Below are 126,332 nucleotides of genomic sequence, written 5' to 3'. Positions count from 1 at the left end.
AATTAGCCGTTTGAAATCAAGATATTTCTAACTCATCACAAAAAATAAGACAACGTGTTTTCAGCGAGATGGAGCCCCTCTGCTCAGAAAAAAACGGCAAAATTCACACCTCTGCCATCGCTCACCTGTCTTCTGCTCAGTCACCAACCACAGGAAAGTTTTAGCAGTCTTGTATAACAACGCATTAACAAAGACGGTCACCGATTGTGTGACAAGGGCTTCTGCTGTCACTCTAAACTGATACTGCCGTGCGATGAAAAAGTTCCCTTTTTTCACTTTCCCCTTCCAGCAGCAGGGTTGTAGATGCGCACAGGGCTTAACTCTCAATTCGACCTGCTCACAGCACTTTGCAAATAGGCTATAGGTCACACATACACTGGTTTGACACACATTGTCAAACCAGTGCCATGTCCTCTGGGTTCAACCGACGTTAATTTGACACTCAGCAGAGGATAGCTGTGCAGCCTTCGGTCTACATGAAGCAACTTTCTAATAGTAAACTCGTTCGATCCCACGGAGCTCAAATTATATGCCCCTTAAACCATCACCGTTGCCTGTAATTGGTTTTTTTTTTCCAAATCTACATCTGGACAATTTAAATCCAGCTGCATAAACCACATCACCAGTGTACATGTAATATGTCCTGTAAATGTCATCCACATCAAGTCAACTGATTTATGGGGGGGGGTAATTGAAAACATGAGCGAAAACGTGCCGACGTGCGCAATGATCGCTCTCTGTGCGTAAATTGTGATGTGCGCACAGAACTGTTGCCAAAACGTGAAAATTATTTGATGTGTTGAGCTCCGATGTTGTCAAAGGAGACTTAAACAAGCTAAAGTCGATGTTTTTCTTGCTCCAAAAATAATTCAGCACCACAAGGGTTAAAATGAAGCCTCTGAGCAGAGCGGCAGCGGCCAGCCTATTAAATACAGGCACGATATATCTCTGCCCTGCCATATAAGGTAATGGACAAAAAGCGGCGAAATGTGGCATTTTGGACTCTTTTATTCTCGGGTCTGAGTCCTGAATCGGGTGCAGGTGGGGGGTGAGATCATGTTCGTTACAAACATGTTCGATTGAAGCCTCGCATTCACGTGCTATTCTTGTTTTTTCCTGTGCCCTTCATCTGCGGCCAAGGAGCGTATACGCCCTGCTTCCCTAGCAACAGCGTGAAAAGGGAGAGAGGCAAAGAGAAACACACACACACGCACACAGAGACAATTTAAGTTTGTGACAACAGAGCAGTTCTTCACAAAACGACCCCAAACGGAGCTGCGACATCCTCTAACATTATTTTGTAGATCAAACGATTCTTCCCCAATCGAAATGCCTCTTCAAATGATTAAAGCAGCATTATGGCGCACCGTTTTGGAGCTGTGGTTATTCACTCTCAGCTCTATTTACTCACTAGGTACCCAAAATACAAATTATGTTTAATTCAGTGTTTACTGACGTCAAGGACGCCTGAGATCTTTGTCAAGACAGAGATAATCTTAAAGAAAATCCTCTGACTCAGCTTGTCGGCGTGATCTGATCACAGCGCTGCGTAATATAACCTTAATATAAGTACGTGGACTTTGGCTCAACGGGATATCTGGCAAAACTCTAAAGTGACAGCTTCGCCAACACGCAGAATCTCTAAATTCTAACAAAAATCTCAGCGCTCGAGCTTCACGAGGCTTGAAGGATTAGAAGCCATTCTTTTCTATTTACAAATACTTTCCGTGCCCATTTTCAAGGTTTTCTGAGAAGCTGCGTGAATTTGTTACCCCCACTGTCTAAGAGATCCATATTGCCCGGATAAGTTTGATCATTACTGATCACCTCGTGAAGTCATCATGTCCCAAATAAGACATTTGCAGCACTCACATATGCTGCCGCCGTCACTTTTATCTGCGTGTTTCTCAGTGAGAATCTTCGCAGCTGATCGGTGAGCTCTCTCAGGAATGCGCTCAGGTGAGCTCAAGTCCTGTTGCTGTTAATCCACCTGTGACTTTTACATTCAAGATAAAAGTCGTCGGATAAAAGTCGTCGAGTGGGAATCGAGCAGGTTTTGCTGAGAGATTCGATTACTGACGACTACAAGTGAGCTTTGGTGGCGACAGGAGTCAATTAGAAGGCATCAAAGCTAACTGATCAAAATGATTTGGTTGAGAATTAGAAAAAAAAAAGGGGCTTATCCTGAGAATTCGATAGAGTTGTATATCTTCTTTCTATTTTATCCCACAAGTTCCAACGTGAAAAAGCCCCACGATGAACACCAAACACAGATCTCCTTTAATATTACTCAACTGAAACTCATTTATTGTCTGAAACTCGTGAAAACTGTGAAACTGTGAAATTCGAATGCATGGACTTGTTTTCTAAAGCCGCATGGCTGCGTTTGGAGAAGCCTTTCCAGTTTATTTTGTCTTGCTTTGGCCCGTCAAGGTGAAATGAGCTGTTATCTAAAACATGAGGATAAACTCAGGGTCAACCAGCCCGTTTTTTTATCTCCTGTTTGAAGGGGCTATTTTCAAACAACCTATGGCCTTATTTCATTTCAGCAGCAAGGCTGTTTTTGTCCCTGGTTTATATATGAAACACAAGAGCAAGGAGAAAACTTTATAGTGTAGTTTTGCAAGAGTCTGAAATATGAAATCTACTGTGACAACTTTCATATCAAAACATGTCACATTTCTTTGGGTTTAATAGGGTTTTTCTTATAAACCCAAACATGGGTGGGAAGTCTGGAGACAAACAAAATAATCAATTTGTGCAAATTAGATGGTTGTGAGAGAATTTTTAAAGAAAAAGTTTGTAGGGGATATTCATATGTGTCTGTGTAGGAGGGCCAGGGTCAGGTTAAGTCATGATCTGTGGTCCAGTCTCAGCAGGAAGCACAGAGAGCTCGGCCTTGTGACCTTTTTTCTATTGCAACACCAATTTCTTTCATCATTCAGTTCTCCCTCTTTCTGTCTGTCACACATGCTCTGCATGCACACAGTTGTCTAGCTCAAGCAGCGCTCCACAAAATGGTGGCTGTGGGGGAGCCAGGAAGCCTCCCCTCCCTGGCACCGACGGACTGTCAGGAGTGCCAGCTGAGGGAATGGAGAGATGAAGGAAAGTGTGACCGATGCAGACTTCTGTGAAAACGAAAAAAGAAAAGGTATGGAGGAATGACGTCCCTCTATATGTTTCATAGCTGAGTGTCTGAGTCATTGCTCCTCATCAACAAGGAAGAAAACTGTTCATATGTATCAGGTACAGAGTAGAGGAAACAGTATGGTGAGAATGTGAAGGAAGGGAGAATGACAAAAATGTTGAGAGGGCCTGCAGACATTCTCTCTGCGCTCTGCCAGCCCTGTTCTACCAAGGACATGGAGATGAAACGGGTAAAAAAAAACCTCAAATAATCAAGTTACTGAAAACAGATAATGGAAACTCTGATTTATTGATTCAGAGTCTTTAATTAGCTACTGTAAATATGGTTCATGACTTTATGCACAAGTCTATTTGGATTAATTATGCTGTAACAAAACATCCCCATTCCTAAATCTCTCACTGCCTCAGGTGCTAACAGAGAAATCTTCTCTTTTCTTTTGTCTGCCCCTGACATATGTTTAATTAGGATAATTGTAACAAATGAAAGCTATTAGGAAGTCATTCATCTTGGCTGTGCAGATTTTAATGTGGTATGACGATGGGCTGGGAGGTGTGTGTGTGTGTGTGTGTGTGTGTGGGGTGGTGGTGGGAGCACGGGAAATTCCTGCTCTAGTGTCATTATCACGGCCATTGTTGCATGGAGGCGACAGGTCTGCAGAGAAGGGTGCTCCTCTGCCAGGGCGATCCTCGCCCTCCCATGCTCCCTCCCTCCCTTCTCTTCCTCTCTGCGCCCCACTGCCTGTTTGCCTGCAAGGCTGCCGTCGTGTGGGGTTCACCCCCACCTCCACCATCACCACCATACGCTTTCTCCATTGATCCCCCCCACCTCCAGCCCAGGAGCCTGAGCAGGGGGTGGGGGTGCATGGAGACTGGGAGAAAGTGAAGCAGAGGAGGAGGAGGAGGAGGAGGGGGAAAGAGCACCGGGCTTCCAAGGGGTTGGTAGGGGTGAGGGCCAAGGCCAGAGGAGGAGGAGGAGGAGGACGGAGGTGTAGCGGAATTCTGGCAGTTTGTGGCTGAATGCACAACTTGTCGATAGAGTATTGAGCTGCGCTGCGATATGCGAGGAGAGTAGCATGAATGTTTGGCTGCTGACATGGCTGCACCTTCCTGCTCTTGCATTCAGCACAACACCATCACTCTGAGTCCACAGTGTTGCTGCATGTTGGAAATGTTTGCTCACTGCCATCAATGATAGATACTCCCCAGCTTTGTGCTGAAACACACAATAGTAGCTTGTTCATGAAGCACAATAGTAAGTAGACAATAGCACGCTTCAGAGAACAATAGCTGAATAATCCACTGAATAATTGTGTGCATTTTTGTCTGATCTGAGGAAAAAATGATTTCCTCTGGACAGGATGTTTTTTCCGTCAGTGTGGAGACCCTCACAGTGGCAAGCACAGCTCTTCTAAATGTGCCTGTGACCCAGTGTTCAGATTTACTCCCTTCAGTCTAATGCCATGCTAATGATGAGTGACACAGGCCCTTATCCTGAGAGCTCTTGCCTCGCTTTACTTCTCCCTCCCCTTCCTCTCCCAATCTCCCGGGAACAGCTTATTTGCCTGTTTTTAATTGCGTTTTAATTTACATATAAGGCTGGAAGCAGCAGATTTATACATGAGGAGCGTCTTCCTGTTTTTCACTGAGGGATCACAAATGGTAGTTTTTACAAGAGGAAGAAGAGGTTGGATGGAGCAATAAGAACCTGCAGTCTTTCTGTGGCAGAAAAAACCCCAAAACGAGATTCCTCTTTATGAGGTCAACACAGGTTCAGGAACAATCAAGTGTCTGGGGCAGATAAAAAAACATAACAAGGAGACCGAAGGAGATGGGAGGGGTATTTGGTGGAAGTTGATGATGTGGATGAAGCTGCCATCTCTCCATCAAAATGTAATAAGACTGAGAGTGGACAGAGAGCTTGCAGATAGACAAGTTTAATGTGCTTGACTATCTATATGGAAATTTAGCCACATGGGCATTCACCCAGCTGCTTCTTCTCCTTTTTTATTTTTTTGTCATAATTCATTTTGGGTTTTAACTGCCTGCACAGAGACCAAAGAAAAAAGGAGGAGCAGAAAGATAAAGCAAGCTTTCTTTACTTGAGTGAAGAGCACAAGTGGGATTTAAGATTTGTATTCAATTTAAAGGGATAATCAGCCCACCATGGAGCGTCTGTGGATTCCTGCGAAAAAGGTGACGTCGCTCATAAACTGCCTTCCACAGCAGTTTTAAATCTCACAATAAACAAAGACTTTACTGCTCAATATTATCTTTTCTCTTCAAGCTTTGTTCTCCTTCTTTCTTTGTGCCTTTTTTATTCTTGTGCTCCACATAAAAAAAACCCACACACAATTGTACTGCCTCTCCAACTCTGGCTGTTTACCCATCTTCCCTCTGGTGATATTAACATAAGACTGCTTCACATTATAGAAAACTTCTCAGACAATAAGTGAGAATACCCACATGGCTGTATAATCACCTCTAGCTCCAACCCTGATCGCCTAAGGCAAGCCTGTCAGGACTCATGAAAACACGCCTGTCAGTCAGCACCCAGCCACTCTTGAGCGCGTGTACCAGACATCATACACTCAACACAGGAACTCGGTGTGTGTCACAGGTACTGCAGCTCACCACATCAGAGCGAGGAAGGCCTCTTCCTGAGCTCGACAGCACAGACAGCTCTTTGTCTGCTGCATGTCCTGTAGTGTCCCCCTCTGTTGTCCGTGAGGTCCGTCTGCCATTTCGAAGCGATGCTCATACACTAATGAAAATAAGACATCAATTTAACATAGCTGGAAATAAGCACCATGTGATGGCACAGAATCTCACATTCGCACTGACTTATTCAAACTTTGAATGTACAGCCTGAAATATGCTGTTTCTGTCATTTAAAAAGCTTTAAAAGACCCTAATTTGGGGACTTTAGCTGAATGCTTCACAAACCTTTGTGGGGAGTAAGACGAAAGAAGTGATGAAAGGATCATTTTATCGATATGGCACCCTTTGAAACCTTGATGGCAAAGTTCATTACAACACAATAAAAACCTAAAAGCAAGTGAAAAATGTCATTACAGCAGGAGACAATGCACAATTTTAAAAACAAAGAAGTTTGATACCCTAATAATCACAACAGTAAAAACCTAAGCACAGGATTATTTACGCACTAATATAAGAATCTGGCTTCATGGCACCGAGGACAGCATACGCACTGCCCTTCAGTCCCAGCCTTGAGGCACAGCTCATGGGCCTCACTTAGAAAATCTGAGAGGCCCACGATGGGCATAAAAGGTGTTATAGGTTGCTGATATGCCCCAGCGCAAGATTATACAAGGGCTAGTAATCATGAATGAACTACTAGTCTTGGGGTTTGTACAAATAGAACTGTCTTGGGTTCGTTTTAGACAAGTGGACATACACGTGAATGCATGATCACCTGACTAAAACCAAGATCAATACCTGTGTGAATGGCAAAACTCCCACACTGTGTCCCTTACATCTAAATTATTTATGAATTTACAACATTTTAGTTTGTGCAAGCTTAATTAGCCCACTGAGGCGAGTATGTGCATAAATTTTCTTCTTTTAATTCAAGGTGCACACATATTCAGAGATCCAGAGATTTCCTTTTTCACTCAGTTGGTAAAAACTGAGTTGAATCTGGTAGAAAATGGAAACTTTTTAAATGTCTCGTTTCAAGATTTTTTTAAGATTATGAGCATTTCGGTAAGAGATGGGTTTTATTAAGTCTTTGCTCTGTTTTGAAGCTTCCACCTGAAAAACCTCCTCTGATACAATCAAGAACAGGTCCATAACTGTAAGACCAAACTGAAAAAAGTGTGTCTCTTTATCCTCCTCATCAGTACAGAGTAATCTGAGAAAGTCTGTGAACTGTAAATAGCAGTTTCCCATCTACAGGGCCACCAAAATGACTGCAACAGAAATGAAGCAGAACAAATGCGTCATACATTTTAGTCATTGCAGTGGTAACTTCGTTACTAAATGTGTAATGCTTGGATACCTTTGATAGATATAGCATTTGATGCAATTTTATGACAAGTACAGCCAGTTCCTGTACAAATTGTTCTAGGATGCAAGAGGTTAGACGAACTATAATCTAAGCACTGTCCATGCTGGCTGTCCAAATGAAATTCCTGTGTAAATGGCAGGCACAAAACCTCTTCTAGATTAGCCAAGGTTGATACAGTGCATCAAAAGCATAGGTCTTTTTGTGCAGATATTTTTTTAAGACAACCATGTTGTTTGGCTAAGTCAGATTGAAGCCTTACATTAGGCTTGGCTGAACTTCAAACAGTTTTGTGTGTAGATCGAGGACTGTAAATGTCCCTCATCTGTTATGTTAAAATTGCATTAGGAACGGATTTCGTCTCAGAGAGGTGGACCAGTTCACAGCGACCAATATTCCGATGCAAACATGGGCGTGTAAAGTATTTTTATGAGACAGACTTGGGGAAAAAAAGGTGTTTATATTTAATTGTGAAATACTGAATGACCACACAATAAAATAATAAAGTGATTTAAACATTAACTGCTCTCCTTAAAAACAAACAAAAAAACCAAAACAACGTAAAATGCTTGAGTTGAGATTCTTTCACTACTTTCAAGGGTAAAGGGAACTTTCCAACTTAAATTTTTTTCCCATTTTCATACACTTATATCACCATCACCATGCTTAGTGGTGAAGTTTCTTTTTAAAGAAAGATCCCTCTCAAGAATACACCCGCTCTGCGCTTCTAGGAAAGCTTGACTCAGCAAAGCTTATAAGATTCACCAGCTTCTTCTTTGTCTGGTGTGAGATGCACAGAGAAGATTGCCTTGCTTACAGTGCTGTCCCCTGGTGTGCTCCCATTCGATATGGTTCCTCCATGATATATCTCTCTTGTCTTCGTGTGATGGTTATTTAAAGGGAGGCCCATGGATTTTTCTCCCCCACACAACATAATGGCAAATCAATAACACAGGCCATACGGGGAGAGTGGGCATTTCATAGAGCAGCCTAAAGGATGGGGGGCTAAATTGAAGTGGAGTTCTGGCAAAGAGGAATAGATGGGTTTTAAAACGTTATAGACGTAAATGTTTAATCATTCTTGCCATTTGTGGAGTTAAATGCGAAATTTAATCATTATTATTATTCCATATTTGTTTGTATGATTCCAGTTTTTCCAATTAAGAATTATGTTAGCTAACTTTGTTTCGGGCATGTTCCGGTAATCTTTAACTTTAGATGTTTATCCAGCGTGCTTACACACATGAGAGGCATGTGCATGAGTGCACTGATTTGCCTGAGAGGTCTCTGTAGTGTGTGCACACACACTTATGCATGTTTTTCCCATGGCAAGGCGTGTCAGCCCAAAGACATCAAGTCAACAAGTAGGAGGTTTTCCACTGCCAGAGCTAAAGTGAGTGCATATGTGTGTGTGTGTGTGTGTGTGTGTGTGTGTGTGTGTGTGTGTGTGTGTGTGTGAGAGTAGAAGGGGGGGGAGGAAGGCGGTTGTTATCATGACTTATGGATTGGACAGCAGTTTCCTACTGGGCAGAGAAGACAGGAATGGTTACACAGAGGAATGCTGCTGTTTTGTTTAGAGGGGGGGGGAGAGATTTGCAGAGGATGACAAGAAGGGTGAAGTCAAAGAAAACTGGTAAATTAATTGCCACAAAGCGCCAGCAATGACGAAAACACGGGGAGAAAAGAGGCAGCTGTCAAAAGACAAGATGCCTGGAGGTCCTCTGTGTTTATACTTTCCCCTCTGCCTCGTCCATTGTCTTTATCTCTGACACAGCTCGCAATCCCTCAATGACTCACTGCACTCTGAAGTGCTGCGAACCTGGCTTCAGGAGAAGAAGGAGGGGAGGGATCAGCAGCAAAATCCTGCTTAATCATTCCTGCCAGCAGTGCCGCTGATAGCCTTTGGGTATGAATGAAGGATGTGGATACTGTGGGTGGGAAATAAGGGAGTAACACTACATATCCAGATATGATGACAGCTGAAGTAACAGTTCGTGACTGCTCAGCTTTGCCCACACTCCCACACTGACAAAGAGAAGGCTGTCTTCCTTGTGTACAGAGTTGGAGAGCCCTTGTCACGGCAAAGCTCTCACCAAACTCATTGGGTCATGGCTGGGGCTTGTTTTAAAGAGCTTCTTTTGTCTTCATGCAGCCTGAGAAGCCCGACTGACTAACAAGCTGTCAGCGTGATCCCTTTCTTCTCAGTGTGGACATGATCAGAACAAACCTAATGAACCTTTCATTCGTGTTGTAGTTGACCTGTGTGAAAGAAAATGCCTGTCACCAAGCATTTCTGAATTTGGACAATGAGTTAAAAAATAAACCACCCCCAAGCTTGTCCGCAAACAAACACAGCGAGCACATACAGCAGCACACCAGTGTCTGATTAGAAGAAAAAATGTGCTTTATTTTCGTCGGTCTATTGTATCAAATACTATAATAATTTAGGGTGTGCTTCACACCTCTGCACATAAACTCCACACATAAACAGTGTGTGTCTGTGTGAGTGTGCGCAGTACAGCTGATACTATGCACACACTGAAACTGACTGCTGCTGTGGCTAAAAGTGAATTATGGAACAGATCACAGGTTTTTTTTTTTTCTCTCTAGCACAGACACATACAGATGCTTCATTGCTTTGGTTGACTTCCTCAGAGTGCTGGAAGACAGAAAGCTTGGAGGAGTGCTGAGGTGTGTGATGTTAATCTAACACTTTTGAGCTTGAACGCGGGCACAGTAGCTGAACTCACACTTTTCCATCTTCCTGCTGAATCCAGCCTGTCGCATTTAGAGACTGATACAGATAGCAGCAGGCAGACATGTGTCAACAAGGACAATGTGAACACAGTAGCCATTCTTAGCCTTTTTGTCACTCTGGACGGGATTACTCACATAGACGTGAAGCTATAGAAAGCTAAAAAATCTCCTTTGTTATCTCATAGTGGTACAATATTTGATACTCGCACGGTAAAGGCTACACAGCTCAATGAGTGGATAAATTGGCATCCTGTGAAAGTAAAAGAGACAAGGCTTTGTGGTCTGGGGCAGAATCACACCACAATGTTCACACATCCTGCTAGAGGATGGATGCAGCTATAGAAACGCAACCAAACAGCCAATGAAAAAAACCCAAAAAACCCTAAAATACACGCGATCTGTTGCTTTTAAGCACAAGGGTGCAAATACACATGCACGCTATCCACTTTATAATACTTGTCATCATTCGCTCCTTCATTTTTCTGCAATTATATCATATTGTTTACACCGGCTCAACTCAGCACACATACACACATATATGAGCACAGTGAAAAGAGCAAGGCCAGTCAGTAACATATCAGTCTGCTCATTATCTACAGTCTACTATGGAGATAAAAGATAAAGGCCTAAAAAAGTTAATGATTGTTCACATGTAATTATCTCCATGTGTCTTCAAACTACTATTTCAGGGCAGGACTAGCTCTCAAAGCTTTTTCCGTAGAGAAGATGTTTAAAAACCGGACTGTTAAGAGCACAATTTAAGGTAGGCCTCCAGGAAAGGGATTAGGGAAAGTAATAAAAAAAAGTGCGAGCTGCCACAAAAAATGTGCTAGATTTGTGAAAAAGACTTTGAGAATAACTTTTGTGAAGCTCATTTCACCGTCTGCTTCCTTAAAGTGTATCAAAAGTAGCTTTTAATTTTGGTTTCTACACACAAAAACTTATGGTGGGCCCATTTGGGTCCAGATAGTTACATTAACTAATGATGACGCCTCAGTGACATGACCCTGAGTTTGACTGCAGTTCTCATAAAAGTATTGATCAAAATAGCCACATGAATGATTGCATTGCTTGGGTTATTGATGGGCATGTGGAGAACTAGCGTAATTAAATAGTCCCCCGTGTGTGCTCGGGTCGCCCCGATGGCTATCAGCAATAAACAGGAGGTGGACAGAGAGGGGAAAGGGATCAATATAAGAGTGTCGGATTTCAAAACTGGAAATCATGTTAAACTGATCTGTGAAGATTAAACTTCAATTCTGGCATTTTTTAACATGTTAAGCAGAACAGAATTGATGAATAATTAGATGTTGTGGTTTTTTTTTTAAAAGAGCAAACGCTGAATAATATCATCAGACATTGGCAAGTCTTCCTCATATGAACAAATTTTCTGTCATGTTTCCATGTCACACATATGTTCAAACCTTTTTCCCTCTGGGCCTGCATGGTGACCTCCTCAATCATCCGCAGCAGAGAAGGACTTTGATTCCTATTTCAGCACCTCATCTCATCCATCTTTTGCATCCCTCCATTGTCTGAGGCTGCATTTAAATGACAGTGATACATACGACGCATTACAAAGACAAAAGGTCGACAAGGCCCGATTTTTGCTTGCATAAAAACCGTGACAAGACCACGTTGCGGCTCGCCCCCATAGTGCTGCATGAAAAATTCACGGGAGCAGGGAATTTGGAAGCAACGTCTTTAACGACAGCATCTAGAGACTTAGCCGGCTGAGGTGTGTGCAGGGATCCCATTAAAATGCACTACAGAAAATGAGATTTGGGGGAGCCCTGTGAAAAACCATGCGTGTAATCATCTCGCTTCCCCTCTCAGTTTATCTGCAAAGGATTTGGAGGAGGCTTTGGTGCCTCACCCTCCCTGCCCCTCAACCTCCCCCACAATACACATTAATATTCATAGAGAAGATTCTCTCTTCGCTGTCTATTGCTGCCTGTAGCCCACAGACTTGGCTTATTTGAACCCTAATATGGCCAGCAGGCTCTCTAGTGGGAAAGACTATTGTGATTTTCATAGACTGCCTGTGTGAACTATTCATGTCAAGGCAATACCTATTCCATTATCAATCCACAGTGCTATCTGAGTAGATGCTGTAAGCATCATTATTTGTGTATCATTATTTTCAGTAAAAAAAAAACAAAGAAAAACATCAGGCTTTTTTGGCGGTTATGAATTTGTTGTTTTGTGCTATATGTTCAAGGCTCAGTGCTGTAGTGTCAGTTCACAGGTTGATGGACTGATCTTGCGGCTTGTTTTGGTCAAAGCCACTATGGTAGAGTGAGTCAGACTGAAACAGAGCACCTCACTTTGCCTTTCCTGCTTTGGTTCATGATGAACATTAAAGACAAACACACACAGAAGGAGGTGACTCATGTCTTCCATGAACAGCGTCACTGATTATATGCTTAAAGTCATTAAGTCCACCTTGCAGATCCCTGAACAACGAGCTCCTGCAACGGCAACACATTACAGCATTTCCTCCTCTCTCTGTGCCTCTGTAATATTTGTTTTTCCAAACTAAAAGCATATTCACTTCACCTGAATCGTTGTTCAGTTCCAAGACTGGTCTCTTTATCTTCCCTCTGTGTTTCTCTTCTTATTTCTTCTTCTATCTTAGAGGATTAGGTGTGACAGATGCCAGATGTTGGTCCACATGCAATATGCAAAACTTCCAGCTGTCTCTTACACACACATAATGTGCCCAGGTTCACATGTACTCTCCAATGCAATCTAATACAACTCTCCTTTAAATTCTGCCTCTTGAATTGTTGCTTTGCTGTTTAGTATCCATTCCATTTGCATAAATGAGGGGGCAGAAACACCTCTCAGTCAAGAAAATTGCTCCAGGACATTGTGATTAAGGGTGTCAAACACTGTCAGATTGACAAAGCAGGTGCTTTCTCTTTGCCATAAACTCAGCTGTTTCTCTATTGTCAACTTTTGTAGCCACTTTATCCTTTGAAGTTTTAACGGATGCCAGAGCCCCTTTCCAGGTGAAAGCGAGTGACACATGGGGTTACACCTTATATGGGTCGATGCCTGGCTGGCACATGTAGACAGAAAGCCATGCACGCTCAAATCTCACTCCTACTCTCAGCTGAATTGAATCATCAACTGACCTGACAGACACGTCTTTGAACTTTAGGAAGAAACTGGAGCACCTGGACTAAACCCTGGCAGGCATAGAGGGGACATGCAAACTCCACACAGAGATGTGACAATGTGAATCACGGCTCCTCTGTAAAACCAAAGGATAATGGGCTTTCAGGAGCACATCGTGACGGCATCAATGTGTGTGTCACGCTCCACATGTTGAAAAGAGAAGTCTCTCTGTTGTTGCATCCTAAGTTACAATTATTCCACCCAGAACTAATGGAAATAGCTGGTCTGTTACATAACACAAAAATCATATTCGTTTCCCTTGGACACCGCAGATTGTGTGAGTGGTGAGTCCTTTTTGACAACAAAGCTTTTTTGTTCTTGTTCTTACACGCTTTAGATACAAACCTTGATTAGTTTTTGGTGCCAATATTATTAATGAGTGTTAGGAACAGATGATCGTTTGGTCTAAAATACATACTTTTCCAACATTAAGCCTGCCAGTCAAAAAAACAATACTAAAAAGTAGACTAATTTTTGAATGTCTTAAAAGTAGACTTCAGGGCAGAACAATTGTACTGAATTAATTTGACTCTGCAGGTGTAGCTAATAAAGAGTAATCTTTGTATGAGTATAAGTATGTTGATATCAGAAAAATTTAAGATAACAACCAGGGCATTTAATTCATTAGATAGATTAGAGATTTATGTCATCTCATAATCAGCCTAAGTTAGTTTAAACACTTCTTCTAAGAAGCACTTTGCTCCTATTTAATGCAACAGACAGACAGGAAACATGGCAAGAAAGCGACTTAGTTCACATGCTGCAAATTACAAACCACAAGCCACACAGGCGCTCGCTCATAATGGCTCGAAGTTCGTACAAGGTGTCGAACTGCATTAAAACTATTGTGAAAAGTTACAGTGACTGCATAAACTGACCAGATAGTGCAATATAAGAGACACAAAACACACACAGATAAACCTAAATGGCTGAAATGTTGGCCGAAGCTTCTGTAAACATTCGCCTCAGGGCTACGTGACCCTCTTCTCCAGAATACACTCAAGTGAGTAGAGTGCAGTAGTTTGTACTCCCTCACCGCTCTCCTCTTTCACATGTAAATGAGTCTTTAATCTCCGCTGCTCTAATAGACAACCATGGCAACGGAGGCAGGCCTAATGAGGCAGAGGCGCAGGTTAAAATCTGCCTGCATGCTGGCGCCACTCACACAATCAACAGTTTAAATAAACACCTACATACTCCCACACACACCTTTCCAATCATTAAACACAACACTCACATCCACATGTACGCCATTTGCTACTGCTTATCAGTGCATTATCATGTCAACCACACACATACTGAACAGGAATCCAAATAATATTACTTAACTTTTAATATCACAAGCTGGGAAATGAAAGATGGGGAGGCTATGCAAATAAACCACAATCCACATTTACAAGCTATTTCTGTTTAATCAGTTGTCTGAATAATTAAACAATCCATTCAAATGTAAAATTGAATTGATTATAAACCAAAAGAAACCCATGCCGTCTGCCCAACTGCATAAAAACCAGCATGATCACAAGTGGAGGTCATTGAAAAAATAAGAGGAAGAAAAGAATAACCAAACACCCAGCTGACCTCCAACAGCGAGTGTGGTCGGCTGAAATATGCACGGAAATGAAGATGCTGCACACGCAGCTGATGAAGCTGTGAATACGTCGCTAAAAGGCACTCAAGTAGCGCTCATTTCCATACGAGTGGCACTGATGCTACAGCACTCTGTTGACTGTAATTTACAGCCATATTAAATCCATTAGAACAACATGTGTTTTCAGAACAGTTCAACCCGCAGACAAGCCTTTCAGCATGCTGCAGCCCCAAACCTCAAACGCACACACGTCTCACAAAGGCAGAAGATTGTGGGGGGGGATGTGGGGGGATGTGGGGGGATGTGTGCGTGTGTGCGTGTGTGCGTGCGTGCTGCATGAGAGCTACAATACAAAAGAAGTGCGCTACAATTCTTTCACGAGTTGATCCTGGTCATTCTTAATCTATAAATCCTGTTTTATTGGTTATTTGTGGAACGTTGTGTTTGTACCTTCACAAACTCTCATTCATCACAAATTCCCTACCTTTTGTGAGCCATGTGTTATAAACATAACACATTTGTCAAAACATTACAGTTTAAGTTTGAACCGATTCCAAACCTGAACCCTAAAACCAAGTAAGACCCACAAACAGTGTGTGTGTGTGTGTGTTTAAAGGTGTGTCAGGAAGAAGGTGCTCTTTCCCACAGTCTAGAACACCAGTTCTCACAGAGATGGCCAGACATGTGTACATGTAAATACACATGTGTATATCAAGGTAGAACTGTTTTTGGAATGACAAACATGCATGCATTGTAAAAGACGGTGAAGAAAGTGAGAAAAATAACATATCGTTGTCAAATTTTGTTATCACTGGTTTCCATTTGATCTAAAAAAAATACTGAGAGTGCGCATGTGCTCATAACTGCCTTCGAGGTTTTTTTTTCACAATGCCTCCAGTTCTTTCAACAACTGCTTGCTCAAAGCAAATTATTTAGATTTTTCTTGATAAAGCGCCTTCAGCAAGTGAATTGAATAGTTCAGGGATTGCTAAACAAAAACAAAAACATGCATTCAAATTTGCACCAGAAATGTTTAAGGACCTGAAAATATCTCAAAAGTGTAAATTAGTTGATGCATTATACATTAAGTCTTACAGGTAAAAACTACCGATGGTTGTTACATGATGCATGAGTTTGGTTAAAACAATGCAACATTAGCTTTGTTTTAGTTCTTCACATCTGCTGACACAAATATGCTACACCGCCGTGTGCAGCCTGCCACATTTGTGTGTGCCTTTTTTGTTTCATATTCACAAGGAGCAGATGTTGACAGGTCCCTACAACACTTTTCATTGTAATTATTCTGTGTACAGCGACACAGTGCCGTCACCTTACACAGAGGTCTGTTGCTACACCGGCCTAATTAGCAATTAACAGTCATATAGCCCTGAAAATACTGTCTGCTGGGACTCATTGGGGGATAAAGGATTTGAATAAGAAAAGGGAAGAAATTCTGCACAAAAGATGAATATCAGTGCCTTTTTTCAAAATGCATAAGTTGTATAGCGAGCCATTGTTTGCATGTTGATAAAGGAGCTTCAGTTCATTGTTAGATTCTATCATGAATGTGTGGTTTTGATTCAAGGGTAAGCAGATCATTGCTGAAAAAGAGAACACACTCGGTCTTTCTGTCTTTGGTGCAATGTTATTTTTGCCCTGAGGCCCAACACAATTAACACCCATCGCCAACTGCTAGGTTGTTTTGAGTGTGTGCATGCATCTGAGAGAGCCGGTATTAGTGTGTCTGCTCTAGATACATAAAGAGATTTAACTTGTTTATTTGCTGCGGAAAAAAATGTTTTCTTGACAAAATATGGGTTTTGTCATGATTAAGAATGCACATACATATCTGCAGATGCATCGTGAGCATAATTTCCCTTTAATTGATTCAGATTTTCATAGTTTCCATTTCCTAATTAATTTCTCTTCAGAGGTTAATTTAGCAGTAAATGTAAGACAGATACATCAGCGAAGCTGTGTTTAATTTTGGCTCACAGAGAAGAAGAATTAGGGCAACTCAAAGCTGTACAGATCTGTTAAAAAACATGCAGTTCTCAAATGAATCACTCAAGAGCAAATCAGTGGCATTTGGACACTTTGGAATGTATCATAAATTAACTTAACTCCCTGCAACAAGAAACAATAAAACCTTCTTCAGAGGTGATAAAAGAGTAAACCACATACTATCAATTTATTGTTTCTCACTCTGTGTGAATGTGTGTGTGTGGGTGTCTGTGTCCATGTACATGAAATATGAGTGGATAATCACAGGCCAGGAATTCTTCCGGCGGTCCGACAGGCAGGTTGGTATGCTGTGTGGAGGAATGCAGAACCTGGAAAGCCAAAACAACGTTCGGCGATGGAATGAGGGAAAAAATGACGAAGGACGCAAGAAAGGTCCTGGAGGACAGGAGAGCAAAGGAGAGGGGAAAAGGAGTGGCCAAGAACTGGAGGAGTAGGATGGAAAGGAAAAGTGAAGTGGGGAGGATTTTTTATCACACTGGAATGAAAATATTCCCAACCTTTCGTGGCACCCAAATCTGTCAAAGTAATGAGCGAACAAGACTCCAGATATGAGGCAAAGCCGGCATTTACAGCCAAAGGGAAAATAAACAAATAAATCCTCCTTATTTTTAGGGAAACATACTGTTCAGGGTATGAAATGTGTAAACACTCTATTTAGGTGTTCTGTTCATTATGAGGCTCAAAAATCCCTCCATAAAGGCAGTTTATAACAACGATCACTCCAATTCTCCACCCTCTCCCTGCCTCAAGCCTCATCCATGTTATAGCCTACCCCATAGAGAATCTCTCTAAATCTGTTTAAATAAGGAAATGCTCCTATTTGGATGCAGACTGCAGAAGAAAAGATGCATGAAAAGATGTGTGATCCCCATAACACAATACAATTCAGAGGTGTGGAAATCTCTGCTCCTTAATTCAGAAATCAGTGCTGTGGAAAGAGGGATTTGGGGCTGTCACCGCTAAGCTCCTTGTCCCTGGTGTGTTATTGAAGCATCGAGGAGAAACACTGGGAGGAGAATGCCACCGCTCACTGCATTATAAACAGGTTTCAGTGTTTGGAAAATAAGGATCTTGCTATATCTGAATTTTAAGGAGCAATGTGGGAAGAATGATGGCATCGGTGGCAGCGGGTGCTTATCGATGTGCTGCATCTGGGTGCATATGCAGCCTTGACTGCTGAGCAGCAATCTGTAGATGAATGTACAATATAAGCTGATGGCTGGTTCTTGGATTGAGGGAGAAGAGAAGAGATGGGTGAATCTATTTATTGGCAGCAAAGATCATTCACCTGAGAAAAAGCATATTCAGACAGATTTCCACTATGCTGCTAATTAACTGAGAGACGTGTTCACAGGTATTTGAGCACTGTGAAATATCAACTAAATGTGCAACATCAGGGCAATCTTAAATACATTATAATGTATGGTACAGAATATTTTTGGAAAACAGCCATCATAACAGAGCCGCAAAGATAGTATTTAAGTGATTCGAGCATGCAGGACCAATACATAAGACAAGTGTTATCTTAGGGAGGTGAGTGGGGTGCAGCTCCAACCCTATTCTATTCATAGAGTCTGCCGATAACAGGTCGACTTCTCTGGGAAAGCAGCAGGCAGGGAGAGGGGGAGGGGGAAGGTGACAGCACAGAGACAAAGGGAGGCTGCAGGAAAAATTCACCTGTAGAAAATGAACAGAGCAGAGCTTGGAAGAAGAGGAGAGGAGGTTTTTGGGATAAAGCAAAAGAGCAAGACAGAGTATTATGAGGCATGTGGCAAAAGAGGAAGCTTCCTTTTGCCCACATGCACCTGCGCTGTGGGCACATGCCAATTCTAAATGTGGTTATTAATGACAGTAATAGAGAAAAGAGGGATTCTTATTGAAATGTATAAATAAAATGAAGTGAGAGGCAAAGGAAAGAATCATAAGTAGAAACAGGAGGGTTTCCAAAGATACAAACATCTGCATGTTAGATACACTCCGATGAAGGACTGGAGAACAATATGAATAGGCATCTTCCACTGTTTCAACCCTGTAAAACAAATCAGATAATCCAAACACATGGAGTGATACAGACTAAGGACAAACACAAAATGCAGCTGCTGTGATGGGCAATAACAGAGAGCAGACTCATTCAGCAAGGGCAGAGGTCACCATGTCATATGTTAAATGTCCTCCTCCCTTTAGGTCGGTCATTTTTCAATCTGCAAGCGAAAGCTCATAACCTTGAGGAGATTACTTTGAGGATAAGTGCTACAGCTCTATTCATGTACTTGACACAAGTGCCTCCGCAGGTGCACGAAGGAACAAATGGATGCATATTTTTTGACACCACGATAAAGAATGATCAAGGCAAACGAAGAGAAAAAATGCATATTAGACGGAGTTCTAACAGGAGAGGCACAGTAGATCAAGTGTTTTGTGAAGACAGGGAGGAATTCTGCTGACCCAGTTGAGTCCAGTCCACCACAGGGAGACCACACAGGAGAAGAGTTTGGATTGGGAGTTCCTGCTTTTCAGTGACAGCAGGAATCCAAGCAGGCCTCAAGACCAAAAGCAGACTTCTGTTGAAACAATTCAAAGTGCTGCCCTAGCTGGTGCATTCTACATCAGGCACTGCTGAGTTTCAGGAAGTCCACTTTTACAAATAGATCTATGGATTAAAAAAAACCTAACACAAGAAAGTAATGATGACAAGGCAAACCCAGGAAATGCTATTTTCAGGGTACACAACAAATCAAAAGAAATGTGTCCCGAGCTAGGCAAGCATTGTGGCTAATGTTAAGACAGCCTACAGCCTTTGTTATGTTTTATCAACAGAAGTTGAACTGAACCTGCGACAGCTGGGTCCTTGCAGATTATCCTCCTCACTAGAAATCTGCTGATTTTGCAGAGACGTTTGTTGCCACTCGACTAAATCGCTCAGTTTTCTTTGGCGGTGATTGGAGTTGCTTTACTCCATATCACATGGCCTCTCCACAGAGGAGCTCTGCCAACCTTGCCAAGGTCCGTGCCAACGGAAATGGCCGCCTCTAATTTAGCCGGACCAACTACATTCCTTACCTAAAACAAAGCCGTTGCTGTTCACCATATTAAGGCGATCTTGCAACAGATACCAGCTCCATGTTGAAACGGACTCTAATCCCTCTTTTCATGCTGGCCTCTTGGTCCTCCTCCAGTTGTACGAGAATTGACAGCTGAACTCCCTGGGGCACAAGTACTCCAATTTTTTCTGGCTTTAATGATAATAGCGATAATGCATTTTATGAACAACACATGTTTCATTACATGCAAATCTCATAAAGGAAATAGGAAGATCAAGCTACGAGGTAATTAAAAGCAGGTTAAACAATTGCGGGGAAAAAAACAGAAGATATGAGATGAGAATTATCAGTTTGTTTGTAAGTTTGGAAAGCTGTTATAATTTGCAGATTTTTTTTTTTAGGATTATTTCAACTGTGTCCAGGTCCAATGTACCTTCATGTGGTTAGGAAACATGTTACTGTTGTACAAATCAGCTCCACAAAAATCCCTGAGGTTTCTTTTCAGCCAGAGCTCTGGAGGATTAAAATGGATGCCCACCCGGAAAGAGCTTCAGTGCATCATCGTGGCTACATCTCTCTCATCCGTACCACTCATTTCTTCCTTGCCCCTTTACTTCAGCCTCTATTACTCTCTGCCTGAGCCTGCCCTGACCCAGACGTCTGTTCCTTGTCTGAGCTCCTGCCAGATTCCTGCAAGGGCAGGAATGCAGGATAGGGCCTCAATGAGGTTCAATTAACATTTCGTCAGTGCCATGCCCACACCTATGCAGGGTGCTTAATGATGGCATATTCATGAAAAGCAAATATTTGCACAGAAAAGCTGTCTCCCAGCGACCGCCAAGAGGACTGGGAGGATAATTGAAAGGGAGCTTGCGGCTCTTCTTAAAAAAAGGAGAGCTGAGATAAATGGAGGGCTGGGCTTTAAAGAGACTGGTTGTAGTGAGAGGATACCATGCGAGGAGTGTGTGGTGATGGGAGAAAATCCACTCTGTGGGGGACAGTGGCACATGCTGAGAGGACACCAGCAAGAGCAAAAAAATCTTGGCACATCACTCTGGAGAAGGAAAGAGCAGAGTGAGGGGGTGACAGGTAGACTGAAATCATTTTTCAGGCACATTGAGGATTCAGACAAAGCAAAACAGAGGCAGGTTTAAAATAGAGAAGAAATTTAAAGCTAAGAAAGGACAGAGAGGAGAAAAGGTGATGATAAACGGATGGTTTTCCAAGAGGAGCAGACTGCATACCGACCTCCATTTCCCCAAAGAACATCCCTCCCTACTGCTGCCCCCAGCTGGGAGTGAACACACACCCATAGACACACACAGACACACGCGCACACACACATCAACCCTGGCTGTCTAGTAGGGGGAAGGGAACAGTGCGATGCAGGGAGATGGAGAGGGGTAGAGATGGAAGGGGAAGAGCAGATGAGAATGACAGAGAGGGATGCAACAAGAGGGGGAAGACAGGAAATATATGGAGGGGAGGAAAGATAGAGATGGAGGCTCGTAGAAAAAAAAAGAATGAACAAAGAAAATAGAAGGTAGTATCTTCTTATGAAAAACAAAAGAGGAGGAAATTTATATTTCACGTGTCTGTCTCCACCTGTGCACCTGACTCAGCATACAGCGCCGGTCAAACACACACTCACTCACACACCCGGACACACACATTTCAACAAAATCCCCCTCAGAGAAGTAACTCAGCAGTCAATAATGTGCTACACATGCACTCACCCACACACAAACATGCACCATCCCCCCTCGAAGCACACACTTTCACACATACATTTATACTATATGTACACACACGCACACACAGGCAGTGCTAAACGAGACAGCTGGAGCTATCAAACCGAAGCCAGAGAGAGCCAGCTTTCTTCAGATGGATTTGAGATGTGGGCTTTACCGTATCATCTGCCAGAGCGCTGCTGGGAATGAGACGTCACATTCATAACAGCCTATTGCCTTATAAGGCAATTATCTCTCTTTCTCCCCCACCTCCCCTCTCTCTTTCTCCTCTTCAGAGGGGGAGGGATGAGTGGTTTCAATTATGTGCAACAAAGACCAAATTAGGCACCTGGCAATTTCAATATGGCCTCTTTATCTGCATTAAGTTGATGGGATGTGGTTTTGATGGGAAGGTAATGTGGCTGCAAGCGTCTCAGGCTCCTTGATGAACTCCTGAATTTGATTCAGCAGTGGCCAACACCACTTTTGAATTTGTTAATAGTTAGAACCTGCTATTCTTGCAGAAAACGATCAACAAACCAGACATTCTGAAAAAGATAGTGTCTTTTTCTTATCAGGAAAAGCAAACACTGCACACTGCCATGCAAATTCCCTTATGTTGGTCACACAAAGACTCAGCAGTAGGCCCTGATCGATCCATCAGCAGCAGCTTTGAGGGCACATTGAGACTTTACTCTCATTGACTGCTCAACAATCAATAGTAGCTGATTACTGGCTGGAGAAACTAGCTGTGGTATCTTCTCTTCTGCTGTGATCATGCACTCAGTTCTGACACTCAAAAGCCCCAATGAATACCGCACAAATGGAACTGGTGGCTGCCTGATGCTCCATTTGTTCCCACACCTTATAAGTGAGTGTTGGGACGCCGCAACAGTGTGGAAGTCGTTGGTCTTACGCCATGGCTCGTACACAGACCCATTAGAAATGTTTTTTATTGTGAGGATAATTGCAAAATTGCCTTTTATTTTATTTGTTTGAGCACACAGAGCCAAGAATGGAAAAATCAACTCCTCATCTCATACGAGTGTGCACTCAACCGTCCCCCTTTTTCCATGTATGGTGCTGCTGGGACCGGCGAGGCTCACTGTTGCTCTTGGTGTCTGCACCTCTCAGGCAGCTCAGCGTCTGCATGAGTCTAATCCACTGAGCTGCTGAGGAAAGAGTGCTGACGGTGCCCTTTTCCACCAGCTATCCCCTAATCCAGCTGGCTGCGGGTCTGGGAGAATAATCCAGGATTAGGAACTCCTCCCTGCCGAGCGGGCCATGGGGTCCCTTGTGGGGGCCCCGTCACAGTCAGCTGTGCCTGAGGCACCATGCCTCTAACATCATGAGAGGACAAAACAGCCAATCTGAAAACAGGCTAACAGTGTCTGATTAGGATTGAATTGCTTCAAACCTCGCCTTGTCACCCTGAGGGGAGCTGCAGTGCTTATTGGAGATGAATAATGCTTAAGAAGGATGATGGTGGATGGGCCTTGTGATGTTACAAGTGCTTTTCATTTGAGGTGACAAAGATTTGGATTCAAGGCTGGGAAGGATTGAGCTCCCAACAAAGCACTTTTTTCCCACAAGATACACTCTAATTGATGCATTGTTGTAAAATGCCAGCCATTGTCTTAAATAGACCCCTGACACGTGTGCATGTGTATGTTCCTACCTTTGCATTTGTACTCTCAACAGATTGTAAGTGTCATCACTGCAACACAGGTGCAGCTAACATGAAATTAATGTAAAAAGCTAATGGACCCAAAAGAATGCATTGAACAGACATGGTTATTATGTTTCAGCCCTGAGTCTACTTAGCCACCATGTTTGTGATTTCAAAAATGATATATGATAACATGAATGATAATAATACATAAAAATACATCAGTAAGTTACAGTTAAGTGTGACCACAATCTGTCTGTTGAGAAGCCACATAAAGAAGTGACAAATTATTCATGTTACACTGAAACTGATCCATCATATGGGAGTTATGACAATCCTCTGGCTAAACTGAGATGTGTCAGAGCTACAAACTTGCTAGGAATGAGGAAAGCTATGTGAAGTCACTAAAAGCCATCCACAGAGACTCTGTCATGCACAGCACAAGCAGGGAGGAGAGATGCAGTTACATATTAAACAAAAGGAGACGTTCAATTTCTTTTCAATGATTGGTTATTAAGGGTACAATGCATTTTTCATCATCCAAGCAAACATATGGATGTGAATGAATAGAAATAAATTCCTCCAGTTGCAGGAGAATTTTTCCAATATGTCAATACAAGCTTTGCATTTCAGTCACCTTATTAAAGATTGATGCAAAGCTCTTCCTGAGGCTGCGAGTCGGGACACAGAGTATTACTGCAGTGGCTGCCCAATCAGTAATCAACAGGCTCTTTCATCTGTGTGTGTGACGTCCTCCCTCAGCACACAATCACCAGTTTATTTACCTGCATGGCTGCCCAAGAGAGACTGGAGCTTGCGTCAGTGCACATATCCCACGGCCCCAGTGAAGCACAACAGGGACAGCAGGGAGGCTTAATGCACTGCCTGTGGACACATCATGGCAACATCGCTAATGGTTGTCAAGATGAGTCATGGCTTCAAACTTTGAATTTGCAGGGTTCAGTCATTCATTCTGTTTGGAGAACAGCAGTTCTGCTCTTTTTTGCTTACAACATATGAGAGATAATTTTGTTTTAACTGGTTCAAGTTACCTTTTATTGCAGCTAGTGTTAAAGGACAAGGCTGGTATTTGTTAATACTTAACAAAACCCACAAGAACAAAAAAACATTGGTTTAGAGTCTCTAAACTCTTAATCCTTCCTCCAGCAACCCAAGAATTTATGATAGCTCATAAATATAAAGTTAGGTGTTTTAAAAAAGCCCCAACATATGTACCTGACAAATATCAGTTCCCAGAACGTTACTTTCTGGTTGAAAAGAAATTCATGAATGTGCTTGAGTGTGTGCTTTCTTTATTTGGTTGTTGGTTAACCAGGAACATGTTTATATAATGTTAATTTTTAGTCACATGTTTTCGTCCCCTAGGGTTCCCACAACATTTCGCAAATGTTCTCCTTCTGCATTCATTTATGGTTCTTGTCAATCTAACCTCGGGAGAACCACAGTCTAACGTTCACTGCTTAACGAGAACGTTGGGGGACTATTTGTAGCTGTGGATTGATACACATTCGGTTTTACTATGTCATGTCATTTTGAGTCCATACGAGATAAAAATGATGTCACAGAGGGCCACTGAAGTCTTGGAGTCACTGTGTCTTTGGACATAAGAGAAGATTCTTCGTTAGTTGAGCTTAAGATGCAAAAATGATGTCTCCAATCTGTCTTCACTCACTGATTTTATTTATTTATTTTTAAAAAAAATGAAACGATAACTCCAAAGCTGTGTCTCGTGCGCTTATTTCCTCCAGTGTTCTGCTCCAACTAAAATATGCAAAAGAGACCACCAGGAAAACCGACTGTGCGAGGGAGGGGGTCCGAAACATGCACCCAATAATACAGATGTGTGTTTGTTTTCACAGGCCCCCTCCACCCTCTCTACACTCTGTGTGTGTCGCGCAGAGTAAGCCGGTCGCCAAGTTAACACTGCACACACGACGCTCAACAAATCCATCATAACACCTGTGACATATCTGAGAGGCATTCAGCGCGGCAACGACTACCGACAAGTAGCGAGCTCTGAAAAATACAGCGAAAGTCATCGCATCTTCACCCCTGTCACCCTCAATCCTCCGGCGACCGGCTTCCCCCGCAGCTATTTTGAGAGATGCCTCATTTTCATTTCAATCTTCTGTATGATCTCGCGCACGGCTGCCACACGACTCCTTCACCTAAACGACAGTAACAGTTGAATGGAGCGCAGACAAGACAGGCGTCTATTGTGATGATAAGAAGCTAAGTCAATCTATTTGCATTCAGGGGAGAAAAAAAAACAATTTTTTTTGTGCGTCAGCGTGCTTGAATTGAGAAACGAGAGCGGAGGATACACAATGCGTGTCTTCTGTCATGCCTGATAAGTATTTCTTGAGGAAAAATATCAGTAGCTAAAAGCAAATGACACGCTTCATGAAGAGTAGATTTAAAAAAAAAAAAATTTACATGCGGAGACTATTGTAGTCTGCTTTTAATACAGCACCTATTGGACGCTTGCTTTAAAGGTTTCCTATTTGTAGACCTATCTTGATCTGCCCATTGAGAGCTCCCAGTATTATTCCCCTAGTTTACAGTTGGAAATACTGAAACTAGTAAGTATTATGCCTACACAATGTTGTTGAGCTGGCAAGTGTGAAAAATATACAGAGAATGATTTGCAAATCATTTAAAGCTTACATTAAGTTGCTCAAATGTCAAATTTGTTTTGGGCAGTGCAAATGCAGGCACCCTAAACAACTTCAATGGAAGAATTGCACACAAACTAAGACAAAGGAGATCCTTAAACTGCTGAGCTGAAGTCCTGTATCAGGCAAGAATGGGAAAACCAGAACTGTTTTAAAAAAAAATGTGTTTCTGACATCAAATTCAAAATGAACAACATTTCCTTCCAATACACTGCATTTCTATAGTGTTTTCACAAGCTTTTTTAGTGCTCAATCAGCTTTACAATGCAAGCCCCATTGATCTTTTCACACACATCTACACAGCGCTTTTTGACAGATGAGCAACAGAGATCTTATGTCAAGCTTTTCATCTTAATCAGTATCCCCGAGTCTTTTGGAAACAGAAATGAAGTCTACACAAACAGCCTTTTTTCTTTTAGGAGATGCCTTTGGCAATGTTTTTGTTTCTTTTGCATTTCCGCCTTAGAATACCTAATCACCTAATCAGTTCACAGCTGTTCACCCTGTCACCTCTAATATCTTCAGGACACCATATTGGGTGTCCACACAGTGCTATACATATGTTTCTTTTTTATCAATGTGAGCTGATCAGGACAGACCACTAACAGCCATGCTGAAACATGACCACTGCATTAAACATTGGATTTCAAATGTTTAATTCTCCAATGAGGGTTAGGTTGCTCATAACAGTTAATCCTACAATTCCCTCCATGCAACTCAAAAGTATAATTTGTTGAATTCTTCTTTCATGGTTAACACACATGCCATTTAAACTCAATGTGTCCAGTTTGTAAAAGCATGCATTTTGCTTTAGAAATGTGATTCACAAGCGATGTCAGTATCTGATCATCTGACGATGATAACTGATACAAGTTAAATTGGTGTTTTTTCTTTAATATGCAATGGGAGCCAGCATATCATGTGCATGTTGTCATGTTCTCAGCATTTTTTAATAACTGAACCAAATGTGTTCTCCAAGGAAATTCATGTCAGGACTTGCAGAAGACATATGCAGGAAACTGCATAGTGACAGCTAATGTAGTCCATCTATCCCCACAGTAACACCAAAAACCCCAGCAGCATTTCAGTATGAATCAACCCGCTCAGTTATCAGAGCCCCGGTGGATCAGTCTGCTGACTGTACCCCTGAAAGGCCCATTAACACCTCCAGAGGCTAGAGCCCAGCCCCCTCTATAAACAGCCCAGCCGGAGGTCCATCCTAATGGGCTAAACTCATTCCCAGCCTGGCCTGCTCCAGGTGTGGAAGCCGAGCCCTGTAATTGATAATTAGGGGGTAATAACCCAACGTTCAATGCCGGCCTCGTGACAGGAAAGTAGCCCCCACACTGTCACTCAGTCAGAGGCAGGGGAAACTGGAGAATTGAGGAGGAGGGGAGGACAGGGCTATAATTCAACAAAGGGTGCATTTGAAAGGTAGAAGAACGAGTGGAAGAAAGAAGTGGTTTACGTGGATGCAATGACACTTGAAAACGCGGGCAGGTTTTAGTGTGATGTGTATGCAAAGAGTGATATCGCAGAAACAAATTACGTGAGTACTTCTGCGGCACAAAGAGTGTTTCCACAGAGCTCATGTGCTTTGTGTATGGTGTGTGTGTGTGTGTGTGTGTGTGTGTGTGTGGTGCTTGTGATAGTTAACGATGAGAAGCTCTAATACACTGTGGGGAGAACAGGCTGGGCATAGTATTTCACACACGGACATGTCTTACCGTTGAACCACAGATGTTATCAACCAAAATGTTGCAATAAATGTTCTCTAATCTAAAACTGCATAGAAATAAGCAAAATGACTCCAACGAGCAAAGCAGACAGACTCTTTAACATAGTGATATGTTTTATGGGGTTCGTTGTAGGCTATTCTACGTCATGCACAGAAATCGTGTTGCTTTTTTTGTGGACAAAAAATCTAGCGAAACGACACAAAATTACAATATTATGAGCAATAAGAAATGGCTTTTTATTCATTTATGTATTTATTGTCATTTTCCCTTTATCTGCTTTTCTGTCATGGAAGTGCATTAAGGCTCGTGTATACTCTCGCAGCAGTGTGTCGCAGTGAGCTTGTCGCAGACACGACGCAGTTATTTTTGATTTATGCCTTGAAGCGCTGTCTGCGCTATGTTAATCCCACGCCACAACGCAAGAGGGACAATCACGAACAAGCTAGGATTGTGGGTGTTACGGTTACGGAGGTCATTCAACAACAATGGCGACTGGACTAATGCGCACTTTGATTGAGATGCAGCTGATCGATCTAGAAATAGAAGAAATATTGCTACTACTGGAGCTGGCAGAGAGGGAAAGAATTAGCACGGTTAGCGTCACCATTAGCCGGTTAGCAAACCGGAAATACGCATAGTGTAGAGCGGATGTAGAGTTGACCAATCAGAGGCCTCCTTTCTCTCCTCCCTGCGGCACTGTCTGCGCTGAGTGCGTTGCATTCTGGGATATGGTCGCCATATTGGAGGCACAATCTCGTAAACAAACCCTGAGGCAAGACGGAGATCAAGGACCAAACAGTGAGAGAAAAGTGAGAGAAAAGCATGTTAAAATCGAAGAAAGGATGTGGGATATACCGGGATACATTACAGAAGGAAGCCAGAGATCGGTACATACAGAAGATTGGCGTTATAAACGGACTGGACCCTTATGAAATACCGAGCAAGGAATGGATTGTCGACGAAGATTTACTGCCTAAGTTCACCCTTTCGGACATAATTGCGTACAGTGGCGTTTCTACATTAAGGGCACATGGGGCACTGCCCCACCCACATCTAGACGGTGCTGAGGTGCAGGGACGAATAAATGTGAATCACAACCATTCTGTTTTGGAGTGACGTGTGTGTTCGTTTCTGTGTGTTTGCTCCGTGAGACGCTGCTCTCCGATAGTCCCTCCCCTTCTGGTGAGTTTAAGACTGTTGCCATGGAAACAACATGTGAATGTGATGATACATCCCATAATTAACATTGGAAGATGGGGCACTTCTATTTGCGCCCCTTGAATTCTGCCCAGCAACACCAGAACCGCGAAACCTACCTGTACCCTAATCACGTGACCAAGAACAAAAAAACACACAGCTCATAATCAGATAGAGAGATAGACTGTGACATTACTGCTAGCCATTACTCGTTTGGAAGTGTTTTAAAATGAATAATGTAGACTACTTGTTGAGGGTGCAATTTAGTACATTGTCCATGGGGGAGAAATTAGAAATTAAACGTTTGGGGGCACACAGACCAGACAACTTGGTCCTGCTTCAGCCTGGTGATAAAACAACTCGAACTTTCAAGACGGAGTGGTTCAACAGAAAGACGTGGCTAACTGCTAGCGCCTCAAAACATGCACTATTCTGCCCCACCAGAAATTTCAAGCTAGAAACGCCACTGATTGCGTATATAGTATGTGGTGTCAGTGCTTATACTTTGCAACAGTTTCAATTATAATGACACTTTACACTTTTGTCATGTTACTCTACTTGTAAATAAATAATGAAACACACACACTTGGCTGTATCTCAAAGCATGTTTATTTCAGACGACTTCAACTTTGCACAACACTCCTGCTCATGGTGGTCAGAGTACAACATACAGACACAATCTTGTCAAAGAATGTTTTGTCTTCACCTTCGCATGGCAAAACTATGTTGATAGGTACTTTTGCTGACAAAAAGGTGTATTGTTTCTGACAGTTCCAATCGCCCTTTCCATGTGAATTTGGAGATGGGCAATTTTCCACGTTAAATTAAGATTAAGATTAAGATCAGATTTATTGTCATGTATACATGCATACACACGAAATTTGTCCTCCGCTTTTAACCCATTGAGACATCCCTTGCTTCCAACTGACAGTGTCCTCTTGTGAAGGCGGGGATCTTTACCTCAGCACACAAAAGTCTGTAACTTACCAGAATGAAAATGCAGAGAACACACTCTCATGGACACCGGGATTGAGTGGAAAGTTATGCTTGGTCGTCTTACAGCAGCGATCCATGCTAGTCGACGACGCTTTGTTATCTCGGACTCCGTGGGTGCGCCTCCAAGCAGGAAACCGGTAAAAAGATAAACCATTTACGATTTCCCCCCCATTCCTGTCACGGCTTACGCTATTGCACCCCACGACACAGCAACGTGCGACCATAGTGGCAAAGACTATAAGTAAAATAGATAAACCAACGAAGAAAGTTCCGAGACCAGGCGGGAGTACGTCTGCGCGCAGTGGAAAACAATGTAAACAAAACAGTTCTGAGCCTCCAGTATGGCCGCCGCTCACGTAGTGACGTCACGTGCCCGAGCCCTATTTTGAGGAGGTGCACCAGAGTGTCTGCGTAGTGTCTGCGTAGGGGGGGCATGTCTGCGTTAACTGCGACACACACGCAGACGACCTGGTTTCCGAGTATAAATCAGGCTTTAGCCCTGAGAGGAGCTATCAATCAGGGGCTAATGGCTTGTAATTGCAGGCAGGCAGGCCCCCACATCAAAAGCAGCAGGGCCTCTCAATAGCAGAATAATCACACCTACACTACAGACTCGCCCACAATGATTAGACCCTTTGGTGATATCAGGGTATAAGTCAAAGAAATTGCTGACTCATTTTCTTTTTGAAACTCAACTCATTTATGTCTTGCATCAAAAGAGAAGCAGGGCGACTCCAGATTGGATGAAAAACTCCCTGACTGCCGAGTCATCGATTGCCTTGAAAGTGTGGGTCAAACACTCATAACATGCCTGAGTCTCCTAGAAAAAAAACACGTCTCAAATGTTGTTTTCCTGATACCAGAAAGTGACGAAACCAGAATACCTGCTCTGGCAGAGTCATTTCCCAAAGACAAATATCAGCCCGACCACTTCCTTCTATTTTCATGAAACCCGCCACCTGACAGTGAAGTCTGATAACATCTCCACAGCTGTCCATGCCAGGCAGTTAATCGCCATCGAGCGCCTCAGCCTTCTCACACACTCTGTCAAACAGCCACAACAAACAGCACGCGCCGATAAGACTTAGCTAGATCGTTTGGGGTTAAACTCTGAGAAACAGTCGGTCTGCCTCTGCTGATTTTCTCCGGGGACATCGTACAGTGCTCGTCATAAAAGTGGTATGCAAATTCCCTGTGAGGCTGAGTTCCTTCGGCATCTTTTTAATCTTTATACAGTGAAAGGAAGTTATGCAAAAAAAGAATTTTTGTGTGAAATTGGCAGCTGAGGGAAAAGCATGAGCAATAATGCCCAAACTGGTCAGGTGTCATAGAAACAATTTTACTGCACCATAATAAAATATTAAAGCGAGTTCATTTTTCATCCGTTGACTCTGTGTGGGAACAATTTTCTCACATACTGCCTAGTATTAAATGAAGGTATCTTTATGATAACATAAAACGTTTTTGTCCTTTCACGCATCAGCTGACATCACATTGAGTAACAGCTGTTGGAAACATTTCAGGAAGTCCTCTCCTCTTACTGTAAGGTAAGACCGGTTCATAGTCCAGAAACTATGAAACATGATGCAGGAAGTAATGTGGGTAAACATTTCCTAAACTCTGTTGTTGTCTCTACCATTGAAGTGATTAGAGTGAAAGAAGAAACACGTTTTCCTTCACATGTGTTAAAAGTCGAGTTCAAAAGGTGGAGGAATTGCTTTTAGATGTGGGCTTGTTGCTACAATACACCTGGTATGATTGGAATTGAATGGGCTTAGATGCTTTAATATAGTTGGCATTAATGAATGTATTTCCTTATGACTTTTGTCCGCTTGAATTACAGTTACATTACATTATGTTTAAAATAATTAAAACACACCACCCTGATCCCCGGACTTCAAAGTCCAGCTGTCCAGTCATGGCCTCTGATGTGTTTCTGGACTTATGCAAATGCTGCTGCCCCAATTATGGTGATCAGATACAAACTACATGCATTGCTATTTATCTCTTATGTATTCATTTTTTTGTCTTAAAAAGGCTCTGAAGGATAAAAAGATAATTAAAACAGAATTATTCGATTTGAAATGTCCTAATTATCATTTTTGGCTCCAATAATAATAATGATAATAATGATACAGCTATGGTCCAGAGTTTGACTGTGAATGATGAAGAGGAGCTTCAAATAGAGCTTTTACGTTAAAGAGTAAAGACATTAAATGTGCCCCTAAAACTGCAGAACCATTGGCAACTCTGACAGCCTGGAAATGTTTCTTGTAGTAATATAGAGGCTTCTTGCATTACTTTGCTCTGCTCGCTATTTCGCTCTCACTGCGGTGCATTCAAGGTCTTCCGAGTCTGCAGAAATCCTCTTTGCAATGACAGATCCCAGCGCTCTTCAAAAGGGTTTTATTGGAATTAAGTGAGCACTCATGACTAGTTAGTTTAAATTACCCATCTTTTCCACAATTCTTTTGTGCTGTTGGTCGTGTGCTTTTCACTGAAAGACTCAAGACCTTCACTTCAAACCAAGTGTTCCGACACCCAATGACACAAATCACTTTAATAATAGGCTACCTGGTAAGCTTCTGATGTCATACATTTAGCACCTCCAAAATAGGCAGCAGCCCAGGGCATGTCATGACCTCCAACATATTTTACTGGAGTTAGGCCGACGGGCTTAATTTCCTCACCTATTAAACTGATGCCTTGCATTCCGAAGGAGTTTTTATACTGAACATTTTGCTTTTTGTGCCTCTTTGAGTTGCGGAACACAACTGTCCTCTTTCAGGCAAAAAAAAGGTAATTTATAAATGAGTTCAGGCCTCATCAACACTTGAGCCCACGTGAGTCTTATTTTGTTTGAGGAAACCATTCAAACGTGCCACACAATTAATATTCTCCATTCTACGAAAGGCTTTTTGTTGTTTAATCAATAACTTTGGGCGTGAAAGAAAAATCCAATGTAAACATGTTCTTTTTGTTTTTTCTGCTCTGGTTTGTGAAGACATTTTAAATTTCTGTTAACTAGTTCATACATGAGGAAGTAATTTGTTGTTAATAATAAACTGTTTGCATTTTGTTTTGCAAGTCATAATTTACCTAAACTAATACCAAAAGTTAAAGTTAGTACTATCTGACACTAACAAACAACTAACTAACAACCCAGTTTTCTTGTTAAGACATCAAAAATGATTCATTCTCAAAATGAAAATTAGAAACTGGTCTATTTGCCGGGTACGTACTTGCGTTTTGTGTGATTCATGAAAGTATGACAGTAGCTTATTACTGCTGTTTTTTTAGTTTTTTTTTTAATACCAATGATAAGAATAGTCTCTTTTTGCCGTGATGTGTATAGTAATACAACAACATGTCATACAGCTGAACAGCAACATTGTACATTCGTGACCACAATTCACAACAACCCCTTTAAAAAGGCGTGACTTGTTTGTGTAAACAATGTGATTTTAATGTTAATAAATCCATGAGATCTAACTCATTCACACACACACGCACGCACGCACGCACACACGTACACACACACCGAGTATTTTTTCCCATGTGTGTTTCTAGTGTTTCCAACTTAGCTCATTTAAACTCTGTGTCATCAGAAGCTCTTTTGAATAATTTACAGAGAAAAGCAGTTATGGATGTCACTCGCAGAGATGGTGGAAGGCTCGTTGAAGGAATCAATGTTCCATTTTAACAGCTTTTTTTTTTTTTTTTGCAGATGCTACAATCCTGAGAGTGTCACTCAAAAGCTCTCAGGGGAAAGAATCTGAGTGGAGACCATCTTAACACCTGAGGCAACATCACTATGCGGTACATCACGGCAGGAAGCCGAAATACATAAACGACGGGCCCGTCTCTCCCCGACTCTCCTCAAGATGACTGCATGGGGCCTTCAAAGGCTCACCAGATGTTAAGCGATCCCTAAAGTCTACACACTCAAACCCATATCCAATAGTTTCATAGTGTTAATGTCGAGTGAGAAGAGGCAAAAAACAGATACATTCATGTGGACGGATTCTTAGTTTTGAGTGCGCTGTCATTCATTCATTCAAGGGGAAAGTGTAAAGAATGTCACAGGGAAACAGAACAAAACTGTGCTGACAACTGCTCGCAAACCTGCTTAAACACAGAGGATGAAATTTCAAGTAGAACAGAGAGCTATTCATTTCTGTCTGGATGAAACCATGATCTGTGCTGTCTTTGGCAACACCGATGTCAAGTCCAATGCCTCAGACATTTGATACTTAGTGATGCAACTGTGTAAATCTTTAAACTCGTGACTCATACTGTACACCTTTCTCTTCCTTCTTCTTGTCAGGAAAAAAGCAGAATCTTTTAGAAATTTGGAGGATGTTCCTTGCCACCATCTGATGAGGAAAAAACGAGAAGCCCTATCGCGGCACGTTTGTTGTATAAACACATTCTTTGCTCTGTTTTGGGGCTGAACTGTTCTCCCACGACAAATATCTTGTGCCCTCTATATGTAAAGGATTGCTCATGCGAGGATAGAATATTGCTAAATATTTTCAACTACTGATATAAACGCAAACATTCATTTGTTGGAAAATGAAAACAAAACAGAGAAGTATTTCATTCCATTGCTGTAGGTTAATCCTTCTTTGTTAACACCAATAGTTTAGATTCCATGTCAAAATGTCCAGCTCAGACTTGAGATATGTACATAAAATTTGATATTTGAACAAATAATCCATTGTGAGACACAATGAACACAGAATCATTTTCAAAGGTTCAACTTCAAGGTCTTGTGAATGAATCTCCAGTTCCTTTTGAGTCTGCAAGAATTCAGTCCAGTTGCATGAGACCCTGATGTGACCCCCTGCCCACAAAGCCCATGGAAGAATGCCAAGGCAGCAGCAGCCTTGAACCTGAAGTAGCTCCAGCCCAACACAGCAGCTGGTGATTGTCCATTCTGCTCGGAGAGGAAAGCAGCTTCTCGACCTCTGATCTGTCCGACAGCGAACCATCCTCATTGCTGATTCATGTGATATCGAACGTCGAAAACAACATTCTGGTAAGGCAGTGTTCAACATTGCACCACATGAAAGGATCAAGTGACAAAAATCCTCAATTAGATTTTCTTTTAAAAACAAAAACAAAAAAAAAAACAGAACGTAAGGAGAGAGAGAGAGAGAGAGAGAGAGAGAGAGGAGAGAAGTGTCCTTGGGCAGCAAACACTTTGGAAATCCAACAAATAGATCCAAAGCTCCCCATGATATCTATCTCAGGACTGCTTTCGAAAGGTGAAAATGTCCCTCTTTTTGGAGCCTCTCTTACCTTCCGGGGGAGGCGTGGGGGTAGGGTTTGGTGAGGACGACGGGGAGGGGGAGGAGGGCTGTGGGGTGGACATGCCTCCATAGGGGCAGCTCTGTGAGTCTGGGTGCTCACCTGAGCACTCCACAGTGGGGATGTAGCGGCTGTCCCACATGCCCGGGCCGCACAGTTTACAAAGGTCATGTAGGCTGCAAGGGATCCTGGGAAGGAGGCGGAACTGGTAGAGAAGGCTGCGGGCCTGATAGGAGAGGGCAAAAGTGAATGCAAACATAGCACGGTGAAACATTTAAATAAATCAATAGCCTTGTCTTCTGGCTAAAAGATAACAAAAGACTGTCAAGGTCAACGTTGCATGCTTTTACCAACAGCTCAAATACTGGCATACCTGATTAAAAAAAAAAAAAAAAAATCTCAGGCAACAACAAAAGGAACGACATCAGCTGCGTGCCAACAGAAACTTGCTGCCTGCAGTTGCAGCAGCACAAACACAGCATCCATAAACATGAGGACGCAAGCACAGACACAATAGCAGGAATGCATATCTTAAGTCCTCTGCATGTCGTGGCAGCATACCATTTAGCTCGTCAAGGCCTCTGTGGGCAGTTTAACGTGCATCAGTTGCTTTGCTGCAGTATCGAGCAGGACCCCTTGATGCAAGCAGCACCGCGTTTGGATTAAATGACTAACAATGCAGCAGAGGGGTGAGGAATTTCAAGGGTATCTAATATGTTGGTTTGCAGAGGTGCAGAGTGACAAAATGAAAAAGTGGAAACATGACACAGATGTATGAAAACCAACGACGATACCTTGCGTAGCACCAGTTCCCCATTCATGTGCATGGAGAGATTGCTGAAGTGGAGCAACATTTGGTCAGTGGCGAGCTGCTGCTCCGTCACGTCCTCCCCATAGAGAACAATGATGGCCACACACAAGAACAGGTGGAAGTAGTCCGTCTATAAAGAAAAAGACAGGGGTCAAAGATGGAAGACAAATACAGGAAGGTGGGCAAATTTCAGTAACCACATGATCTCTGTTTTCTGTGAGCCACACCCTTACTGGGGAGTAAAATGTTAAACACACTCTGTTAAACTTTAAGATTAGGCATTAAAATGAGAAGTTTGTCTGATAAAGAAAAAAGTAAAGTTGTAAGAAAACTGGTGGACTAATTATTTCATATTGCATTTTGAACTTTGAGTTCAATATATACACAATTAAAAATGATTCTGTAGGCCCGTCTACTTGTCTAAATCTACCACATGGTTACTTTTATATCCATCATGTCTTGAATGCAGATCTATTAACCTTTTAGTGATGTGCCTACTTATACATTTGTCCCCAAATGTCCACAATTGCCCCTCACGGATAAACAAAGTTTCCTGAATCTCTCCTTTAATTGCAAAAGTATAGACTTTGTCAGCCTTTAAGTTCGCACAATGCATACGTGTCAGGTAGTACAAATATTTCAGATGGCAAGAACAAAAAATAAATAAATCAGTCGCAGCCTATTATTACATGATAACACCTCTTCGGAGAAAAATCCGATATCAATCATAAATTATTGCGAATAGCCCATCTGCTATATAACTTCCAACAGTCTAAACCAAGGTTTCACACGAACACTATCTCCTCTATCACCACCTGTAGCTGAAGATGTGAACGTTTAGCAGCCTGAACAGATGGCGCGAGGCAGAGACAGTGATATTTGACTCGACCCCAACGAGAGAAGGTGTTAAACTCAGTCTGGAACACAGCACAGTCACAAGTTTACTAAATCCTGATGAAGGACGTAAAAAGTGGATGAAACATGAACTGGGTACAGTGATTTAAAACTGCAAAGCAAACTGACTTGAAACGCAAGCCCTGACTTAATTACTAACTTCATATCCAGTTTGGTAAATTTCTTTAGCATTTATATTACATAACCTAATGTGCTTTTACTGAAATCTTTTGGAATGTGAACAATGCAGGGCTTTAAGTCAAATCACTGCTGAATGAAGTAATTCAATCCCTTCAAGACGAAGAGCACATTTCATAGCCATTCAGCAGTAGTAGATTATAGTAGTCAGCTGTGACGGGCTTTAAAGGCATAACATGGACTCTTTTTGTTGGAGACAATGTCATCAATTCACTCTTGCATGTCTCCTGAAAGTCAACACAGTCTTGGAACTGCAGTGGAAACAGAAAAAAAAAAGAAAAAAAAAAAAGGACCACAGCCCTTCATGCATTAAAACAGTGTATGCAAAGGAGCAGTTTGGACTTTGCCCTGACCTGGTAGTGTGCCCAGCACGCCTCCCACATGCGCAGTGCCTCTGTGTCAGGGAACTCTCTCTTAAAGCAGAGCAGGATCCAGCGGTGGCAGAAGAGGAGCTGGAGGCCGTCCTCTCCGAGCCTGGTCAGGTGCTGGTGGAAGCGCGGCAGCATGAGACGCAGCAGCTCCCGCAGGTACATCTGTGAAATACAATTTTTTTTCTCTGTATTTTGTTGTAGGTCACTACAATCGGTTTAACAGTGGAACACAATGGCTTGCTAAACACCCAGGTCTGCACATATGCTGTTGAGATTGAGCACTGGCTCCTCTGTGACCTACTGTTACCCATAACAACCTTCTCTGTGCAGGTTCATGAAGGCTATTAAGTTCTGTTCATGCTTGAGGTATGGTATAGTAGTTCATAAAGGACTGAACCAGAGAGAACATTTTTTCTAGTGTGTTATGCAGCTATTTGTGCACATAAAAGCAGAAAGTTTACACCAAAGATGGTCATTCCTTCCCAAATAAAAAAAAAAAAACATCTCGTAGACTGCCTGAAACAGCTTGACTGTAGTACAGCTATTTCTTCCTTTGTTTTAGCAATATCACAACAAAATAAATAATATCCATAATATCTGCTAGTGGCTAATTTAGTATACCTCCAACAAAGGGTGAGTAGCCATATGTCAGTCAATAAGCTGCTTTTTCAAAAGGAGGGTCTTAAAGAGACAGGCGCTAAAATGTAGCATTTCAGCAAAAGTGAAAATAGGAGCTACATGTGAGCATAACATCAGCTCTTTGAACTATACAATTGAAGGCGCAGTGAAAAGGAAGCCATTAAAGAGAGAGGGTACGAACAAGGACTATTTTGAAATCTGGCTGAGCATTTAAAATGAGCTTATTTTTCTCAACTTCACACAGCTGCTCAAACTCAGCATGAACCATTGCAGCATTGGAAAGATGTGGAGTGAGGTGTCATCTGGCCAACTTAAAGACGCACGGTAAAAGGTCCTACCAGCTGCCTCTCCATGTCTTCATCGCGTGGTGAGCTGATGAAGATGGTGTTCTCCATGAGGCCGACAAAGCACCAGAAGGTGTCGCTTTCATCCTGGATCTCTGTGAGCAGCGGGGCCACCAGGTCAGACATGCCCTGGCAGTAGCCCATGTCAGGATTAAACACTGCATAGTTAAGCAGAATCCGCCTGGGGCAAGAACAACCACGGACATCTTAGTGTTGTTGTAACATCTTCGTGCTGTTTTAACATCTTAGCAGGAAAAAAAAAAAAAAAAACGGCGACAGCTTTTTGGACGTAAGCGAGTGATGCAGAATCATAAACATTTCAATTTTTCTGACAGTCTTCAATAAAGCCTCTACACATTTCAGCCAAAGCCCCCTGAAAAGTTTGGTCCCACCCAAACGCTCTGAATGAGCCAACATGTGTTTCAGCATTGCTGGAAATGCCCAGAAAAACAGTGCAATCTCTGTTTTAACAGTTGCTATGCCAACTCCTCTGGTAACCAGGGAGCTAATTAATGATTTTTTTCCCATATGTGTACTACTTTAAGAAAACTTTCCTTGCAGTCTTCATGCATTAGTAAGTATCTTTTAAACAAAGGGAAAACCCCGAGGACATGATATTGTTTTGGTGCAACAACAAGAAAGTAAAAGAATTGATGATTTAAGAGACTGCAATATGAGAATGTTTTAATCCAAAAAAGATCAAACGACATGAACTGAACGAACCAGACAAACACATCTGTAACATATCAGTAATACATGTGAGATAGCTATGAGAAACATGAGATAAGCAGCCCTGCATGCGGACGTGTGCAGCTCTGGTATCTCCCTGACTCCATATAAGACATAATTCCAAGACAAATACCAGGAGCCTCGATGAGAGTCGCTAAACTAATATGCTATTTAAATCCGCTTGCTCCTCATTTAGAAAGCCATTAGCTCCGAGTATGCATCAAAAGTACTCGGATGGCTTAGTCAGAGTCAATAAAGCATGAAACTCATTTGTGGCTCCCCCAGGGTTCAGAATATGAAATGAATACTGTAGGTATGGCTGTGTGTTGAGCTGAGGAAGGAGAATAATGAGAATAGTCCGAGAAAAAGAAAAGAGCATGAATCAAAAAAATACAGATCAAGTTTGGAAAAACCAAAAAGGAAGATAACAGGATCTGACCTCATGATCTCCACGTTCGGGTTATTCTCTCCTCTAAAGAAGAGGTTGCTGCGATCCGTTCTGACCACATCTTTATCCACTGTGAACTGGACCTTTCTCCAGAACTCACTGTGCTCCTCCGGACTCATGGACAATCTGAGGAATCCCACACAGACACACAAATAAAGCAGAGACAGAATAATTAGAGAAAAAGAAGCTCAACCCCTATTGTCTTGACCAAAACCAGCTGCAAAAGTTAAGCAACTCTCAGTTGTGATCCACTAAAGGGCAGGAGGAAGTGGCTTTAAGATTTTTCTGCACAGTAATGCTCATCAACATATATAGTGACAGCTGAATATGTTACTCTGGTGTAAAAGCATGCAAACAGTAAGCTGTAAATGTACAAAAATGCAGATGTGGGCAAGCGGACATTTTTTCAAGTGCTCCACTGAGGATAATACCACAACCATGAAGCCCCCTCCCCAGCCATCCCTCTATGTTCAGGACTACATTAACAATGTCGTCTGCTTGTGGCACTAATGGACTCAAGTCCTAACAAGCAGAGGGGATTTAATTAACACTGTTTGTTTTCCATGTGGCTCCACCAGGAATAATACACGCACACCTGATGCAATGCCGCGCAACTGTTTAGTTTGGGTGCCATGTTTTTGTGCCACTGGACCCTCCCCAGACACCTTTCCATAGTTCTTCTCTGGAGGACGTGGCTCAGGAGTTTGGCAGAGGTTTTAATCTCTTTGTACTTCAGTGATTTTTGATAGTTCCATGACAAGTCATCATGGATTATTTCCTATGATAGCATACATCGCGTTTTTCTCATAGATCTTGAAAGTCAACTTACATAAACAAAGAAAAAAAATGTCAAAAAAAGAGGATTTCTTTGCTGTCCGAAGGTAACGCTAGTGCAAAACTGGACCGAATAAACAAAAAGGCAAACACCAGACCTTTGGGAAAAAAAAATTCTGGATAGATGAATGAAAGACAGAGTTGACCGGCTGCAGTAATAGTTGATATGTATGCAGCAGATGTGACCTAAAGACACTCAGCCGCTGCCAAGCATGGTGATTAGAAATGCAATAATTTGGGTTTGCTTATCTGCCTCAGGCAATGTTGCAGCTTTCTGTCATCAATCAAGCAACGAGTTCTGCTTTAAACCAACAAGCGCCTGAAAACAAGAGGCCATCTGTCAGAAAGTTGTTGCTGAATCTGAAACTGAAGATATGTAGACCCACAACACACAAACTAATCCACTAAGGAGTGGCTCAAAACGAAAAAATGCAGAGTTATGAGAAGGCTGAGTCAAAGCCACAGCTTTGAGTCACACTGAAATGTCACAGGGATGCGAAACAGGCAGTACATGTCAGAAATCCTTGAAACATGTAGCAGCTGATGGAAATTAACATGGAGGAGTGGTCAAAAATGTCACCAAGCTCATGACTTGGACTAATGGACAATTACTCATAACACCCTGGAGGAATCATCTCTGCTAAAGGCAACAAAAACACCTTTTAGGGCCACCAGTTTATCTATTTTATCCACAGATGAATCACTAAAAAAGCAAGTCCTGGTACATCACCTTTATTTTTTGGCAAAAGATTTTATGTTTTCAATCTGACAATTGTTAGTCTTTCTTTATTTTTGTAAAAATGAGGTGTGTCATCTAAAATGACAAGTGTTCCGATAAGAAGGCTACGAGTCAACCAATGGACAATGAATCAGCATTAGTTGGAAGATAAATTTGATCAAGGGCATTTTTTTCGAGAAAAGCTGCTTAAATTTTGTGGTTGTAGCTTTTTAGATGGGTTTTGGATAAGTAGTTGGATGCAAAAACATATATGGACATTTTATATATATATATATATATATATATATAAAAATATGTATATATTCTCATAACTCTGCATTTTTTCGTTTTGAGCCACTCCTTAGTGGATTAGTTTGTGTGTTGTGGGTTTACATATCTTCAGTTTCAGATTCAGCAACAAGCATATATATATATATATATATATATATATATATATAAAATTTAAAGATGTTACCTTAAACCAGTCTGAACACATATGACTATCATTTTTTGAACAGAGGAAACATTACAAACTGGAAAAAATTAACTTCCTCTTCTGCAGCCACTCTGAACAAACTAATGGACCTCACCTACAAAGCAGCACCAAATGACATTTTCTTATCTTATCACGTGTATTTATTACAACAACAAAAAAAGACGACGGGCCATCTTTTATGGGCGGGCCAAACGCATTGCCTGGAAACTCAAAATCTGTATTTTCTGATGAAGGAATTAATCTTTTGTCTTTTTTTTAAATTACTGTTTGCCTATCGACATTTAGGCTTTGCTTTTTGCAAAAATAATTGACAACAGCACACATGTAACTACAGAAATATTTGTCTTTTGATGTCGCTTTCACTCATTTGGTTCAGTTTGTCGGTGGACGTTTCAGAAGATATTCAGCCTTTGTTTGATTAAACACAATTTTACTAGTTAAAGCTGCGCTCCCTCCAGCTGCAGCAGCCAAGAGAAGGACACAAGATAAGGGAACAAGGGGAGAAACACCAGCCATGTATCCTTGCTCCTAATGATCAACTAGTGGCCCTGCAGGCTGCTCTAGTCGAAGGGTCTTTAAAGGATTCCACATTGGAGTCGGAACAAGGACTCTAATAACCTGACCTGGGTAAGACCTACTGGTGTACTCGAAACGTTAATAGGCCATACAGTTGAAACCTGTCCAATTATCATATTCATTACAGACAGAGCAGCAGAACGTGTGAAAATATGTGCACACTTAGCCTTCTGATGGTAGGGTGGAGATAAATAAAGACCCGGGGTTCTACTTATGCGTGTGATGTGTGTGCACATGTGCTTGTCCGCGCATACCAAAAGCTATGTGGTGTTTTTTTTTGTTTTTTTCCTTCATCTGACAAGACAGCATGATCTGATAAGTGTTGACATGTTTGTGTCTCCAGAGCCCTTTTACATCACACCCAGCACCTCCCCTTAACACTTCCCTGATTGTGCCTATTGATTGCTCAGTGCAATCACAACAGACTCACATATGGTTTAATGTTTGACTGACTGAGCATTTGGCAGCCGGCACTGCAGCCACATTACAGATGATCCGTTGTTTGGCAGAGTCTGTGTCTCAGACTTCTTAAACCAAGTGATTTGCACTGCGTCGACTTAACCGTCGATAGATTTTGTGACACAGATGCTATCGGCAGTCAAAACGTCCTTTTTTTTAGCCCACCTCCTCTGCTGGATGTCGTGATAGTGAGTGCGTTTCTGAAGCCGCCATTCCTCCCTCTCCTGAGAAGTGGAGTCGTAGCTGTAGTAGTGAAGCAGGAAGGGCCACACCTCGCCACGGATGGACGGGTCAATTCCGCCAAAAAAGATGGCCTGGTCAAGCGTGAATAAATACGATGAGCATTAAGGGAGCCTTCTCAGACGTTCAGAGGGCAAACAAAGGGTACAAATGATAACCGTGAGAACATACTGTACTGTATTGGAAGCATGCAGACAGTATGAAAATACTCAACTATCACCTCACTAAACCACAGTGCATGCATTATTTTGATTTAGCGCTGCTAAATCTTGCAAAAGAAAAACAAACTGCTCAATCATGCAGCCAAAACTGAGCTTTTCTGCTTTTGCATCTATGCGTGTACAAAGGAAATGTCTTGGTCACGGTCTAACTGCCAATGAGTCATTTCGTTAAGATGGTAAACCATAAACTGAGTCAGTGCTGGAGAACTTAAATGACTCACAGGAGTACAGTGGCCTGTTCTAACCCTCTCATTATTTACAGACAAGGGGTGCTGATTAAAACTGAAACTTAAAGACTGTGGCGCTGACTTTCAGAATGACTTTCACCGTGTGTGTAATGTGTGAAAATGTGACTTTTCAGAGTGTTTGAACCAGATGTGTAATCAGACTTTTTATTTTATTTTTATATTGTCCCAACTAATCCTTCAGTAAAGCAAAAACATGCACATAGATGGACCCAGACGCACCTTGCGCAGCTTGTACTCCTCCTCCACCTGTCCACCGTGGTTGAGGTGACGTAGCCACGTGGTGACATCCAGACGCCGATAAAGCCTCTCCTCTGGGTGGGACTCAGCTGACGGCAGCGTGGGCCTCTGGATGGAGAACTGCATGCACGACTTCTCATCGGACACCTGAAAGTAAAAAGCGGAAAACTGTTGAGCAAAGCAACATGTGAATTAATATTGAAACCGAGAGGGCAAAAAAAGTTCCTTCTCCAAAAACAATTTGCAAGGCCATCTGGACTTTAGTTGCAAGCTGACCTGGTCTTTAAGCTGAGTTTCTCTGCAGCACTTCCACTGCTGGAAGACCTCAGCCAGCTTGTCCAGTCCAGCATGATGAAAATGGAGGATCTTATATTGGCTTTCTCTGCTAGCTATCACCAGCTGGCCACTAGTGCACGCCTCATCACTGCGATAAAACAATGACAGAGACAAGAAAGATCACCCCCAGGAGTCAAGAGCATGACAGATCAAGAGGGCGAAGCCACCCATCACAACCTCCCTGGAAAGGTCTCGACTCTCTGCTGACCTGAAGAAGAGTCTCAGCGACCTCATGTGACCCAGGTCCACCCTGAAAACTCCACACAACTGCTCCAGAGCCAGCAGCTTCTGCTGTTCCTCCCACCGCATGCCCTGCGACTGGCCGCTGCTCTCAGAGGGGGCGTGGCTGTCCAGACTTGATGCAGAGCTGACTGAGTGGTTCATGGATTCCTCACACAATTCTCTACAAAAAAAAAAGAAGACAAGAAAGAGTTTTCATGAATATTATGAATATTTTAATGAAAGTTGTTCTTCCCCGCTGTGCAAGACTGTAATTTTTTATGCCTCCCATTCAGATTCTTATTGCCTTAATGCTGAACATTAATAATGAATCTCACGAAGACAGAGGCGGGTGGTGCAGTGGTAATTGAGTCGTTCAGCTCTGCCCTGGTGTTTTGTGTCTCAGCATGGTTCCGCCAAGAGGCTGAAAATATGAGGAATGCATGGAGGCTTCTGAGGACACACAAACACACACACACACACACACACACACACACACACACGCAAATCTGTACGCACACAAATCACACTGTCTGCCATCCAATCACCCTTGTCATTCCCCTATGGCAAGCATGTTGTTCCCGGCACTGAAACCTGAGCTGAGGGTTCCTCTGCTGCAGGAGGAGACTCACAAGAACACAAGCACACTATATACACACACTTAAACAAAATGTACATGTACAGAGAAACATGCGTGTGACAACATGGAAAGTAGACTAAACCATGCTAACACAAGCATGCATCATCCAGCAAAGCAAACACACAGCGCTTACTCAGTTGTAAGAATCTCTCACTTGCTGGCATGCTTAGAGTCTCTCTCACCCACACCCACACACACACACACACACACACACACACACACACACACACACACTTGAATGGACCATAACTAATGACCATAATGCTTTCTCAAACACGTCTCTAGCCACGCTAAAACTGAGAAACAGAAATGTGTTAAACCCGCTGACATTTGAGAGGCAGACGTCTAAATACAGCTTTTAGCTCATTACTTTGTGTAAAACACATCTGTGATCTATTTAAAAAAAAAAAAAGGAAAACCAGAAGATTTCTACGAAATTTATTTCGCCCTATAGTTTGAATAAATATGAAAATCTTTCTGTAAAATTATCTTTTTTTTTTTTCCAAGAACTGTTTTCTATTTAACAACAGGCTAACACAAGTGGGACGTTGATACCCCGATGAGAGAGGTGGGCCAGGTCGCTTACTTTACACCCCGAACAAGTCATGCCCAGCTAATCACTTCCCTGTTAGTAGATGGGAAAACAACAAGGCTGATCAATCCAGGCTGCACAGCTTCCTTATGCTATCTGGTAATTTACTGCGCTCTGTCTCATGTATCATGCCACAAACCAGACAGTTGAGGACAAGTAGGGAAATGGAGAGAGGCGCCGTGGGATCTGGTAAGGGAGTTAAGCAATTGGAGATGTGGAGAAACTCTTCATAACTCCAACTGTCAAGTCTGGAGCGTTTACAAGGCCTACAAGACCATTTCCCTTATCCCGTTCTGCATTCTTGAGGCATATAGAAGTGCAAAAACAAAGGATCAGGTAAAAAAAGCACTTGATTTCTGACATTTAGCATTTGAGCATAAAGATATTTCAACATCAACAGCCTGATTCGATTAATGTCCCAGACAGCAACTGCACTACATAAGCTGTACAACTGTAAACAAGATGTTTTGATGGAGTCGGGCTGCTGTAAGTGGCATATCCCACCAGGCCTGGTGAGATCAAACTGCCCTGAGGCCCTTCATAACGCTTCCCTCCACGTAGTTGAGGCTTTACCCAAGAGAAAACTGCTGCCAGGTCAAACTGAGAACCAGAACCAAGTGCTACAGGCCTCCTGGGACTTCAGAGACCTTCAACTAATCCCCAAAGGGTACAGAGAGTGCTCAGAACGAGGGGGAGGTGTGGGCACTGCAGGTACATGCTGGAAAGTGGTCAGGGCACGTTGGAGCTTGGAAAAAAAGAGAAAAGTCCCATGACTTTATTTACCATCATTTCAAAATAATATGATATTCCTGTAATCTCTAAAAAGCACACAAGAAAGTCAGATGTAGACATTTCCGAGACGTCTGAGAAACTTTGACCAATTACAAAGAAGACAAATTAATCAATTTTAGTTTTGTAGAACAGTGAACCAAGAAAATGTCTATGGTGTAAATACTTTATTACAATTCTGATTGAAAACCAGACAAACGGTCGCTGATTGCTTTTCTTCATGGATCCTATTTCAGGCCTGAATACATGCAACCAGTGATAAGTGGCCGCAAGTGGCTTGCTTCATTTGAAGGCGTCACAAGCCAAAACCATTGCAAACCACTGTTCGGAGCTATAATCACATGTTCAAGTTCTACAAATAAAGCCTCGGGAAGGCTGTACACAAAGACAGTTCCATAAACTAGAGTTAAACTTTAAAGAAACTTGTTAAGAAGCCTGACAGACATTGCTGTGGATTTCTCCTTTCTGCTCTCTCCCACCACTCTCCTCTTTCTGCCCCCTTTTCATCCGCCCTCACTCTCCCATACGCTGTACTTTCTCTTTGAATGATTCCAAGTGACATGTTTCCAGTTCCTGGCCCCTTAACAGTGTCAATTAAAGCAAGCGAGAGAGAAAGAGAGATTGAGTGGGTTCCAGGGTTTTGGCTGCTGCTCTGCTCTCTTCAGTCCTCTAATCCGGAGAGCTGACATTCAGCCCAGCACAACAACCCTGGGAGCACTGGGAAACAAAAGGCTTCACACAGACTTTAGGAAGAGAAGGGGAAAGAGGGGACAGGGGGGCAGGATATCTGAGAGGTGGGCAACATTGAAAGATACAATATAGAGAAAAAAAATAACAGGGAGAAGAATGAGCAAGAGAGAAAGATGCCAAATAAAGAGTGGTAGGAAGTGACAGATATGTGAGAGAAGAGAGTTCAAAAGAAGACGGGAAAAACGGGCAAAGGAAAGGATGGATATGAGCGCCATAGAGCTGAAGAGAGACACTTAGAGCAAAGAAGAGAAGAAGAGAGTAGAGGTTAGCGGCTGTAAAGCAGAAAAGGCTGCCAAGTCACACACTGCCTGCATTTACAGCAAGCTGGGGTCTGAAAAGTGGCTAAAAAAATGCTTCAAAACACACACTGACTCACTGACACACGCACACACATTCTGGGCAACAAGTCAGGCCAAATAGCTGCATGAGGAAACAACCACGAGGGGAATCATAAAATTAAATGGCTCCGAGGTCCGAACAGCAACACAATCATTGTCCAGATGGCTCCCCTGATTAGAGAGCAGTCTGTGGAAGCATCGTGGTTTTTACATTTGAAGGATTTGGGGGACTTACTTTCATGAAATCTGTAACATTTGAAGAAAACAAAACAAAACAAAAAAAAAAACAACCCGAAACTCTGAGAATGAGAGCTGCTTTAAATAAGTCAACACATTTTTCATGCCTCCTGCTGAAGTCATCTACCTGCTTTCACTCCCTGTGGACCTTCAGTTGTAGAGCAGTGAGCCACCATGTGGCCTCGGACTGTAAACCATCATACATGCAATAAATTTTCTTTTTCTGGCTCCACCTTCTGGTAGCTCAAGGAATATCCGCTAGATTTTACAACAAATAGTCATCTATCTGGGTTAGACTTAGCTTTAACAGCAAGTCATTCAAAGTTGGTCAGATATTAATTATTCACCTTTTTTTTGCCTGTAAGACCTGAAACAGTCAGACGTTCTGCTCTAACAGAGGGATGCAGCTTAGCAGACCTTGTGTTGCAAACCTAAGTGATATTATTATAAAATCCATTAAGATTGTTTAGAATAAACAGGCATTTACTTTTTAACACAGCAATATGGAGACAAAACCACGTAAAATTCACTTAAACTGATTTACTTAGCTGTGAGAGCATTAATATTTGTTTTAACTTATTTATATTAAAACTATTCGACTATAATTGGCCAGTTTACTTCACATCTGTGAGTCTTCATCTTTAAGAAAGCATATATGTCCTCATTAATTTTGACAAATATCTTGTAATTTCATGATTTCATAATGCACTCCCAACTTTGATGGAAATTTGACCTTTTTGCCGATTGAAACGCTGAATGCTCTTTGACTTTGAAGCACAGTGAGACTTTTTCCTGATCAATTAAGCCTAGTAAGTGTAGTTACTTCTTAGGTGTGAAGAAAAAATATCAAACACCACACGCCAAAATCTTCTAAATAAAATCAAACAATATACCTAAATCTAGCACAGTTACGTTACCGCAGTTCAATGAATATTAAAAGATCTTTGGGTTGAGAATAGAATTCCTCAATCTCAGATTTAAAGACACCCAGAAGGAACTGGTTGCACGTATTTGCAGAAGATGAGAATGAGACGTGTTTGTTTCTGTACTGTCCTCATCAGGATGATTTTTCATTTTTATTTCTTAAATGTTCGGTAGCACAGGTTGATTGGCCTTCTTTTGATACCGATCAATCGACACCCGAAGGGCATCAGACACAACCCTACTCTCTTTATCTAAAAAAACTAATCTGACTTATAACCATTAAAATGTATTACTGAGAAGGCAGGGCAACACTTTAGGCTGTTTCTAGGTCAATCGTGAATATACATAGTAACAGAGGTATTTACATATCTATTTGTAGGTTGATTTAAAGTTTGATTGCGTATTTTGGAAAATATTCAAATATCTTTTGGAGCAATAAAATCTAATCATAGTAATTACTGTCACCAACAATCTCTCACATAAAAAACTATGACAACACAATAATAAAAATCGAAATAATTGAAACTATTATTTTGCAACAGTTTCTCCAGTAAAGTTTCCGTGGGTCACTGAAATATTCCAGCCTCTTTGTGAGCCCGATTATCACTGGCTTGCAGAACAGCTCCTGTGATTGGTCCATCTCCCTCGTGGCTTTTATAAGTGTTCACCATCACAGTCAGAGCGGCAGCTATCAGCAGCAGGTCTCCGCTTGATCAAAAGGTTTGATGAAAATTGATTTTTATTTCTTTTACAGACAATCAAATCTTGCAACAGCACGAGCAGTGGTTGCACCTGAATCAGTGCTCCAGCAGGAAAATCACTAGTGAGCACGATCAAACTCCAAAGACGTACCAGTGGGATAAAATACAAACAGAACACAGAGCGAGGAGATGCAGTCACAAGTTGTGGGACAAAATAGGCTCCATTCTCGAGAACATGTTCTGAAGTATTTTTCTTATTAAACAAAAAACAAAAACAGAAGAAGACGAGCAAATGTGACAAAAGTCCATGAAAGCCACTGCATTAGGTGGGTAAACTGTTGGGTAAAATAGGGCCCGCAACAAAAAAATTAGAAAAACAGTCTTTCTGTAGATTTATTTAAGAAAAAAACAAAACAAAACAACAACAATACAGGAAATGAATAAAGACCACATCAACGCTCCGACTGACCTGCTTTCGCTGTCCAGGAAGACGGAGCCGCTGCTCTCACACAAGGCCTCACTAACGGGGGACAGGCAGAAGGGGGAGGAGAAGGTGTCCGAATCGGAACCCATGGTACTGTCCCGGCTCACTTCGTCCGACAGCTCACAGGAACCCTCGTCAGCCTCCTCCCCAGCTGAGGGCAGCTGCTGCTGGTGTGAGGAGGGATCTGCCCCGGCCTCCACCACCAGGCCGTGGCTCTCAGTGGAGGTGCTGCTGGTAATGTTCCTCTCCTCATCGTCATCTTCCTCCTGGGCTGCAGGGGGACGGGAGTGTGGTCTACAGGAGAAATCATCGTCATGAATCATCATTTATAAAGAAAATGACAGATTTTCATGTTCTTTTCTAATATTGAAGAACTAACGGAGTGTTCTTTAAACATATACTGATCCTCTGGATACTGTATACACCACGTTACAAAAATAATGGGATCCGGAACCGTTATTTTGACTACCTTGCTATCAAACTGAACTTTTCTCATGACTCTGAGATTATTTCAGTACATCAACTGTTTCAAGGGGCTTTATGCTGCTTCTGTAAGTATGACCAAGATTATCGGCACCTTCTGAGGGAGGTGTCTGCAGGTAATCCACATTCTTAAAGATGACTTTCAATCTACATCAAGTCAGAACCGGGATATGTATTTTATATATATAAATATATATATATATATATATATACATATGTATATATATATATATATATAAAATGCACCCAAGACACAGTTACAGTTCAGATACATTTTAAGACATGTCATCTCGTACCGCCGGCCCCTGCGGCGGGCGTTCCTGCGCACAGGGGAGCTCTCCGGCGTGATGTATCTCAGCGCCTCCTCGTCCTGCCTCTGGATGCGAGAATTAGGCACCCAAGTCAGAATCAGGGTGGTGCCCAGGCTGTCGTCCTTCTCCACATGCACACACAGATAGCCTGCAGGGGGCAGCAAAACCATGGCTGAGTAAAGAGGGAAAAATTTGGCAGGGCAAGAGGAAATCACCAAACCTTTCACATGTAGAGGGCGGACACGACTTTGGGACAAGGATGTAATCCGAGAGGAGATAAGCACATAAAGAGGCATGGAGGGAAACCTGAAAGGTGAGTTATGAACCCGAAACACTCTCAGCAGATAAGAGATGAGATGTTAAGGAAATGCACATAAATTTCAGACCAGCTACAACAAAGTCTTCACACTTTTAAATGACCCTTTAAAAATAACAAAGCTTCCATCCATCCATTTTCTATACCCTCTAAATTAGGGTCGCGGGGGGGCTGGAGCCTATCCCATCTGTCATTGGGTGAGAGGCAGGGTACACCCCGCATGGGTCGCCGGTATCACAAAGCGTTCCCATGAATAATACGACAAAAGGATATTATTGCATGTGATCTTATAGAACTGCTTTTGGGACTGACTTTTTGGTACTTTGGGGACGTTGAGAATATCTGTGCCATTTCGAGGCCATAGGTGTTTTAACCTGGGAGTTATGGATAACTCCAGATTGAACAGTTTAGAGTTTTATTACGCAAATGAATTCAAATTGCTCCAATAACTATGGGTAAAGAATGAACAAAATTAGATATTGTTGGTGGGTACAGAATAGTGAAAATGTCTTTTTGTCTCTTCTAAGGCCGTCTAAATGACCTCGTTCTTGGAAGGTGCACAATAGCTCCTGCAGTGTAAACTTCATAGTAAAGTGGTATTTGCTACAAGGTGCAATAAAGCACAAGGTCCATATCGCTTAGACATCGGTAATGTCCAATGCCATTGCCAGTGGAGTAGAAACTTCTGCAAATATAGTCAATCATTTCTGACCTCAATACAACTTTGAAACTGTGCCGGCGTAGCCAAACCTGGGTGGTGCTCGGCCAGGCCAGGCAGCGGCTCGGCAGGGTGCACGCAAACATTATTTTTGGAGAAGATGATCTCGCCATCCAGGCCCGAGCGTAATGATGAGCCCCCCGCACCGGGATTAAAGGTCAGGAGGTCGGAGGCCTTGGAGGAGGCGCGCCGTAGGAGCCGACCCAGAGACATCTCCTCAGGCACCGGGACCCTGAGCCCATCCTCTGAATATGGAAGTTGGGAGAGAAGAAAAGGGAACGTTAGGCAGCAGATGACAGATATTGCATGAGGGTGACAAGAGGTGGGGTAAAAACTGGCAGGAGGATATAGGAGGAAAATTAACCTCAGGTGGAGATTTAAAGACCAAATTTGACCCAACAATGCTCTCAGGCTGCACAGATCCACACTTCACCTCCTCTGTCACATGTGTGCTAGTATTTACTGCAGTGTCCTTACTGCAGCACTCCACCCTAGAATCCCCTCTCCTCTCCTCTCTGTACTTGTTCAGCATTTCTCTGTGCCGGGCACCTTCAACCACTAACACAGTCGCAGCTTCTGTGCGCACCGTACCTGTGTGTAACCAAACATATCCCACCTTTTGCAAACAGTCCACAAACAAACCGATGCATGCGCACACACACCAAAACACTATGCAAACACGCTCCGCTCCATCCGTGTGAAATTCCGGGTGGTCATCAGCAGCCAACAGATGTCGTCAACGCCACCGCTGAACCGGGATCGTCACACTAGAAGCGTCTAATCTTTTGACTCCAAATTCAAAGAAAACCAATTAAAGCCACGCTTTTTCTTCCTCTTCTTCTTCTCTTTTATAGTCAAATATATCTTTTCTTACTCAACCATGTTGTGTTTGTCTGTACCTTTGGATCCAACAAATCTCTGTATCCCTGTTTTCCTGTTGGTTGAACACTCTGACACGCACTCCCCACTCTATCTCAGGAATGCTCCCTGCTTTTTCCTCAGGGGGCATGTTTACCTTCGCTTGATTAAGCCGGCACCTCACTTCCTGCTGCCAGGCCTCACACAGGAAGTCTGCTGGCATGAGATCCAGGCACGACCTCGGAGAGAAGTTCTCTCCGTAAAGTAAGCCGTAATTTGAGTTTCACTTTTTTTTGTAGTATAGATGTTTTTTATTTGTTTTTTGGGGTTAATGATTCACAACGGTAACTGCTGTTTTTTCCAGAAGCCAGTAATCTTCGGCTGTCCATCACAATGCTGTATATCATCCAAAAACCCATAATGAAAATGATATGATCTATACACCAAGCAAAAGTCCACAAAACTGATCGAGCAAGACGGTGAAACGAGCACGCGATGGGCAGTTTGGTGCTTTTACAATAAATACTGATATATTTTTCCACCATCAAAATCTAGCAAAAATTGTTCGACTATCTGTTGGTAAAACTGATCAATGCACTGACTAACTGTTGCATCTTTACAAGCTAAAGCAATGTGCTCCAATTTTCCATCTTGTTTTTCCTTTAGGTTAGTCTGAAAACGTCTAATAACTTCATCAATACAAAAAAAAAAAAAAAAAAAAAAAAAAGGACCGCTTGCAGGATTTACTCGCACGTACTTCCTCTATCCAGCAAACCACCACATTAGACTTTTGCTGACTATTGGTTTCCAAAATCTGGGCTATTCACTGTGGAAGCCGACAGCTGCTTCAAAGAACGCCCTAAAAAAAAAAAATCCAGCTGCAAAGAGAGAAACGGTGAGTGCCACAACTGCACACTCTGCATTCCTGGGAGATGTCTGCACAGCCTTATCGTGCACATAATGACAGGCTTGGATCTTAAACATGGCACACTGATGTTTTCAGTAGTGTCATAACAAAAGTTACACATTCTCTGCTGCGCTTCAAAGCAGCGGTTATTTTGGTTTGCATGTGATTGCGGGGTGACCCGGGTCGGTTTCATGCTCAGACTGGCTGATAAGGGAAAGCATTCTCTGCCTTTTTTCTTCTCGCTTCATCCTTAATGCTGTCAACACCTCAGAGTGCTCACGCACCGCTTCTCTCTGACCTTTCAGTGTTTTATCAAATGACTCACGAAACACCATCCTGGACTCAGAGCAGTCCCAACGTGACCTACAGAACATGTTACATTTGAACCAAGTACCTGACAGACGAGGAAAACAAAAATCATGGAAACCCACTGAAGCTCAGTTGCGGGCGTAGCAGCCACAAAGTTCCAGGGTCTCAGCTTCTAACCTCTGGGGAACACTAATCAAGTTGTCACGCTGACATGTGATTAGAGGAGCCAGTGCTGAATCCCCTCCTTTTATCTGTAGTGTACACCAACACGCCTGGGGCGGCCGAAGGGAGACGGGCAACAAAGAAGCTTGAAAAATGAGGTCCTCGTGGGCTTTCAGCTGAGGCTTTGCTCCATCTGAAGACACATATTGGAGCACACATTTCCCTTCCGGGAAGAATGCTATCTCGGGACACACATCATAAAGCAATACACTGTGTGCACTAAAACTTCCATGCACCTACCTTTGCTTTTCACTTCGAGCAGTAGAGATCACAAAACCTTAACCCCAACAATCGTGTGCTGTGACGACAAACTAACAAAAAGCTGAACTACTGATGTCTGATGAAGAACACTTTGTAATTCCAGACTAAAGGGTGAATATATAAGACAAGATCATCAGTATATGTTGATGTAAGCCAATGAACGTCTGTTGCGACAGGGAAACAGCAAAGACGCATGAAGAAGTCTATCAATGTGAATTTATTACGTACACCATCAACCTGAAGTCTTTGCAAAGTTCATCAACTGTGAGGCAACAAACACTACAGTATCTGATGGCAAAATTTGTGATACTTGGCAAATGTTTGCCTCTGAATTGTTTGAAATGTCTATTACAAATGTTATATTCAGCCTGGTAAATGCACATTTTCACCCATGCAACTTTTTTCTTAAGGGGGTAGAGACTTGCAAAATCTGAACCCGTGCAAAAACACTTTAAACTGGTGTCACCAGTAACAGAACATTTCTCTAAAGGGTCCTCTGCGTGACCAAACTTATATGCTGAATTGCACTCAAGAAGATTTTTTCTGTGTGTCAACACCCATACAATAGGGTGAACCCTTCCCTACCTACAAAGAAGTGGCTCTCAGTGTCCTGACAGTGCAGGGGGAACAAGCCAGCCTGTGCAGCAGAGGCGTGCCGTCAGCTGTCGTTCAGACAGGCAGCATCCGCCTGTCAGGAGCAGAAGATGGACATAGCTGTTTACACAGGCCCATGCCAGTGTTTACCGTGGGATAGTTGCCTGAGCAGGGACTCCGTCTGTTCAACCTTTAACATGAATATTTTAGTTTAGCTGCCCGGACCACGGTCGCTGCTCTCATTTAGGAGTGTCCAGGTTAACGGTCGGCTTTAAAGTTTGCGTTATCCTGCAGCCGCACGCCGCAACTACAACACTGTGGTCTCAGTGAGTGGGGAATTAGTTATCCTTGGCTGCTGGCACCTGTTCCAGCAAAAAGAGAAAATGAATGAACAGACAGCAGCACGAAGAGGAACGGGGCTGAGCTCTCACCTTCAGTCCCGCCGCAGGAGTCTACAGCCCGCACCGGACAACCATCCCAGCGCGCGGGCAGGGGCCGAGCTGCGCGAGCCGGCGTCGTTTCGGCCGCTTTCTCGTGGATTTAGCTCGGCTTGTTACAAACTCTGGTCTTGTTTTTAATCTCAGTGTTTCTCGACTATAGCGTTGCACGCCTGGCCGCCGCTGTTTCTACGGCACAAACGCCCACTTCCGGTTTGAACTTTCAAAGTAAGGTCACTTTCGAGGAACGCGTGCGCATCTTAAGGGTGGACGCTTTAATTTGTAAAGTATACGCGTCTCAGTTCCTACGATTCTCACTCATGTCACTTGACTTCACAACTCCAGACCAACCCCCCCCCCCTTCCCGGATCTAGCTGCTTCCGGCATGTATGAGGCGATTTTTTTTCTGTCACACAAACAGGGAACTGCAGATTTTAAATAGAAAACGCAGGACAATTCTGGGCAGGACTCCGTGTAAAAACATAAGCATATGGATATGTTATATTCTACTGAGTGGTCACCCGACCCATCCTATCGTATAAGATGACTCTTTACATCATAAGTGACGTTTTAAAGGTCACTGATGAAGGCTGGGATGCCGTTGGTCCATCATCAGGACCAGAGCTGGAGTCAGAGCATCGCTTCACACTCCATCGCTGCTGTCTTCACGTGCCTGTTTAAAACCGGGTTTAAACCATGGTGATACGTAATCAGCATTTTCACATAATATATAAAGAATACTGCAAAAGTGGAATTTTGAATGTTTTACCAAGAACTTTAAATTTAGAGGGAAAAGGGAGTCTTGCACCACATCTATAATAAATCATCCATATTCTTATTCTACACACAGTTTTTATATAGATGTTAAATTCTGCTGCAGTAATGAAATAAAACCGTTAACTTCAATTAGATCAGGCTTGTATTGTATAATATATTGTACAAGACGAGCATAAATGAGTAAATGTGACATCTTAGAGGGATAAGAGAACACAGGTAAAACCATCAAGACAAATCAGTTTTTTCCCTCCATATTTGTATTTCGATTTTTAGAAAAAATACTTTACAACAGAAAAATATAAAAAAAAAATACATATTTACATGCCATTAAATCCCCCTTATTCAGCGCACCACCAGTTCTTAGCAAAAAAACAACAACAAACCACTAAGATCTGTTTGATATTCTCATATATTCTTTATAAACCTAAAGGTCACAGAGATTGTCACCTTGAAAGAAGAGATAAAGCATATGTGAAGTGTATAATGAGCTGTTGTATAGCTGCACTTGCTCAAAGAATTCTGTTGGTGTCACTGCAGGAAAATAGGGCGGATCTTTTCAGCAGCAGTGCAGGAGGAAAAGGCTCCCCTACGGGCCCGCAGGTTAAGGCGAAATCCAGTGCATCAGAAAGCCCACTGAACAGTAAATGTCTTTGACATGGGTAAGGCCAAGTTTGTCACTGTCAGAACCTGTAGAGAAAAAAATGAAAAGGCAAAGACATTTTTGGTTGATTGACATGATAGGTAGAAAGGCATGGTAAGTGAATATAAATTCAAGTGAAGAATGACTGAGAGAGATCATTATCTTGCTGTGGATGACAAGCATCAAAGGAAGCACTGCTAAGGGACACAAAACTCACCTTAGTATCAGCATGATATGTGAAATCACTGACTTTCTTCCCATTTGCTAATACGTAGAGAGGCGGTAAGGGCACCCCGAACACCTGAAGCCTCCCCAGCACTAGACTCTCCAGGGCCCCATTCAGCTTCACAGGGTCACTAACAATCTGAGACTGAAGCAATGGGCGAGAGATTTAGGAACAATTTATACATGTTTTTTTAAAATACGTAAAGAAAAAACTGTCAGTGTGTTGTAACTTTTGAATGAAGCAGCAGCACAGATGAATGCAAAACATGGCCACAGCACGTGTCCAAATGCAAACATCTCTCATCTCTTTCCCACCTGTCCAGCAATGAAGATAACGTAGCAATAATTTTGCATTTCAACGGTGTCGAGACTGTCTCCGTCATCCCAGAACAAGTCGCCCGAGGCCCAGCCCCCTTCTGACAGCGCCACTGTCAGGAACAAAGGCCGTATGCGTGAGGCTGTGGTTGTCAAAGCAGGCTCCTTCACAAGAAAGGAAGACGAAAGAAAAGACGATGCAAAATTTTAAAATACTCAATATGCAATATACACAGCATATCACATGATCTCTAACGGTGAACGGAAAAAAAGATACAGGACCCAGCTTCACTCTGCCGGGCTCTCACACCCACCTGTTGGGGAATAATGTGTCCCTCCCTCACATGAATATTGATAGAGTCCAGTGGGGCTGGCAGGAGCAGGTACTGACCCTTACTGTAGAATGGCTGACCCTAGATAGAGAACATAAGGGACGCTGGTGAACACTAGTGACAGGTGTTGCTGTAAGACGCCACAAACACGGTGATACTTATCAGTAACAACAAAAACTTAGTGGCAACTCACGTTGTGCAGGCTGTACCAAGTGCCATTTGGCAGGTATGCATTTACTTTTACTGCCCCTTGCTCTAAAACTGGACTGATGAGAAGTGAACTCCCCCATAGGAACTGTTGGTCTATGGTCTGACAGTTAGGGTCAGTGGGAAACCTGAGAGTAATAAAAATATAGATTAAGAATGAACTGTGATGCTTTAATTACTTTGTTTTTATTCTCACAGTTCAAGATTAACAGACACATGGGGATAATTACTATGGAGAGGAGGGGAGCAGAAGTGACATACTCCATGAATAGAGGCCTGGCAACAGTGTCAGCAGAAGTGTGTGCATGATGGAAGAGTGTGTAGAGGAATGGGAGAAGGGAGTAGCGAAGATTCAGTGCACTCCGCATGGCTGCCTGGGCCTCCTGCCCAAATACAAAGGGCTCCTGAGGCTGATGGACAAGAAAAACAGAAACAAAAAGAATAGAGGGAATCAGCTCTATTTACAATACATGAAACAGATGGACTGCTCTACCCTAGAGACTTTGTAAAGTAACATGCAGGCCCATAGGTCGTCATAAAACCACATGACATATGTCAAAAAAGAACTGTGCACAATACAAATTTGAATAAACACAGTAAAACACATAGGTTTCCAAAGAGGATACAAACAAAGTGCACACGGTTAAGCACATAAACAGTGTCTGTGCCTCACAGCATTGGGTTTGTCATTGTGGTTTCTCATAAATGGGTAGAAGGCGCCAAGCTGCATCCATCGCACACACAACTCCTCAGTGGTGCTGCCTCCGAAGCCACAGACGTCTGCTCCCACCAGAGGCACCCCGAACAGGCCGAACTGCAGCACCGCTGCGGAGAAAGGGTGCAAGCAGTAGTCAAACTACGGTGACTTAAATAAAAGAAAGAAAGAAAAAAAAAAGATGGCTTTGTTGAGTCTTAAATTCTACAACAAACGCTTTGGTTATTTTTTTTTAATTGTTTAAATATAATAACAAAAAGGCTGAGTTAGATTTACTCACCGGGGACGGAGAATCGAAGCTGCTCCCAGTCACTCCTGACATCTCCTGTCCACACTCCAGAGAAGCGTCCAATGCCGGGAAAAGAGGAGCGAGACAAGACGAAGGGTCTCTTCCTTCGTATCTTCCTGAGAGCACTGAGGTTGGTATAAATATAGAAATATAAAAGTTTTTTTTTTTTGTTACATAACTACCTGGTGAATCTTCTTTTTTTTTTTTTGCTTTGTCAGAAAACTGATGTCGAATGGGTGACTTTTAGCCTCATTATATTCTGCAATCTACAATTACACTGCATGGTCTAACCTGTGTGTCGCGTGCGCCTCAGTCAGTCCGTAAAGATTGTGCAGGTTGTAGTGAGTGGACAGTTTCTGCTGAGCCGACATACAAAGAGTCCCCGAGTTCAACTGGCCTCCAACCACCCCTGCGTGTGGACATTCAGAGGAACACAGAGGCTACAAATTAACACAATGTTCTGTTTGGGGCATGTAGCGTGCTAGCTATGGATAAGTTGAAGTGTTGGTTGTTCCTCAATGCAATAAGGGTGCTGGCCTAGGGCACCATCTACTGGGGGGGCATTGCCACTGCAAGTTAGATTTATTTGAGCAGAAGTCAGAACGGAACTTGACCTCTTTGGTAACTTAGCAACAGAAAAGGGGAAAAGCCATCAGGTACACACTATTGAAATAAAGGAGAAGTGAATTCTAGATAAAGGTAGTAATAGTTTCACTGTGTTTTTCTCCCCTTTTTATTGCCGTCTCACTGGCAGTTGTAGCCATACGACCTAAATAAGGGGTTTAGGTAGAATGTTGGCTTACTAATTACTTTTTAGTTTATGCGACTTTGATTTATTTCGAGCAGTGTGTATGAATGTGCGTTGTTCTGCACATCCCACACAAGATTGCCATTCCTGAGGAGATAAAATAGCTATAGTTGGTTATGTTTATTCATTTTTTTCCACAAAGCTTTTACCAACCATAATATTTATTCAGTTAGTCATTTAATTTTGTGCACTTAGGTCAGTATCAAACCATTTTGTCATGTTGTAATGACTTTAAGTCACTTGACATTCCCTTGACTTTTTAAACAAAACCTCTCATCATCTTTGTCATCCTCATGTGATTATTTCAAACATTCTCTTCTTTGCATACTCACATTCTTCTCAAAGATCACTTATTACATCATTAGTTGCATCACTTTATTCGCAGTAGCTTCTGTTGTACAATTATTAGTAGACAGTAATACTATTTTTTTAATTTGAGGCTGCCAGAGATTAATTTCGCTTTGGGCTCCATATGAGCTTTGACCAGCACCGATTACACAGATGTTTGTTTGTATTCTTAGAAATGCCAGTAGTGTGCGTCACCGATCAAATACTCCTACCGGGTGTGTATGGTGGGTTCTCGAGATCACTGTCGGGACAACCCTCTATTGAACCCTGGACAAAACTGGCAGGTTCATTCATATCCTGAGTGGAGCATGAGAGGTAAAAAAAAAAAAATCATACAAGTTATTGTTATTTTAGAGAACATAAATCAGATGTAGAAAAGCGGCCTTTAAAGCTTTTGCACGTTATTTGGCTAAATTAGCCTATATTGTGTGTGTGAGCGCCTGTACACACTTACAATCCACAGACCATCCACAGGAACTTTATGATGAAAATCTCTGATGCAGTCCTCCCACCACTGACGGGTCTCTGAGTTGGTGAAATCGGGAAAAGCCGTTGGGCCGGGCCAAACCTGTGAAAGTAGATGGGCCGTGTGCATGAAAACCAACCATCCACTGTAAACTAAGCCACACACACCAGAGGGAGCTATACATCCTCCTGAAAATGAACAGGCATTACCTTCCCGATCAGAATGTCTCCTGTAACATTCTTAATAAAAACATCACGTTTCAGTCCGTCATCGAAGGGAGGGTAAGTTCCAGGGGGGCTGGTGCTGCTGATCCCCGGATCCTGGAGCACAAATCAGGTGACAACACTTTAGCCTCACGTGAAGATATTTTTGCTGCCACCTACTGGAAAAAAAAAAAAATCACTTACAGAACAACATATACCAATAACAAAGTTAAGAAACTGGTCTTTTGTGTTGCCTACTTGAACTAAGGTATACAGACAAAAAATAGATCGACAAATATGTCAGAATAAAAAGTTTCTTATGTCCTTTGAACTCAAAGATGTCACACCAGAATAAGGATGTACTTCATGCCACCCTTATGAAACTCCTCCACCATCTCTGGCAGGTCTCCAAATCGCACGGGGTCAAAGGTGAACACCCTCCGCTTATTTGCATAATCCAGGTCATTCCATTGCACATCCTGGTGGCAAAAAATGGATAAATTTAACAGCGTCAAGAACCAACATGTAAACATGTTGCTCCAACCTGAAAAATGATATGAAATGTGAAAATAACTTAAAAATACATTTTCTGAAGAATTTTCGTACAGTCCACAACATCAGGGGCCCTCGTGGGTATACTGGGACAGGGATCCAGTTAAATGGCGAAGAGGTGTAACCCTAGCTGGACTCAGAGGTGCGTGTCACTGTACTGACTGAAGCCACTGAGCTCTTAGGAACACTCAAGGCTTTAGAAATTATTTCATACATTTACCCTGATTTTGCTGTATTTCTACATTCAGACTGATGGGCAGTTAAATCCACTGTATGTGAAAATCACATGTATAAAACAAGTGTGCAAACACAGCAGCGTGGACATTATTTCTGTACATAGCGAAAATGCGCGTGTGCTTCATTTACCATGGGAAAGTCGGCACTGTGCATGTGTTGCGCAACATTCCGAGTAGCATTAGTGGTCGTGTAGCCCCAGCGACAGAGATGAAAGCCCAGCGACCAATAGGGAGGCATCATCGGATACCCTTGACGGTAGATAAATGACAAGTCTAAGGCATATAAATCCAATCACTTTTTTTTCCTTTTGCAGGTTTTTCCACTTACAAAAAAAAAACCCCATCTCTGGTATGTATACGTGACTTTCATTTTATTATTTGGAGAAGCATCACTGAATGCATTACTCACACCCAAGACATACCAATGATCTGGAGGTACTGTCGTATCACACTTTGGGGGTCAGGACCCAAGAAAACATACAGATCCAGGATTCCACCGGTTGATACCCAGGTGAGAGCCGGAGTAGGCTGCAGCATAACTTCTACAGAGACATTTCAGAACACTACTATGAATAAAAAGCATCTTCGTTTTTTACATGAAGTTAGATAAGAATGCAAAATGATATCGGTAATGACATCCCTATCAGCCGAAAAAGACTTTAAAATGAAATATCTGTACAACAGTTATCAATGCAAATATGATATGAGGTAGGTTCTCTCCACTTAAATAGGAACAAATATGCGCATAATGGTATCTTCATTGACAATCTGTGAAAGAATACTAATCACATTGTGCATCCCTACTTCAATGGAAAGCAATGACAAAAATTGGTAGTGGGATGCTGTGTGTAGAGTAGTACCGATTGCATTGCTATTGAGAAGGAAAACTCCATGTGCCATGCCATCTCCCTCCTGTACAATATAAAACGGATGGGAGCCATAGAGGTTAGCATCAGCCTGTAGAGAAAGAAAGCGTCAGCAGTTATCCAAAACAGGAACGAGGCATCCGTGCAGGCAAGGTGTACATTAAATGTATGGGTCCAAATATTTCAGACAATACTGTGATGTGCTATTTATTAAAAAAGGAATGGCTATGATTTTTGCATGACTAGTTTCACAAACATATCCTTTAGAAAGGGAACCTAACCCTTTGGGTCAGTGCATCAGACTCACGTGAGGTGCCATGTCTCTGTTCCAGAGAGTCAGAGAGGTCCAGTTGAGGTCCAGGAGGAGAGAGGTGTAATGCTCCCCGAGGCCAGACACGAGGGAAGAGGCCAGAGCAGTGGACAGCTGCAGGTACTGGTCAGCAAACAGAAGGGGGGCGACTGTGGTGTTCATGCTGAGAACAAACAATCATCTCATCAGTTTACATCCATCCATGACTCTTCACTAGTATTGTAGCAGCAACATTAAGCGAGAGCAAGTTACTAGATGAACAATCGCAAAGACTGACCTCTAACATTAATCCTCTAACCAAATTTAGGGCAGACGAAGCCACTTACATCGCTCTTCCATTGTTCTTTCGTCTCACTATGAAACCAAATGGGTTGGACTGGAATTCAGTGGTATACAGGACATCCTGGGTATCAGCTTTGGCCCGAGGAACGTGAGCTGGGAGGTGAACTTCATACCGCTGAGAGGATGGGTCCTTTAACTTGAGAGGAAACTCATATCAGAAGAAAAAAAGAAAAACGAACACATCCAGAAGTTCACAGCATATATAAAGGTAATGCTTTGGTCAAAGACATGTGGAGGAATAAACAAAAACAATTTGCTTCATTATTCCCTATCAGCTGACAACAAATCCTTCTAAAATGCCACGAATAACTCTAATCCAATTTGTGAAATTATTAAAAAACTGGTTGCCAAATATGTAACATATTATTGTAAATAAACAATTAATATAATTTGTTATCATGAGTATATAGCTGAATTTATAAGGGCTTTACTGTGCCATTTAAAAAGTATCTTAATCATGTATGTTGGAGAAGAAAGTCGGACTGTCTTACACTGTAAAATCTGTGAATTTATCAACCTCAGCGACGAAAAGGGTTTTTACTGTAAAACTGCATTCATCTTCAAAATGTAACATTAAACTCAACGCTCTTTCTTCATCCCATATCCAATGAGGGATACGGATAAATAATTTGAGTACTCACAGTCAAGTGCAAGCAGCTCGTCGTCTCCTCTATGACTTCAAGGCTCAGAGTGGAAATATCTTTGGGGAGATAGGAAGGGCTGGTTCTCCTCAGGGTGGCAGCCTGTCCCTGTCTGCTGGGTGTGAGGGGACCCATTTTATAGCCGGGGTACAAACTGGGGTAGAAGCACCAAGGTGGTCCGACAGAGCCAGTCAGCGGGGAGTAGCAGCATCCCCTCTCCTCACACTCCTCCTGGCTCAGAAGTCTGTCCCTGCCACAGTCAAACCGACTCTCTGGGTCCATGGTGTCCATGCATTCACTTTCTCTGGAAATACCAGAGTTTTGGACACTCTTTGGGTGGAAACCATTCTTTGACACGTTTTGTGGTTTTGCTGCATTAAAAACAAGCCGCTGATGCGCTGATATCCCATTGTAATTGTTACGAACTGACCTAACCAGTCTGGCTTCATAGTTGGGGAAGTGGTGGCTGTACATGCATGCTAACAAGGACAATGCGAGGAGGAGCACAGCGACAGTTAACTCAGACAACAGAGCCATCCCACGAATCCAGGTCAAAGGCTCTCCTTGTGCTTCGTACAATTACAACATTAAAGAAGTTGTAGCTCGTGCTGTAGTTAGCATATGAGCCATTTCTGTCGGAGCTGTTTGCTGTTAAGTAAAACCAAATTACGAGCAGGGGAAAAAAGTTCTGGGGCAAAGTAGTACAAGCACACGAAAGTAAGATTTCTACCATGAGTTAAACATTAATAAAAGCAGTAGCATGGCTACTGAAGACGTAGCAGGTGATGCTCCCATGATAGCATCCCTCAAGCTAATGTAAACACTAGGGCAAGCATGCTGGGACAAAAATGTTCAAGGCACTTAAACTTACAGTTACCTCCACTAACTTTAAAAAAAAGGATTCATATATTTAATTAATTAATTAATTGTCATCGTGGAAACTAATAAAGATTTAGATCAATTAGATGAGAAATACCACCATGAAACTTCCCAGCTTAATTACTTTAACTAAGTAGAGGAAATTTTATATTCGACAATCCAAATTAGGAATACCTTATTAAATCATTAACCTAGCACCCAAGCATATGAATAATCATTGAAAAAAAAAATTTTGGCTCTTCTTGCATCTTTTTGGGTGGGAATAAACCAATATTTTTGGAATTTGGCTATTTTTGATCATTTTAGGCAATGTTGCATATTTGCAACTGTGGGGTTTCCTGATTAATTTTGTTCACAAAACCAAGTCATTCTCTGCAGATCGTTTGGCAAAAAAGGTATAGTGAAAGTTCACCAGTAACTGCTGCTACCACAATAAAATGTATATAATAGACCTTTATTGAACATTCTTAATACAAAGTGCGGAACGCAACCATCATAAACTTTCCATTCAACAACAAATCAAACAGATTTCACAGATCTTTGTTGTGAAAAAGTGAAGCACATATAAAATGCAAAAAATGTAATGTAAATAAAAATGTGCACATGAAGCTAATAAAAAAATGCAAAAAAATAATCATAATAATACAATTTGGAGACCTGATCTCCCATTACCGCTGTGAAAGGTGGACAAAGCAGACCACATCAAACGAGACCAGAACGAACTAGAATAGACCACCGCAAAGCAGAGTGTAATTCACTGACCCAAGAAAATGATTGCTGTGACAACTGTCGGTACATAAAATGTAATGTAAAAAAATATTACACATGAATGTAAATAATGTATGTAAATTTAAAAAAATCAAATAATGTAATGTAAATAAAAATATAATGTAAATAAATAAAAAGCTTGTTGCGGGTGCTACAAGGTTAAATAGCCTGTGATGTGCCTGTCCCTTAGATGTGCAACAGAGATATTGGGAAAAAATATTTAGGTGAACATGTACAGACACGTGTATTGAAAAATACTGCACTCATACGTTTTAATACTCAGCCTATACACGTTATTTGCCATTATGTTGAATAGGCTCAATCACAAAATCTGGTCCATCAGCACAGAATTCACAGGGTGTTTCTTCAAATGTTTTCAAAATTTGGCTTTTCTAAACAATGCAAAAGTTGAACTTATTTTTGTCTGTGCGAGTGCGTTATCCTGTGCTTATGAGGAGGCAGCTTTGTGGAGATAGAAGTTTAACTGTTTGTGTGGTGCTTTTCCTGTGTTGACCCCAATTTACACAACACTAACGCATTTTATGGTGCTGATGTAATAAAGTGTGTAAAATTCAATGAGTCATTCAAGTCTCAAGTCCGCCTGATAAAGCTACCAGTCGTTCCAACGAGTAATTATTTCAACTTGTGTTAAATCCGAGAGATCGATGTTTGAGGAATGACACCATGAAGCTAAAACTGAAGAAAAGTTTATTGTACCCACTTGCACATTTAACATGCACTTAAAAACACAGATATCTGAAGATGTGCATAATTGATCATAAAAAAAACCACAACATAACAGACATAATTACACAAAAAGTATGCACCCCGACTGACTTTCAGTTCTTCCTCGAGTGCAACCAAGTTTTAAAAGTCTTTGTAGATATAATGCACACCTTGTGACCTGTTGCATTCACCTGTGCATTGCATCTTTTATTGTTCAACTGAAATGCATTGTCAGATTTTTTTAGATGAACATTTTTTAAGACAGCTCAACAAGTACAACTGAAAACATTTGCAAACAGATAAGAATAAAAAGTCCCAAATGCACATGTTGTATTATTTTACAGCTTACAAAACAGTATCTACATACGCCATACCATGTACATCGACTTTTTTATTGACATATTTTACCATTACCGTCTTAATGAATAGCTTGTATAAGACTGGAGTGTTTTTCGTAGATGTTCATAGACTCATCTTGCTCATGGTAATAAGAGGGACATTAGGGACTTGTTTCATCAAGTTCAAACACAGCTATCATTCAAAGACAAACTATGTGTTCACGAGGATGTTGCAGGCAACGGGGCCTCTGAAGGTGAATCCCAGGTAGAAGGTGATGTTTTCATTACTATGCGGCACTGAGGGTACGAACAGAGGCAGGATATTGAACTTCTTTTTCTGAGGGCCTTCAAGGTACACAACTCCATCCTCAGTCCATCCGGAGACACGTTTCAGCATCTTGGCGATCTCAGGACTTTTCCATGCCTCGCCGCGGAACCACTTCATGCGTCTCTCAGAGACTGAGAAGCATTTTGTGATTTTTTCAAATTTTTTCTTGTGGACAAATTTATCCAGGCCATTCCCGTTTCCCAGGAAAAAATGGGTATAGATCCTTCTTTTTCGCTGAGGAACGTCTTTCCTCTTGGTCCAGTAGCCTTTTTCCAGGTGCTCAACTGCCGACTGCACAGTTTCGTATTTGCTTTCCCTCTCATGGTCAGTGTCATGATCCTCTGGCCAGAACAGCATGGAGAGCAAGAAAAGGGAATTTGGCAAGCATTTCCTTTTATCAGATGGAAACTGACGACAAAGAGCCTGTAATTCTTTCAGAGGAGCTACCTTCTGAGGGTGTGGTGACAGGCAGTTCAGAGAAATGTGGGCTGCTGTGTAATTGACAATATCTCTTTGACCAAACTTGGCTTTTAATGGGTTGCTGGGGTAGAGAGTAAGGATATACTCCAAACGGCGCACTGCATCCCTTTGGTCGGTTAGCTTGGAGAGTATGGATATTATGTTACCTCCGCCATGATGATAGATGATCATGCGTTTTTGGAAAGGAGTTAGTTTGGCTGGGCCTGACTGCTCATGTTGCAGAAGCGCAGCAGAATCTGCTTCACTGAAGTACTTCCCATACTCGGAAGACTTTTTTGCCAACCACATGAGAGGGTGGCTGATCTTCTCTTCAGGACTTTGAGGGGTCTCTTCCTCATCTGCACCAATATCTGTCTGGAAGTAACTGAGATCGTCTGAAATCCATTCTAAGGCATCTTGCATTGTCTTGTGAAGCTTTTTCAAACGGCCATGAAACGGTTCCCAGGCACCCTCTAATTCCTCGGGAATGTAATCTGTTAACAGGTACTTCATACATTCAGAGTGGCCATTGGTTTTGTCTGCAAACACCTGCAATGAGGAGATGAGTTTAAGCAAGCTGCATCCCACCTCGACTTCAGAGAAGAACCCTGAACTGTTAACATCCTCCATGTCAGCTTCAGTTGCCCTCTCACATTCTTGAAAGCACTCGAGGGCTTTCAGGGCAGTCTCGACAGCATCTGCTGTATTCTGGGCATTCTTTGGAATATTGTCATTTTCAATTGCTTTGCATTTAGCTTGGAACCATTTTCTGTACACTTGACCCTTTGTGTCTAGTATGTACGAGTTGTTGGGCAGCTGTTTAGCTGCCTTCTCTGCCCAGTGTTTTGCCTCTTCAAACTTTTCGTAAGTATAATTAAGACGGGCGAGCTGTTGCGCGAAGAATGGATTTTGATTGAAACGTTGGAAGGCTTCTTTGAGCAACTCAATTGCTTTGCTGGGGCTTTTCTCCTTTTCGCACACATGCTCAATGAGTGGCGAGAAGAAACTATCATATTCGTCTCCTTTACTGATCCTGGCTCGCCTTATGAAGAGCTGTCTCAAAAAAGACAGATACTCCTCCCTCCCAAATCTGTGCTCAAAAAGCACGTCCTCGCGGAGCAATTCCATTGCCAGTCGGCTTTGGGTCCGTTGGTCTCCCAGAAGTTGTCGGAGCATTTCTTTTGCAACAAGTGGGTGGATGATTCTGACTGATTCAATGTGCGTCTTATCGTCTCTCAGGTGCAAGAAGACTAGTTTAGCTTGATCGTTGAGGGATCTTTCAAACTCATGTTGGCGAAATCTCTCCATGTGAATGGTTAAGGCCAGCATAGCTTCACAATGGGACTGAGAGATGAAAGAGTTCTGAACATATGTGTTCAGCAATGCAACATAGTGAATGAGGCGCGTGACAACAGAATGCCGGTCGATATCCTGGAGCAAATGCTTCACAAAGCCTTGAATGTAATCATCAGAAAATCCTTCACTCATCAAAACAAATGTCAGAATGAATTGAGGCTCATATCGTTCCTCAAGCGCCTGTCGTTTTCCAGCAAACCTCCTCTTCTCTTGACTGGAAAGCTTGTGGGTGACGGACACGTTCTGTAATGGAGACTCCTTGCACTTCCTCTCTGGATCGTGGGAACGTCTGCAGCTCAACAAAATGAAACACGGGGTTGCATATTGGATCCGTTTGATGTTAACGGCAACCTCCAGTTCATTCCTGAGATCATCAAGATATTCTTTGTCTGTGTCTTCAAGGAGGAGCAGCACAGGAAGACACTTCTGTGGATCTTTTTCTTCATATTCTCTCAGCTCTACTGCATGCTGTGCGACAACAGAGACTGAGTATGAGGACTTCACCAGCGCGCATCTTAGATCTTTCCTGTTGTTCCACAGCACCTGTCTTGCCACAGTGCTTCCACCACTTCCAGGGTGATGGTAGATGTTTACACTACTCACTGGGGTTTGATCAGCATTAAATTTCAAAGCATCACTGAGAAGTTTGGACGTTTCATGATAAGCATCTCTTTCGATGACCTCTTCAACATACTTGTGCTCAGCAAGCCAGAAATTCAACCAGGTCACTCTCCCACCGCGGTAGAACTGCCTTTCAATGTTATCTTTCTCCTCATTGATGAAGTCATTGCTCGTTTCTTCACAGTGATCGACTGTCAGAATTTCCAGAGAATACATCTGTTCCTCGATCTGGGTTTCAAGAAGACACGTCCCTTTCACAAAGACTGGCAGATGTTTGCTGGCACAAGCGTTCACAGGTTGCACATGCTGCAGAGTTGCATTAATGTGGCTCATTTTCATCCCCACAACACTGGAATTGTTCACAGTCTCTATGCCACATGAACCCTCCGCGAAGCTTTGCCATTTCTGGAAGTTTTTCTCAGATTCACAGATGCAGATGATGTCCTCGTGGCCTTCCATGTCTGTGAAAAACTCATAGAAGGTGTGCAAGAGAGGTTTCTCGACCGGCGATGTGAGAAGAAAAATGACCTGAAATGTGCCCTTTGGCAAGATCTGTTTGCAGATCAAAGACACAGATTCCCGCAGGAACGTCATTTTTGTTTTGATCCACGTCATTTCATCACATGGGCTTTCATTCCCTTTGAAGTCAGTGCGGCCATTACAAAAGAGCCAACTGGTTTGCTCAAACAGATGCAGGTGGCTTGTGAATTCCTCGATGGTCACGCCACTGGATTTTCTGTAGTTTTGAAGAAAATGCATGTTTGCAGCATGGTGCTGAAGGTATCTGCTGCAGAGACCTGATGTCTTTGAGTCTGGGTCAAAGTCGAAAATGCAGAACACGTTCATGTTGAGCAGCCAGTCAATGTTGCAAAGGTCATCAGGTTTGAATTGGTTTGTGACCAGTATGAACCATTTTTCCTTTTCGATGAATTTCTTCCCACTGGTCAGCAACATTGTGAGCTTCCTTCCGAGGTCACGGCAGACCTCTGGAGCACAGAGGAACTGATTTTTCTCCGCTTCTTCTCTTTGAGCGTCTCGATCTTTGACTCGCTGGTAAAAATCACTCAAATCTCTCTCGCTCACTGGCTCCGTTTTTGAGCCTACTCTACGTAGAATCATTTCTTTCTCGAATTCTACTTTGTTAGTCGACTCTTTGAAGTTTGGCAGACGGACTGCGTACACCTTGCTCTTAACAATCCTTATCAAAGGCACAATGTCAACCTCAACCACATATTTCTTTTCTGTACTTTCTCCATCCATGACTTCAATGAACCTGGGTGGTCGCACACACTGACGTACATGTTCTTTGTCGGAAGAGAAGCTTCTTTCAATGTAGTCCAAAGCATCTACATAAATGTCCTTCTCCTCTACAGGGATCCCAATTATCTCTCCGTGCACATACCCTGCATCCTCTTTGCTGTCCATCACACCAAAGTGTATTGTGCCATTTGATCTGATGTTCATACAACCAGTTGCAAATTTAAGAACCTCTTTGGCAAACTTGGCTTGGAGTCTTGTGCGTTCCAATGTAGCTGCTAAAGCAAAGGACTTGTATTCGTGACAAGGAAATGTCAGATTGAAAGCACCCGATTCAGGTTGCAGCACTCTGTGCTTCACGTATATGAAATCAATTCCTTCTCCATCAAATGGTCGGGGCTTGCAGTCCTGCTTTGAAGCCAGCATCCATTGTTTTGGAGCAGTTTGTTTCTCCTCAGAGACATTTCGGTCCCCCTCAAGAACTTGAGCTGAAGGACCTTCACTCGTTACAGGAAGATCCTGAGTTGATCTCTGACTGTTCTTTTGGCCCGACTCAGTTTTTTTGCCACCAACGGGCTTCTTGTCCACCGGACATTTTTGTAGGGAGCTGAGAAGCTCATCTCTTTTTTGAATAATTAAATGGGCAGGCCCCGATTTCATACCAATCTCACTTTTTAGAAAGCTCTCATTCAGTGTGAGGAGGGTTTGTCCATCTACTTCTTCTTCATGGAGCTTTTTTATGTACTGCTCCTTCACGCCAATCGATCTCAGCCAGTCACTTACTTCAGCCTCAGTCCAGTCTTTGGGTGACTGCTCTAGTTTGTTTGCTGAACAGTGAGAAGAGACAAAGACAGAATTTTTTAATTTTTTTTTTAAAAGGTCTGAGTATAAATAGTAGTAGGATATAATTTGGACAATACCCAAGGGAAAATAACTGGCTTTATTAAAGGAAAGTCTGGTATATAAGGGAATATTTCATATGTATTGTATTATTATTATATTGTATTGCATATGAAGTAAATGTTAGAAAATGACAACCCATTGAAACCCAGTTCTTTGTGGACATTACACTCACCCATGATTTCTTTTTCTTCTTTCACCACATTATCAATGATACCATTTGCTTCTCATCACCTTCCATCTGCAGAAGCAAGCGCAGCAGTTAGTTATCATCTTTTAGTCTCATTCATCTGGTCAAACTTTACATTCAACTCTGAAAATAGAAGCTCAAGGTCACTCCATCCTTCTCGGGAGAGTCACTGACAGTCATACCAAATACATATTTTGCATGTTTTGCATCTCTCTTTAGTCATTATACGCATCACTGTGGTCATTTTGCATGTCTTTGTTGCCATTTTGTTTACGTGGGGTCATTTAATTTCTCTTCCTTTACAGTTCTCTTTGCATCCCAATTTGGAAAGTTTGGGTCTCGTTCTGGGATAGGAGCAGGGGGCCCATGACTCCTTGGGTCAAAAGTCTTATGAGTCTTAAAGGGACACTATGTAATAAATTAAGTCATTTATTAGCTCAAATCAACATATTCATTCATAAATTACTTCCTCATTGGTGTAAAATGATCTCTGTCAAAAAACTCAATTATCCTCCTGAGTGAAGAATAACTTGTCTGTATCTACATAGAGCGGGCAAGCTCTATGGAGGCTGCCATGTCCTTCTGGTCTATGAAAAACGACGAAGTGCCGAACCGGTTCAAGGAACGAAAACGAAAAACGAAAACGAACGGAATTTTACGAGGAACGGAAACGGAAACGAAAACGAAAACGAAATGGTCTTCAACTTAGTGCTGGGCGGTATACCGGTTCACACCGAATACCGGTTTATAATTTCATTATGATATGAATTTTTAATATACCGCCATACCGGTGTATTTGATTACACAACGGGGGGAACGCTGCGTCGCGCGACATTGTTTGAGACGGGACCCTTTTCAGTGTTGCGCTTCTAAACACGCATGTTTACTGTCTATTTTCAACGCTATTTAAAAAATACTCGTATTCGTTAAGCTGCATTTCCTTTCCCTGCTCTCCCTCCGTCTCTGTCAGTCATGCGTCTCTCTCACATAGCCTACTCACACACACACACACACAGCCCCTCCCCTCCGTGCACACCGCGTGTGTCTCCATCAGCGAGATCATGCCTGGAAGCTTGCTAGCTTCAGCGTCGCGTTAGATTAGCTCAACTGAAAGAAGACGGCTGGCGAAATTCACAAAAGGTTGGTATCACGTGCAACTTTATAAAATCACACATTAAAAAGTCCTATAAAAATATTTTATATTTTTAATACAATGTTGTCCCGACCCGACCCATAGCAAACAAGCGATTACGCCTTCTTTATTAAGTTAACTAGACGCAAGTTTGCCGTAAAAAAAAAAAAAAAAAAATGTAGTTGGGTTGTCGAGGTCTAAACACTAGCAGCTGTGAATCAAATAAAGTAGGTTTTTAAACTCGTACACTGAATGTTTGCTGCTTCAATCCAGACGAGTATTGAAAAATATTTTCCACGATTGAAAAAGAGACGTGCGTGTTGAGGATGAGGACCAGCCTGAACCGGAGTCCGACCAGTGTAATTAGCTATGTTATTAATTTGTTTACAATGAAGATGTGAATATTAATACAATAAAGTTTTGTGTGACCAATTATTAACAAAGGAATTATTTTGAAGAATTTTTATTTTAATTTTTAATTCTGTTCTCAATCTGTAGAAAATGCTGTGAACACCTAATTATGCATGAAAAAAAAATACCGTGATATGTATATTTGGTCATACCGCCCAGCACTACCTTCAACTGTTCAGAACAGAAACGTTATTCTGAAATCCACAAAACCGGTTAATAACGTTTTTTTTCGTTCTCTATATATTTTATAAAATTTCACAAAAGCGTAGCCTTTGTCAGGGGAAAAAAAAAGTCTACTTCCGGTTGTGTGTTCACTTCGCTGCCCGCTCAATGCAGGCAGCTGTCACGAATCACTTCATTTATCCACTACCACTCCAGCGAGAGGCGATGCTTTGGAAGTAACCGAGCTATATCAAACATCAACAAAGGTAACTGAGTTGAATTAACCGAGTCCACAATAATAACGTTAACTTAGCAGTAACTCACTACAAGGTTACAAATATAGCTCTCTCTATTAGACATTTCTAGCAACGAAAAACGAATCAGCATCTACACTGTTAATGTGAGCTAACTAGCCAACATTAGCAATATAGGACAATTAGGACTAGCTGGCTAGTTTGGTTGTTACGGATTGAATGCTGCAATTTATTTTGGCTTTTACGTGTTGTTTAGATGGGACGGAACCAGGAAAACCCGATGAGAAAACATTTCTCATTTAATGCGGCGTCCAACAAATCTACCTGCCAAGTCGAGGGCTGCGGGATAGAAATCATTAGGAATCACGGCGGCAACCTGCAGAGACATATTCAAAGACGACATCCAGAGTTGTTCGAGAAGTCACTACAAGACTATCACAATCCAAACAAGAGGCCAGCTGCGGATGGGCAAAATACTTTGATGCTCTGATGCTGAAAATAGATTCTGCAACATGTAGAGATCGGTCTGTGCTGGGTATTAACGTGCAGTACTCTGACGGAAAGGGGGTTGTGTTGCGGACCCTGGCAGTGAGAGATATGACAGAACGGCACACGTCTGAGTACATCTCATCTGTGGTGATGGACGTCTTGCGTCAATATAACATTAGCTTGGAACAGGTGTATTCAGTCACTTCTGATAATGGGGCGAATATGCTCAAAGCCGTGAGCTTACTGTCAGATATCCAAGAGAGAGCTGTGAGCAACGAAGATGCAACCTGCAAGGAGACAGAGAAGATCGGGGAGGATGTGGAAAAGGTTGGTGAGGATGAGGGGAACCAGGAGGAGCTAATCCTTCAATTCGATTCTGTGTGGCACGGTCATGTGTTGCGTAGTGTAAGATGTGCAGCGCATACTCTACAGTTGGCCGTTGACGATTCATTAAAACAAGCGTCCAACATCATAGCAAAGGCAAGACGTGTAGCAAAACGATTGCGCTCGCAGAATGTGATGTGTGTTCTTAAGGCCCTCTTGTGGGGCACAAGAGGGCAATTGTGGATTGTGCAACTCGTTGGCACTCCACTCATGATATGCTCCAGCGGCTGCTCGAGCTTAAGACCTTTTGTGAAGACATGGCCCCAACCATCCCCGAGCTACATCTAAGTGAATCTGAATGGGAATATGTTTCCAACACAGTAGATGCACTGAAACCCGCGAAAATCGCCACTAAATGTCTCCAGTCTGATCAGCTAACTGCGGGTGAGTTCTACGGCGTATGGCTCAAATGTTCACTGGACACAGAAAAACTAGCAAGCCCCTTTGCAAGAAAGGTAGCCCAGTGCATCAAAGCACGCCAGAGCACATTATTTGACAATGACGCATTCATAGCTGCTTTATTCCTCGATCCTAGACATCATCTGACGACGAAATCGAGCACCTTTTGATGGAAAAAGAGAGAAACACCAGCTCAACACAGCGACACCCCCACGTCTCCATCGTGTCACTCTTGGAGACATACTCCAAAGAAGCCCGTCTAAGGCGCACTGAAGATCTGTTTCAGTACTGGGCTAGGTATTCTGTATCCAACCCCGACCTGTACAAGCTCGCTATGAGCATCATCCCTCTCCCTGTCACGCAAATCAGTGTCGAACGGGCATTTTCGAGTTTGAAATGTATTCTTTCCCCGTTAAGATCATCAGTGAACGAAAAGGTGCTTGAAGACATTCTGCTGGTACGTCTGAATAAACAGTATTGACTGTAGCAGCCAGTCACCTCCTCCCAAGCTAGACCTGAGCACAATTTAAACTTATTTTAATTGTATTGCATTTGGTAATTTTATTTCTTCTACTGTTGCCGTGTTTTGAAAACGAATGTGACTGTACTGTCTCACTTTTGCCTTATTTAGGTCTATTTTTTTATTTTTGTTATTATTGTAGGCCTATGCAGACAGCCTAATTATTTTATTTTATTATTATTGATGGCCTAGTAGGCTAGCCTAATTGTAGTTTCTACCACTGATTTTTGTGGACTTGCTTTTTCAAAAGAAGCGCAGATTGCGCTCAGAGTTTGCCACTGTTGTGCTTTAAAATTGGACGAAAAAGCGCACTGAGGGCACTTCAGATAGGCCTATGTGTTCTAGTCATCATTTGATTGTAGGCGAATAATATCAAACATGTCATAAAAGTTTTGTCACTTTTTCTGTGCTTGAGCACATATTTAGGTATGTGAAGCGAATGTCAACTCAAAAATTAAATTGGCATAACACAGCATTGCCGCTTTGTTTGGGGTGCCTAGGTCAGAAAATATCTCAGTCTGAACTTTTCAGCCACCTCAGACCTGCTGAGCTTAAACAAGGAAGCAGAGGTGTGCAATGAAGAGACACACCCCAGAGAAGTAATCAGCAGTTTACTCCACCCAGACCCAAATAATGGCTAATCTGAACAGGTTTATGAAGACAAGAAGGAGTGCTGTTGTATTCATGACCTTGGCATGTCACAACGTTATTCCAGTAGCTCAGGATACATTCTATATGTGAGGACAAAAGAGGGCACAATACTGTGTGTGTCCTTTAAAATCCACACAGCTAAAGTAAACTACCAGTCTTTTTCTGTAGATTCCTCTTCCTCTGATTAATTGTTCATACTGTTTTATAAAAGGTGATAAGGATTAGGCTACGTTTCCTCGCGAGGTGGAAAACATACAATCATGTACGTTTAACTTACATTATTTGTTTTAATGTCTCACCACAGGCAATTGAAATAACAATACGTCCATTCAAATCCGTGAAAAAAAAATGGCTTAGATGTGATTTCCACCATCCCCTCGGCATACAAAAGACATATCAAATCCAGCATTTATTAACAGAGGTCAAAACAAAATCTAACGTTTTAGATGTGTAAGTAAATCGAGGGGATGGTTTAGACACTACCGGTAAACACGGCCGCTGGCGGAGAAGGTAAGCGGGGAAAATTCAAAACAAAGCATGTTAGTCCTGGAAATATAATGCCGACGATCGTGGTTCTTACCGAGAGAAAGCAGCCGTGTTGTGTCCTTTCTGTACCGGGGTGCAGTGCTGCATTAGAGCCGTTTCCCCCCTCGGCAGGCTCGGCTTTGGCTGCCCCTCTATCTGTGCCGCGTACTGCGGGCACAGTCACGGTCCTGCAAGTTTCGTTTTTGAGGAAATGAATCCCCCGCTCACAGCCCGGCCCAGTCCCGCCTTATCAAATTACAACAGCACTATAAAACCCATCTGAAGTCTTTCAGATTATTTTAGCCGCGGGGCGCTCATACATACAATACTGCGAGTCCCGTGCTGCAACGAATAAATACACAGTATGAACGGATGGCAGCAATTCAAGGGATAGAAATAACAAGGCTTTTTAAAAAATTATTATGATTATTTTTCAAGTCTGGTGCTTACTCTTGGATAAATCAGTCACAGCAGTAGACGTGCATCATCTTCTCCCTTCACTTTAAGGTCTCCACTGAACCTGCCCCATATCCTACTATCCTGCCACCTTTGTTGTCAACAGACACCCAACAACACCCCATCACCTTTGTTGTCATGGCAAGAAAGTTGGGGGCTTCATACAATCCATCTTTCCCCTTAAAATGTTGACCTAAAGGTTTTGCTACGCAAATGGTGTCACACTTTGAAGATCCAGTGAAGAAAAGGAAAGCTATCTGAGCCACGCAGTACAGTGCTGTTTATCCCCACATTATGTCGATCTGACAAGCCGCCCCCCAACACACACACACACACACACAAAACACCTGCCTGCTTCATTGATTTGTATTAAAGTTGTTCAATTAAATTGATTCTGCTGAACTGTAGCATTGGGCAACCCCAATAATACCACCTGTAGAGCGCTTGTAAACAAAACAAAACAAATATGAGTTTCTGTTGGACACCAGTTGTCGTCAAATGTCCCATACTTCCCCAATCTCCCCCAATCTCCACCCTGAGGTGCAGCAACGTCAATCAACACACAAAATATGAGTAGAAAAAAAAATAGAATTTAATGTGCAAGTCATTAACTTCACTTCGACACCCTTAAAAAGTTAATATACACGAGCATGTTTTCAGCCTGACTTCTACTCATATTGGACAACATAATCATAAGGATTAAATTACTTACTGTATTCAGAGGCCACCCTGAACACCCTTTGGAGCAGTCCACTCTCACCGAGTCAGCACAAAAGTTTTGATTTACAAAAAAGAAAAGTGGTCTAGCAGCATTAACTGGAATCAAGCACATTTAGCATAGTCTATTTCAGAGATCTGTACCAAACAGCACAGTGATGTTTTCTTTAAAAAAAAAAAAAAAAAAAAGGCACGCTGGCCACATTAAGTGATTTACCATCCAAATTTGGAACCAGTCTATACAAAACTATACATACAGTATCTGTGCAGCAAACAGAGTCACTGAGAAATACACAACATTGCACAATAAAACTACCAAAGTGTTCCACAACATCTGGAAACGTTTCCCACAGCAGAGACCAGATATGTTTTTGGACTAACACTTTTTTGGACAAGTTGTAATAGGATTAAAAGCATTTCTTTGCTCAGTCCAGCAAAAAATTTAAGAAATCCCTGTGACTTCTTCTCGGCAAAGACACACTTATGGACAGACTTGTGTTGGGGATCATTGAACTCGGGTCATCAGAAGGCACTTTACTCAGCTACTGCACCTGGCAGTGGATCCCAGGCACTGCAGGCCTGGTACTCACCAGCTCACGGCACAGCAACTGACTCCCACTTGTTTTCCACCATTTAAGGCAATGCTCCCGTATGGGTCCACCGGACAGCGGTTCACTTCACTTCAGTTCCCACTGCTTCATTGTCCAGCGTAGGAGTATCTGCCAGTGTGGGCACGTCGGGCTGAGCAGATGGCCTGAGAGGAACTCCAGGCGATTCGGAGGCAAATGTGGGCTCGATCCTTTGACTGTGCAAGTCAGTCAATGTGGACAGTACCGGTTCCGCTGGCTGCATTGTCTGAACTGGAGACTGTGAAGATACAGGCTCATCCGGTGATGACGACACTGATTCAGCAGCTGCCGTGTGACAGAGCTGCAAGGACGGAGGCAAAAGTGAAGGTTCCTGGGGTTGTAAGGAAGGTAGTGATGAGTGTGTTGGCAGGTGTTGCGTGCATGGTTCATTTGGTCTCTGTGGCCCATTGTGTGCACACAGGGCCTGTGTTTTAGAAAGCTGTGCTGCAGCGGAGTAGTAAGGCAGGAATGGCCTCTCAGCTGCACAGGTCCGCATGGCCAGGTAGGTGTGCATCAGCAGGTGAGGAAAGCGGGACGTGAAGTAGGAAACAAAGTCGTCAGGGATGGAACCCAGAGTCTCCTGAACCTCGGCAGGCAACTCTCTGTAATGGTGTTTCTGTTGAAGCAAGGTCAAGCTTTCAGTATGAATAACAGTTTTACCTGAACGCGTAACGGTTTATTATAATACGAGAACACACTCTTGCCTTGTTTCTCATTGCACGCAGCAGGTCTCTGACAGAGCCACCCTTATAGGAGCGAAATTTCCGCAGATCTGTAAAGACAGAGAAAGATGGAACCTGGTGCCTCCTTCACAAAAGAAACCCATGTTTGTTTTCAAACACAGAAGTAGTAAACACATTTTCTTGAAATCATAGGATTCCTTTTGTACGAGTGAAACTTGGACCGATCGGGGCAATGTTAGAAGGTCATAATAGATGCATCATTTTGAGTTGAAAAACTAGTATCCAATCATGATCTGTAGGAAGTAAAATCATCGGCTAGTTATTCTAATTAAATTTTTCTTTACTGAATGTCAAAAAAAGCACAAGTATGCGTTTATGCCAACCACCAATAAAATATGCCATAGTTACCCAACACCTGCCTAAACATTTTTATCAGTCTGCTGTCTTCCTGGTCAAATCATGACTCTGTGCCATTTGCTTTATTGATTATTATAATCAATTGTACAATTCACTGAAAATCTGTTTTTGATGCGATACTAGTGTGTGGCACTGCTGCCAGGAAGTAATAGGCCTACTTAAAGATTTCTTCCGGTGACAGGATACAGAATTTACTGTGACTGAACATCACAGCCCTTCAACAAACTTCATTTCTACATACAAACACTATCAGAGAGGGGCGCCAAATAGAACCCAACGTTTCAAATCGGCATAAGCAAGAGGGTGATGCAAGAGGATTTTGGATGTCAGACATTGTGTGCATTTAAACCCGTCTGGCACCTGTCTGCAGCGGTACTGTGATGTGCTCTCTCCAGTCGCCCTTGACAACAGCCCTCCCCCCTCTCTCCAGCTGTCTCACGATTGGTCCGTCGAGCGGCTCCTTTTCTATTCTGTCACTCACATCCTGCAAAAACAACCACAGAAAGCAGTTGGTGAAAATCAGCCAATATACCGGGCAAACCGTGTCGTTTCTCATTTGGAAACATTTACAGGAAAATAAATGTATTTATACCCGACAAAGGACTGTTTTTCTGTTATTGTGAGTAACAGCATTAGCAATTAAACTTCATTAATGCAATATACATCTTAATTCAATGTTGTGTGTTTATTTACTAAAAATACAAGCAGAACATAAAATATGCACAATCGTGTAATAATACTGTACAAGTGAAAAAGTGACCAACCTGAAAGAACTGCAGCTCTTTCTCCAGAATCCAGAAGAAAGGGTGTTTGAGAACACTTTCAGCTGAAGGCCTTCTGTGGGGATCCACACTTAGCATCTGTTCTATCAGATCTCTGGCAACAATGTCCTCTGATGAAGAAACAAAAATGTTGCTTCTGATCACGCGTTCCTGAACTGTGATTAAACTTCTTAAGACAAGCGGCGATTGAAAAAAAAAAAACAACAACAAATAATTAAGATGTTGTAATTAATTTGGTGTCTCTCTATTTTTTTCCCCTTCTGGCAAACAAAAACCTGTTAATCAGCTTTAAAACTCAACACTTTTCCGCCATGAAATAAACCCCAAAGCTGCATGAAGGCAACCAATCACTGCCTAAGAAAACTAAAAAGTGAAAAAACACACCGATAATCTTAATTCTCACCATGCTTGTCACTTTGCAGATAGTCGAGGCTGTATGTGCCCAGTAGGATGTTTGCTTGCCTCTGCAGAGACTTGCCAAACGGGTGGCTTCCTTGGGACACCACGTAGTAGAAGACGCAACCAGCAGAGAAGATATCAACTGCGTAAGTCTACAAGAGACGGGACGAAAGCATATTGGAGGATACAGCGTGGCAGAGAATGCACCACATAACAATAAACATCACGTTTCAGCCTGCCATCTCAAAAGACACGACAACTAAGGATATTTAGACCCGCTGCGACAGAGCGCCAACTCTAACTGTTAACTCACCGGGTTGTGTTGGCAGTCTTCACTGAGAACCTCCGGAGCTATCCAGCCTTCAGTGCCTGGAACCCCGGACCTCCGACTGAAACTGTGGCGGCCCACCGCTAGCTTCTTACACAAACCGAAGTCAGAAATCATAGCCCGGACCCGGCCGTGTGCGTTGGGCATGGACACCAGAATGTTGTGGGGTTTCAGGTCTCTGTGGACTGGGCAATAAAGAAGACTTTAGTAACATGCCGCAACTAATGACGGTGAGAATGTGAAAGCATTTGTGTATTCAGTGATGGGTACCGATGTTCAGTGAGTGCAGATGGGCCAGTCCAGACATGGTCTGCTGAAGCAGCATAACGGGCTCGAGTCCGTGGCGATTGAAATCCTTTCTCTCCACGTACTAAAGATATGAAAGACAGTCAGTGTGGTGCAACAGGCTGATCAGTTAAATAAAATCCTTTATTGTAGCTTTTGTATCCAATTTACAATAAAAATGACAAAAGACATGTGATAAACTTAAGCTACATGGAAATTATGCAGCAATGCATCATAAAAGTGACAATTTAAAACCAAGAGCTTCAAAAAGATCTTTAAGACCTCCTGAAGTGTGGCAGCACACAGCTCGATGGCGATGTACTGGAACTGACGGTCCCGCTCTGTGCAGAAGTAGCGGATGACGTTTGGGTGCTCATCGGATTCCCTCAGCAGCTGAACCTCTCGGTCTGCAAAGCTGAAGCACTCTGGGAGGATTCTCTTCACAGCCACTGGACGGTTGTCAAACTGACCCCTTGTAGAGAAACCACGGAAATACCATGTGTTAATGAAGGAGTATTCATATTTTTTTTAGCATTTTGAAAACTTTAACTCAAGTTGTCGTGACCGATTCGCTTACTTGTACACAATAGTTCCTTCGGCACCGTGCCCCAAGACCTGCTTGGGATGGAAGGTTATGTTGCCGACTCTGATAATAGCGGAGTCCTCCTCTGAGAAGACACATTTCAGACAGTGGAAACCATCTTAAATCAACTCTGGTGATGAACGAGCAGGGCCTGCAGACCTAATTTTGCAGTCTTTACCTCCATCTTCGTGCTCATTGGCCAAGCTCCCCAGCTCCGACACAGATAAATTGGAGTGGTTGGAGGCACGGGGTGTGACGTTAGGGCTGCTGTGGTCTGAGCAATCGGAGCGAGCGCGGGCCACCTCCAAGTAGTCGCTGTCTGAAGCCAAGCCCAGGCCCACGTCTGCAGGGGAGAAGGGCTGCTGCCTCTGGAGCAGCTCCAGCCTCTCCTCCATCTGTCTCTGGAACTCCTGGTGCTGCAGCTGCTGCTGCTTGTGCACGCTCTGATGTCAGAGGACACCACATTTAGAGCTTCAAGAACAGCTTTCAGCGAGTTGTTTTTATCTATTCCAACACTTTTAAACGTGCAGTGACTTTTATATGCACAGCTACTGGAACACGTATTGGCACATGACATAATCATGGACTTTAAATTTCTGCATCTACTTAAGATGAAAAGTAACAGTACATCTATTCAAGTACAAGAACATTTTACTTTACCCCTCTACAAATAATTATAAGTTAAGTTTGCACATTAAACATTATCCAGAAATCAAATATCCCCAAAGCCATTAATTGTGTCTCAAAACCTTTATCCCATTTATCTTATGACTGTGTAGAGGCGAACTGATCAATAAGCTGCTGAGCCTGTCCCTATCAGTGTTAAGTTCTGGTTGCAGGACACTATGAATATGGTGTGCAACTTACTTTGGGGTAGATAATCACAAAGGCCAGCCAGCCAGCCAGGAGGAAAGTGGAGAAGATAATCGTAGCCATGTCTTTTAGCATCGAGTCCACAGGGGCCTCTGGACGCAGAGCGCGACCGCCAATCCCAGGTTCCTGGATAGATGTTTCAGGCACAACTGAAGGCGGCCCATCTTCCATACCACTGTCGTTGACCTTCTGCAACAAGGAGAACGAGGGTAGCAGTAGCCAGTGATGAGAAAATCTGCACATATAATTAAATGCATCTGCAAACACTAATAAAATTGCTCACGGCTGACACACGGACACAAACCTCCTCTACTTTCTTGTCGGTAGTAGGTGGGATGACATTGCCTTGATTGCGGGGGAAGTTGTCGGGGAACTTCTCAAGAATCTTGGTGTGAGCTTCAGGGGGCGTTTCGTGATGACCTAAAACGTCATCGTGTGAGAACTTTTTCAAAACAGTGGAATTAATAGCATTATTCCAAATACCAGTTTTCGGCTGTTATAGCCTGTGTTTTCAGAGTTTTGTGGTTAAATACCAAAGAAATGACGATTGTAAGGTTACACAGAGTATCCACAAATGCATTTGTCATCCAGCAGGGGGCAGTATCAGTGCAACACACCACTGAAAGTGAAGCCAGTCCAGGGCCTAAAATGTGGTTAACAGTGAAACCTCTTGCCTAAACGATGTAAATCCTCGATAAGTAAACAGAAGGCCTGAAACCTCTTTTCCCTCATAGTATCAACTACAAAGATAAAGTAAAAGACATCAACTTGTCAAACGTGGTAGAAGTGGTTTTAGTATACGGGTTTGATACCTATGAGGAGCAGGTAGTTCTTCATATAGTTGATTCGGTTTCGCTCACGGAGCGCAGCGTTAAATTTCACACTTGTGCTCGGTGTGATGACACACTCCTTGTCCTCGTCCGTCTCCTGGCTATCGGGGCCTTCCAGCAGGGGGAAGGTGCTGCCACGGGGCTAAAGACACAAACAATCTGCCATCAGACTCCCGATAGACTTCCACTGAAGAACACTCTCCAAGAACAAAGTGACCTGAGCTGGGGCAAGCTAAGACACAATCAGAACAGGATAAAACAGACAAACTCACTGGCAGACATGCAAAAAAAAACAAACAACCTAAGACTGATTTCGAAACTTTGAAACAAATACACCTAAACTGCTGAGAAACTTGACTTCCATATGCACAGTAAACCTGCTTTTATGCCCGGGTCTTTCATGAGATATACTGTATGTGTAAATTGCACTCACCACCACAGTAACCCCATTATGCACCAGAGAGGGAGATGCATATAGGCTTGTTGAATATTTGCCAACATACAAAGTTGCCCTGAGAAGAAAAAAAAAAAAAAAAAAAAGGTGAAACTTGCATCGAAAAATCAAGCACTGAAAGTCCCGTTTATGCTTCTCAGCAGAAGCAGGTGTGGACACGATACATAAAAATAAAACTGTGCAGCACTGTGAAACTAAAGCTGAAACCAAGCCTTTTGGCAGCCTCATTTTGCAAAGTACATGTCTAAACTGCACTGGAACACAAAGTTTTCATTTGCTATTCACGAGGATAACCGAATACAGTCATTAAAAACTGTGGCTGCTTATGGTAATCAAAGAGGACATTTTAAGAGCAAGGACAAATAATGAAGTGTCTCTTTACAAATGAATGACGCAAAATCATCAATTACATGAATTTGTTCTTGGGTTTCTTCTCCTTTGGAAACGGATATTTCCACTGCGTGATGCGGCCAACCTCTCCAGACATGAAGGTGAGGTAACGCAGGGTTTCCACGGCCACGTTAGTATGAGCAACTTTGCGAAGACCCTCACGCTGCCAGATGTACATTGCCACCACTGGAGAGTTGTAGTTCTGCACCCACTGAACGTCTCCACTTTCGCTGTCCACAGTCACCACAAGGCCGTCGCCGTTGGACACGAAATGAGCCATCTCTGCAAAGGACCAACAAGCAGACGAGTGACGGGAACTGTGCGTCAGAAACCAAAGCCACCCCAGAGCCAGCTCGTTCAAGGATCTTACTGTATTTGGTGTCGTCATCGGGGAGGGTGGAGGCGTAGTCAGAATAGGTGGCGTTCCAGCGCAGCTCTCTGCTCTTGGTGTCATACATGGTAATGGTATACTCTAACAGGACACGGAGAGCACAAAGAGGAATACATGTTTGTATGGAGTTGCAAACCAAGGATTTGAGTATCAATGTCTAGTTATAAGTGCAGTGTTAAATGGTGTTAAATTTCCTTTTAAAATAACACTACAGAGTGTAACAAAATCCATCTGGTGTACAGTTGACTGACTAATTTAACTCGGACTTAACAGTTACTTCAGGTTTGAATGCAGGTATCCAGTTTTCAGAGCTCTCACGCTCTACTTTCTCGTGCACAACCTCATTACTTACCCCAGTCCTTTAAATTAGATTGTGGGGGGGGGGGGGGGGGGGGGTGTGGTTGGAGATCTTCTTGAGACGAGGTTAGAGCTTACGTGAGTTAGTCAAGATGAGCAGATGAAAAACAATGTTTTATCAACAGTCTGTGGTTAGAGTGTGCAAGACAAATACGCTATCCGCTCATCCGGATTAAAATCTAGTGTAAAACGAGCGACTGAATTTGATGCGGTTGCAACCTTTTTGTTTTTACCTGTACGTCCCAGATAGAGAAGCGATGAAGAAGGACAGAGCATCTCAGCAAAGGAGGAAGTCAGAGTCTGCTGTTTCTCTCCAGTCAGCAGGTCTACCACATACCACAAGTCCTGTTTTTTACCTGAATGCGAGTACATAGACAAAACACCAAAATATGTCAATTGATCTCTTATGCCGTGACTAAAGCTTCCAAACTGCACGTGGCAAAAAAACATTTCAATTTCATTCTGTGTGAAATTACATTTATAGCCATATTCATTTTATATTTGTAATATGTTTAGCTTCTATACTATTATAGTTCTACGACATTCTGTATATTGTGACACATCTATGCACCATGGAAAATATTTGTTTCATTATGATTTGTCACAAGTGTCCGATGGCAGTAAAAAAAAAAATAAAATCATTGGAATATATCTTGGAAATCGTCAACTTGACCAAAAGATGCAGTCTGTGCAAGTCTATTTATGCAAAATAATTCTATAAATGGCCTCTTTGCGCCAATATCTTCAGCTGTGGGAGCGCTACCACCAGATTTGGCCCGATATATTGCTCAGCTTCTTTACAAGAAAAGATTTTAATAAAGAGAACACGCAACCCCTCTTTGCATCTGTGCCGGCAGCCGCTTCAGTTGAGTGAAAACAAAAGCTGGTCTGATTACGAGTGCAGGGAGGCAAATGTCACTCGCTTCCCTTTGAACAATGAAATGTAGTCACTGCTGGAGATTAACAATCCTGGGTTAACAGATTGTACATTCAAAAGAGCAGCGGCGACAACAGCAGGTTGGGCGCTACAAAGCAAGTTAACGTACTCTGCTGAAGCCAGATAACACCGGCTCATTTAGGCAAGGTGACAAACGTGGAGTGCACGCACGTATGGAAATGGAAACGCATGACCACAACTTAGATCATCCTCAATCATATCAATGAGTCTTACCCATGTAAAGGATTCCATCAGAGCTGCGACAGGGAGAGGCTTGGACCAACTCGGGGATAGTGAAAGGTAATTTCTGTTCGAAAAAAAAATAATAAAAAATAAAAAAAAAATATATAAGATAATCAGATTTTTCTGAATGACTTATATGAAATATATGAAAACAGCTGCAAGTTCATCGCAAGAGTGTATTTTTCGATAGAAGAGGGAACTGAGAAGTGTGTGTGTCACTGCAAACAGATTAACTGATTAACATTTTTGATAAAGTCATTTCCTCTTACTGTGAGGCCTTCGTTGTTTTTTCCACCCAGAGAGTACAGACTGCCATCGTTGGGGTCAGGCAGAAATGCCGGTCTGGCGACAAGAATACAGCAGACAGATCAATTCTCACGACTTATAAGCAACGAGTTTGAGTGACAATTAAGGCATGCTCAACAAGTTATAAGAAACATTTGCATAGACAATCTTTTGTTACAAGCAGGTGCCATAAACTGGAATATGTTCACTGGAGGAAAAACAAAAGGCTCAGAGATACATACTCTGCTACGTGTGTGGGGACCTGAAGAACTGGATCTGTGGGGAGGGAGAAGAAGAAAAGATGCTAGTCAGGACTGACAAGAATACCATCCAACGGAAAGCATGGCTGGCAGCTGTCAAGTCAGAGAATCACATGAACATGGGTGACATCCAGCTGTAGAAGACACAAAGTCCAAATGATGGTGGATTCCCCCCGTGACAAAGCAAAACAGTCCCGTCGGCAAACAGGTTTCTGTGAGTAAATCAAGCACGACGTGCCAATGATTGGCACAAAAATACAGTGCGATCACAGTACATCACATCCTATAATACTTTAGCTTATTGACTAGCCTCAACATAACAAATATATTTCCAGTTAAAGCTGTAGTATACATCGGAGTAAATATGTAAATGAACTATCCTCCCTGAAACGTCGCCTTCGTATGGAAGCTTAAACAGGAGCACTGCGCTTTTGTATGTGTAAGTTCATTTAAAACATAACACTGCTGAAATCAACTATGACTGTACAAAGAATTCCATTTTTTTTTTACTTAAAAAGGATTGCAGTCCAAATAGAGAATCTCTTCTCAAATGATCCGTTTCTACTCTGGCTTCAAATGTATGTTTAATGTTGTGCAACTGTAACTCATTACATTATTTATCATTATACCAAAGCGTGATGCTTCTGTTGCTACTAGACAAACACACACCTCCCACCAGTGTGAACATATTGGGTGTGGACCAGGTGGAGCTGATCTCTGAGGTGGTGCCCTAAGGGGTCAACAATGGCAGGGGTTAGGGTGTGGAATAATCCGAGGGTGTTAAAACGACTGTTGTGCTCATTCAGCGTTGGTATTCAGCGAATGCAACTGGAGCGGCTGCGAAAAAAACAACGTTTTCTGTGCTTCATATAAGGATGTTTACTCAGGCTGGCTGAAGACGCGTTTATAGAGCCAACGAGGCGAGACGCGCAAACAGTGAAAGAACATGCTTGTAGCTACAGTGCAGTGCTGCATTGGTCAAAGTAAAAGATCGGCTTCACCCTCATTTTGTGGGCGTATGGTTGCCTTCCTGAAGCACAACAACAGGTGTGCGCAAAGCCTGGTACAGAACAACTGAAATTTATATTCAGTAGCTGTTCCAGGAAAACAGATGACGCGGAGGAGGGAGCCTCTGCCTTAGATGCTGCGATTAGGGTACTGAGTGGACCCGTGCAGGACATGTACTCTCAAAATTCTAATGATACGACAGATATACATAGGAACTTTAGCCTAAAAACTATACAAACCTTAAGTTTTATTCTGTCTTTTGTAGTCTCCAAGTTCACAAAACACCCCTCAAATTTTCTTAAAGACTGTCCCTGCACGTTTTTCCCAGGTCTATCATATCTAATTCCCAATCTTACAGAGCAATAACATGGTAACCACAATGCATGCTGCATGTGCAGGTGATACCACAGCAAAGCTGCTTATCCGAGCCCACTCTGACCCTGATTACAGGCTATATTTGCCCCCCTCTGTTAATAATTACCCAGCTTTTATGCCTAAGAGAGCCTCACTCGCTCTCTTCAAGTATGGCCTACACACAAGATTTAATCCTGGACAGCATTTCTTATGACTTACACACATTTTTTTTTTTTTTTTTTTTTAAAGAAAAAAGAAAAGGTCTCATCAGGATTTTTAATTGACGAAATAATAGTATTTTTCAACTGGTAATAATTGAAAAAAACAGAACAGCTTATTTTTACTTGTGTAAACACAACCCTTCATTAACAAAAAAAAAAAAAAAGATAATAACCTGGGTTATCTTTGTTGTGATAGCACAACTAAACCCATAGGTTAAAATTGTGCAGGTGTGGACAACATTTCTGCTTCATGTGAGAAAATGTCATCAAAAGGCCGATTTGAAAAACTGTAACACCGGTCTCGATCTTGCGTGGTCACCTGGAAGCAGTGTTTTGCGTTACTAACACTGTAGAATTAAACTTACAACAGAAACGACTTCAAATGTCACCTCCAGGTTGCCCATATGCAGGTCAGCAGAAAAGCCCACATGACAGAAAGTAACACCGCAAATGGCACGCAGCTCATTGTCACAAAAAGCTATTGAATCAGGTGATTTTAAGAAGAAAGAAGGAAAAAAAAAAAAAAAAAAAAAAAAAAAAGCACACAAACAAAACCTTCTACTTGACTCCCGTCGTCTCGTCTTACCTTCTTTCAGAGTCCATTTGATAGAGCCAGATTTCTTGCTGACGGCATGCAAGTTTCCATCCAAGGTGGACACAAAGAGCAGACTTTCAGGAAGGGAAACTGTGCTGGCACTGCAAACCCCCTGAAGAAACACCCAACACACACACAGATTCAATACAGACATAACTAAGAATATCACATATTCCAGTTCAGATCAGACACTGGCAAGCAGAGGTGTGCATGCATACACCCTCGCCTGCATTGAGACAGTGAATAGTGACTTAAGCCACGAAACACTAAGGCGTTATTCGTCCTCACTCACCTTGCTGAAGCAAACTTTATTAAAATGATGAAATTATCACCGCAGTGAGATAAAGATATTTGACACAGGATCATCCACTGTCTGACACAAATTATCAGATTGGAGGGGAAGTTAGTTGGCTGAGGGGAACCGGCCTCTTTGGAGTGCTTCATAAATCAACAAAGTGAAGATCAATACTTTACAACAAACAGCGATGGGACGATCAGCTCTTTGATGGTATGAAGCAGACGCTGAAGCAAAGGGCTGGAATGAGGAGGTAGGTCAACAAACTAGACATGAGGCCGAGCACGTGTGCATTAAACCTCTACGCTCACGCTGCCACACGTGCAAAATGAGCCGAAATGAGCGATACTTTATCAACACCCCAAGGACAATTAAAATTGTTGCTGTATGAATTATTGAGGAAACACAGATAAAGAAATAAAAGTGCAGCCTTATTTTGGGATCGTGGTTTAACATGGTGGTCTTCTGGTGCAGCAGGAAAACGAGAATGAACAAAGAAAGATTTATGTCTTATAATTTGGAAAAGCATCCATTTAACGCTGTGAAATGTAAGATGTGGAGGTCAAAATGTGTCTAAAATATGTCTTTAAAAAAAACAAGCAAGTTAAAAGAAGTGGTCCTTCATTGTGAATAATTGAAAAATGTGGTTACTGCCATTAAAGATAGTATCTTTACCACAAAAAAAAACAAGCTGAAGCCGCTGAAGTAAAGCCAATTTTCTTATTGATCCACAATGATATTGATCACTTACTAAACCCACAAGTCTCTTGTGACAATACAAATGACTCCCTTCACGTAATGCAATGCCGACCTTCAAAAGTGCTAACACACTCCTCTGAGCATTTAGCCACATTATGGAAGAAGCAAAAAGAGGTTGGAAACGCTCTTAAGCCAGACAACAGCCATCAAAGTCAGGCCTGTGCATTTGGCATGAGAGGAAATGAAACAACCAGAGTCCCTGTTGGTCATACAGTTCGCAACTAACTAAGTGAGAAGTGTGCTTCAAGTTCCCTCTCCGCAGATGAACAGTGGGCTGACAGGCCATATGGACACCCCTCCATCCAAAACTCTTTACTCCTACTCAGCTATATGGGGTCCAAGAACATACACAGGAACACTCGTCTCGGATGGGTTTGGAACATTAAAGAATGTGACAAAGGAGCAAATACGCTGACAAAATGCAGACAAGTAAAAAAGAAATGAAGATGCAGCAAATCCAGCAGAAGCCTCTGAACCTATGGCAGCAGCAACGCAGGCCGACCTCATGCCTTGGCTTATGCCAGAATTAACAACACTGTGGGCGATGTGTGCTCCACAATGGAATGCTAAAACCTCTTGATAACCAGGGTCCTGGACATCTTATGGTTTTTGGCACTTGTGTGCAGGAAGCGGTCCAGCGAGGGTGCAGGAGAGCTCTGACTGTTGACCAAACCAACAAAGTGTTACAGAGAGCAAATGCGCAGCTACCTTTGAGTCACTCTTCAATCACACCGCATGAATTTCCCCGAACACTCGTGCCACTGACCAGTGCCCGACAGCTCAAAACAGTCACTTTACAAATCCCACTTCTTTCTCTCGGTGCGTTATTGATATCATAGTTGGGGAGATTTCCTGCATGTTATTTGCAAGAGTAACAAAGGCATAGCAGCCCCTGAAAGTTTCACAACACAGAGAGAGAGAAACTAGATTCTTCCAGATTTGCCTAAGGATCCCCTGCGGTAGTCTCACGCATCCTATACAAGCTTTTGTGTCAATAATGTGCACCTGCGACTGTTCCCACTGGGCTATATTCTCAAAAGCATCACACAACTGTGTTTGGAGAATCATAACCTGTCTGTTTTTAGGGCCCTCATAACCTCTAAGACAGCTCTTGGTTTCACAAACAAATTACTCTGCAAACGGCTGTGAACAACAGGTGAATATGCTGCAGTATTAGGCCTCAGACTCATCTGTTTTACCATGGTTAGAATGAATGTGCTCAGAATGAATGTGCCTGCGAGTTAGAATTCTTTATATAGCTTAAAACTAAAATACTGGTCTATCCCCTCCAATTTCCACATTCTGTGTTACACAGAAAATAGTACTGCATAAGAGAGTTGCACAACAATAGAGAAGTGGTTGAAACCACACTCTTTACAATTGCTAAGATCTTAATTCTCCCTTCCAAATCGAGGCCAGACCTACCTTAAACTAAAGGGACTAAAATGCTCATGGAGTCACTGACACCAGTTAGAGGAGCGTCTAACTGCCTCACGGCCCGCTGCACAGCAGACCGACCTGAACACAGAAGTGGCCGGAACTGGCAGCTTTCCCATCAAATGTAAACAAGCACTTTAGTAGAACTTGTGTCCCATGAACCCCTTTTGTCTGGGAAGTCGTCTCTTGATAACGAAATCCTGGGAGCCGTACATCTCTAATGAATTCTGTCATTCTGTTTTTCATGACAGAACAAAACTAAATGTTTTTCTTTTTTTCATTTTGTTGGGTGAAACTATCAAATAACAAAATACAGAAAAGGACATCCTATAGAGTGAACTCGATTACATTACAGCCTCCTAAAAAAGTCCCGGCCTCACCATCAGCTTGTCTGCAAGAATTAGCAATCTTTTTGCAAGCTTGCCAGGGTGCAAAAAAAACAACCCAACACAGGAACCAAGAAAAAAAAAAAAAAAAAAAAAATCATAACACATTTGTTTACTCATCGAGGGAAGTGCAGTGAAGCAACCGCCTCAAGTCATCACCAATAAGTCAAATAGGGATATTGTGAAAGCCCTGTATTAAGATCATCTTACATTTAAGCAATTCTTATCGTCTGGAAGCATATGCCTTTAGACATTTTTTTCTTTCAGGGTTGCCCAACAGTGTGAGGCACAAGGACATCTAAACGTTAATCAGATTTGAAAAGTTCACGTTGACCACCGTGGATCTATTACAACAAAGTTCCATGCCAGCACACGGCGAAAAAAAAGTGGCTTTTTCCCAAGGAGGAGGATGTCGCATGTTGAACTGTGTTCGGCTGCACTCAATCTACTGTTGTGATAAGATACGGTACGATTGCACACACCTCATCTCAACCTCTCTAAAATTAAAAAAGTTAACACTTGAGCAATGAGGAGAACTCCACTGCAAACGGTCTTCACGTGTGTGCGTAGTGAGGCGTAAAGTGGGAAGCTGCACCAAAGACTATATGAATAGCGGCTGATAGGAGGTATCATTAGTCAGACGTGACATGCTTTCAAGGGTAAATCAGCTGACCTTAAAAGATAGCTCAATTGTTAAGAGGAGACAGTGACAATAAAGACATAATGAGAATTTCTCGAGAGGATATTTCACGGGTATCCATTTCTTGTGTCAGAATCTATAGTTAGCCCATCATTTGTCGGCCCCACTACACCCGCAGACTTTTCTAATAGGCTCAGAGAGGAACCCGAGACATGATAGGGGATTATAAGGCTTCTTTAATCTGCTCCTTAGCTGAAGGGGCTTACTTATTTAGCAGCAAAGGGTTTCTGTCTCTACCTTCTTATGGTTCTGGCTCGGTTTGAACAAGCAAATATCTTTTTCTCCCCCCTAAAAAAAAACAAACAAAAACATCCAGAAATACATATTTATCATGCTTCATTCAAACCATCCCTTGTAAAGTTGTTTGATGTGTGTTTGCACCAAGCACAGGAAAGACTTGTAGGTGTTTGGTGTGATTATTTGGAACTGGAGAGCCACCCGACCACAAAGAATCATCATGCGTAACAAGGACGAGTCTTGATATGGAGAGTCAGACGAGCTTTGAGATGACAGCAGCTGAGGGGGAAAAGTTTTTAAAAAGTGAAAATGCCTACGGGAAGGGAATGGGGAAAACAATTGTTCTTTTAGCTCTACCTCAGCGTAGGCAGTCGTTTCATTAAATTAAGCAGTTAATTTTCCCGTTTGCTGTAAATATGCCCAGTGTTTAACCACAGACTTGCTCAAAAGCATATTTCACCAACACGTCAATCACCAGAACACTGCAGGCCACCTTTGTGACGTGTGTGGCTCAAAAATGTGTTGATAAAACCAATGTCAACGTGCATGGACAGTATTTATAAGAAGTCTTGACAATGCCTCACGTTCATGATGAGGCACATGCTGTAGTAGTGAAAATATGTGAATGATGCAATGTGAAATATCATAGCTAATCAGACAGAACTATTTGTGTTTTAATTGCTTACAAAAAAAAAATACATATGACCCTCTGACATTTCTGTATACGGGTCACAGTTTTCAGCCAACAGCTATCAGAATGTGTGACCTTCTCTAAAGATAATGTCCATCTGTGGAGGTTCATTCTTTCTAGCAGCTATCATAAAGAATGAGAAAAAGTATGATAAAGCATCTATGATTCCAACAGCATGGGAGCCGTAGAGTCTGAGGGGATGCAGTACTTAAGTTCAGAGCTCTGAACATATGGTTTTCCTTGATTTCTGAAAGGAGACTGATGACAAACAGCATGAGCAACGATGCTGTTTCAGTGTCAGTAAACTTTAGAGCTTTTAAAGCCTGTCAAAATGACTGCTTTTAGTCAGCGAGCTAACGTGTCTGTTAGCTAGCTGCTGTCAAGACAACACGAAGCAAAGAGACTGACTTATAAGCTCACTAAATGATAATTGTTGTCATATTTGTTGGATTCGAGGCAGAAAAATATTTTTTCGGGTAACTACGAGCTTTTAATTTTTAATTTTTTTTTTACCGAACCTAGCTTATTTAGTTAGTCCTCTTACCTTATGTGGGACACCAGTGTAGCAAAGCAGCGCTAACATGCAGCACACCAGAGCCTGGTTGCTCACTGTCCAGTCCATATTCTCAGGTCTCAAACCGGGATAGGCGGCTGGTTAGTCCGGGCGGTTACTGACTACATAGAAAACGTGATTTGGCTTACAAGCAGATGTTTCGAAATGTTTGATCAACGCTAAAGGCTGTGAGCCAGCAGCTGTGGATGAAACGCAAGAGTTGCTTCTTCCTGAAATGAATACTGAGGGGGTTGGACTTTGGGATTCATATCCACTCGAGTGGAGGAGGGGAAACGTGAAGCCACCCTAAACCAATGAACGGAGACCCACGCACACCGGATGTGGTATAAATCAGATCCGGGAGACATTTTCTAACCCAGGGAGCACGCCACACGGCAGGGCATACATACAGTAACCTCGCGAACCAGACGCAAAGAAAATGATATTTAACATGTCCGTTGAGTTGTTTGCGCACATAGTTGCATGGCATTATGAGGCCACATGACTTTATACTGCAACAACTTACATGTGGGCAGTATGAAACGCAACAAAAAAGGCGCATGGCGCAGCAACGTGGGTAGGCCTCACCGGCGAGGATAATCGAGGTAAGATTTTTATTCGTTCTTGCCAACATAAAGAATGCAAAAGTAAAAATGTCGCTCTTTTTGACTGCATCGTTGTTTACACAGAGCTGACGATCCAACACGGAACGGATGTGAGGGTCCGATGGTGACTACATGTTCATATGAGGTCGCCTTGTGCGCCACGTGGCAAGAGGTGCGTATTTCTTAAAAAATCTTCCTTTTCCTTTGGTTCATGGATGATGCTCTATCGCGTTAGACTTCTGATGTGATAATGAAGTCAATACTAACTCTGACATGACCCATTAACACCAGTCTGCAGGCTGTTTCGGTAAAATAAACTCACTGAGATGCTGTGTTTTCATGCAGGAGCTGAGTGTGGATGGATCCTGGAATAACGGCACTGTAAGTATCTTTAGTAACCAGGCAGACTTTGAATGGTTGGGAATGACGTGCATGTTTTAAATATTTGTAACTCATGAGTTTTTCCTCTTCCTCAGGTTTTTGATTGATACTCAAGTGGACAGTGACGTCATGGCTCCAATCAACATGCCTTTCCCCGGTCTTTGTGTGCATTTTTGATTAAATGTACTTTAAGAATAAAGCATTTATCCATCTAGATTTGTGTTGATTTGATTCCTCTCTCTTTGCACTTTTTGAACTGGAATGGCCACTTCCTTGGCCATTCACACGTCAAGAGAAGTGCCAGATAAAATCATGTCTTGTCATAACTGGGGTTTCTTGGCATTTTCTCCCAAGTTTCTCTTTTAGAGCAAGACACAAGTGTAAATTCAGATCATATTATAAATGTGTGTAAGTAGGCACATTTTAGCTATGTTCAATTTTGCTGAGAGCTGACACTAATGTAAAATTATGTGATTGACTATCAAAATAACAATTGAAAGCCTGACATTTACACATTTTAATAAGTCAGTTTTGAGTGTCTAAAGATGAATAGGCTTCCAAAAATTGTTGGCAATGAAGTCTGGAATGGAATTGAAAAATACTTTATTCAATGGGGAGCAACCTAAAACATGCTCTTCTGACGGAACATTTTCTTTCCTCTAAACAGGACTTTCACATTTAGTTGGGGAAAATACCTTCATCAAAATTAGTTTTCCGCTATTCTTGGATGCATATTGATCCCCAAGCCGTTATACAAAGATGGTCAACTGTTGTTCAACCTAGATTAAGACTAGAATTAGTCATTAAGTGTCCCTGAAACAGTTTTCACTAGCCAAATTGCACACATTTAGGTAAATCTAGTGATAGATGACATTTTGTCCATTCACTGCACTGCCTCTGGAAAATGTTCTGAGCCTTCATGGAGGGTGCCTGCTCTCAACATTAAAAAATAAACAAAAAACCTGCTATGGTTGATTAACTTTGAGTTTTCAGAACCACACAAATCCACATCTTTCCAAGCAAAAGGTTTTATTGATCCACAATGATCAGAACTGTAACATTCTGGGACATCACTGAATACAACAGCAATGTTTATTATTTCATATCACTGTGCAAATGAACCACCAACAATGTGAAAACAAAGGGTATGTCTTCGCAGACAGTAATGGCACAAAGACTTTTCTCTGCTCCCTCATCTTATGCAAGAAATGTGGCGGCTCAATATGAAGGAATGTTTGATTATTTTAAAGGCACTTTCTGCCTCATACACTAGCCAACACACATATCTGAACATAAAACATATTTAGTAAACGTCACCAGTGAAGCACACAGGCGTCCTGGCGGATTACAAAAGTTCCTCTACTTTGAGTTTATTGGAGGTGTTGAGCTTTAACAAGTACAACATAGAACAGCAAAATCAATAAACACTTCAACAGAGTAGCATTCATTAGATGCCTGCTGACAACATTAAATAATATGGCTAATATCCAGTATGGTGTTTATTCAAATAAAACAGAAGTAGGTTTATTTTACCTACAATTTCTAGGTTCTATGTGTTACTGTAAGTAAGTGGTTTTCAGTCTCCTGCTGCCCAGAGGGAAATCACTCCGTGCAGTCGTTTTCTTTTACTGAATTTCCAAGTGTCATTAGAACACTGGCTGTACGTCACTGGAGTGGCCCCAAAAGCACGGAAAATTATAAACCGATTGCTTGATCTGTCTCCTAAAATATTTCCTTTCAAATAGGACTAAAAGATTGCTTTGGCAATAAAGATAGAAAATTATTACTTTTAGCTCAACTCTGAATATAACATGAAAACAGGGCATAAAAAAATGTGGCTAGAAGCATGTGGTTGGTGATTGGGCTACTCCTTGCACGCCTATTTATACATTCAACAGGCCTTGGCAAAATCTAATTGCTGTGGATAGATAGATTTGAATTCATACGACCCATCTAAAGTCATGTGTGTAACTCCAATCATGACCACACAGTCGAAAGCACACAGGCTGTATGAAAGGACTGTGTCCATGGTGAAAGATAATGGACCCAATGTCTTTTATGGACACAGTGCCGTTGACTGGTTTGCATAAGGGCCAGGCAGCAGTGTGTTGATATGTGGGCGGTGGTACCCCCATCAGATTCTGGGGCTTTTAGCCAACTGTTCACCCAAATTTTTAGGGTTATTCCCTCAATTATTGTACACATGCCTCATCAGCGGCCCTTTAAGTTCTCATAATATTAGCAACAATAAACCTGCTTAATTAGAAGTGTCACACAAAATGTTTACACTGTACAACTATTATGTTTGGTTCAGCTGTACTTCACAGGTCCTGTAGTTTCTCCAGTTAAATCAGATGCCTCTTTGTTGATCTGCCGTGCCACCTCTGTGTTAAACCGTCTCATCTTGACACATGAATTTTATTTCAGAGTGAATCAGTTTTTGTCGTCACAAGCAGTGATCAGACGATCATCTATGAGTCACTACTCTCTTGCTTTTAGTGGCAACAAATGATACAAGCTGACAGAGGCTTTCTTTTCCAGCTTCAGGGACTCATTTCATGACTGGCAATAGTTCTGGTGCAACTGAAAAAAGGATTAAAAATATTGAAGAGTTGGCTAGGTCATTGCTGCACCTTGGTTTCTGTGAGGCGTGGGAGCTTCTAGTATCATCATGGTGGTAGAATGTCAATGTCACTGAACAGCTGTCTTCACACGTCAGAGACCTCAGACTCCTCCGGTTCTGGATCCTTCAAGGCATCACTTGTCACAGTCATCAAGTTGGTATTTGAACGCGTATCCATGGCAGAGTGCATTATGGGTAGCCATATGTCATCCATGTTTGGCATCACGAATATTTTCTGTGGGAGAAGAAAGATATTGTGAGTGACCATCCTGGGGAGTGGACAAAAACATATGAATGTACTAAATCAAGAAAATGGAATGAAATGATATCTTTCAACACGTATGAAGTGACAAAAACCTTTTTGTTATGTCTGAAACTCAATGAGCGCCAATTTTTGCATTTGTTGAAAACCAGATGTATACACCACTCACTCTTGACAACAATGTGCCCCACAGGACTATATTTTACTTGTGCAAAGTGGAGAAGGGGGGCAGCGCAAGATTACAGCCTGGTAGAGATAAATGTAGACGTGCGGTAGGCCCGACAGGGACTCTTTGCTGCAGTAGTTTGCAGGTGTGCATCAGGACAGTTATCTAACAGCAGGCATATCATTAGCCGAACTAGGTTGAGTGGGAAAGCCACAGGCACACAGAGCATGCAAATGGGCAGTCATAAATTAATCTCAAAGTCCTCTTTCTAATCTAAATTCTGGGGGGGGGGGTCATCATTTGCTTTAAGTAAAGTATCGGTCTTCTTTAAATGGTAAGATGAGTTTTGTATACCTGGAACTCCTGATCCAGCTTCTTCTCAATCCACTCAGTTACATGAACCAGAGTGACCTCCCTCTCGCCCAGTTTAGGCCGCGCTTTGAGCTCCAGGTGAGGAGGACTCCGGAAACCATACCTGACAACCAAGAGAACACGTTCACGGTGATTATCTGTGACATACGCTGCTAAATAGCAGTCTATTTCTCAGACAGGCTCCGCAAATCAGCACCTTTTGTTCATCTAGTTCAGTTCAATAAATTGTGTTATTGCTCAACATGCTGTAGAGGGAATGTGCACCACAAATTCAGCTCATAATGATGCAGATGATGAGTCATCCCAAACCAGTACTAGCTTGTGATCCCTTAAAATGAGACTTAGATGACTTAGACTCAGATAAAATGTCTGACCACTCATCGCAGGTTATGGCAGACAAGTCAAAGATTTAGTTTTAATAAGCATCCCGTTTGCTCTTTGAGAGGACCACAGAAGTGATAGTGCAGAGTATTTTGAGAAAAAGTAAAGCAAAAACGTAGGAAAACGTAAAAGCAAGAAAAAAACCTGTAAACATATACTTGCTGTGAAGATCAGTGCACTGCATTGCATTTACAAGGCTGTGTAAAACTGTATAAATGCTTCTAAACATGCACAATAAATTTTAACAAGATTCATAAATACTAAAAATAATACTTTCATAAGCAATCGACTTGTTTTTTGGCTCAGATTTTTCATGCTTCCGCTTTATAGACAGTATCAGTGGCGTAATAAGTCAGCACCTGGGTCCTGTTATAAATGGGCCTTGTGATCACAATGCATCCAAATGTTAAGCTTACTATTACTATTCCATCTACAGCCTGCCTTCCTCTTGCCTCTCTGCCGTCTGGCTGTCTCTCATCATTTCACACATTGATTAAAGCATATTTATCAGTAGTAACCAAGTGACATACAGCTCAATCTCGCAGTAAACATCAGAACAACAAGGTTAACTTCAGCAGGGAGATAAAGGAAAGCAGCTTCAAGACATCAAGCAACATCAAAATGCTCTCCAGGTTAGAGATGGAAAAGAAATGATCAATAAGAAAACAGGCTAGCAGCTATGTGTAGCATAATCTGTTGTGGGAACGCCAAAACAGATTAGTGGCAATGTGAAAAATTTGCATTCCTTAAACCCATACAGAGTTGTGGACAACAGCATTTAATTATGCAGCTTGCTCTGCTTGTAATCAGCTGCAAAAACCATACGTTGGTGATAATCTGGAGGCAGGAACATCAGGTTGCAAATGTTGTGGTTGACTATAATCGCCCCAGGTTGACCTGATATTTTCATGTCCTTTTGGGTTTTATGAATATGATTGTTGCCGTCTGTAGTTAGTCCCTAAGATATCAGCATACTGTATGTTTATCGAGTGCGAGTTATGGGCACACTGTCGTGTAATAAATAATGATCGAGCTGCTGTCTGTTTGGCTTGGCCAGGACATGCTTGTTTAAGATGTCGAGTTTTACCAACCTGGTTACATAAAGAGCAACCATCACGTCCAAGTTGGGCACTTCTGCTGTAAACTTTAATGGAGCTGATAAGTATGATCGTAAAGATGTCCATAATAATTAAGCATGTGAAGGTCACTGTGTGTATTTTAGGTTTTAATCCCCTATTCTTTACTGAGAAGCATACTTTTATGCTCTCATCTCTTAGATGGTAAATATATTTCATGATTAAAACTTTTTTTATTCCCTTATTGTATGTGTATCTGCCTTTGCCCAGCAGAGGGTGCAGTATTAGGTTCTTATGCATAGATCCCTGCACACTTACTGCTTGCAAACATCTAGGGGGTCAGGTTTTCATCTTACTCCTGTACCTACCATATCCTGTCTGTCGGGGGAGGTGGGATGTTGACAGCCAGTGTCCCGTGGCACTCTTGCACCTCCACGGTGAGCAGCAAGGGTGTATTTGATACCTCCTCCATCTTCTTCTTAATAAACTCTGTCTCGGTGGCCTTCTGGAAGTATTTGGACTTGGCTATCTTGTCCACAAAGCGCATGATCTTGCTGGGTCTATGGCCTCCTACATAGCTATAAGAGGAGAGGACAGAGACCGAGTAAGAGGGGGAGACAAGGAGTGAGTCAGGTTCATCATTTATTCATAACATCATCTCTCACTACTCAGCACCCACGATGGAGAGACTGTAGGTGATACATTAAATCAGAAGCAAGCCTTCAAATGTGTGGGGCTAGGTGGGTGGATGGACTTAGAGGGCAGAAAATTCTGCATCAACACATCAGCATGAATCTGCAGAGCCTATTTTTAATCCAGATATGCAATAATGTCATGGTAATGAGATATTTGCTCACCCCTCAGCTCCAGGCTGAATGGGTTTGTCACTGAGGAGTTCTGGGGGATCCTCCTCATCCGATGAGCCAGCACTGGACGACTCCTCATCGCTGTCTGCCAGGCAGTATGTCCGCGGCCTGGGCCTGGTGCACACACACATAAATACACACTCACTGTTGCAAAGTCAGGTCCCAACAGCTTTGCACACAACAATTAAAAATCAATACTAATTTCCATTAAATTAATTCCAACTGAAATACATCATGGGAACTTAATCTTTACAGATTCTCTCAAATTAAGATCCAATATTTCCAAATGCAAAATAAAATCTTTTGTTTCAGTGACAGGCTGCTTAAAGCATTCATTCCCAAACTCACCATTCATTGGACAATTCCGTAATTGCAGGCATCCAAAAGGGTGGATTAGTATATGAAGAGAGGGGAGGAAGAGCCAACACAAAAAGGGTAGGAATTGTGAAAAACACACTTGACAACTAATTTGGCTCCATATGCAAATCAGCCCAATTAAAATCCAGCTCAGAGCCGTTTGTTTTGCTAAAAACTAATCCTTCAAACATTTTTTTTTTTTTTGGCCCCGTCACTGGGATTACTTTATGGAACAATAAGATCGCTCTCAAAGATCTTTAAGCCATTTTAAAATCAGACTCTGTCTTAGAAGCTGCATTATTTTGCTCAAAAGAAGAAAAGACTCAAATGTAAATAAAAGCCTCACCATTCTTTCCCATGCTCCCCGAGCCCCTCGCCTTCTTTCCCCAAACGGGCCAGGTTCAACTTGGTCTCTAGTGTCATGAGGAAGGAGCCCGTGTAGGAGACATCCAGATCAAACCACAGGCCTGGACAGACAATGTGAGATAGGTACGGAAACCCGTTATGTCTTAATGATTGTTCACGTCCCAGACGGTACCACATCCTAATTCTGACTGATACTCTTTCAAATGAATGGGCCTCTTCTGCCTTGTGTTAAAATTGATGTGAGGTCTCCCACAGACCTGCCAGGAAGATGATCTACCCTCTTGCAAACACTGAAAAGGTCAGCTCTGTGGCAGCAGTGTCTCCTTATGTGCTTACTTCATTACAATGCTTCCTGTTTACACACCGATGGCAGAATAATTAAGATTTCAATCCCCCCGCCGTTTGTTCAATGAATCCTGACTTCTGCAGCTTATAACTGTTGTTTGTTAATCCTCTTTCTCGCTTTTCCTCCCCCTCATTTTCCAGTCTCTATAAAAGCTCCACGTTTGGCATGTGTCTGACAGATCTGCATGAAACGGAAACACAAACCAAAAATTAAAAAATTAAAAATGCCAGCATGGAAGAAAGATCCTAAAAAGCAGCTGCCTTTCTCTGGGCCCGAACCCATTTCACAGGGATCGAGGAAAAGAGGGAATGTGTCCCATGGTCCGGAAAATTAAGAATTTGTTTTGAAAAGGTGATGCAACAGAATTGTAAATAAGTATCTATTACAATTCTCTTTAGATGCGTCGCTTGGATGAAATTCAAAATTAGCTTAAAGAGCTAAAAAATTAGAAACAAAAATTATATTTCTACAATTGATGGTGTCTTTGCACTATGTGCAGTTGAAAAATACTTTTTACAAATCAGAGCATTCTGCAATCATTTAAAATGACAAAGTGTCCCAACACTTTTGGCCACATGGTTGGAATTCCAGCCACAACATTCCCCAACATTAAAGAAACAGGAAGCTCTCTAAATTACCAGCTTTTCATCATTACAATAACACAATTCATCCTTTTCAGTTCATGCAATTTTTTAGCAAAACACATCTAGAGATGTCATTCCCTCCAGAGCAAACTGTTTGTCTGATGATGCATGATTAGCATATATCTGTGGGTGTATAAGACAAACAAAAAAGCAATGAAGACTATGCGGAAGTGTGGCTGACGTGAGGATGCCTCACGATGAGTTCCTTCAGATCAACGGCAACAAGCATTACATTATCAGCAGTTATATTACCGGTACTTCAATTTAAACACAAGCTCAACAAAATGAATCTTCAAAATCAAGCAAAACATGAAAAAATCCAAAGCTAATGACCGAAATATATATCTAAAAACTCATTCCTTCCTTTCTGCCCATCTTACACTTCTCTAATTTCCCCCCCAAAATCATTTGCTTAAGTATAAATGAATACACCTAACATCTCTATTATCTCTTTGTGTAAACTAGTCCCTTAGCTGGGGATCAATGCTAGTGGGATGAGTTGGTATCTCAGTAAAGGATTAGGGGAATTAATTACCGTGGCTTAATAGTGCAAGGCATGCAAACAGAGTAAACTCCAGAAGAGATAGGGAGAAAGAAAATTCAGAGGTGCAGAAATGTGAGAGCATGTTCTGCTATTTAGTGTCAGAAAGGCCAGGGATACACAGCCATAGAAAGACAGAGGAGAAAAGAGAAGTAAAAGACTGTGGCAAAAAAAACAACAACCCAGAACAATGTGAAAAGCATGACATAACTACTTGTCCTCCTACCTTGGTGATCCACTGCAGGTTTGGAGGCACGGAGGATCTTAGGAATGGAAAATCCCATGTCCAGCTCCGTCAAAGTCAGCTCATTCATTACATATGGCAGCTGAAACACAGAAGACAGCTCATGAGATTATTAATACAGCCAAAAGAATTATGAAAACTTACATTTCAGACATGCTGCATTTCTTTTCTTAAAGTATATTTATGCAAACTGGTGCCGGTACTCACCCTGATCTTACTAAGCTTCATTTGGATCTTTTTAGAGACTACATCGGCCCAGTACTTCTCTCCCAGGAAGTCCCAGAATATCCTTCCTAGAAATGCATTGACCCAGGGCTCAGGCACAGCCGTCTCCTCTGAACTTCTGCGTAGCTGAAGAACATGCATTATATGTACCACAGCTTTCATTTTCTCGACATAAGTAAAGCTAATACATTTAGATCCAGATTAATAACATTCTTCATCGACATCAATCTTTAGTCCGATTCATGCTCTGTTTGTTTCCGATGGTTCGCTGTTGGACACCTCTTGAACTCTCCCACTTGCAAACATTGAAGTGTTCAAAAAGTACGTACCATGCGAGTTCAATAAAATCACAGTGTTAGTCCCACCAGTCCATGAATTCTTGCTCTACCCACATATTAGTACTTCAGCTGATCTTCACTTCAACCCATTAACTTAGACAATATACAGTGCACTCTATCTAAAACCCTTCAGCCTGTCTAGCCCTGACACTTTCTCTGCAAGCCGCTCTGCCACTCACCTCCAACCCAGCTGCTACTTTTCAAACTATCTCCTTTCTACATTGATAATACAGTATCTGCCTTTAATTTTGCTCTGTTCACAGAGGGAGGACTAAATCTAAAACTAAATTTTGACAAAAGACCCTCGTCCATAACAGCTGTTCTCAAAGCAAGCCAATCGGTGTACCCATATGCGGCACCACGTCCTAATTGTACCCTGTGGAATTTTAATGTAAACAAACAACAGCTCATTTTACACTTCACACTTCTTTTACCAAACACATATTTGTATGATCTGTAACAACTCCAAACAAACCCAATTTATCCTGTAAATGGCCACAGGGGTTACTACACTACCTGTCCATTTCAGAGTTAACACAAGAAGGGAGACAACCATGCAACCACGGTCACACACTCATACCAAATGCCAATTACCAAAACCAATATAAGTTACTCTAACATTCATGTCTTTGGACTATTAGGACCCTGGAGCACCCGGAGAGAATCAATGCAGGCACAGCGATCACCTTTTCTTGTAGTGAAGCTACGGTGCTAATCATCTCTGTACCCTGCAGCCCTCTATTTACAGTATGATGAGGCAAAGCATCAGTGTGACCTTTTCTGGAGAAAATAAATCACTCTGCAAAAGGTCTCAGATAAGGGCAAATTTATAGTCAGCTGCAGATTGGCACACAGACAACAGCAGACGTGTCACAACTAAAGTTCTTCTTATGATGGTGTACCTATGTGGAGCCCTTTTGAGTAGGTTTTCACATTACATCTTCAAAAATGGGATATCCAAGCTTTGAATCAAGTCAGAAAGCAGCTCGGATGCCCAAATTCCCTGGTTGCTTATCAGGCTCACAAGCATCCATCTTTCTCATACCTTTTTGGCAGTTTTAGGGCTGCTTTCAGGGCTGTGCTCAGGGCTGTTGGCTGGGCTTTTTGGTGGTTCCTCGGGGTTAATATATTTGGCCATGTAGACATTATAATCTAACAGCATCTTCTGCTTCATCCCTCCAGTGGAGCCACAGGAGAGGGAAGCGGAGGTCTCTCTGGGACGAGGTTGGGACAGCTCCTCCTGGCTCCCCCTGCTGCTGCTCCTGCTGTCAGCCTCCAGGCCTCCACCAGATTGGATGCTGCCACTGCGGCTGTGGGAGGGCAAGAAGGCTACAAGTAGAAGAGGGAAAAAGCAAGGAGGAGAAACAGGAGAGGGGCTACTGTGTTTATTATGACTCAACAAAATTGTCAGCTATTCCAATCAATGGATCAATTCATACCTGATGCATACGCAAGATTTTAAAGGCTCAGATAATAAGCATACCCTTTGTATTCCTATCTTATAATGCACTGCGGCATGGAATTAGCATACTTTACTCAGCTTAACACACTGCATCCTCTCTACGCCTCCAATTCCCACAGAAGTAGTCATTTTCAACATAATTGCTCAGTATATTGAAAAAAAGCTTGATATTTAAACAATCATCCCTGTAATCCTGTCCACCCCGCACTGCTTTTATCACTGGACCCACACAATGATAGTGTTTCTCTTTGTATAGGGTCTAATCCTTACAGGGCTATATTCCACTGTGGAAACCAATACTATAATATGCTACTTCTCTGTGCATGTAATCCTGCTGACCCATTCACACTCAGCTGTTCACTCGGTTGAGGGGATTGGCAGTCCCTAAGCTGAGGCTTATGCACGGATCTGATTGCTGTGCAGTAACATACCCAAGAGAATGGCCCCTCTGACTGAGTGATGTGGGCCTGTGCAAATACAATATGTGTGTGGAAAAGGCTGAGTAAGGTTGATAACCTAAACTACTCTGAAGTACATGTGTGTCTTGGCAGCTCTTTCTGTGACAGCGTTCATAGCTCAGACCGAAGCTCACCACTCTTGCAGAAGCCAGACAGACTGGCACCTCTACCCTCTGACTTCAAGCTGGATGCTAGAAGAAACCTTCGGAACCATTCTTCCTTTTCCCGACCGGTCCTCCCAAACAAGTAGATTGTCAGATCCCCTCCTCCAGAGGTTGGTCTTTTGGGTTCCTCTGCTGATGCACAGCCTTCAGCTTTCTCGGCCTTGTCTGTTCGTTCTACCTTCTCAATCAGCCCCGTTAGTTTGTCCTCCCCAGCTTCACACTTTTCTCCCTGGGTCTTAGACATGAAGTCCTCCTGCTTGCCGAGCTCAATGCAAATCGGGTATTTCTTGTTCCAAACTCTCTTCCTAGCAAGGCTCTGGGGCATCAGGTAGATCTGTGGGGTATATGTACAAAGTTCATAAAATCCTCTCCATGAATGTTGATGAGAGAGCCTTGATGTTGATTATAGAGTGGAAAAATGCTCATGAGGTGGTTTAATGAGGTGGTTTCTGAACCACCTTAATATATCTTCCATATATCTGCATGAATAATGCCTTAGACTGACTATAATTTGCATAATTCCAAAAAGTACACGAAGAAAACCAAAATGAACAAATTAAACTAAAATATCACTAATGTTAATAATTGTCAATAATAGAGAAGAGTCACTTGGAAAGAGCCAAAGAAAGGAGAGTTGTGTAGTTGTATCATAAGAAGAAGCCTAATGAATTTTTTGCATGAAACACTGACATAAGAAACGTCTCATTTCTGTTCCTCCTTCAGATATACAAAACTCTTAAGTCTGAATATCAATACAAACGACACAGTTTTGAATTCGAGGCCGGAGACTTGCGATATTCAGTCCGAGTTTACACACAGGGTGCGCCTCTGAAAATGAGTAGATTTGTCATTGGACATGGGCTATTAGTAAGCAAGCACTCAAGCAAAACCAAATATGAGGGGACGTGTGCTTGATGTCCGTTAAGCTTATCGTCAAGCACCGAAATACACTGGGAAGTCAGCAGAGACACACGCACACTTTACACATTAATATCTCATCTGGTCTCAGAAGCAGAGTCAGGTTTCACACAGGTTACAAAATCTCTCTTTTCATGAGCGACAAGCACTTTCACCTTGCTGTCAGTCAGATCGTAGATCTTCTGGCTGATATAAGTGACGTCAGGTTTGGGCTCGTTGTGTGTGGCACGGCGGGAGATGTTCCTGTTGGGCTTGGACAGACGCAGGACTGAGCCCTCTAAACGGACGTAAACAGAGTGGGTCAGGGTGGCGTGGTACATCTCTGGGTCGTAGCTGTGGATCTCATTCATCCAGCCCTGAAAGATTTAGAGGAAGGGAAGAAGAAGTCACTTGATTCACCGACACTTTTGAAGGCGTTTCTTTATGTTGAATACATGCCCTTTTTTTCTTTGCAGTGGCAAGTTCTAACTTGGATTTTTGAAAACAGCTGCGACTGTGTTAATTGGCAATGCTTTCAGGAGTGTTGCTGAGCCCTGCAAGGATTTCTACCAAAGAATTTGTCTGTTTTATATTGCCGGTCTGAAGATCTCAGCTATTCAATATTAATTCTGTCCTTGCCCCAAGCCTAAGGAGCTTTCTCTCAGAGATCTCAAGGTAATTCAATTATCATTAGTTAAAGCTGCCGTCGGCAGGTTTTCAAAATTCCGAGTCTAAAGTCGGAAAAATCGAACTGATACAACTTTCAGGTCCCTCCCCCTCTGTGGACCACGTGAGTTCACACCAGTGTGCGCGCACACAAGCTGGGGGCAGACTCACGCTCAGCATGGAAGACGTGGTTGGTGACTGTTCTGCTCAGATAATAGATAAATAATACACCTAACGTGATTGGTTAAAAACAGCCGGGAGCGTTCGATTTTTGCAAGCACGATTACAGCCTTTAGAGGGAGCTACAAAATTGGGGATTTTTCCTAAACAGCCTATTTAATATTCTACTTCCAGAATCCCATGACAGTTCAAGCTAATATGACTAAAAAAAAGTTGCCGACGGCAGCTTTAACCAGAGGATGTAAAACAATATTCAAGAGGCAGGCCGCTCAATGCTACTCACAAAAAAATGTGTCAGCTTCTAAATTTACGATGTTAATCAAATAGTCTGCTACAGTAGCTGGTGCTCACAGATAGATTCATGACTGGAGTTTTGAAGTCAATATCAAAATTTCAACCCCCAAAAAAAAATCAAATATTTGATTTAAAATTTAAAGATATGCCTGATAAAGACCATTTAGATGTAGTTGTTTAGAATATCATTAAAATATTGAATTTTTATTAAATAAAACCAATAATGGTGATGTGTTGCACATTTTTTTTAATTAACACACATTCTTGTAAAAGATGATGGGATAATGGGATGGATCATTTATTGATCCCATAGGCTGCTAAAGTGCTGTAGACCTTAAATTTTTGTTACTTTTCTTTTTCAAGTGAAAAATGTATATCATATTGAATCCACCGTGAATTCCTCACAGAATTTTCAAGAATCTTACGAACCATATATGCGATTTCCTGTACAGATTACATACCATGCTTTTGTTGGCTGTTGTTTCCATCACTCCTAAACTTGTCTCTGCACAACTGCAGAGCTCCTCTTTTGGAGCAGCAGTGCCCTTTAGTCATAAGCCCCCCCCCCCGCACAACAGCTTGAGTCCTACATCTGAGTAGTACATATGCTTTCATAACTCCTTTAAACCACGAACAATTTCTCAACTCAGTCTGCACCAATGAGAGGAAGTGACTGAGAACAGGGGGTGAATGTGGAGGAGCTCTATTGTTTGAAAGAAAATCAGGAGCCATTTAAAAAAAACAAAAAAAACGTTTCATTTCAGCTCATGGTACCCCACCCCTACCTTATCAGACCAAAAGGACACTCAGTTAGCAAAGCGTATTAAGTTGAAACAAAAAGGGAAAATCAGTGCTTGGTTAGTGTGAAACGATGTTCAAAGGATAGGGCAAAGGATATATAGTTTGAAAATAGAATTTTTTTCAAACTACAGTACTGTGCAAAAGTCTTAAGCCACCTCTTCTTTCTTTATATTTTGCTTTCACAGAGCCGGACTTCTTTGTTTTTAAGTTTTTAAAGCAGTCTTAAGCAGTAGTTTCTCAGGCTTTTTGAGGGTCTGTCAAAGTTTGTCATTGTCTCATTGTAAAAGAACTCTGAGCTGAAAACATGGCATATCTCAGCATGGTGTGCAGTGTGTCCGTGAAAAAAAGTAACAAAACTGGACAAGTGGAGGACATAAAAAGTGTCAGGCTTTAAAACTATCTACAGCAGATGAGCAGTATCTGAAAGTGGTGCCCTTAAGACATAGGAAAAATCCAGCAAATACCTGAGAGATGCATCTGGCCCCTCAGTTGATCCATCTACAGTTCACTGAAGCTTCATCAGAAATGGTCTCCATGGAAGGGTGGCTGTCAAGAAGCCATTCTTAAGGAAGGGAAACAGGGAGAAAAGGCTGAGCTATGCCAAATGACACAAGAAGTGGACTGAAAATCAGCTGCAGCAGGTCTTATGGAGGGATGAATCCTCCCCAGAGCCCGGACCTCAACATTACTGCAGCAGTGGGGGATCATCTTGACAGAGAACGGAACAAAAGGCAGCAAAGATCCAAAGAAGAGCTTTGGAATGTCCTTCAAGAAGCCTGGAGAACTATTCCTGAAGACTCCTTAAAAGAAAGCACAAGAGAGCTTTTCTAAGAAGGTTTAGGCTGTGTTGAAGAATAAAGATGGTCACGCTAAATATTGACCTTAAAGCTTGTTAGAACTGTACAAACTTTTGCCTTAGGTATTGTATTTCCAACTATGTTAGCATGTGCTTCAATAACTCGCTGCACTTCTTTCCCATTTTCCAGGTAATATTTAAAAAAATGAGTGGCTCAAAAATCTCCCACAGCACTGTGAGTTTGTCTTGCAAGTTAGCACAAAATCTTTGCAACCAACTAGAAACTGTTAATCTGTACCAAGCATGTAACACCACAAACAAAATGTCTAGTCTTCGATGAATGGGAGGGATAAAACCTAAGCCAGGGGTCCCCAACCACCGGGTCGCGGACCGGTACCGGTCCGCGAGACATTCCAAACCGGGCCGTGAGATTGGGGGGGGAAAAAAAAAAAAAAAAAAAAAAATTTTTTTTTTTTTTTTTTTTTTTTTTTAAAAAGACATGGAAATCGGGAATTCTTTCATTTCACTCGCTAGATTCTATACTTGGAAACTGCATAGATTGCATTATAGGAGGCCGATTGTGCACGTTTATTTTTTCAATGATGACTGTCTGTCTGTCATCATATCCTAATTTGTAAAAGCATCTGCTAAATGTAATGTCTGTTGAACGTAAAGTACAAAAAAAAAAAAAAAGTATTCCCCCCCCCCCCCTCCCCCGACCGGGCCGCGGGAACAAATTGCAGAACCAAACCGGTCCTTGGTGCTGAAAAGGTTGGGGACCCCTGACCTAAGCAATTCATGTTGTGCTTTGTCTCACCTTGAACATTCCTGGTTCTTTGATATCCAGCTGGGGAACATTCCATGGCTCTATCCTACGTCTCCCTATTCTGGTCCCTGATGAGGAGCGTCGAGGAGAAGACAGCCAAAGGACCAGCAAGGCCAGCATGAACCCAGCTACTATCCCATGCAACACAGCACATACACATGGAGGCACTGGAAGGACTAAGTACCAATACACCAACTGTGTTAAAAAGATGAGGCCAGTCACAGGCACATTGTCCACTTCCTCCTCTGCTCTCTCTTCCTCTGTATCGAGTTCACTACACAAACCAGTGCTGCCAGTATGTGGCTGCCGAGACAGCGACTGATCCCCATCTGGTGTCTCTGTATCAGTGCACAACTCAAAGTCTTCAGTGTAGAGTTCACAGAAGTCCTCATCTTCCTGTCGAGCTACCAGGGCCGACATTGAGCAGCGGCCCAAAGTAAGAGAGGGAGACTTGTGGAGGGCAGATGATGAGGCTTGGGTGAGAGCTGGAGCTAGTGTCAGTGACGGGAATGAGAAAAAAACAGAGTCAGGCCCCTTTGCTGTGGGGGTTTCTTCCTCTTCTTCCCCTTCAGGCCCCTCCTCCTTGATGCTGTAGTTGTTGTTACTTTCTCCATGTCCATTTACTGCTGTCACTCCACTGAGCTCAGATGCACTGGAGGAGAGCGATTTGGCTCGTTGAACAGCACTTCCAACACCAGACTCGTCCCCCATGATCTTACTAAAAAGCTGCAGGGGATCAGACATCACCTCTGACAGCCGTCGCTTTGTGTCCTCAATCTTCGCTTCCACCTCTTGGACTTTAAAGAAGGATCTACCGTCTGGAGACATGATGGGGGAGGAAGGGGCTGTTTTGGAGTCTCCTCCTGCTTGAGTGACAATGACAGGGCTGGAGGATAAACGGGGTTGGGAGAACTGTTTTAAGAGCTGCATGTTGCGAGGCGGAGGCCGATGGGATGGCTGTATTTGCTGATGCTGAGGATAGTGATGAAGAGGCCCTTCTTGACATTCGGCCTTAGAAGTGTCTGTAGACAACGACTTAACAAAAGATTTCATTAAGTGTCTGTGGCGTGCTTGTGGTGGTACAGAACCTGTTTCTCGAGAGTCGACGTCATTAGACAAAGACCGAACAAGGCTGAGAAAAGGCTTGGAGGATGACAGCGCTGCAGACTTGCAAGGGGAAGAGGAGCTGGAACTTGGAGATGCGGGATTGGCTGGCCGGTCAGAAGGCCAGGAGGAGCTGGGAGGAGGGATAGAGGTCAGGTGGGATTGGGTGGAGATGGGGATAATAGTCATACCAGGAGAGGGTGTGTGCAGTTGGGAGTCTGAAGGCTGCACAGACAGGGTAGTGGCTGAGACAGGAAGTACAGCAGCTCCAGAGGAGGCCTCCATGCCTGCAGATTCAAACAGCAACTCCTCTTTTGCCTCCAAGCCTGTGGCAACACATTGCTCATCTGCCTCTGTAAGCAGAACTTTAGGTCTCTCTGTGTCATCAAGAACAGATGTAATTGCCGACGATCCGACCGATACCCCATAGAGCTCCTCCTCTTCATCTTCTTCTTCCTTCCCCAGAGCAGAGAAGTGTATGGTGATGGTGTCACGAGAGTGGGAGCGCTGCACCTGCAGCTTCGGTCCAGGAGTGTGACGAAGGGGTGGAGTGTCAGCATGCTGGCCACTTCCCTTACTGCTGCTGCTGCTGCCCTGACTGCTCATCATCACCCTGCACAGGGCTCACAGCCTGGAAGAGACAAACGGAGACGGAAGCAGTTCTCTGTTAAAAACAATGAACAGCTGGGTAGAATGTAGATTTATGTCCATGTTCCTCGACCAATAAGCCCTCAGTGTGCAAAGATGAAGCAGATGGGTCCGAGTCACTCTCATGCCAGGCTTCTCTCTACATCTTACCAGCACCATACTCAATCACTCACCTCACTATGGCAACGTAATTAATGGGTTACTTCAGAACACATAAGCCTCAAGGTTCGCCAACCCTTCAGCTGTAATTAACTCCACCTTCCAGAGGAAGCTGAATGCATGGATAAAACCAATTAACGGCTGCTACTCTTATACGAAAATAAAGATGACTATTTAGATTGTTTTATCTTTAACCTTCACTGATCTAATCTTTTTCGAGAAGTGCTCATGCCACAAATTATGATAAGAAGAGCAGTGAAATTGAACTACACACTGAAACTGTTGGTCTTCAAGCCAAAACAAATAGCTCAAATATGCGCTGCACTGGAGGAACAACAGACAATATAAAAGGTGGATGATAGCCAAAGATGCAAAGCCAATGAGGAAGTTATTTAAATTGCAACACCACTGGTTAGTTGTCACAGTAAACCTTCTGAAATCAGTTAGGGAGGAAGAGTTGGGCATCGCTCTAACTGATGAACAGTGGGTGGGAGCTCAGGAAGGTGTGCATTCCCCTGAATGTATTAGGTAATCTCCTAATGTATCCTCTCCAACGTAAGGCCTTACACTCTCTTTCTCGCATAGGGCAGGTTCTCTAAGATGTAAATTCATATTGAATTGGATGGCAGCAACAAGTCTCAAAAAGGTTTGAATGGGGGCAACAAAAGGCTGGAAAAATAAATGGCATTAAAAAGAAAACACTGGAGGAACATCCATGTATTAAGAAGACAAGTATAAAAAGAGAGGCAGTCTTTCAGAAGAGTTGGGGACACCACAACATGAACACAAACGTTCATTCAAGCAATGCCCCACAATCAATGATTTTCATTCATAATTTCATTGAAAATGAATAACCATCTGTAGGTACTTATGAATAACTGCTAATAACCAAGATAGCCATATCGCAAACAAAGTAAAGATGGGTAGAGGTTAAGAAATCTGCTAAAATATACTACAAATTGCAAAGAGTATTCCATCATCTACACTAAATAATGTCACCAAAAAATTCAGAAAATCTGGAGACCTCTCTGTGGGAAAGGATCACAGCCAAAATGATGAATTGGATCATTGTGATCTTCAGGCCTTCAGGCAGAACCACATTAAAAAAAGGGCATGATTCTGTGGTGGAAATCGCTCAGAAACACTTCCAGAAATCATTGTCTGTGAACACAGTTCACTGTGCCATCCACAAATGCAGATGAAAGCTCTGTCAAGCAAAGAAGAAGCCATATGTGAATCTGACCCAGAAATGCTGCCTCCTCTGGGCTAAAGATCATTTAAAATGCACTGAGGCAAAGTGGAAAACTGTTTGGTGGTTACATTAATTGGAATTCGAATTAGATTTTTGGAAACCCTGGATGCTGCACTATCCAGACTAAACAGGAGAGGGACTGTTCAAAAACCTGCATCTCTGATGGTATGGGAGTGCATTAGTGCTTATACTGGCAACTCGTACATCTGGAAAGGCATCATCAATGCTGGAAGATATATCCAGGTTTAAGAACATATGATCATGTCTTTTTCAGGTAAGCCTTGAATATTTCAGCAAAACAATGCTAAACCACATACTGCATCTTTTATAACAGCATGGATTCAATGTAGAAGAGTCTGGATGCTGGGCTGACTTATATGCTGTCCAGACTTTTCACCAGCTGAAAACATTCAGAGCGTCATGTAACACAAAATATGACAAAGAAGAGCCAGGACTGTTGAGCAGCCAGAATCCTTTATCAGAAAAGGATGGGACAACATTCCTCTCCCAAATGTCCAGAAACTGGTCTCCTCAGTTCCCTGAAGTTCCCAGACTTTTGTTAAAGTAAGAGACGATGCTACACAGTGGTAAACATGGACCTGTCCTAACTTTTATGAGAAGTGTTACTACCATCAAATTCAAGATAAGCTAATATTATTCATGAAATAGCAAAATGTCTCACTTTTGAGACTTAATATGTTTTCTATATTCCGTTATGCATAAAATATTGATTCCAGAGTTGCAAAGTCATGCAAGCATCATCCTGGCTTTTTTCCCCACTGTTCTCTGTCTCTCTCTCTTTTGATTGTTGCAAATGTGCGTTGCTAATTATATGATGTCTGTACCCTCTGGGGAAAGCTGCTTTTTATCCATCTGGCTGCAAAAAAAAACAATATGTTGAAAGCCAAATACAGAAATTCAAAAATTCAAAAAAGGTAGTTCCCAAATCATTGAGTGACATCACCATGGATACATTCACTTTTATATGAAGTCTATATAGAACTAAAGGGAACTGTATGTAATCTTTCTCTTGTTGGTTAGGGTTCTGTTTTTACATAAAAATAACTAACCAATTCTGGTTCTATTCTTATTCATTCATATTTAACACTCAAATGTTATTTTGATACTGTTCAATTTGTTTCCTGTGTTTGTGACTTGGTCTTCAAATTTCATCTTCCATCAGGCGATGAATGTCATGTTCTACATTGTGTTTGTGCTTTGTGGGATCCTAAGGAGATAAACATACACATGAATTGAACAATCCCACCCAAGCGTAGCAATATTCAGGACAGAATTGCACAGCGTAGTAGCTGTTTAGCTGTAGCGATCGTCTCAACAAAGTGGAAGCATAGTCATTTATCATGCAGTGACTTTTACTGAATTAAGCCCCATGTTGTTAATAAGTCATCGTGCCTGTTTATTCTTAAAAACTGTATCGCATTGCCAAAAAGTCAGAGAACACACACACACACACACATGCAGAGGAAAAAAACACCCACTGACAAACGTGGTGTTTGCACACACAGCCTCTCAGGCTTTCAGGCTTTCAGGCTTTCAGACTGTTGATAGAAATGGCCTGTAATGGAAGAAGGAGGGACGGAGAGAAAACACAGGAGTTAGCTGTGTGATTGCCTGCATTTCTAAGAAAGCCTCGCATCCCTTGGGGCTCTCTGGCTGGCACTGCCTCTCCAGAGACTGCATTTAGCCAGTATGGAATAACAAGACTATTTAACTTTTCCAGTCATCCATTTACTTGGTTGTGCCAAAATGAGTTTTCAGTGCGTATGTTTAAGCATATGTGTGTGTTTCTTTTGCCATGGCTTTGATAGGGAGATGAGCAGAAATAATGAAAAAAGACTTTAAGATTTTAAGGGGTGTCTATAGAGGCTCCGAACATCCTTTCATAGGCAAGCTTGTGAAACGAAATTCACTTAAAAACCATCAGAATGGCAACAAGAGAGAGATAAAAAAAAAAAAGGAGTAGAAGAAGACAAATGAGGAAGGAGAGAGGGACATGGAAATGGAAGTGAGTGTTGTTATCCTCAAAGCCTAAAGGACGAATTAAAACATTGCGAAGGTTGACAGGTTGAGCAGAGAATGATGGTTCCAGGCTTTCCTCAAGTCAAGTTTAAGCAGAGTGCAGCCGAAAGACAAATGACACGCCGCATCACACGCTGAATCAATACAAATGTGGTCCTTTCATGAATAAATCTCACTAAAGCTAAAACAGATGAGTGCATTAATACAATTCATATTACACACCTAATATTCAAAGGGTTCTGCTTTTAAAATTTGATTATCTTTGGTGCATTTTTTGGTTGCTAAGCAGATTTTGTGTCCTTTGAATTTATGCATTAGTGTAACCTCATTCAATTACATACTGTATTCATGGCTACAAAAGGTCATAGGTTTTATAAGGGCTGAAACACATAAATCACCCAAAGCAGTGTTCTCCAGGCTGACTTTAGAGTGACATTCACCATGTTTACTGATACATCCACCGTTTTAGTTAGTTCCTGTCATCAACGCACAACACTCTCATGAAAAGCCATGTTTGCTTTAGCTCCCTGTCAGTGTGGAGAGGAGAGGAGAGGAGACTGGCACTGAGACAAGACTCATCCAATTAATCAAAGCAAGCAGGGCCACTCTAATCAGCTAAAGCCAGCTCCCATGGAGACAAGAAAGAAAGGCAGGGAGGTTAAAAGGAGCAAGGTAAAAGAATGATATAAGTGGGTGAGCAGACAATGGAGCAGCAAGGTAAACATAAGAGACAATTACACTCTGGAGAAAGGGACAGACGGAGCTGTTCAGTGACTACCTCTATAGAAAAGTATGTCACCGTAATCCAGAGACAGATACATTTCCTTACATAAAATCCTTAACACATTTCCATTTGAACTTGAACTTGAATTTCCTTTGGGATCAATAAAGTATCTATTTATCTATCTATCTGTCTATATCTATCTATCCATGTAACGTCACATCCCAACATCTCACTTTAAAGAATTCCACATTATTAGCTTTGACAAAATTTTGCAATCAAGCACAAAAAGGAAAAAAAGCACGAGAGGGAGCGGTGAGGAAAACAAACGTACTGAAAGAGAGATGGAAATTTATGGTCAACAGTTTGTGCCACCTTCAGCATGTTAGCTGAATGAGCTACTGAAAACCAATGACTTTACCCAATTTTTCAAAGCCCTCGTGATTGATTTAACACCCAGAACTGTGCCTTAAAAACAACATTTGCTACAGTTTCTTTATTTTTCTGCACTTTTAAAACCACAGCCGTTGCACCGAGCCTAAAAGATGCTGCAGATGGGTCTAGGTTTTCTTTATTTTCACTCCTACTTACCTGGTCTCTGTCTCTTCTCAATGCATCAGAAAAATCTGACAAAACTAACAGATATTGGCAAGAATTTAGCCCTGACATGATTGTACCTGAAGAGGATGATCTCTATTGAAATGTACAAGATTTTTAAGCTAACTAATGTTAGAACATTTTGCATCCGAGTAGTGTTGACCCATCCAGTTTCAGTGGGTTTTGGTTGTATGCACTAAAGATGTGAAGAGGGCAAAAGCCCCATGAGCCAAAACACAATCGTAAAGGGGAAGTTAATTTTTTTTAAATAGCTATGAGCTAGCAGTGCAATAGTACGCGTTCATTCATTCATTCGTCTTAAAGTATTGGTGAAATAAAGACAGATAATGCCTTATTTAGAGGCTGTATTGTCTATGCCCTGTTCTCTCCCGTTATATGGATATACGTGGATCTCGAGTAATCTAAATATCTTCCAAAGGACGTCGACTTTCACCAAACTGTTATCGGTGAGTACGTGAACGTATTTAATGCCAGAAATAAAGTCCAGGTTTAAAAAAAACAAAATTTTCCTTTAAAACCATCAGCTAAAGGTTTCTATTGCTCGTTATCTACTGAAGTAGCACCAAAATATCAGAAGGAGGGAGAAAAAAGTCCATATACTGCATATATAAACAGCTATTATTGTATATTGTGGCAACTGTGGATGAATGTGGTGACTCCACTGCTGGCGTTAAAATATCAGACTTTCAAACAGGTATTTGCAACCTTCATGCTGGTTTGTAATGACAAGGTGAATTAAAGTCAAATATCATTACATGTGATGTTCTATTTTGTAAGTTCTTCCGTTGTGTCTGTGCTTATTGTGTTATTCTCCTTTATCCAATAGAGAACTAGATGATCGTATCAATTTCAATGAAAGTTGCATCGACAGGTGCTGAGGGACTGACTGACCTCTGCTGAAGTCTCTAAAGTTACCATGCTTTCCACAGCAGAATTCACCTTTTATCAGATAATCAGACGGAAAAGTAAAATGAGGGTAAGACGGGAACGGAGACGTGCTATCATTGCAATCGTCCCACTGTGGGAAAAGTGGAGTCTGAGGAAAACAAAGAACGAGCAGAGGAAGAAGCGAGAGAGCAAGGTACAGAAGGGGAGGGCGACAGCGGGGAGATAAATCGAGGGAGACAGTGAGATCAGGCATGAGCACACAAGAGAAAGAGAGGCTGACAGAGCAGTTGATGTCACTGGTAACTGAGACATGCATATAGATGCACAGAAGCTTGAGTTTTCTCATTTCAAGAATACACACTAGAAAGGAGCTTCGTGGACACATGACATACAGAGGTGTCTGGATGAATGGTGTAGAAACACAAAGGGAGGCACAGTGAAGGAGTAAGGTAATGAACTACAGCACCTGAAGCTGGTAGAGGGAGAGAAATCACACATTAAACAAAGACTGGAAAAGCTTGTCCCCCAGCACAGTATAGGCTAGAGAGTTATATAACAGCAAAGAGGTAGAAAAAACACCTTTTTTTCATGCTCTGATAACCTGGAAACATGGGTCCCAGTCTTTATCCTTGTGCCTTCACACATAGTATATTTTCATGTGCTTTGCAATTATATACAGTTATGTATTTTTTTTTCTATTCATTCATTAACTCATTTACCAATCATTTGGTTACCCAAATGCAGAGGATGAACACAACCTGGTGTAATTAGCTATGGGATGGAATAAAGGAGAAGGTGAAACGAAAGATGGGATGGAACAATAGATGGCAACGAAAGCAAAACAAAAACATCTTAAAAAAGCAGCTAAAAGCCTAAGCAAGTCCAAAGTATGGTAAAAAGTCTCAAAAACTCAACGAGGAAACTCAAAATGTACAAATATAGAAGAGACACTGAGTAACCAGGCTGTGGAAAACTGATAAAGGGAAGAGAGAAACATGCACACAGGGACTGAAAGGGTACCGAGACACAGGTGTGAACAATAAAGGCAACAAGGAGGGAGGGAACTGGCACAAACACAGGAAATAAAACAGAAAAAGAAACCTTCCAAAATTAAACAGGCAATGAAACTACATTCAGAAACCAAACTAAATCATAATAAAAACTACTCCATGACTACAGGAAACTTAAAATGCTTTTTCCTGGTGACTGTGCTACAAGTGACAACAAGCATTTGACAAAAAAAAAGAGCTCAACATGGTGGATTCATTGTCACCACGTTATCTCCATAAAGTGACAGGAAAGCCGACCTACACCTTTACTTGTGAAAGCAGTTAAGGAATCTCTGACTTTGGCAGCAAGGAAGCAAAACAATGGCGGCTCTAAAAATAGCACAGAGGGGCTGCTGAGGTGGTGGTCTCCTGACACCAGCCAGGCCAAACATAAATGGGGGAATAAAGGGCAATGCAAGGAGATGGTTTTTGATTATTTCAGTTACTATGGTATATTCCACTGATAATGCAATAACCCTTGCAAATTGAATAAACTTTTTGCTAATATTCAACAATGAGCCACACAACTAAGAATTTTTTCCATTACTGACTGATATAGCTGCTCCAAAAACCAAAGGAACACATAAATTGGCAATAAAAAACACTGAAAACGTGGCACTCAAACTGTGATGAGACCATGTTAGTCTATTAGAGCAGTATATTTGTCCAGCAGCAACATGTATGCTCTCAAACCTGAAAATGCAAACATAACAGTATGAGCACAACACAGTCTGGCTCCAGTTGCCTGGGTACACATGATGAGCTCCATCGGGGCTCAGAGGAGACACTGAGGAGCGGTATAATGGTGACTATCACCGCTCTGAATCATGCAGCTCTCTTAAGGAACGGAGGCACACAAAAAAACAAAAAAACAATAACAATAAAACCAAAGGCGGGCAAAGAGCACTCACACAAACTGTGCCGATTCCGAGCGGTTTCCTTTCTCACTAACCCAGAATCAGCCATCAGCACGTCAAACATCAAACCTCACAACGCAGATGATCAGGCAGTTGCCATGCCAACAGTGAAGCTTTCATCTTGCATTGCACTTATCCTTCTGTCCTTTTTTTTTTTTTTGTTAGGCATGGCAACTCTTCCTCAATATATAACAGTGCTCTCCTAGGAGTGTGTGATTAGTACGTTAACACAAGATCTTCCGTGATGGATCAGTAAATTATGTGTGCATTTGTGTGTAGTCGTCTACTCATCCATGTATTTATGTGTGTGTGAGTGTGTGTAGGATGTGTGGGTTGCCATGGAATGGCAGAACTTCAATCTCGGATGCGAAAACCTTTTTGACACTGTTGGAAGACAGAGAGAAACTATGTGTTTGTGCATGATTTTGTTGAATCAGTTGCCAAAGATGTAAGCAAGCCTGATCAATTAATCATGTCTGTCAACATCAATTAACCTTCTCTTGACAATGTCAGCTATTAACTCCAATCTTCTCCGTGAGTGCCGAGATAAAAACGTGCATATTTGTATCATTCGAGGCAGCTCATTTGGCAACAAGCGGGTTTAACGCTTCACTAAATAGGAAATTTATATTAGATATCAATGTCTCATGACGCCTAACCCAATTTGACAGTGCAGAGATCAAAACGCAGACACATCCAAATATATCAGGCAATTCATAATCCGTGTAGAAGCTGCTGACGGCCCACAAACAGCCGCAGGGGCCGGTTTAATCTATCCTATTACATGAAGAATGGGGTGATAGAGGGAGGCAGACATGGGGGGGGGGGTTACTGAAAACAGAATAAAAATCAAATATCAAAAAAGAAATATTCTGAAATATGTTTGTCATTTTATTCCAACAAATAAGTGGTCCCTTTTACTAAAACAGTGGTGCAGTTTTCATGCAGAGAGTAGAGGGCAAAGTGTTTGATATTTAGGTTTACATGCAATGTCTGCGTGATTCGTAACTGAACGCCATAAAAACAAGACAAGTTTCCACAAATTATGTGTAAAACTGCAGTTTTACACAGTGATGCATACTAATTTCCATATAACAGCACCACATGGAAGACCAGCATCATTAGAAGACTCTTGGCCACTGAATGATCAAAATAATCCATCCATTTCTTTTTTTCTCCCAGTTTCTGACAGTAACACTCAAGGCCTTTATAGCCTCCCAACAAAGCCCTCAGCAGAGTGACTGATTAGCATAGTAGTTGCAGGAAATGACAAAGTGTAGATTTCTGACAGTGGCTGTTCACGTTTAAACATGTCACTCTGCCACTGTGAAACTTTCTGGTGGCGGATGATATATCAGCAGATGAAAAACTGTAAATAGAGTGTGTGAGAAGCACTGTATGTCTGAATGGTTGAATGAGAAACACAGGTAAAGCCTGGTGGTGCATTAATGCACAAAGTTTGGATAACTTGTACTTCTGTGAGGGCAATTTTAATGCTGAACTGCATAATTAGAGCTTAAAGAGCGAAACATGTCTTTTTTCAGTGAAGGCCTTGTTTACCTCAGCAAGACAATGCCAAATCACATTTTGCATGTATAATCACAACAGCATGGCTCAGTAGTAAAAGAGGGCACGTGAGAGATTGGCTTTTCTGATGCCAGCAGAGTGTCGTGAAATGAGGAAGTGACACAGCGTAGTGGAACACATGGCCCTGTCCCAGCTTTCAAAATGTCTCTTTTCTAGTCCCATTTTCACACCCAGGACAGGTCCCAGTCCAACGAAGCGCTAACACAACAACCATGTGGAGAGTAGCCTCATTTGCACATAAACTGACATTCGTCTATGGAGAGTACTGTTTCTGACCGACATCTCAGGTCTGTTGCACAGATAAATAAACAATGAAAGTATTAATTTGTACATATATATACTTTTGGTTCCCAAAAAAATCTAGACAATGACATTGCTATCCATAGATATGCTTGTTAACATATTACTATCATATAGTTGGTTATGGATCTACTCTTAAAGTGCAATGTATTTACTCAACTTGTATGTAAGAGTGTATTCTGCATGTAGATCAAATCTGTTTTCAATCTAATCAACACAGACTTCCTCTTTACTCTAACGTTGTAACTTCCTGTTTGCTGCGATGGCCACAATAAGGGGGAAGCAACACCCTCTACTCCCTCCTTTTGTCTTTAGTTTAAGTAGAAACATTTATTTTTCCAGCAGCAGTACAAAATTTGATTGAATGTCTCAGCTATGGAGTATATTTGCTTGTATCTAATTCATATCCTGGTGAAGAACAGCACAGTGTATATACACACAAACACACATTCAACCAGGGTGGCAGCATTGGAGCTCATTAGCTGTAACACTTGTGGCTGCTCGTCATGGTGACGAAAGGTTACCACACAAGCTGCTCTATCTTAAAACTCAAAAGTGATACCAGTTGCATGTGCAATACACACATGCATGACTTTGTGTGTGTATTCTTCCACAGGAAAATAGATCTGCCACTTATCTTGCACATATATTCAAAGGAAGAAGTCATAGTATTTATCAGCAAAGCACAGACAACAAATACAGGGGTGACAGAGGAAAAGGGGCATCTGATATTTTGGGAGATGGCTGCAGGAATTCACTCCCACAAAGCTACAGTGCAAAAATAAAAAAAAAATCATCAGTAAAGTTGACACTCAGTCAGAGTTCAAACTAGGGGTTTGATGGGGTTTCAGTTTGGCTAGTCAAGAACTTACACGGCTAATCTTATGGAACTTACTTTGTGATGGGAATTTGCTGAAACACGCAAAAAAAAAATTCCAAGCTGAAGACACAAAACTGTGGACACAATTTGCTATAGCATGAAGACTTCCCAAATAGTCTGGCTCAAACCATGAAAACATCCCCTGACCAAAGATAAAAGAAAGTATGAGCCTACTGATGTCTTGCAGAAGGAAAATAATTTACATTACATTACGGTCATTTTGCAGACGCTTTTAACCAAAGCGACTTACAATAAGTGCGTTCAACATCGGTAGGCAAAAGAACTTCAGGTCACAAGAAATCATAAGTGCATTTCCTTCCAAAACCAAACAGCTAAGAGCAAAACTAGTGCTAGAGTAAGTGCGATAAGTCAGACAATTTAGAAAACAAAGACAATTTAGGATTCAATATAAACACAAGAAACTTGTGCTAAAGAAAATAAAAAATAAAATAAAATAAAGGAACAGACTCAGTGAATAATTCCCTACACTCCCTATTATATAGATCGGTGAGCAGTGCTGACCAACATATCATTGGGGTCATCAGGTGGGAACCTCCTTCCATCAGTGTTTCGTCTAGTTGGGCCCACGACACCTCCAGGAGGCTAGACAATGACCACTGGCGTCCCAGAGTCACCCCCCTAATGCCAGCCAACACTGCCCCTCACACCACAACCACCATAATCTACCTCAGCCTCTCACCAACTGCACACCAGTCACAGCGGGGTGGGGATGCAAACCCTGGTTCGGGTAGGGGAAGAAATAAAAGAGGTAAGAAAAGCAGGAATGGGATTCAAACCCTGGTTCGGGTAGGGGGTAATGAAAATATAGAGGGTGCCAGTGGTGGAGGAAACAATAAGTGCATAAGGAACGAGGACGGAGCAGGTGCTGTCCTAAGAGGGCGGATCAGGGTAGTGTTTACTACAAACAGGAACCCGATGATGTTGGGTCATGTGACTTCCACAACTCTCAAAGTGTGAATGTCTAAACACACTGGCCTGAAACTCCCCAGTGGTCGGTTAGAACTGGAGAAACATTTGAAGAAGAGGTGAAACGTCTTCAAGAGCCAAGAAAACAAGTGCAGTTGTCTCCTTCTCCAGCTCTGAGAATATAAGGAGCTGCGTCTGTACATTACGCCTCAAACACAATTGTGTTTGCAGTGGACATTTTGACTGGGACGACTACTAACAGTCAAACAGGAGACGTAATCCTTCACTAAAGCACCTTTTCATGAAAAAAAAAAAAAACACATGAGGAAAACTGTATTAATAGATCAAAGAAAATGTAGTGCCTCTTATGAAAGTGTTTAGAAAATACAAGAAGAAATTGAGGGCAACTTCACTTGTCAAAACGTCTTCCAATGCAGCAGAGTAGGAACAGTCATGTTCCGTACATGGTCCTATCTGAATATACATGTTAACTGCTTTATTACAGTTTAGCATGAGATGAAATCCAAACTGAGGAGAAGGACCGCCCCTAACTGACAGTCGGCCACAAAGACTAAGTTTATTTAGGATTTATTTAGGAGTGCAAAAAGTACATAGACACACCTGTGCACAGGAAACGTGCATGATGCATAAGCATCAACACGCATACACTGACCCCCTGGCTCAAAGCACAAGCAGGGAACACAAAGGTCGACCGCTGACTAAGAGACAACCTCAAGCTGAATTTATTTCAGCTTTAACAACACATGTAATGCAATTCAACCTGAAAGCTCACAGCCCGCAGCACAAAAACATGTGAAAGTAGACACACAGCATAAACACAGACTTATCCAATCACATCCATCTCTTTAGGTTCATGTGTTGTTATTGAACACATTTCTGAGACTCTCCAGGGTTACAGAGGCCAGAGTGCTCCCTTCTGCTCCCTTTCATCCACAACAATAGCTTATTCAGATGGTTCAGCTGCCACTGTTTGCTTCTACCCTCACAGCAATTTGCCTGATTAAACTTAGGACATACTATTCCCTCTCCATCGAGACCACGCCACTCTCTGTGGAAAGCAGATATTTTTTGTTAAAATCGTGTGTATGCATGTCTGCATGACAAATAAATCTGAACTTAATCTCTTAATCTAAAAACAACCATGAGCACACATCTTTGCATTCAGGCAGAATCATGAGCTGTTGCTTTGATGCGAGCGAGGTTTGGGATCGAGTGAGAGAAGTGCGGGCGAAGAGGACACAAATTCAAGGTCATGGATCATTTCCAACACTAATACCTCCCACACATACACAGACACAAGGTCAAACGAGGACAAGGAGGAGGGAGATGGTGTCTTACCTTGAGAGTTTAAAGGCATTCAATGTCCTCTTGCAACATGGCCTGCACCCGCACACGCAGCAAAGCCATGGATCATGCTGCAAACAAGCCTGTGAGAACGGAGAGAGAAAGACGACCGGCTAATTGTGGTAGACACGGACTGATAATTGCATCATTAAAATGTATCACTTGCGCTGTTATCCATCTGTCCGAGTTATTTCTGATTACTTTCAATCCTCATTTACCTTCAAGAAATGTTTAGATCTGCCACAGCGAGTTCTGTATCTAACAGTGTGACATTTCCATAATCACCCTTGCGAAAAGTAATGCTACATCTCCCAAAGGAAGCAGTTCACATGAGGATGCTGAGCAGAGAATCACTCCAGATGATCTGAGAAGCAGTCACACAGGCCGAGGTTGAAACTATGTGCTCTGTGTACCATATGGCTGTGATGCTGTGGCCTGCTCCGAAAGAGGAAACTCAGAGGAGGGGAGCAGCCTGTTCAGACCTGTACACTTCACAGCAGGTTCCGTGGATAATGAGCAGCTCCATGGATGCATCAGTCCCCTGCCAGTTCTAAGAATAAACCGGTTCCACATGGCAGCTGTGAATCACCTATAACCCCACATCACACAACTGACTGCAACATGATCCATACACTGTGGGGTTTGTGATTGTCAAGCAGCCACAGAGACGTGCTTTATTATGCTGGGACTCGTTGATTCTGCTTTTGAAGGAAGCTGATTTATGCCTTTCTATCAATCTAACCCAAATAGAACTGAAGGTACCGCTTTCCTCGCTCCCTCCACCCCTTTGTCCCCCTTCTCCTCTTGGCTTTAGCTCTTTACGTGTGACAGTAACGCATCCATGGCTACAGTGAGCGACAAATGAAGGCAAACAAACGCACCTATCTAATCTTACCGTAGTTATCGCATCTTCATCCGCAGGCCACTGGGTCGCTCTGCATCCAGGCTCTGAATCTGCGTAATGCGATGAGATCCCCCGCGTGGAGCGCTTTTATGTGCAGCTTGGCTGGCCTGGGCGCCCCGCCGGAGTCCGAGCTCACACACACACACACACACACACACACACACACACACACACACACACACACACACACACACACACAGCGCTACAGTGATCAAACCTTGCCCCGATTCACAGCTATACGCCACCAATGCTCGAGCTCCGGCTGCGTATTGTTTTGGAGAACCGGGGTACTTCGGCGCCACACCCCCTCCTCACCATCTATGAATGATACCCCCAAAGAAGCCTCCGATCGTGGGCACACTGCTGATTCATATTTTATTGTGTTGCAGCAGGAGAGTGTGAGTTGCGTCACGGCTTTGCAGAGAGCCAATAAAACGCGGATTTCCCCTCCACAAACAACAATAAACGCCACAGCGGAGAACTGACAGGAAAACGAAAAACCTGAAAAACAGACTGAGCCTTTCTTAGGGCTAGCATACATTTAAAAAAATAAAATAAAACAACCCAAAAAAACTAACACATAAAAACAGGAAACATCCAAACCTAACCGATCCAACAGATCAGGTGGCATTACTGGGAGAACGGAGCTCTGTCCAAGTTTGGGTTCGTGTAATCTGATTAGATTTGCTTGGACGGGCCGCCACCTACCGGGCTGACGTGATTACGTCAACGAGGGCAGTCCACGTGAGTCTCGCCTCTGCTGAGAGCAGAGAGGTGGTTGCTTAACCGCCTCCTTTATTCACTTGACATCTCTCGCAAATAAGCCTTTGTTGACATTATGAGAGCAGAGTAAAGCTCAGGGATGCATCATGGCAGCAACTCTCGCCAGCAACATGAGAGCGGGTCTCCCTTCTAGCTGGAGTAGGGCGCCATCTAGTGGACGGACTTCAAAATTGTCCAGCTTGCTTCCACAGTAGCCGAGGAAGTAAAACATGTTTTTGTCATTCAGAGGTTAAGATTGCATTCAAAACGTGAACTCATTTTCCTTCAACACCACAAAACACAAACAGTATATAGATACGC

General features: G+C 42.3%; 5 protein-coding genes and 1 long non-coding RNA gene across 8 annotated transcripts; 1 reads left to right on the top strand and 5 right to left on the bottom strand.

Moving 5' to 3' along the window:
- Window positions 1-31,913: 31,913 nt before the first annotated feature.
- Window positions 31,914-55,241, bottom strand: tbc1d16 (TBC1 domain family, member 16). 2 transcript variants are annotated; one of them, XM_075454242.1, is made up of 13 exons: window positions 54,992-55,241; window positions 51,442-51,654; window positions 50,361-50,523; window positions 49,567-49,875; window positions 44,116-44,310; window positions 43,848-43,995; window positions 43,554-43,718; window positions 42,791-42,939; window positions 39,534-39,668; window positions 38,360-38,546; window positions 37,365-37,544; window positions 35,903-36,049; window positions 31,914-35,334 (listed from the first exon to the last, which is right to left on the bottom strand). In XM_075454242.1, the coding sequence occupies exons 2-13, from the start codon at window positions 51,620-51,622 to the stop codon at window positions 35,047-35,049; spliced, it is 2,247 nt and encodes a 748-aa protein (XP_075310357.1). In that variant the 5' UTR covers window positions 51,623-51,654; window positions 54,992-55,241; the 3' UTR covers window positions 31,914-35,046. The 2 variants fall into 2 exon arrangements, with proteins under 2 accessions (XP_075310357.1, XP_075310358.1); XM_075454243.1 differs by lacking the exon at window positions 54,992-55,241 and adding an exon at window positions 54,552-54,939.
- A 926-nt stretch (window positions 55,242-56,167) lies between these two features.
- On the bottom strand, window positions 56,168-64,078 carry gaa (alpha glucosidase). Its single transcript, XM_075454426.1, has 19 exons — window positions 63,270-64,078; window positions 62,613-62,764; window positions 62,284-62,449; window positions 61,971-62,067; window positions 61,533-61,652; window positions 61,241-61,359; window positions 60,670-60,801; window positions 60,329-60,439; window positions 60,108-60,221; window positions 59,866-59,950; window positions 58,789-58,906; window positions 58,489-58,622; window positions 58,167-58,318; window positions 57,755-57,903; window positions 57,480-57,621; window positions 57,269-57,367; window positions 56,955-57,119; window positions 56,632-56,784; window positions 56,168-56,461 (listed from the first exon to the last, which is right to left on the bottom strand). The coding sequence occupies exons 1-19, from the start codon at window positions 63,804-63,806 to the stop codon at window positions 56,396-56,398; spliced, it is 2,811 nt and encodes a 936-aa protein (XP_075310541.1). The 5' UTR covers window positions 63,807-64,078; the 3' UTR covers window positions 56,168-56,395.
- A 270-nt stretch (window positions 64,079-64,348) lies between these two features.
- LOC142371956 (sterile alpha motif domain-containing protein 9-like) lies at window positions 64,349-77,000 on the bottom strand. Its single transcript, XM_075454669.1, has 3 exons — window positions 76,074-77,000; window positions 71,077-71,142; window positions 64,349-70,828 (listed from the first exon to the last, which is right to left on the bottom strand). The coding sequence occupies exons 2-3, from the start codon at window positions 71,078-71,080 to the stop codon at window positions 66,192-66,194; spliced, it is 4,641 nt and encodes a 1,546-aa protein (XP_075310784.1). The 5' UTR covers window positions 71,081-71,142; window positions 76,074-77,000; the 3' UTR covers window positions 64,349-66,191.
- A 44-nt stretch (window positions 77,001-77,044) lies between these two features.
- On the bottom strand, window positions 77,045-93,788 carry ern1 (endoplasmic reticulum to nucleus signaling 1). Its single transcript, XM_075454670.1, has 22 exons — window positions 93,545-93,788; window positions 88,487-88,607; window positions 86,300-86,333; window positions 86,042-86,114; window positions 85,764-85,836; window positions 84,826-84,948; window positions 84,215-84,316; window positions 83,865-84,126; window positions 83,434-83,512; window positions 82,983-83,142; window positions 82,475-82,590; window positions 82,165-82,359; window positions 81,476-81,740; window positions 81,292-81,382; window positions 80,997-81,186; window positions 80,700-80,799; window positions 80,415-80,614; window positions 80,106-80,253; window positions 79,685-79,812; window positions 79,281-79,404; window positions 78,525-78,592; window positions 77,045-78,436 (listed from the first exon to the last, which is right to left on the bottom strand). The coding sequence occupies exons 1-22, from the start codon at window positions 93,620-93,622 to the stop codon at window positions 77,864-77,866; spliced, it is 3,303 nt and encodes a 1,100-aa protein (XP_075310785.1). The 5' UTR covers window positions 93,623-93,788; the 3' UTR covers window positions 77,045-77,863.
- Window positions 93,789-93,923: 135 nt separating this feature from the next.
- On the top strand, window positions 93,924-94,753 carry LOC142371713 (uncharacterized). The gene is made up of 4 exons (XR_012768098.1): window positions 93,924-94,158; window positions 94,243-94,330; window positions 94,504-94,539; window positions 94,635-94,753. It is a non-coding gene; the product is annotated as an uncharacterized LOC142371713 (long non-coding RNA).
- Window positions 94,754-95,599: 846 nt separating this feature from the next.
- tex2 (testis expressed 2) lies at window positions 95,600-125,903 on the bottom strand. Of its 2 annotated transcripts, none has more exons than XM_075453223.1 (13): window positions 125,241-125,903; window positions 124,340-124,428; window positions 109,882-111,625; window positions 106,504-106,704; window positions 105,401-105,764; window positions 104,392-104,675; window positions 102,991-103,134; window positions 102,766-102,865; window positions 100,989-101,109; window positions 100,277-100,393; window positions 99,788-99,997; window positions 97,945-98,065; window positions 95,600-97,397 (listed from the first exon to the last, which is right to left on the bottom strand). In XM_075453223.1, the coding sequence occupies exons 3-13, from the start codon at window positions 111,601-111,603 to the stop codon at window positions 97,248-97,250; spliced, it is 3,534 nt and encodes a 1,177-aa protein (XP_075309338.1). In that variant the 5' UTR covers window positions 111,604-111,625; window positions 124,340-124,428; window positions 125,241-125,903; the 3' UTR covers window positions 95,600-97,247. The 2 variants fall into 2 exon arrangements, with proteins under 2 accessions (XP_075309338.1, XP_075309337.1); XM_075453222.1 differs by having other exon boundaries at window positions 100,277-100,399; window positions 125,241-125,902.
- Between the last annotated feature and the right edge of the window lie 429 nt (window positions 125,904-126,332).

This window comes from Odontesthes bonariensis, chromosome 21 (assembly GCF_027942865.1).
Source record: "Odontesthes bonariensis isolate fOdoBon6 chromosome 21, fOdoBon6.hap1, whole genome shotgun sequence".
In the NCBI taxonomy this organism is placed as follows: Eukaryota; Metazoa; Chordata; class Actinopteri; order Atheriniformes; family Atherinopsidae; genus Odontesthes; species Odontesthes bonariensis.
The sequence above is the reverse complement of the archived record's forward strand: the minus strand, read 5'-3'. Positions and strand labels throughout refer to the sequence as shown.

Coding starts and splice junctions, on each gene's coding strand:
- ern1 (XM_075454670.1), bottom strand. CDS start 93,622: ATGGACTGGACAGTGAGCAACCAGGCTCTGGTGTGCTGCATGTTAGCG. Junction 86,334..88,486: donor CAAATGGACTCTGAAAGAAG/GTAAGACGAGAC, acceptor CCCTCCCCACAG/ATCCAGTTCTTCAGGTCCCC. Junction 78,593..79,280: donor CACAGTACCGCTGCAGACAG/GTGCCAGACGGG, acceptor CTGTCTTTACAG/ATCTGCGGAAATTTCGCTCC.
- gaa (XM_075454426.1), bottom strand. CDS start 63,806: ATGGCTCTGTTGTCTGAGTTAACTGTCGCTGTGCTCCTCCTCGCATTG. Junction 58,907..59,865: donor GAACCCACCATACACACCCG/GTAGGAGTATTT, acceptor GTCCACACGCAG/GGGTGGTTGGAGGCCAGTTG. Junction 57,622..57,754: donor GCCAGGCCTCTATTCATGGA/GTATGTCACTTC, acceptor TATTACTCTCAG/GTTTCCCACTGACCCTAACT.
- tex2 (XM_075453222.1), bottom strand. CDS start 111,603: ATGATGAGCAGTCAGGGCAGCAGCAGCAGCAGTAAGGGAAGTGGCCAG. Junction 103,135..104,391: donor GCCCTAAAACTGCCAAAAAG/GTATGAGAAAGA, acceptor CATGTTCTTCAG/CTACGCAGAAGTTCAGAGGA. Junction 98,066..99,787: donor CCCCCGACAGACAGGATATG/GTAGGTACAGGA, acceptor CTTGGTTGTCAG/GTATGGTTTCCGGAGTCCTC.
- tbc1d16 (XM_075454242.1), bottom strand. CDS start 51,622: ATGTCTCTGGGTCGGCTCCTACGGCGCGCCTCCTCCAAGGCCTCCGAC. Junction 36,050..37,364: donor CGTGCTGGGCACACTACCAG/GTCAGGGCAAAG, acceptor TTTTCTTTATAG/ACGGACTACTTCCACCTGTT. Junction 35,335..35,902: donor GGGAACTGGTGCTACGCAAG/GTATCGTCGTTG, acceptor CTCTCCTATCAG/GCCCGCAGCCTTCTCTACCA.